The sequence below is a fragment of the Pogoniulus pusillus genome, chromosome 15 (genome assembly GCF_015220805.1).
Source record: "Pogoniulus pusillus isolate bPogPus1 chromosome 15, bPogPus1.pri, whole genome shotgun sequence".
NCBI lineage: Eukaryota > Metazoa > Chordata > Aves > Piciformes > Lybiidae > Pogoniulus > Pogoniulus pusillus.
The window spans coordinates 24,496,383-24,630,400 of NC_087278.1; the positions used below are offsets into that span (position 1 = coordinate 24,496,383).

Here is a 134,018-nt window from a genome sequence, read left to right on the forward strand (position 1 = left end):
TCTGAATCTCCCCACCTCCAGCTTTGCTCCATTCCCCCTAGTCCTATCACCCCCTGAGAGCCTAAAAAGTCCCTCCCCAGCTTTTTTGTAGGCCTCTTTCAGATACTGGAAAGCCACAGGAAGGTGACCTTGGAGCCTCCTCTTCTCCAGATGTTGTAAGAACAAGAAAGTCAGGAAGTCTTCTCCGTCTTCTCCCCATGCACTTAACAAGGTAGACACAAGAAAAGTTAAAGCCTCCTCAAAATTCAGGCTCTCAATGGATGTTGCCTTTTCTAAACAAAGAAGCTAAACAGTCTCAGTAAACAGAGGTAACTTCTGCATCAAACAGAAGTTCTGCTACAATGACAGTTGTTATTAGCATCTAAAACAAAGACAGCCTGGACACACTTCCAGGACAAAGATGATTAAAGGAGTGGAGCAGTAGTATACCCTGTGAAATGGTGAAGATCAGTCCAAAATCACTTAAAATGTCTTTTCTTATGAGGGGTAAATAAACTATCACAGTATCACCAAGGTTGGAAGAGACCTCACAGATCATCAAGTCCAACCCTTTACCACAGAGCTCAAGGCCAGACCATGGCACCAAGTGCCACGTCCAGTCCTGCCTTGAACAGCTCCAGGGACGGCGACTCCACCACCTCCCCGGGCAGCCCATTCCAGTGTCCAATGACTCTCTCAGTGAAGAACTTTCTCCTCACCTCCAGCCTAAATCTCCCCTGGCTCAGCCTGAGGCTGTGTCCTCTTGTTCTGGTGCTGGCCACCTGAGAGAAGAGAGCAACCTCCTCCTGGCCACAACCACTCCTCAGGTGGGTTATTTTGAGGTCTTGTCATTTATTACTTGTGAGGTTCAGTACAGACACAGAACAAAGGCACAGAGCCTGGCCAGAAAGAGTTTGCAATGAAAGGACTGAGGCAAACATTTTATTACTATTATAGTTAATTAATTAAATCATCCAACAGCCTATTCTTGGAAAACATTGTATTGGGATTGGCACAATTTTGCAGTGCTTACACTGATAAGAGATGTTTCCACTTGTCATCCTCTATTCCACAACCAATCCCCAGGCAAGCCAATATAGCATGGAAAATAAAAACACTCCCATCATCAAGAACAGTTTGAAGAGTATGCAGAAGGTAGGAGCCTGTTGTACACTTAGTAAATTTGGCAGATCTTAGAAGATTGGTATATTTTCTTTGAATTATCAGAGTCTGAACTGGCTGTAATGGCTAGGTTGCTCTTGAGAATGTATTCTAAGCACTTTCTTTGCTGCCCTAAAATGTATTACTTCTCACTCTTTTTTTTCCCCTCTAAAGTAAATTTATATCTGAAATTCAGTTTCAAGTAGAAAGTAAAATCATACAGCAGCTTTGCTCCTTTGGGTGGTTAAGTGGTTACAAACAGAGAGAAGACAATCTTATCTTTTGGGATAACACAATCAGGTTCAGGACCCAGAGAAGTTCTTGGAATTCTAATTGCTCAGTCTTCCAGAAACCCTTACTCCACTCTCAACCATACCCTCAACCTACAGAGAGACTTAAAAAAATAAGAGAATCTTGGAAAAGAAAGAAGAAAGAGGATTGGTTCTCTGCTCCCCGTTCTCATTCCACCAATGGGGATGCTTCCCTCTTTTGTCTCTCAGGAGTTTTGCTGATGAAACAACAAACAAAAACCAACAAGGAAGGTCTTCAGTAACTTTCCTTATTAAGCAACTTATCTTTCAGACTGGAAGCCAGAGCCACCGAGTCTTTTCTAGTACCCATCTCCATTTACCAGCAGAAGAGGATTCTTCCCTCTCTGGTAACCAGACATGTGATTTCCCTAGTAACCCATAGAATTTCCCTACGAGCCAATCTTCTATGAACAAGTCTCAGAGCTCCAGCTTGTTGCCCTGTCCATGCAACATGACTATGAGGCTGCTGAAGTAGACAGAGCAATGCACTGAACAGAGAGACGAATAACGCAACAGTCCTGCTCACAGCTCCCCAGGAGCTGATGCCTGCTAGACACTGGCCAGTCATCTTGTACCTTGGGATGCTCAGTCCAGAGCTGTCACGTCTGAGATAGAGTGCTGAGAGCAGCAGGAGGAGACTCTCTTCCCTTAAGAGCTCAGTTTAAGAATTTTGCTGCCATCAACTGCTGAAGAACAAATACCAAGAAAAAAGGAAGGCAGAAGAGTGAATGAGAGCACTCTGGGGGCCCTGAGAAGAGGGTCGTACTTTCAGGGCTCAGGTCTTCCTCTCCCTAGGATCGTGTCTGTCTTCATCCCTTCCCTTGTAGGTTACCATATATGACATTTCTTCTCTGGGTTCATCTGGGATCCACTGAAACAGTGGAAGTGCTTGGCAAAATCCTGGCTATTGCTGACAGGCCCACAGACACGAAGCGGCAGGGGACTGTGCGGTTCTGTGTGCAGGGAAGACTGCAGTTTCTCAGGACCCAGGTGTCCACACATTGCCTGAAAGGAAGGAACACAGAAAAGTCAGTTTGGCTGAAAGTCCTCAGGAGAACAAGACTTAAGGCAAATCAAGCTCTGCAGATGTGACTGAAGCGGTTGGAGTGACAATGGAAGCACACTCGCATGGACGCCAACAATGTCCAGCTCGTTCACACCTCCAGTTTTACTCTGTTCCCTTTCCCAGTTTCCTTATCTGACAGCCCAACTTCTCCTTTTCTGTACCATGTAGCCCAAAAGACAGGGGCTTGAGACCACCCTGGAGTTTACATTCATGCATCTTGGACTTAATCTAAGATAACACAGATGTGGGCTTGGCTGCAGATTCAGCTTCTTAAGCAAAAGCAAAGAGTCCTCGTGGAGGAAGGGGAGCACTGACACAACATCCCATCACTGCTTAGAATCATAGAATCATAGAATTAGTCAGGGTTGGAAGGGACCACAATGATCATCTAGTTCCAAACCTCCTGCCATGGGCAGGGACACCCTATCCTAGATCAGGCTGCCCACAGCCTCCTCCAGCCTGGCCTTAAACACCTCCAGGGATGGGACCTCAAGAGCCTCCCTGAGCAACCCATTCCAGGCTCTCACCACTCTCATGGTGAAGGATACAGAGAGAAGGAGCAGGCTATTGCTAAGGATCAGTCAAAAAGCACTGGAGATGGGGCAAGAATAAGAACTTATTGGGCTATGAGATCATTTGATTTGTTTTCCTCTGGTTGTAATTTTTTTCCCCTTGGTTCTTGCTTCTAAATGACTTCATTAATATATAAAAAATAAGCAGTGGGTAATTGAACTGAGCTGTTTGCAGCAGGTTTCTCTCCTGCCCAGCTGGTAGATCAGCCCATTAGTTCAGTGATGTTCAGAGATGGGGGATGGTTACGTGACTTTACTGGTGTTACACTGGCAATCCAAGTCTTCAGCCTTGCTAGCTGAGTCTTTGTTCATCAACAAATGATGCAATGGCTGCCAAACAGCCCCTGAAATGCAAGTTTTGCCAACAAGACCCAACAATTTGTGATTTCTGAACTGCTTTTCTACACATTGCTCTGACCTGACGTTGGTATGTGCAAAAAAAATTCCCTTTGCATAGTGGTGTGCTAGTTTGAAGCTAGCTAGAATGTTTTGGTGAGAAGAACTAGATTCTAGGCTGTGAAAGGAGAGCAATGGTGATGTCTGCTTCGCTCAGGAGCCTTGCTGAACAAGAAATGGAAACAGTAGATAACACTCTTGCCATTTTGTCTCACTCTGCCTTGGGCTGCTGACTGAGCTGCATCTCCCTAACCTCACCTTCCATTTGGCCTAACCCACTTTGCTTCATAACCTCTTGGCTGAACCTCTATTCTTCTTTAGGACTGGGGTAAGGTTGAGAGGGGCAGGGGGAAGGTGGAAGGGTGGTTGAGAGCCCCTCCTGGGGACTCAGGTTTCTGGGAGGGCTGTTGTGTTTCTGTATTCCCTTTTACCTTGTCTATTTCTGTCTATAACTGTATGTACTGTAAATATCTGCTTGTATCTTGTGCTAGCTGTAAATAAAGAGCTTCATTCATATTCCCAGAGCCGGCTGAGACTAGTCTGGGTGATTTCTAAAGTTGGGGGGAGGGGAAAACACCCAAACCATCACAAGTGGTTACAGTGGATGGTAAGAGTGTGACCTGGGCAGAGAAATCAAAAGATCTATCTCAAGAAGCTCAGTTGCATAGCTTTGCACAAATCCTTAGAGCAAGTTCCTAGAGAAATTGTAAACAATGTGTAGATGTTCTTCTAATTGTCTCCTCCTTGCACTGTCAGCACCTAGAAGGACATGACATCTGGCTCTCCACCGTGACAGGGAGACAGATGCAATTCCAGCCAAACCCCACTTTCCCTGTGTCGGGATTGCTGGTCAAAAAGCACTCAGAATCTAGGAATGAAGCTTGCTTTCTCTGACACAGCTTGTCTGCCACAACTTAACTGTGGTGGATTTCAGAGTCCTGTAAAAGATACAATTGCAGACAGGCCCTAACTTAGCTCTGAGATCAGATCAGGGGCCCTATTTGTGAGGTTTAGCTTTCTAAAGCAGATTCCCCATCTCCTAGAAACATCCATGCCCTGTTCTGTGAAGAGCAATTGAGTACTGAGAAAGACAAACTGTGCAATGTGGGAGGCAATGGAGAGTAAGAGACAAGCCACAAGCTTAGAACTCATTACATGAGCAAAACTGAGGTAGAAAAGCTGGTCATGAGAAAGTCCAATCTTGCTCAAATCCTTCTCTTCTTTGTACTTCTTCATCCAATTCTTATAAGCCTGTGGAGAGAGAGAAAATTATAATAACCCTCCCTTCAGATGAAGGGCCAAACCCCCATTTTCTGTCAACGAAACACATCAATCTAATCTACAGTTAGCTAATTAGCAAGGTTCTATCCCTCTCCTCACCCTGAAGCTTCCTGCTGCTGGCCATGCCCCTAATGACTCTAAGATCGTGGCAGAACAACCACATAACCCTTCTGCATCCCTTGTTGACAGTGCCCATCCTGGTAACAGAAGTGTGGTGACCACAGTATCACAGTATCATCAGGGCTGGAAGAGACCTCACAGACCATCAAGTCCAACCCTTTACCACAGAGCTCAAGGCCAGACCATGGCACCAAGTGCCACGTCCAGTCCTGCCTTGAACAGCTCCAGGGACGGCGACTCCACCACCTCCCCGGGCAGCCCATTCCAGTGCCCAATGACTCTCTCAGGGAAGAACTTTCTCCTCACCTCCAGCCTAAATCTCCCCTGGCACAGCCTGAGGCTGTGTCCTCTCGTTCTGGTGCTGGCCACCTGAGAGAAGAGAGCAACCTCCTCCTGGCCACAACCTCCCCTCAGGTAGTTGCAGACAGCAATAAGGTCTCCCCTGAGCCTCCTCTTCTCCAGGCTAACCAATCCCAGCTCCCTCAGCCTCTCCTCGTAGGGCTGTGCTCAAGGCCTCTCCCCAGCCTCGTTGCCCTTCTCTGGACACGCTCAAGCATCTCAATGTCCCTCCTAAACTGGGGGGCCCAGAACTGAACACAGGACTCAAGGTGAGGTCTAACCAGAATGACCTCCCTGCTCCCTGCTCCTGCTGGCCACACCATTCCTGACGCAGGCCAGGATGCCACTGGCTCTCTTGGCCACCTGGGCACACTGCTGGCTCATGTTCAGGCAGGTATCAATCACCACCCCCAGATCCCTCTCTGTCTGGCTGCTCTCCAGCCACTCCGACCCCAGCCTCTATCTCTGCATGGGGTTGTTGTGGCCAAAGTGCAGCACCCTGCACTAGGAGCTATTGAATGCCATCCCCTTGGACTCTGCCCATCTGTCCAGGCAGTCAAGGTCCCTCTGCAGAGCCCTTCTGCCCTCCAACCCAGCCACATCTGCCCCCAGCTTGGTGTCATCTGCAAACTTGCTGATGACTGACTCCATGCCCTCATCCAGACCACAGTGTGAAAGACTGACTCTCACTGTCAAAGAAATTCACAAGTACTTGGTTACAGATTGGAAGACTTTACCCCCTGAGGTTATTTGTGTGAGAATTACACTCACTAATTACACTGCTGAACTGCATCAGAAAAGGAAAGCTCTCCAGAGTACTGCTGAGAACATCCTTATAACATCATCTGGTGGCTGCACAGAATTCTGGCTCGTGGCTCAGCTCAGTTCCTCAGACAGAAGAGGAGGGTGTAAATAATAACACACTTTGGTGTGCGGAACATAAGCGGCAAAGTAAAGCAAGCCCCATCCCAGAGCTGGTGAAGGGGAGAAGTGGTCTTACATGGAAGCAATGAGATTATGAGCAAAGCTGTGTGAGGAATAGCAGATTCTTTGTCTGGAATAGCAGATAATATGCAGGGTACAGGCTGCTCTGGCACAGGTGTGCAAGAAACCCACAACTGGAGCAGCAGAGCAATCTTGCGGCATGGCAGTTGAGATGTGTGCTGAGACTTGGAGAGCAGAAGAGCAGCAGACTACAATACCTGGTAAGCAATGGTGAGACCTCCAGTGTCAGCTGTGTTCTCCAAGAGTGTCAAAGTACCATTGACCTTGACATCAAAGTTTTCATACTGTTCGACCAAGCAGTCTACTGATCTCTGTAGCACGCTCCTGTTGCATGTAGAACAGCCCCCAGGCAGCACTGTGGGGGGAAAAAAAGATCCTAGAATCTAAAGGTACTTCAGGCATTCATCTCACAGGAACCACAAAATTTTCTTCCTAGGCAGAATGGCCTGGAATGGGTTTTCCTTAACTTCATCTGCCTTCCTGATATACATGTTCTGGGCTCCTCAATTCAAGAGAGATGTTGAGGTTCTGGAACATGTCCAGAGAAGGGCAACAAAGCTGGTGAGGGGCCTGGAGCACAAACCCTATGAGGAGAGGCTGAGGGAGCTGGGCCTGTTTAGCCTGGAGAAGAGGAGGCTCAGGGGTGATCTTATTACTGTCTACAACTACCTGAAGGGACATTGTAGCCAGGTGGGGGGTGGCCTCTTCTCCCAGGCAACCAGCAATAGAACAAGGGGACACAGTCTCAAGTTGTGCCAGGGGAGGTCTAGGCTGGATGTTAGGAGGAAGTTCCTCACAGAGAGAGTGATTGGCATTGGAATGGGCTGCCCAGGGAGGTGGTGGAGGCACTGTCCCTGGAGGTGTTCAAGAAAAGCCTGGCTGAGGCACTTAGTGCCATGGTCTGGTTGATTGGATAGGGCTGGGTGATAGGTTGGAGTGGATGATCTTGGAGGTCTCTTCCAACCTGGCAGATTCTATGATTCTATGTACGTGGATATAGGGACCAGAATTCAAGATCTCCCCTCCCCAAAATACCTGTGAGGGTTTGGAAGCACGAAAGAAAGACACCAGAGCTGGTACCCACCATAATTATAGAATACATGCAGAAGTTCATGTGCCATGAAGACCCCAATGGCTCCAAAGTTCACAGCACTGAAAAATAAACATTAAGGAGTGGTTTTGAAAAGAAGAGGAGGGCAGGTAAACGTCTTTCACAGCCATCAATCACAACTGTGGTCTGCACAGGGGCACTCCACTCTGAGGGCACGGGAACACAGTATGCTGCTGACGTGGTACACTGGAAAAATGCAAATCCAAGTGTAAATTACTGTGGGCTTGTACTGAAGTGTTCACAGCTAATAACCACCAAAATAATGAAGAGTCTGCCCTTACTAACTCTCCTGACATGGGCTGCTGTTGAGAAATGGCTGGATTTAGCCACTGCTGCTTGAATGCTACAAGAGCAGATTGCCTGGAGATGCAATCTTGCCACAACTCTCTAGAGAGAAGTGATAGATAAAACTGGCAAGGCAAAGGAGAATCATGGAGGTTTGGCTGAAGTTACCCCGGCCTAGCATTCCTCTAGAAGCAAGAGGTTGTCCTAGAGACCTCCAGCAGTTCTTTCCAGTCACAGTTTCTCTGATGTAGTTGATGTACATGAATACACTCACGATGCCTTTCCATGTTATGAAATTATGTGCTCAATCTTTCATCACACACTGATTATTGCTGCTGAGGCATGAAATGATGGTAGTAGATCATCATTATATCACTGGGAACTCAGTAGGAGTTGATAAGAATGGAGCATCTAATCTTTTAGAGCTGCTCTTTTGGAAGCTCTGTGGCTAGTAACTTACAATTGTTCACAGGATGTTAGGGGTTGGAAGGGACCCAAGGAGATCATTGAGTCCAACCCTCCTCCCAGAGCAGGACCACACAGTCTAGCACAGATCACAGAGGAACACATCCAGACAGGCCTGGAAAGGCTCCAGGGAAGGAGACTCCACAACCTCTCTGGGGAGCCTGTTCCAGTACTCTGTGACCCTCACAGTAAAGAAGTTCCCCCTTGTGTTGAGGCAGAACCTCTTTTGCTGCAACTTACACCCATTGCTCCTTGTCCTATCCCAGGGAGCAACTGAGCAGAACCTGTCCCCCCCTCAACCAGCCCTCAGATGTTTATAAACAGTTATTAAATCCCCTCTCAGTCTTCCCTTCTGTTGCCCAAGAGAAGCTGTGGGTGCCTCATCACTGGAAGAATTCAAGCTAGATGGGCTTTCAGCAGCCCAGTCTAGGGAAAGATGCCCCTACTCATGGCACAGCAGTCAGAGCAGCTACCTCCCAAGATCCCTTCCAACCCAAAGCCTTCTGTGATTCTATGACACTTGTACCACTTTGCTGACTTCTTACTTTAAAAATTCTCCTCACAGTCATTGGAATTGGCCTTTGTCAGTAAAGTTTAAACTTTGGAGCATCACCTGTGAAAAATGCAATTGTGCCAGTTCACCAAGAGCTGATAAGGTGGGACTTAGCAGTCTGAGCAACTGAGGTGACAGTGAGAAAAACACACCTTACTGACACTGAGCACAAAAGGCATAAGAAGCTGCAAACACTTCTTCAGAGAGGAAGAATAGGATGGCAGCCCATACCACTGGAAAGATTTTCTTTTTCTATTCCAAGTTCACAACTATCTGCCTTGAGAAAAAGCTTCCCCTCACACACACACCCCACACACCCCCCCATACTGTGTCTGTCCAAGAAGCAGTAAGACAGAAGTTAAAGACAGAGCTACTGGGAATAGTAATATTAAATGTAGTGATTCTATAGAAATGTCTGACTGTGAAACACTGGAACCTAAGCCATGGACAGGAGAGAGTGCACGAGCTCAGTAAGTGCTGAGCTGAGATAAAGTGGAAGGTTGGAAGGACCTTAGAGAATGGTTGAACAAATGTAAGGCTGGAGCCTGTGGTTTTCACCCATCTCTGCTGGCTTAGATTGCTTAGACACAATGTAAGTGTTGCTGAGAGAATGTGATGGATGTCTACACTAATTAGTATGTAATTTCTAAAGCAAGAACATGTAACCAATTGCTGAGGGAGCTGGGTTGTTTAGTCTGGAGAAGAGGAGGCTCAGGGCAGACCTCATTGCTGTCTACAACTACATGAAGGGAGGCTGTAGCCAGGTGGGGTTGGGCTCTTCTCCCAGGCAACCAGCAACAGAACAAGGGGACACAGTCTCAAGTTGTGCCAGGGGAGGTTTAGGCTGGATGTTAGGAGGAATTTCTTCACAGAGAGAGTGATTTGCATTGGAATGGGCTGCCCAGGGAGGTGGTGGAGTCACCATCCCTGGAGGTGTTCAAGGAGAGACTGGCTGAGGCACTTAGTGCCATGGTCTGCTTATCACAGTATCATCAGGGTTGGAAGAGGCCTCACAGATCATCAAGTCCAACCCTTTACCACAGAGCTCAAGGCCAGACCATGGCACCAAGTGCCACGTCCAGTCCTGCCTTGAACAGCTCCAGGGACGGCGACTCCACCACCTCCCCGGGCAGCCCATTCCAGTGTCCAATGACTCTCTCAGTGAAGAACTTTCTCCTCACCTCCAGCCTAAATCTCCCCTGGCACAGCCTGAGGCTGTGTCCTCTTGTTCTGGCGCTGGCCACCTGAGAGAAGAGAGCACTGGATAGGGCTGGGTGCTAGGTTGGACTGGCTGATCTTGGAGGTCTCTTCCAACCTGGTTGATTTTATGATTCTATGAATACAGTTTGTAGCCTTCTGATGAAAGGTACAGAAACACATGTTTGGAATGCAATAAATGGACGGATTGGAACTTACATACATTAAGCATTGCCCCAACTCTTATTCTTCTGATGCCTGTGGCATTGAAGCCCATGGCACAGAGCTACTAAATTCCTTCCTGAAAATATAGGACATCCAAGGGTCTACATTCAGATCCAGCTTTTGCAGATGCTCCATACCTGGGAAACTCCATGTGGAAAAAAGGGCTGCGGAACATTCCAGCAGGGAAGACCACCATGTGGTGCCCTATTGAGTAGTAGGAATGCACACTCCAGGGGGACACCTGCCAGCTAGAAGCAGAAAAGAGAAATGAGAGAATGTATTAACTCCTTGCCTCAGACCTTGCTCCTTTCCTCCACTGGGCTTGTACAATGGTCTGCTCAGCACAGCTGTTGAGAACAGCAGCACCAAATGATGAAATTCACATTATCTGGAGTTAAAACTCTTCGAAATGAATATTCAGGTTGGTGGTCAGAGCTGCTCAGCTTTCATACACATCAAGAGATTAACCTTCACAACTCCTCTGTCTATGAGTCAGCATTAGTAACCTCTTGCCAAGGCCTGCACAGAATACTTTTCAAGCAAAGTAAGGTCCCAAGTGTGCCTATCAGTACTGCTTGCCCTTGAACCATCCTGTGCTCTGCCTCTGAGGTGACTCTGCCAGCATTCACATCATCACAGTGCTTTGTTGTTTGCTTTGCTGCTAAGTCCCAGCTATCTTCTTTAACAGAGGCTTCACAGGGTTGTCTGGGACTCCCTCTGCAACGGTGAGGGGTTTTGGTGGCATGAGCTCAGGCTGTGTTCATTTTTGGGACCCATGCAACAAGAAATATTTGAGCTGGTGAAGGGTCTGGAGACATGATAGAGTTAGACAGTGGTTAGATAGTGGTTGGACTCCATGATCTTAAAGGTCTTGAAACGATTGATTCTGTGATGAGCTACCAGATTCAAGGCTTTTATCAGCAAGATGCAGGAATGCAGCCTTGCAGTGAAGAGGAAGAGATCTTGTCTTGCACTAGGAGAAGTGCCTCTGGCAGATCAAGAAAGGCCAGTGTACCTCTCTTGAGGACTGGTGGAAGCACAGCTGGAAGTTCTGTGTCCAGTTCTGCCTCTTGTCCTTGCCTGTCCTCTCTCTTTTCCCCCAGTAAACAATAGATACACACAGCTGGACACAGTGCTGAGCGACCTGCTCTAGCTGATCCTGCTTTGAGCAGGGGGACTGGACTAGGTGATCTCCACAGGTCTCTTCCAACCCCATTTAGTCCATGAACATGCAATTCTGACACTTACTTATCCTGTGACTGATGTTGAAGGAGTTTCACGTAGAAATTTTCCCTCAGTACTTTCAAGGAAGCCACCACATTGAGGAAAAAGGTGTCTTCATTTATCTCCAGCTGGGGGAAGGAAACAGGTGTTCAAGAGAAGCCTGGATGAGGCACTTAGTGCCATGGTCTGGTTGACTGGATAGGGCTGGGTGCTAGGTTGGACTGGATGATCTTGGAGGTCTCTTCCAACCTGCTTGATTCTATGACAGTCACAGGGCATAAGAGAGGAATGTATTGGAGTGTACTAGAAAGAGAAAAGTCTCTCAGGTCAAAAAAAAGTTTCCACAAAAGCCAAACTAATGGAATACTTGTGGGGTTTTCTTTCCCAGTTGTGAAGATCTTCAATTTAAGATGTGACAGGAAAGCTATGCACTGGCCAAACAAAATATAAGCAGGTCACAACCGATCTCTGTAAGCCTCTGTACTGTCAATAAGAGGCAGCACAGGCATCAATATAAAGGCAACAGATAAAGGTTCTCTGGACCCATCCATTCTCAGAAATGAGCAGCAGGAAATAAGCATTGCTCCAGCAGTCAGAGCCTGTTTGAGCAGCAGGCTGCACAGCAGTTAGTCCAGGCAAAGTGTGACAGTGAGGCAGGCGTGTGTGTGTTATCAGCTCACATTCTGATATTCCAGGTCCACTTTGTCAGTCTGGAGTAGGTGAGCTGGAGAGCCAATCTCCACTTGCAGTGTGGAAACCTGGAATAAAAATAAACAAACAGAAAGGTGACAGGTTAAGAGGCTTCACATTCTGGAGGTGCTCTTTAAACTCTGGTTTTGAACAACTCAAATAGGATCTGTAATCAGCCCTTCAAAAGGACAGCTACTTTGTTCCAGCAAGACATCTCTTGCTGCTCTGCCCTCTTAACTCAATGACCCAAAGCCTGGTGTTGTTCTACTCTCTTTATCTTCGTGGTGGTGTTCTCTGGCATTCAGCTTCATCGTTTTTAACCTCTCTAGGTATACCTCAACACAATTCAGGGTATCCATGGACAACCACTGAGACTCCCTCTGTCTACATACCAATGTGTGATCACCTGTGTTAAAGGCACTCATAAATCCACCTACAGTTTCACTGTTTAGAAGAAACCTGTTTAAGATTGTGTGTCTGTTGAAGCAGGCAGGAATACATGAAGGCACAGGCCCCTTTCATTCCTTCTGCAAAAGCTTCAGAGAAAGAAAGGCCTCAGTAACTTCTGCCTTCTGCACACACCAAGACTTTAGCCTCTTGGCGAGTCCCTTCATCCATCCACTCCAGCTGATCCAGTCGGTCACAGAGGGCGTCCTGGATCTCAGAGAACATCTGCTCAGCCTGCAGTGCAGAAAGAAAGGCATGGTCAGAACTGCAGAAAAACATTATTTAGGCTTACCTATCATTTCTCTACAGAATAATTAAGGGGAAAGTTTGTGTGATGCGAGGAGGTTTCAGTTTCTATGATGACTTAGTTCTTTGGCATTCAGGGATTCCTCACAGGCCTCACCATTTTTTCCCCACACACCTTTTCATCTTTCATCTCACCAGAACTGAGAAGGCAACAATTGTTTTTCATCCAATCCCTGGAGGACTATGAATGAATCAAACAATTGCCCCACTTCTTGAGTGAAACGAAAATTCAGTTTCCACAACTATTCCCTGCTGGTATCTTCCTTCCCAAAGTTATGGCACTCTTAAGTCTTTCCTTCCCAAAACCATGTTTGGGTCACTCAGGTTTGTGCTTCACTACAGACAATCTAAATTTTCCCATTCTATTTTCTTGAGGTTATTTACTCTTGCCAATTCATATACTGCAGACTCAGTTAGTGTAGTGCCTACACTGACTTCACAGTGTCACAGTATCACCAATGTTGGAAGAGACCTCACAGATCATCAAGTCCAACCCTTTACCACAGAGCTCAAGGCCAGACCATGGCACCAAGTGCCATGTCCAATCCTGCCTTGAACAGCTCCAGGGATGGCGACTCCACCACCTCCCCGGGCAGCCCATTCCAGTGTCCAATGACTCTCTCAGGGAAGAACTTTCTCCTCACCTCCAGCCTAAATCTCCCCTGGCACAGCCTGAGGCTGTGTCCTCTTGTTCTGGTGCTGGCCACCTGAGAGAAGAGAGCAACCTCCTCCTGGCCACAACCACCCCCCAGGTAGTTGCAGACAGCAATAAGGTCACCCCTGAGCCTCCTCTTCTCCAGGCTAACCAATCCCAGCTCCCTCAGCCTCTCCTCGTAGGGCTGTGCTCAAGGCCTCTCCCCAGCCTCGTCGCCCTTCTCTGGACACGCTCAAGCATCTCAATGTCCCTCCTAAACTGGGGGGCCCAGAACTGAACACAGTACTCAAGGTGTGGTTTAACCAGTGCAGAGTCCAGGGGCAGAATGACCTCCCTGCTCCTGCTGGCCACACCATTCCTGATGCAGGCCAGGATGCCACTGGCTCTCTTGGCCACCTGGGCACACTGCTGGCTCATGTTCAGGTGGGTATCAATCAGCACCCCCAGATCCCTCTCTGTCTGGCTGCTCTCCAGCCACTCTGACCCCAGCCTGTATTGAACAGCCTCCCTCAAAAGAAAAAGGAACTCTGATCATCAAAGGGAAAAAATGCTTTCCACACTGCAGCCAGGTGTTTCTTCTCTTGTGGATCCACTCAGTATGTTTTGGCATTGATTTGTTGCTGCACAGCTGCTCATGTGATGGGTTGATGGCTTTGCAATTGAGATTGTTATTTAGATGTGTGAGGTTGGTGATGAATACTGCTAATGCCAGCTGTCATTTCAGAAAGCACGCTGAGACTGCCTGCATTTGTACACCTGTCACAGCTATTGCTGCTGCACACTTGACTTTGCTAACACAGAATTGCAGAACCACAGTTGAGAGCAAGGCAGCAACTGGTATTTTAGTACTGATTATCTAGCAATTATCAGTGGCACTTGGTGCCATGGTCTAGCCTTGAGCCCTGTGGTAAAGGGTTGGACTTGATGATCTGTGAGGTCTCTTCCAACCTTGGTGATACTGTGAATGACAGCAATGTCTTGCTCTGCCATTGTCCCCCATCAAGGAGACAAAGAATGGAAGTACAGGAATATGTGGAAAGGTGTAAAACCTCCATTTGATTTTCCTGCCCTGGTGCAGTGTTAAGTTGACATGCCAGGAAAAAAAAGAAAGAGATGAAGCTGAGCTATGCTTGGAGTTAAGAGGATGAATACCTACAAGTTTCTTGGTCTGCTGAGGGAAGATTTCTTGCACAATCATCTGCCCTAGAACAGGCTCAAAGAAAGTGCTGGTGTCAGTCAAGCACTTCCTCCAGCGCTCAGCAAGGCTCTGTAGCACAGAGAGAGAAACAGAGAGGTGTATGAGTGAGGACATACAGGCAAGACAGCGAAAGGATACGTGAACACAGTAACACACACACTGCTGCCTGGAAGGGACAGCAGACAGGGGAAGGGGGGTAGCTCTGCTTAAGCTGCCTTAGAAAACTTTAATCAACTCCAATATTGATTGCCTTATGATTTACTCCATTTACTTTCACACAAAATGGATATTCCTATGCTAGCTGAGACAAACACATAGAAGGTGACCATCCTACTGCTCCCTACCCCACAGAATCACTGCATTTCTTAGATTGGAAAAGACCTTCAAGATCACTGAGTCCAATCATTAGTTTCACACTGACAAGTCCTTGACTAAACCAAATCCCTCAGCACAACATCTAATCACTAGGCATCGCTATGGCTGGAGAGAACCACCAGCATCATGCAGTCCAACCTTCATCACTAGACCACATCCACTCTTTTTCTAAACCAGTCCAGGGATGGCGACTCCACCACCTCCCTGGGCAGCCTGTGCCAGTGCCTGACCACCTGCTCAGTAAAGAACTTCCTCCCAAGAGCCAACCTAAACCTCCCCTGACACAACTTGAGGCCATTTCCTCTTGTCCTATCATTAGTAGTTTGGGAGAAGAGACCAGCTCCAGCCTCACTACAACCTCCTTTTTGGTAGTTGTAGAGGGCAATAGGTCCCCTCTCAGCCTCCTCTTCTCCAGACTAAACACCCCCAGCTCCCTCAGCCTCTCCTCATAGGCCACATTTGCCAGACTTCTCCCCAGCCTTGTTGCCCTTCTCTGCACCTGCTCCAGCACCTCAGTGTCCCTCCTATACCGTGGTGACCAAAACTGGACACAGTACTCGAGGTGTGGTCTCATGGGTACTGAGTACTGGGACATGATCAGCTCCCTACTCCTGCTGCTCACACCATTGCTGATACAGGCCAGGATGCTGTTGGCCTTCTTGGCCACCTGGGCACACTGCTGGCTCATGTTCAGTCAGCTGTCCACCAGCAGCCCCAGGTCCCTTTCTGCCAGGCAGCTCTCAAGCCACTCCTCCCCCAGCCTGTAGGGCTGCTGGGGGTTGTTGTGGCCAAAGTGCATGACCCAGCAATTGGCCTTGTTAAATCTCATGCAATTTGCCTCAGCCCATCTCTCCAGCCTGTCCAAATCCCTCTGCAGGGCCTTCCTACCCTCCAGCAGATTGACACTAATGCTTAATTTGGTGCCATCTGCAAACTTGACGAGAGTGCACTCGATCCTCTCCTCCAGGTTATCAATGAAGAGCACAATGCAGCCTGTTTTGCTCTGTAAAGTTTTGCTTGTCATGTCTGCTCCCCACACAGGAAAAACACTACCTAGTGAGAGGAGTTTTCCTCCCCAGATCTAAGAAACTCCCACTTAGACAAGGCATCAAAGGAACATCCAAAAAAACCATGTCCTAGGATGTTCAGCTACTGTGGAGGCTGAAGAAGATGCTTAAAGGCTAACTCACCATTCTAGATCCCATTTTTCCATAAAGAATCTTAGATAGCTCCAGGCGTGCATCTTGGAATCGACTGTCAAGGGCTGGGGAGAGATTCCCAATCAGACAAACAATCATATAAATGTGAAGGACCCTGTGGGAAAATGACATTGGAAAAGACTGGAGATTGAAGCCTGCTCACTGTGAACACAGGGGTGTAGCAAGTGTCAGAAGTACAATTTAGGGCAGAGGAATCCCAGCACCCTGAACAACGACAGCAAAGCCTCCTGGACGAGCTACACCTCGGGCTAGAGAAGCAGGGTGATTTGCCAGGGCTGTCCCAGAACATCAAGGCTCAAGGGGTAACTGCAGACTGGGGCACAGGTTCCTCTGTGGGAAGCAGGTGATAGCATTTTTAGGTCTGGGTAAAACTTCTTATAGAATGATTTGAGTGCTCTGTGGGATTCTGCAAGACTCATTATGGGTGTTTATAAGAAAGATCAGAGACAGGGAAGCAGAAAGGTCATGGTGAATTGGGGGGATGATGCATGGGAAAACAGAGAGGAAGGATGCTAAGAGGGAATGGTTGAACCTAACCTTCAGGCTTGCTAGGACATCAGTCTGATTGAGCCCTGCACATGGTCATAAAAATCTGCCCTATCTCATTAAATGTTCTTCTTAAATTACATTCTGCTCTCTGTGGGGGGGCACAGGATTAGATACTGGAGAGACAAGTCTGAGGCTGAGTGCTGGAATCATAGAATCAACCAGGTTGGAAGAGACCTCCAAGATCATCCACTCCAGCCTAGCACCCAGCCCTATCCAGTCAACCAGACCATGGCACTAAGTGCCTCAACCAGGCTTTTCCTGAACACATCCAGGGACGATGACTCCACCACCTCCCTGGGCAGCCCATTCCAATGCCAATCACTCTCTCTGCCAACAACATCCTCCTAACATCCAGCCTATGCCTCCCTCAGCACAACTTGAGACTGTGTCCCCTTGTTCTGTTGCTGGGTGCCTGGGAGAAGAGACCAACCCCACCTGGCTACAACTCCTCTTCAAGTAGTTGTATACAGCAACAAGGTCACTCCTGAGCCTCCTCTTCTCCAGGCTAAACAACCCCAGCTCCCTCAGCCTCTCCTTTTACAGGGCTGTGTTCCAGGCCCCTCAGCAGCTTCCTTGCCCTTCTCTGGACACATTGCAGTATCTCAACATCTCTCTTGAATTGAGGAGCCCAGAACTGAACACAGTACTCAAGGTACAGCCTGACCAGTGTGGAGGGATTTTGATTCAAGCTATCCACTGGAGTCAGCAGGAATCTGAGAGTTTGTTATTGAAGAAATGAGAAGTTTGAACCAGCTACTGGAGACATCTACTTGCATATGAGTGTTTGCAGCAGGAAGAGATCAGAGTACCCGCAACCAAAGCAGGATTGCAAGACTCAGAGGCTCATGTATACAAGTGCCAGCAAGTGCCACACACCAAGGGATCTGGGGCCAGCTTCTGGGCAGACTGCAAATACAGTGAATATCTATACATATATATTTATGCAGTAGATGGAGAGGAGGGATAGGATCAGGCTGTCTGAGCTCTTCATATTTGCATGAGTGCTATGGGTAGGTGGGTGCCAATAAGCACATTGTATTCCACCTCTGTTGACCTGTGTGACACATAGAGTGATAGCTACAGACCTAGATCTATTCATACCTGTGTACACACATGGTGCCTGTATGTGCAAGCCTCTTGGGAACATTTGCTAAGTCTTAGTACTGGTTAAACACATGGGTATGGAGCCACAGCAACCTCACAGATGTTAAGATTTAGATTCAGCAGACCTCTTTAATTGATAGTATTCCAAGTTAATATTTCTTGAGCCATGAAAAACTACCTGAAGGGAGGTTGTAGCCAGGTGGGGTTGGCCTCTTCTCCCAGGCACCCAGCAATAGAACAAGGGGACACAGTCTCAAATTGTGCCAAGGGAGGCATAGGCTGGATGTTAGGAGGAAGTTCTTGCCAGAGAGATTTGCCATTGGAATGGGCTGCCCAGGGAGGTGGTGGAGTAGCCATCCCTGGAGACATTCAAGAAAAGCCTGGATGAGGCACTTAGTGCCATGGTCTAGTTGACTGGATAGGGCTGGGTGCTAAGTTGGACTGGATGATCTTGGAGGTCTCATCCAACCTGGTTGATTTTATGACTGTATAATCATAGTTAGTGACTCTTACCTTCTCTTGTGCCATTGATAGATGAGCTGTGACATGCCTCTTAAGTAATCCATGTCGTGCACTGCAATTGGCTGAGAAAGGTTGATTGGCACAGGGTGGAAGACAGCCTGGAGACATGACAGCCAGTCAATAGCAGGTGCTTCTTCCTAGAAGCAAAACAAAGCTCACCAGCTGAACTATGAATGCAAAACGACTGATAAGAAATAATAAGGAAACTGAGATAGTCTCACTAGTACTTCAGTTAGTACTGGGCAAAGGAGAGAGAGTTGTGGGCTTATAAAATGCTGTCAGTAGAAGACTGTAAGTTCATAAGGTATTTAAAGGTCAATAGCCTCCCAAGTGCAAGTCATAAAGGAATGACATCTAAACAGAGTGCCTTGTGTGTCTTTTGGTCTGGCTCTTCAGAACATGAATGCTGTGTGTAACTGTGTCACCCAGGTTCTAAGGCATGGGTACCTGTAGTTCCCTAATGGTAGTGTGGAAGAAGAGCATCCCCTTCTGATGTCTTTCCTGCAGTGGAGTGATAGCTCGCTGGAGGTTAGAGATGAAGGACAAGGTAAGGGGAAAGATATCAGGGGGCCCATCCTGTGGCCTTCCAAGTAGGGTTCCCAGTTTGTTCAGGTACGACAGATAGACTCGGAGAACCTGCAACACAGAGCGCAGGAGGAGAAAATGAATCATGCCATCCACTCAGCTCCCCACCCAGACCTGTAGCCTGACTGCTGCAGCCCCATCCCTAAAACTGTCTTCTGCTCTGCAACAACCTCACTGCAGGCTTTCACGTGGAGTACAGGTGGCCAAGTAGATCTTCCCCCCACCCTCACTGAAGAAAACAATTCTCAGGAGGCCCTTTCTGTCTCAGCTAAATAACATGAAACAACAGAATCATTTTAGAGATGTAAACCTGCTGTCTCTAGACAAAGGAGAGAGATGTCATGATGTAATGGGCCAGTATTTTGGATGGAGAGAAAATGCCAGCTTGCTTCTATGCTAATGAAGTATCAAAGGAATGCTCAGCCAGGTAGATAGGCTTTTTTTTATTGTATTCTGAGTTCTGTTCTGGGAAACTGCTCTGGTTTTGATAAAGTTCAGAAAAATGACAGAGCTGCAATGAAACAAACATGGTTGCAGGTCAAAGAGCTTGTTTCCCCACCTTGGGTTAAAACATTGCCAAATGACATTTGAAATATTAAAGACTCCTCCCCCAGTGCAGAGATTTTAAGGTCTGAAGCCTTCATTTGGACCCGAGCAATTCTTTTTGAGCATTCAGCCAAGGTAAAACCTAAAGGGAGGCCCAGGTTCATGGTACTTAGCAAATCCAAAGGAAAGTGATAACATTTTATTTCTACACTAGGAGTTAAAAACTGGGCATCTAAAATGGGTTACATTTTACACTCTGTCTGTCTGGAAAAGCAGAGAGTTTTGTAAAGGATTTCTTCTGGAGACATTTTCAGAGAGCACTAACCGTAACCCATGGAAACAGACCACTGTGAACCAGGAGAGCCCTGCACCAAGGAGCTTTTGTTTTACCTTTCTTCAGCCTCTGATATGTTACCTCAAGATAATTGCTCTCTTTGAGTTTACTCTCATGTGGCATCTCAAAATCAGGATGGTCAATCTGCAAACAGGAGTAAAGGAGAAACACATTGCTGCTTCCAGAAGCACTGGGAATGTGAGGGTGTGCTCAACAGGCTGCCTTACTTCCTATGTCACAGCATTTCAATTGCTTTTCCTTTTGGAAAAGGTTTTCCAAGCAGTTTATTTGGGGGGGTGGGGAGAGGGGGGTGTCTATCATCTGCCACAACAAACTCCTGGCAAAGCTGGCAGCTGGTGGCTTGGACAGATTCACTCTGATATGGGTCAAGAACTGGCTGGAAAGCTGGCCCCAGAGAGTGGTGGTGAATGGTGCCACATCCAGCTGGCAGCTGTCACTAGTGGTGTTCCCCAGGGATCAGTGCTGGGCACAGTCCTGCTCAACGTCTTTAATGATGATCTGTACAAGGAGATTGAGTCCAGCATCAGTAAGTTTGCAGATGACACCAAGCTAGGAGCAGGTGTGGATCTGTTGGAAGGTAGGAGAGCCCTGCAGAGGGACCTGGACAGGCTGGATGGGTGGGCAGAGGCCAACGGGATGAGATTCAAAAAGAACTAGTGCAGGGTTCTGCACTTTGGCCAAAGCAACCCCAAGCAGCACTACAGGCTGGGGACAGAGTGGCTGAGAGCAGCCAGGCAGAAAGGGACCTGGGGGTGCTGGTAGAGAGTAGCTGAAGGTGAGCCAGCAGTGTGCCCAGGTGGCCAAGAGAGCCAATGGCATCCTGGCCTGGATCAGGAACAGTGTGGCCAGTAGGACAAGGGAGGTTATTCTGCCCCTGTGCTCAGCACTGAGCAGGTCAGACCTTGAGTGCTGTGTCCAGTTCTGGGCTCCTCAATTCAAGAGAGATGTTGAGGTGCTGGAAGGTGTCCAGAGAAGGGCAACAAGGCTGGTGAGGGGCCTGGAGCACAGCCCTGTGAGGAGAGGCTGAGGGAGCTGGGAGTGTGCAGCCTGCAGAAGAGAAGGCTCAGGGGTGACCTCATTGCTGTCTACAACTACCTGAAGGGAGGCTGTAGCCAGGTGGGGGTTGGCCTCTTCTCCCAGGCAACCAGCAACAGAACAAGGGGACACAGTCTCAAGTTGTGCTGGGGGAGGTCTAGGCTGGATATTAGGAGGAAGTTGTTGGCAGAGAGAGTGATTGGCATTGGAATGGGCTGCCCAGGGAGGTGGTGGAGTAGCCATCCCTGGATGTGTTCAAGAAAAGACTGGATGAGGCATTTAGTGCCATGGTCTGGTTGATTGGATAGGGCTGGGTGCTAGGTTGGACTGGATGATCTTGGAGGTCTCTTCCAACCTGGTTGATTCTATGATTATGATTCTATATTCTGAATTTCATTTACAAGCTCATGACAAATCCACAGTGACTGATATTCAGATCTAAATCACATCATGACACATTTTGACATGGTGCACACTGGTTTTGGCTGGGACAAGGAGTTGATTTTTTTCATAGTAGCTTGTATGGGGCTGTGCTTTGGACTTGTGATGAGAACGGTGTTGATAATATGGGGATTTTGAAGTTGTTGCTGAGCAGTGCTTGCACAGAATCAAGGCTTTCTCTGTTCCTTTTACTGCCTTACAAGTGAGCAAGCTGAGGGTGGACAAAAGATTTGGAGTGGCCAGCAAACAACAACTGACCAAAGGGATATTCCATATTGTATATCACCACTCTGAGCCAGAAAAGTGAGGGTGAAGAAGGGTGAGTGGGACTGCCCTTGCTTTGGAACTGGCTGGCAGTGGTTGGTGGTGAGCTAAATAAACTTTTTATTCCAAGCCATGAGTTTTCATACTTCTACCCTTCTGCTTTTCTTCCTCATCTCCCAGAGGTCAGAGCAAATGGCTGTTGTGTGGTGCTCAGCTGCCTACCAGGCTTAACCCACAAGAGCACATTGCAAAATTCCACTACATGGATTAGACACTGACTCTGAGTCAGTTATTGCACCAGCTGCACCCCCGAACGCAGCGAGAGCCAGACCCTTCCACAGTGAAGTACAATCTATGCTGTCAGACTGAAGAGAAGAAGGAAGAATGAACTACAGGCTTCCTCTATCTGCTCAACTTCCAGAAATAAGTGGGTTTTTATGCAACAAAATCAGGAAGCTTACTGAAAATTTAGGAAAACATCCTTCAGAGAGGAACACAGATTTAACTTGGGCAAGTCTGGGGCCGCAGAACTGACTCCTTATTCCCAATATTCTCTCTTTAGTTCACTCACCTGAATGATATTGGTCTTGAGGTCAGAAGGAGTGGGTCCCACATGCACTCTAAAGAAAGGAAAGGTGCCGTATCTGGCCATGAGAATTTGCAGAGTTTCATTAAAATCTTTTGCTTCCCCCACATCTGTGATATTCCATCCACCAATCTAGAGAGGGAGAGAGGTAGCATGGAAAACAGGTAAGAAACTACTTGTTTGATGCAGGCTTGCAAAAGCTTTATTTTCATCCTATGAGCTCACTCATTTTGATGTCTGAGAAGTAGCAAAGCAGTGGTGGAAGCTCACAAAGATTTCCACACACACTCTTGGCTTTAAAATGATCTTGCACTGAAGCAAAGCAATAAACTGCAAAATGACAACAAGGAAATGAATTATAATTATCAACCAAACATGGTGTACAGGGAAAAAATAGGAGGCAAGAGAAAAAAAATAGGAGGCAAGAGAAGAGGAGGCTCAGGGGTGACCTCATTGATGTCTACAACTACCTGAAGGGAGGTTGTAGCCGGGTGGGGGTTGGTCTCTTCTGCCAGGCAAGCAGCAACAGAACAAGGGGACACAGTCTCAAGTTGTGCTGGGGGAGGTCTAGGCTGGATGTTAGGAGGAAGTTCTTGCCAGAGAGAGTGATTGGCATTGGAATGGGCTTCTCAGGGAGGTGGTGGAGTCACCATCCTTGGAGGTGTTCAAGCAAAGCCTGGCTGAGGCACTTAGTGCCATGGTCTGGTTGACTGGATAGGGCTGGGTGCTAAGTTGGACTGGATGATCTTGGAGGTCTCTTCCAACCTGGTTGATTCTATGATTCTAAGTATAATTTCACTAAAGTCATCCAGAAAGGCAATCAGACAGACCCCACTTTCCCAACAAGCAATTCACAGATGGGCCTGCAGTCACTCTTCCTTCTGCTAGAGGATGCTGAATCCTCTTGGAGACAGAGCATAAATGGTCTTTGTTAGCAGGAAGATGTACAATCCTCCCTGACACTGAGAGGAAGCTCCCAGGATGGAGATAGAAGCATTTTCCTCTTGGAACAAGCTCCCATGAAACCTGGAGTAATGGATGGACATCAAATCTTAGACAAAAGTGTTCACCTGTTTTGCAAGGTGTTCCCTTCTATGTAAGTCGGATCCTATTGAACTGAGCTTCTGAGATTTAAAGGGAATCCTCTTTAAAGTCTGGGTTTGTTTTACAGACATAAAGTCACATATAAGGTCATGAGGGAAGATGCAGGAACCTGATGCCAGTAAATCAAATCTTGGGACAGCATTTAAAGCTAGAAGATTCATCACACAGAAGTTGTTCATGAGCTCATTTCAGGGACAGATGCTAGCAAAATTCCATCATGCAGGACTATATGACTCTAACTTCAGCCTTTCCTTTTCTCTGCAGGAATTATCTTTTGTAAGGAGGGGAAATGGCACAAATATTTACCTGATTTAGGAGGTCCTTCAATGGTTTACTTCCTTGGGATTCTATCTGTTTGGTATCCATGCAGGAGCGATAGAATTGGATTGCTTTCTCCTTGGCTGAGCCTCTTGCCCTAGGCTGTGGGCTCTCTGAAGAAAAACCCAAAGATTAAAAACTATAGAAGTGATTAAAGAGGCACAGAGGCAGTGTCAGAGCAAGGTTGTGAGTAAATATTACACTGCTCTTTGATTCCCAATTGAGTAAACACATCCACACTTCAAACAGCTACTCAGAGCAAGAGACCCAGTGCCATGACTCCTCCCGAGGCCAGGTGTGTGAGTGAGCATCTCCATTGGAATATCAGCACAGCAGGTAGGTAGTGTGCACCTAAGCTCCAGACCCACATGGAGGCAGGACTTGTGACCAGACTGCACACTCAGGCACAGCAGGAAGGGTCTGCTTTTAGAAGGCAACAGGAAAATGGTTTGGATTGCTGTCAGAATGTTGAAGTATGACTTTCATCACGTGGCAAGGGGAACTAAAACGTTGAACGTGCATCTATTGTAACACAACATGCTCAAGAATAAATCTATACCTGTAACAACAGGAGAATGAAGAGACTGGACTCAGTTCCTGTTAGAAGTAAGTCTACTCTCAGTTATTAGCATTCTCAGCTCTGACTGAGGAAGATGCTGAAGGTAATGCACCACTCACCCTACCTAAAAGCCTTTTCAGGATCAGCTGGTTTTCCTCCAACAGCACATCAAACACATTCAGTGACTCTTCTGTGGTTTGGCTCGAGTCTTTGCCTTCCCACCTGCCACAGGCATATTTGTAGAAATCCTCACAGGGGTCTACAGAGTTATTCCTAGAATTCAGAAGTCTGGCCAACAGTGTAAGACCCAGCTCAGCATCACAGGATCCTGTGCAGGAAGTAAATAGGAGAGAGCTGAGCTGTGAGAGTAACGAGTGAGAGCAACTGCAAACAAAAACCAGTGAGGAGCTGCCTGTGAGAGATGTATCTTGGTACAAACTCCTTTGCTTGCAGAGGGCTGAATTCCTTGTAACTCTTTGCTGTTTGGAACAAAGTGTGCTCTGTCTTTCACCTCCCAGGAGGACTGTCTTTGCACTGCCCAGGAATGCTCTTTCTGTAAAGAACAGGCAATCAGTGCAGAGGTGCTGCCTTCTGTTCATACTATCCAGACAGTCACCAGTTGGATTTTTCTGCCAAACAATAAACAAGAAGCAAGTGATGGTGTCAGCACATGAAGAAAAATGAGGACATGGCACAAAGAAAGTAAGGAGATGAAAATATGGAGGGAGACATTCAAGCATGAGAAACATTTCTCCGCAAGGACATTTGTTAGAACAAGACAAAGACTTCCCAGCACATCCTGTTTGAGCTCAAGCTCCCTCTGTCTAAATTGCTGCCTCTGAATGGATATGTGTTCTCATTTTGGTTCAGTGTCTTGTGTCAGTATCAGATCAATTACACACTGAAACAACCCACTTGTCAACCAAAGTAAAACTTGCCATACTATGACTGCAAGAGCTGACATGGAAGAAGGTAGGCAGAGAGGAAATAAGTAAGATCTAAACCACCAGTTTGCCTGTGGTCTCTGTAGTGAATGGTCTCCAACATCTTATATGGGCTAAGGAGAAATGCTAGGTGAAGAGTACCTAATGTTCATTTGGGGGCAGGGAATGTCTGTGTCCACCAATATCAATGCACCTGCAGTACCAAGCATTCTATATACACAAACATGGAGCATTCTGCAGACAGATCTGCTCAGACTTGAGAGGCATGTGAATATTCCTGCTCTATGCTCATGGTTAGCTTTATTAGCAAGAGACTATGACTGCTCTGGTCATAGAATCAACCAGGTTGGAAGAGACCTCCAAGATCATCCAGTCCAACCTAGCACCCAGCCCTAGCCAGTCAACCAGACCATGGCACTAAGTGCCTCAGCCAGTCTGTTCCTGAACACCTCCAGGGACGATGACTCCACCACCTCCCTGGGCAGCCTACTGCAATGCCAGCCACTCCCTCTGGGAAGAACTTCTTCCTAACATCCAGCCTATACTTCCCCCAGCACAACTTGAGACTGTGTCCCCTTGTTCTGTTGCTGGGTGCCTGGCAGAAGAGACCAATCCCCACCTGGCTACAGCCTCCCTTCAGGTAGTTATAGACAGCAATGAGGTCACCCCTGAGCCTCCTCTTCTCCAGGCTGCACACCCCCAGCTCCCTCAGCCTCTCCTCATAGGGTTTGTGTTCCAGAGTCTGTGGTAGAAAGCTGTGCTTACTCAGTTGGGGATGGAAGGGTGAAGGAGGAGCTCCAAATCTCAGATTTGGCAGTTTCCTGGAGGTGACTACACATGGAGTGTGACACGATGGTGAGTGACAAGAAAATATAACAATACTCTCCCATCAAACTGGGCCTAGACAGGCAGAGAAGTAGGATAGGTGTGGAAATCTCTCTCCACTATGACTCAAGGAAGAGGCAGTACCATGTAAGTTTTTTACACTGGTGTTACAATTCCTTGGGATTCTGAATTCCTGTTCTTAACGTAAATGCTAAGCCAAATACACAATAGAGGCAGATAGGAGAGAAATAGGTCTTACAAATGGGGTGGATGAGGAGCAGGGAAAAGGATATCCCACATTATACCTAGACCACAAGTCATCATGATGTAGGTGATAAGCAGTGTAAAGCCAAGGAGAGCACTGAGGAGTGCACACAGAAGCAGGCTTTTTCCCTGAAGGCATCGTTCTTTCTTTGCACCTGTTCTCAGCTCCTGGTCAAAGGTCTGAAGAGAGAAAAACAGACAAACAGAAAATATGAAGAAAGAAAAAAAAATCATATTAAAGCCAGCACTGGTCATATAATCCACATTTCACCTAATCTGCTTGAAAACAATTCACAGGATTAGTGCCAGAATGCCAACAGTCATCTCAGTCTAGCTGACTCCCAGGAGCTTTCACATCTTTTTCATTTCCCTGTCTTGTCCAGCTGCAGCTGTTGCACAGTGATATGAATTAGGCATCCAAAAGCCAGCTTGCCATCTTGAGGTCTGGCCCTCCTGGTTTATGGAAACACCTTACATACACCTTCTGAAGCTACAAAGCCTTTTTGAGCCATATAGGTAACAACAGGATGTCTGGGACTGGTGGTTCTTTCTTCTGCTACACTCTGGCAACCTGAGAAGTAATTTCTTCTCCTCAAGATGTAACTCCTACATTTTAAGCCATCTAGTCCAGCTCAAGTGGAAGAAAACATTTGCCCTATTATAAAAACTCCAGTAATTTGTACCTCGCAGAGAATATCTTATACATAGACAAGTCTTATCTCACTTAAATACAGTCATGTACATAATCAAACTGTCATTTTAGTCAGTGGAGAAGGGTAGGTACCTTCTGAGCACAGCTTCTACTGGAAGCGGGGCCAGATTTGAGGTCTGGAGCCCCTCTGGTATTGAGGGCAGGCTGAGAGAGTTGGGGCTGTTCAGCTTGAAGAAGACAAGGTTTCAGGGTGACCTTATTGAGGCCAATGAGGAAGATGGGGACAGGCTTTTTAGCAGGACAAGGGCTGGGGTTTGAAATGAAAAGAGGAGAGATTCAGACAAGATACAAGGAAGAAATATTTTATGCTGAGGGTAGCTCAGGTTGCATAGAGAGGTGGTAGATGTCCCATCCCTGGGAACATTCAAGGCCAGGTTGGACGAGGCTCTGAGCAACATGATCCTGTTAAAGATATCCCTGCTCACTGCAGAGGAGTTTGACCTTTCAATGTCCCTTCCAGCTCAAAACATTCAATGATTTTATGATGATTCTGTAACTTGCAGGAAGCAGAATCACTTTGTTGTGGGGAGTTCTGAGACTTGGCAGCCTCAGCCAGAATGCTCAATGTAGAGAGACAAGTGAACAGTTTGAACAAGCCTCTGGAGAAAGATAAAGAGCCTCCACTCCCTGGCAGAGTTTTTCCATCTGGGGGTCCCTTATGAGCAGGTGAGAAGGATTAGTATTTACATACTGAAGGCAATGCAACTGAAGGCAAACGAAGTTTCCAGTGCAGCTTCAGTCCTTCCATGCTCTCCTTAAGAAACTGAAATGGCTTTGCCTTGGCTAAGTAAAATCAAAGGCCTGCAAATTCACTAAAAGCTGACTTCTAATTGCCCTCCAATATCAAATGGATAATTCTGAATTTATGTACCACATGAAGCATCCAATTCAAATGTGAGCTTGACATAGGCTAGCAGAATTTGACAGGTAATGTTAAGACTAAAGGAAGAACTATTTGATGAAACTAAATCAGTCAAAGAATTTGATTCTCCTTCACCATCTTTTTCTTTCCCATAACTTGTCCTGACCTCTGCAGGAAGGCTGAAGTTCCTTTAGTACTGCTGTAGAGGAAGTAGTATGTAATGCTGTATGTAACTACCTGAAGGGAGGCTGTAGCCAGGTGGGGCTTGGTCTCTTCTGCCAGGCACCCAGCAACAGAACAAGGGGACACAGTCTCAAGTTGTGCCATGGGAGGTACAGGTTGGATATTAGGAGGAAGTTCTTCCCTTCCCAGAGAGAGTGATTGGCATTGGAATGGGCTGCCCAAGGAGGTGGTGGAGTCACCATCCCTGGAGGTGTTCAAGCAAAGCCTGGATGAGGCACTTAGTGCCATGGTCTAGTTGACTGGACAGGGATGGGTGATAGGTTGGAGTGGATGATCTTGGAGGTCTCTTCCAACCTGGCTGATTCTGTGATAATCTTTGTGAAAATCAAGTAGATTAAAATAAGGGGATCAAATGCAGGGAGAACTGGAGTTATTTTTTGTAACTATTGACCAGACTCTTTATGGCTATTATTTATTCATGCAGTAGATGACTCATGAATTACTGCCTTTTGCTGCTACCCAAATTGTGTCTTGCACATCAGTAATGTCAGTAACATGTTTTCAGGCTAATACTTCCTAAAAGGAGTGCCTAGGGAGGTGGTGGAGTCACTGTCCCTGGAGGTGGTTAAGCAAAGCCTGGCTGAGGCACTTAGTGCTATGTTCTAGTTGACTGGCTAGGGCTGGGGGATAGGTTGGAGTGAATGATCTTGGAGGTCTCTTCCAACCTGGTTGATTCTATGAAAACCTCAACAGTCTCTTCAATTCATCTTCTGTCAGCAAGCACAGAAACCAGCACATTAAATGCTACTTCCAAAATATCATTTTAGTACCTGCTAACAAGGGGAATCTAAACAAAGCTTGCTGAATTGTGCTTTGGACTATGTGCTAGTTTGAGGCTAGCTAGAATGTTTTGGTGGGAAGAATTAGATTTCAGGCTGTGGAAGGATAACAAAGCTGATGTCTACTTCCCTCACAGGCCTGCTGAGATGCATAAAAACAACAAGCAAAACATAGGATAACACACTCGGCACTTCTGCTGCTGGCAGAGCTGCATCCCTTTCCTAACTGCACCCTCGGTTTCTTTCCTAATCCACTTTGCTTCCTAACCCCCTGGCCGAACCTTGGGACTGGAGTAAGTTTGAGAGGGGTAGGGGGAAAGTGAAGGGGCAGTCGGGAGCCCCTGCTGGGGACTCAGGTTTCTGGGAGGGCTGTTGTGTTTCTGTATTACCTTTTACCTTGTCTATTTCTGTCTATAACTGTATGTACTGTAACTATCTGCTTGTATATTGTGCTAAGCTGTAAATATAAGCTTCATTCAATTTCCAGAGCTGGCTGAGTCTAGGCTGGGTGATTTACAAAGTGGGGCCATGGGGGCAGGGGACACCCAAACCATCACAGACTAGTAGAACTTCAAAGCATAACCACGGCAAATAACTATTGCCTGATCTTTCCCACACAGAAATAAAAGGATGGACATAGAAACCAAAACACTGCTGCAAAGTCTTCAGCCAGAACACTGCAGACAAGGCAAAGTGTTCATCTGCAGTGGAGCCACGGAACACCTCTCGGCATAACTAAACACACACCTCTCATTTCAGTGCTGTTTCTTTACATGGAAAGCTTTGCTGTTGCCCTTGAATCTCTTGTACATTTTAGCTAACAGTTCAGTCCAGTGTGGCTTGTCTGACAATATGCAATTAACACTTTACTAGTTACTTATCACAGTATCATCAGGGTTGGAAGAGACCTCACAGATCATCAAGTCCAACCCTTTACCACAGAGCTCAAGGCCAGACCATGGCACCAAGTGCCACGTCCAGTCCTGCCTTGAACAGCTCCAGGGATGGCGACTCCACCACCTCCCCGGGCAGCCCATTCCAGTGTCCAATGACTCTCTCAGGGAATAACTTTCTCCTCACCTCCAGCCTAAATCTCCCCTGGTGCAGGACTCCAAAGCAGGAAAAGGATACTGTGCTAGGTGGAGAGTAATTAGGCTTACTGTGCCATCCTCACACTCAGCAAACCAGGTCGAGGTCACCCACAACTATTTGTGGTTCAAAGCATTGGCACATTTCTGCACAAGCACTTCCTCAAAATGATTTGTTGGAAATAAGAGAGGTACAACAAAGGAGTCAAATAATTGCATAACAGTTGTTATGACTACTTGTTGGCCAATGCTTCAAACAGATCTGGATACAGCCTCAGAGTGGCCATCAGGATGAATAACAAGCAGGGGCAGGAACCCCTAAATCCTCACACTACATCCCACGTTGTGAACTCTGAGACGTGGGTGAGCCCCTTCTGGATGCAACCTATCAAAAACTCACCTGCCCCAGCTCTCTAGGGCAATGTGCCATGGGGAATGGAAAGGCAGGGTTCAACAAAGGTCCCTTAGCAGGCTGCAAGCCAAGCCCATTTCCTTACCTCGGGAAGAGTCGTCATCTCTGCCACTCAGCAGGCTCTGCTCTTGTGCTCCCCACAGCTGCCACTCTGTTTACTTGTTTACTATCAGTCCTCTGCTCCAAGACACACCACTAAGCTCAGAGACAATCTTCTCTTCCCAGCTTGGCCGACTGCTCTGCAGAGCAGAAAAGAAAGGAAAAGAGGAGAAAAATGCCACGAAGAAAATAGGAAAGAGGGAAATGGATAAGTTTCTGCAACTCTGCACCCACCTTCTCTTTCTGATACCTCTGCTTCCCATAAAACTGTAGTTTTTGTTCCCTCCTGCCTCCCCCTGTGCCTCGTGTGCCTTTCTGTCTCCCAGAGCTGCACTAGAATATTTTTGAACAGAAGTATGTGATTCTTTATCTCCCCCAGCCTCTTCTCAACTCTTTGCTGCTACCTTGCTCTCCAACAGCCTTATTATCCTGCCCACCCAACAAGCCTGTTTGGCTCTGATATTCTCCCTGCGACTGGCCACTTTCAACCTGCTGCTCTGGAGTCCAGAGGCCTCTGCAAGATAGTGCAGCTTATGGATCCCAGAGCTCCTCCTCCTACAAAGAAAGGCCAACATACTGAGTTTCTCTTTGCTTTCTCTCCTCTGTTTCCAAAACCCATTCAAGGAGTGAAGAAACCATTTGTTAGCGATTCTATTTGCAGCTGTTTACTATTTCTCAGGTGATAGTCATCTTCTGTGTCTTCACTTCATTCAGGGATGCATACTGTAAAGATGTGGGAGGGAAGTTTCTCTGCTTTGGGGACTAGGAACCAGGATGACTTCCCTGAGACATTAAAAACTACAGGGTGAACACTGGGAGTCAAGACCCTGAGTGGCAGCTGGGAGCCAAGAGAGATGGAGGGCACCACTTTGGAAAAGCTTCTCTGCTTTGGGGACTAGGAACCAGGATGACTTCCCTGAGACATTAAAAACTACAGGGTGAACACTGGGAGTCAAGACCCTGAGTGGCAGCTGGGAGCCAAGAGAGATGGAAGGCACCACTTTGGAAAAGCCTCTAACATGATAGGAATGAACAGAACACCAGAACAATAATGTTTAGCTCCCCACTTTTCTAGTCTCTCAGGGCAGTATGATGTCTTGGTTCACTACTCTGAAGATGATTAGGTACCTGTTCAAGTGTTCAGAGCTTCCCAAAATGTTGGTCTCTCTCCTAAAGTCTTCACATCTTCATCAATCTGATATTTTTTCCCTTGTTCCTGTAGCACTTGTATAATTTTTTGACAGCTTTGATTATGCCATGGTCACAGACTTCTTGTGTGGCTCAAACCAGTTACTCCCAGTTCTTTCCACCTCTCAGGTTACTGGCAGCTCTATATTTCTGCATTTGGCAAACAGCCCTTAATGCTTTTTAAATGATCCTTGCTGGGCTTTATTTCCTTGCAATAAGTCACTTCCCTTCAGCTTAACAACAGAATCAAATCTGCAAACACTTGTTGCATAAATGATTGAGATTCAACACAGCAGAAGTAACAAGACCCTCTTCTGGTAGTCACAACTCTTGCACCACTGTGATCCATAATATTCACTAGATTTTGCAGTGGAGATATCTTTGTAAACTGACTGGACACATTTGTTCATGGCAAAATACAAAGTATTTACTTGCCTATACTTATATGTCTGAATGTCTTATCGATATGTCTGAGTCCTTCCCTGTTCTCAATTACAGCATCTAACAGCTTCCAGGTTCGAACTGTATTTCAGTTTTCTCCAAAGAACATGACCTAGGCTTTAAAACTTCTCTGGGCAAGCAGACATTTAATAGTGGTTTTTTTAATTAGAAAATGGCTATGGTAATTTTGTACATAATGTACAAATGTATAGAATCATAGAATCATAGAATCAACCAGGTTGGAAGAGACCTCCAAGATCAGCCAGTCCAACCTAGCACCCAGCCCTAGCCAGTCAACCAGACCATGGCACTAAGTGCCTCATCCAGGCTCCTCTTGAACACCTCCAGGGATGGTGACTCCACCACCTCCTTGGGCAGCCCATTCCAATGGGAAATCACTCTCTCTGGGAAGAACTTCTTCCTAACAAGCAAGTAATAAAACCTTGGTTGAAGTATTCAGCTTTAGAATGAAACTTCGGGCGGCTGAAAGAAGCCTTTTGCTCAATGTGCCCATAGGATTTGATTTGAGTTAATATGGTTTCATGAGCCAGCATCTTTTGACCACGTCCTTTACCTCTTCTTGATAAAATGCATGTTTCCCATGTCATTTGATAAAATGTTGCATTGGTACTAGAGGTGGATTGGTTCAGAGTGGACATGAGGAGGATGTTGTTGAGCATGAGAGCGGTGAGAGGCTGGAATGGGTTGCCCAGGGAGGTGGTTGAGGCCCCATCTCTGGAGGTGTTTAAGGCCAGGCTGGATGGGGCTCTGACCAGCCTGATCTAGGGTAGGGTGTCCCTGCCCTTGGCAGGGGGATTTGAACTGGCTGATCCTTGTGGTCCCTTCCAGCCCTGACTGATTCTGTGATACTGCCCACACCATATGGTTTGTCTCACACTGCCGTCTGGGTATGGAGCCGCAGGACAGGGCAGCAGTGTCTGTGTGCATTTCAGCATTGAAGAAGGCAACTGCACGGTGGCAGCTTGCAGTACAAGGTCCTTACTGAATGTACAACCCGCAGGGCTTTGGGAATCTCATTAGCACAACACTTCATTATTCACAAATACAAGATTCTGGAGCTGTATACATGCAGTTGTTTCTTCCCACTAGCACAGAAGTTCGTTTGAAGATGCCTTTATTGACTAAAATGTTTTCCCTGTAAAGTCCAACTACAGAAGCAGGAAGAGTGGTTGTGGAGACGTCAGAAGTAATCATTATCAGCCAATCCCCTTCTTATCTCTAAGGCACAGATGACAGCTCTGCTCTCTTGAGTCCACAAATTAGTGAAAGGATCTCTGGCTTTTTTCTTTGTGACAGACTCCTTTTCTCTTCTCTGCACAGTGCCTGAGCTTTTCCAAACGTGGCACTGGTCAGCACACTGCAAAGAACACAGTGTTGGACAGAAAAAATGTTTAATGGCAATGATCTTTTTGATACCTCTTCCACTGAAATGGATGTGTGGTTCAGTGAAATGGAGAACTAAGTGCACTGATGGGTGTTTGGCAGAGGTTTTTGTGAGTATTTCTTCCTGTGGCTGTTTGAGCTAGATTTCTAGCTCAGACATAAAAACATTCAGAACAGAGAAACTTAGAAGTAGAAGCTCTGAGAGGAGAGGTGAATGTCTTAGGGATAGGCCATAGAATGGCAATAATGGATAAGTTGATATAATTTCATTGGAGCATCAAGAGCTTTAAGTCTGGAAGCAAAGCTTAGACCTTCCCCTTGCTGCTTCTGCTGCTTCAGCTGTGCCCGCTGCCATTTTGGCTGCCAAGTAGATAGGGAATCACAGAATCATAGAATCAACCAGGTTGGAAGAGACCTCCAAGATCATCCAGTCCAACCTAGCACCCAGCCCTATCCAGTCAACCAGACCATGGCACTAAGTGCCTCATCCAGGCTTTTTTTGAACACTTCCAGGGATGGTGACCTGATATTAATAAGAAGTGGGTTTAAAATAAGATAGCAGCTTGGTGCTACTTCTGAAGCCCTACAGATAGAAGAAAGCCTATATATCACAGTATCACAGTATCACCAAGGTTGGAAGAGACCTCACAGATCATCAAGTCCAACCCTTTAGCACAGAGCTCAAGGCCAGACCATGGCACCAAGTGCCACGTCCAGTCCTGCCTTGAACAGCTCCAGGGCCGGCGACTCCACCACCTCCCCGGGCAGCCCATTCCAGTGTCCAATGACTCTCTCAGGGAAGAACTTTCTCCTCACCTCCAGCCTAAATCTCCCCTGGTGCAGCCTGAGGCTGTGTCCTCTTGTTCTGGTGCTGGCCACCTGAGAGAAGAGAGCAACCTCCTCCTGGCCACAACCACCCTTCAGGTAGTTGCAGACAGCAATGAGGTCACCCCTGAGCCTCCTCTTCTCCAGGCTAACCAATCCCAGCTCCCTCAGCCTCTCCTCGTAGGGCTGTGCTCAAGGCCTCTCCCCAGCCTCGTTGCCCTTCTCTGGACATGCTCAAGCATCTCAATGTCCCTCCTAAACTGGGGGGCCCAGAACTGAACACAGTGGATGCAAGGTGTGTGGATCAGGAAAGAGAGCCTTAATGATAGAAAAAGGACTTGTTTCAGCTACTAGAAAGTGGAAGTTTGAGAATAAAGATGGAGAAGATCAGGCAAGAAAGCCAGGAGAAGGGAAGAGAAGTGGAAGAAGTAGTGGTAGAAGGCATTTGTGTTGAAAATACAAAACATCCAGCTTCTTTCCCTGAGTTTCTCTCAGTGTAGTCCCACCCTACATGAATGTCTTGTATTGTTTTCCATGTTCATGTCCCATTTTATCCCTTCACTGGGCAAAATCAGCAAAAATAACTGGGTTTAATTATAAGATCACTTCAGGCCATGGGTCATGGTTTGGTAGTTTGCTGCAGTTGCGGTACTAGTGAGAACTTGACTTTTTCTCTCTGCAGCAGGGTAAAGATTTATGTTTTAAAATATCTTCTGTAGTTTTATATCCTTCACACATTCAGATGTGAATGGTGAAAACATCCCACAACCCTCAAGAGCCATTGTTTTCCATTCAGCAAAGCAAATCCTAGCCTATGAAACTTCTATTTAAGATGGAGGGCAAGAAAGAATAAAAACATCATCCCTGAATAAGCAGCCACAGAAGCTGCTCTTAAGGAGAGATGTTAAAGTAAATGAGACCTCTGAGCCCAGCAAAGTGCCAGAGGGCCTCTGCTAGAGCTGACTGTGCACCAGCTCTGGTCTTGATTCCTCACCTTCTGAAGGGAGGCTGTAGCCAGGTGGGGTTGGTCTCTTCTCCCAGGCAAGCAGCAACAGAACAAGGGGACACAGTCTCAAGTTGTGCTGGGGGAGGTCTAGGCTGGATGTTAGGAGGAAGTTCTTCACAGAGAGAGTGATTGGCATTGGAATGGGCTGCTCAGGGAGGTGGTGGAGGCACCGTCCCTGGAGGTGTTCAAGCAAAGCCTGGATGAGGCACTTAGTGCCATGGTCTGGTTGACTGGATAGGGCTGGGTGCTAGGTTGGACTGGATGATCTTGGAGGTCTCTTCCATCCTGGTTGATTCTATGATTCTATAATTCATTGCCCTTGGACTGTCATAAGTGTCCCTGCCTATGTTGGGGGGTTGGAATTAGATGATCTTTGAGATTTCTTCCAACCTAAACTATTCTATGACAACAAGAAAAACATTTTCCTTTTTTTATTTTAAATACTGGCTATCTACTTGGCCTTTTACAGTGGATTACAGGATGACATTATATAATAATGTGCTCTACAATTTGGTTGGGGTTCTGAAAAATCAGTAGGGTCAAAAAAAAAAAAACCCAATCCAAACCAAAAGCTCATATCCAACACAGCCAGAAAAGTCATACTTCTGTTGGAAAATTTCTGACTGCCACTTCTCCAGAAGCATTTGGGCCCAGATGAGAGTAACTGAATGTCTGAGTAGCTTTTGGAAGTGTTTGAAAGTTAGATTAATCAGCTTTCACCCACGTAAATACCAATCTAGACTACTTCAGTTCAGCTGTTTGTTTAAGCTATTGTCAGTTGGAGATGTAGAGATTAACCCTTCTCAAAGCTCAGTTTCAACTTAACCACAGGATACACCTCATTTTTTTTCAACTCAAAATCCCTCCAGCACAGCCTGAAAGTGGTTTCCTTCCTAACTGTTTGCCTTCCTTCAGACACTCCCATCTGACCATTAAGCTCTGTCTCTCAGCTCCATCTATGTTTTGCCTGAAGATAACGGCAGGTCAAAGGCACATGGCTAGCCCCAAACCAAGCTTTGCAGCAGCCTACATTTACTTTGGACCCCAAGGCATGTTGGTGTCTTTATATTCCTCATCTGTCAGCCCACAGCTTGGATGGCAACACTCTGTGCTGGGTTAGGAACTGGCTGGAGGGCCGGACCCAGAGAGTGGTGGTGAATGGTGCCACATCCAGCTGGCAGCTGTCACTAGTGGTGTCCCTCAGGGATCTGTGCTGGGCCCCATCCTCTTTAACATCTTCATAGATGACCTGGATGAGGGCATGGAGTCAGTCATCAGCAAGTTTGCAGATGACACCAAGCTGGGGGCAGATGTGGCTGGGTTGGAGGGCAGAAGGGCTCTGCAGCGGGACCTTGACTGCCTGGACAGATGGGCAGAGTCCAAGGGGATGGGGTTCAATAGCTCCAAGTGCAGGGTGCTGCACTTTGGCCACAGCAACCCCATGCAGAGATACAGGCTGGGGTCGGAGTGGCTGGAGAGCAGCCAGACAGAGAGGGATCTGGGGGTGCTGATTGATACCCACCTGAACATGAGCCAGCAGTGTGCCCAGGTGGCCAAGAGAGCCAGTGGCATCCTGGCCTGCATCAGGAATGGTGTGGTCAGCAGGAGCAGGCAGGTCATTCTGCCCCTGTACTCTGCACTGATCAGACCACACCTTGAGTCCTGTGTTCAGTTCTGGGCCCCCCAGTTTAGGAGGGACATTGAGATGCTTGAGCGTGTCCAGAGAAGGGCGACGAGGCTGGGGAGAGGCCTTGAGCACAGCCCTACGAGGAGAGGCTGAGGGAGCTGGGATTGGTTAGCCTGGAGAAGAGGAGGCTCAGGGCAGACCTTATTGCTGTCTACAACTACCTGAGGGGTGGTTGTGGCCAGGAGGAGGTTGCTCTCTTCTCTCAGGTGGCCAGCACCAGAACAAGAGGACACAGCCTCAGGCTGCGCCAGGGGAGATTTAGGCTGGAGGTGAGGAGAAAGTTCTTCCCTGAGAGAGTCATTGGACACTGGAATGGGCTGCCCGGGGAGGTGGTGGAGTCGCCGTCCCTGGAGCTGTTCAAGGCAGGACTGGACGTGGCACTTGGTGCCATGGTCTGGCCTTGAGCTCTGTGGTAAAGGGTTGGACTTGATGATCTGTGAGGTCTCTTCCAACCCTGATGATACTGTGAGACTGTGATACTGTGTGATTCTGTGGTCTGCTTTCACAGATCTTTATGGACTGAAGGTCTGAAGACCTGAAGGAAGCTTTTGTACAGCCTTCTGTAAAAAAGGATCCACACTCAGATCCATCCCTTTTAATGGCACTGCAGGACAAACATTTAAGGATGTGGGTTACCTGCAAGCCCATCAGTTTGAAAGCTTATCAGAAGCCCTCAGTGATGGCACTGCCTGGTCAAGCAGAGAGGACAGCAGCTCTTCCTGAGGGAGCAGCAGCTGCACGGGTGGTGGGCAGTAGCTCCTTCACCTGCCCAGCTTTAGCATGTTGCTGAGGCTGGCAGAGAGCATCAGCCCGGGGCAGCAAAAGCAGCTGCAGGAAGATGTCCCTGCTTGTACTGAGTGCCAGACTACAAAGATTTGCTGTGCTCTGACAATTTTCATTGGAAAATTGTGTCCCTGCAGTCAAAAGGGTGGAAAAGAGAGCCCTGCAGGGATGTAGTCCCTGCCATTCAAGGGAAAACACTGTCAGCACATGGTGGAGAGAACGAAAACATTCAAGGCAGAAGCCATTTGCTTCCTAGTTGCACTGCAGACGGTGACCTACTTTACAGTTTTCATGTGCCATAAAGGTACAGATTTAGCATAGAGAGAATAGAACTATGTCCAGAGGAACTGGAGTTAGAGATTACTGCTGCAAACTGCAATAATGGCATAGGAAGTGTCTTGTGGGACACAGGCTGGCTTAGGGATCAAGTCAGGATCTGTGTTCTTGTGATAAAAGCCCATATTGGGTTAATTTACATGACGAAGCAGTGCTGATGTGCATGAAAGGAAACTGAACAACCAGAAATCAGCTCAAAGCACCAAGAAGGCGCTGAAAGGCATCATGTAAAAGCCTTCCAAGAACCCAAAAGATCTGGAGACTGAGCCTTGTGGATCTACAAGCACAGGAAAGAAGCTCAGAAGATGAAGAGTCTCAAGGCTGCCGGAGCCACCAGCACACAATGATACCAGTGGGATGCAGACCTCAGACCACATCCTAGGATGCAGTAACTTCTATGTACAAAGAATTACACACACACCAGCTTAAAAATGGGGCCTGAAGGATCTTTCTGTGCTCAGATGGGAATCACAGAATCATAGAATCAATCAGGTTGGAAGAGGAGTTCCTAGCATGGCAGCCTTTTGTTTCTGGGACAGGCCTCTAAACAGGTAACTATCATTGAGTGGATGAGCTTGAGGCAATGACTGAGCATAGTATGTGAATAGTTAGGTGATAACCAAAACAACAACAGCTTGATTCTATCAATGGCTTACCTAGTAAAACCTAATCTAATCAGTATTGATTGTGATCTTTTTCTCCCATGAGCTGGACATCTCTGAGGAGAAAATTACAACTCCAGCAATGAAAGCAGGTTGTCCTCAGTGCATGTCTGTCTCAGCCCCACACATACCTCCCTTGACCAGAAGATACTGAGGTCTGCAGGGTGGGCAGTGAACAAAACTACATGTTTGTCTTTGCTGATTTCCTACAAGCACATGCAATTCTGCATGATGCTGTGATAGCTCTAGCAGAGACCACAGGCAAGTCTCTGAGCTCCTAAGCAACTCCTGAGTAAATAATGCGCAGCCTCCAGAGAGACCTCTCTGTGCTCTTCCTCCATGCAGCTCTTTCCACAGCAGTGAAACTTTGGATCAGACTGATGTTTTACAGACAGCACAAGGCCAGGCTTAAAGACCATAACAAGCAGACAAAGCCCAGAGACAAGGCAAAGAGGTTGCAGAGCTTGTTGCACTAAGGACCTAACAGCTTTGATGTCACTGAACTTGGGGTTCTGGATAAATGCCAGGCAGATGCCACCAGACAGGAAGAGTTTGTGTGTCAGAAAGAGGACTGGGACTGCATGCTTAGATTGCTGCAAAGAGATGGAACACTGTGACTTGTTCAGGTGGGGAAGAATGAGTCCAGAACCCACAGTCTGATGAACAGCAGCTTCCATGTCCCTAAGGTCACCATTCAGGGAATGAGAAGAGTGGGCTAAACTGCTAGCAATGGTCACACATAACCTGAAACAGAAAGAAGGTCTGTAGAGAAAACAGGAAGGCCTGCAATCCACAGCCTAAGGAAGATGGACTTCTGCCCATAAGGCTCTCAAGTTTTGACCAAACCAAGAAGCCCAGGGTCTGCCTCATAGGCAGAGCTGGTGTAATTTTCCACTCACAGAACTGCCATCAGCAATGAATGCCTCTGCTGACCCTTCACTGAGTACAGTGCCTCCCAAGGAGATGGATGAGCCACAGGGTTAGGGACCTTTTTGTCCTCCGAAGTGCTTCACAGAATGACGAATGCTCTGCACTTTCACATTGCCTTGTCAGGTGAGAACCACCCAGGGCACTGCTTTGCCTGTCCCATCAGTGGTGACCCCAAAACAGCAGCAGACAATGTCAGTGCTGACATCAGAAGCACAACCATCCTTCATATAAGGTCATGGGCACGATTTTCAAATTTTATTGGAGGTTTTGGTTCTTTCAAACTTGAGATTGATCTGTTGATAATGTCTAAAAAGGTAAGCAGCCTTTCTATTGGCTCCTTCATGTAGTTCATGCTAGCATGTGAATCTAGAGATTTCCTCCTTTGTAGTCATTTGTGAGCCTCAGAGAAGCCCATGCAGAGTTTGGTCTGGGCAATGCCTAACAGAGATTAAAGCTTCATCTGTTCGCGATCAGAATGGCAACAAAAGGACACCTTTGGGCTCCACTGCTGTGGCAGCTTCTGCTCTCCGTTCAGGTCTCCCTGGGTAAGTACATACTCTATTTCAGTAAAGGCAGCCAGGGAAAGAATGCATCTTGAGCAGCAAGAGGCTGTGGTTCCATCACCCTGTGAGGCAGAGCGTCGATGCGGTGTTTAATACAATCCCTTTCGGCAAGCAGCGCGGGGCAGAAGGGCTAAGGTCTGCCCAGAGCCTGTCAAAGCAGTGCTTCTTACGCACACTCTTTAACCAGTTCACCTTCACAGTGGGGGTCCATCTGTTCTCCTGGGGGCAGTGTATAAATCCTCATGTGCTCTGCGTACTCCCCGGGGTGATGGTTGCCTTCCCAGGAAAAGGGACCAGGTCTGTCACGCTGCCTGGCCATGGGGCTGAGCTGGGGTTTGCAGGCAGCATGAGCTCATTGGTAACCTCTCCCATTTCACAGAGATGGGCAAAGAGGCTCTCAGCTTTTGAGAATGTTGAACGTCCTTGGGGGCTCCAAGCCAGCATCTTCCTGTTGCTGTCTCCCCTGAATGTGTCCCAAGTCTTGCTCAGGGTTACACATTTCCCCCCCCCCAAGAATACCACCCAGAGATCTGCCCCATGGCTCACTACTTATGAGTGGCAGTGTGTGTGTGGACGAGTATGGGCAAGGGCCTAGGGCAGTGGTCACTTCCACTGGTTTGGAATTTCACCCCTGAACACGTGCAGAATCCTGACAAACCAGTGAAGTATTTGTGGACAGTCTGTTGTCAGCCTGGCAGTTCCCAAGGGACAAATCAGTGGGATGTGCTGGGGCTGTGCCTGCATCTAGCAAGTCCCCCACAGCAAACTGCTGGCTAAGCTGTCAGCCCATGGCTTGGATGGCAACACTCTGTGCTGGGTTAGGAACTGGCTGGAGGGCAGACCCACAGAGTGGTGGTGAATGGTGCCACATCCAGCTGGCAGCTGTCACTAGTGGTGTCCCTCAGGGATCTGTGCTGGGCCCCATCCTCTTTAACATCTTCATAGATGATCTGGATGAGGGCATCGAGTCAGTCATCAGCAAGTTTGCAGATGACACCAAGCTGGGGGCAGATGTGGCTGGGTTGGAGGGCAGAAGGGCTCTGCAGCGGCACCTTGACCACCTGGACAGATGGGCAGAGTCCAAGGGGATGGGGTTCAATAGCTCCAAGTGCAGGGTGCTGCACTTTGGCCACAACAACCCCATGCAGAGATACAGGCTAGGGTTGGAGTGGCTGAGAGCAGCCAGACAGAGAGGGATCTGGGGGTACTGATTGATACCCACCTGAACATGAGCCAGCAGTGTGCCCAGGTGGCCAAGAGAGCCAGTGGCATCCTGGCCTGCATCAGGAATGGTGTGGCCAGCAGGAGCAGGGAGGTCATTCTGCCCCTATACTCTGCACTGGTTAGACCACACCTTGAGTACTGTGTTCAGTTCTGGGCCCCCCAGTTTAGGAGGGACATTGAGATGCTTGAGCGTGTCCAGAGAAGGGCAACGAGGCTGGGGAGAGGCCTTGAGCACAGCCCTACGAGGAGAGGCTGAGGGAGCTGGGATTGGTTAGCCTGGAGAAGAGGAGGCTCAGGGGAGACCTTATTGCTGTCTGCAACTACCTGAGGGGTGGTTGTGGCCAGGAGGAGGTTGCTCTCTTCTCTCAGGTGGCCAGCACCAGAACAAGAGGACACAGCCTCAGGGTGCACCAGGGGAGATTTAGGCTGGAGGTGAGGAGAAAGTTCTTCCCTGAGAGAGTCATTGGACACTGGAATGGGCTGCCCGGGGAGGTGGTGGAGTCGCCGTCCCTGGAGCTGTTCAAGGCAGGACTGGACGTGGCACTTGGTGCCATGGTCTGGCCTTGAGCTCTGTGGTAAAGGGTTGGACTTGATGATCTGTGAGGTCTCTTCCAACCTTGGTGATACTGTGAAATTGGAGGCAACTTGTGTCAGGCATGAAGAAAAAGTTCCCCTTCAAGAAAAATCACAGGATCACAAGATGCTGCATGGCAGCTGGGCAAGTGGACCACCATGGAGAGTGGTGTCCAGTACCTGAAGGAATTAGCTGTGCTGGAGGTGATTTATAGCTATCAGAATGACAAGCAGTCACACACCGTTCCAGAAGAAATTCCCAATGGAAGTTCCTGCAAAGCCCTTCACCATCATACACCTGGCAGTAATAGCCTGGAAAGACAGCCAAGGAAAAGCAGTGGAAAAATTGACTGGCCAGCTCCAGACAAACAAGGGAAGCCTCTTTTCCTCTGCAGAGGGCTGAGTTGTGACTCTGGAGGATCTATCTGAGAGTGTCAGCAGTTGAAAGAGGACATGTCCTACTATCCACCTGTACCATCCTGTATCTCAGCTATTAGGAGCAGATGCCTAAGAGAGAGAATCCTCTGGTTTAACCTTTGTGACTACTGAAAGGATGTGAGGAAATGGGATGGACAACCCACTTCACTCCTAGATGCATGAGTACAAGAGCTGTGAGGGAAAACAACTGCAAAATGGTTTCCTGCTCCAGTTTCCAGTAGAGTAGAAGGGCAGATCTCACTCCTGATCCTCTTGAGGGAAGCTCCAAGTCGCTTTCACAAGAAGTGAGTGATTCTGATCTCCAGGCAGGTGAAAGAAAGGGACAACCTGGTTTACTGGTCTGTGTCAATCTGGTGGCCTGGCACATCTGTCCCACAGGGGTATAAGGCTCTAGCAAACACTGGCACACACAGTATTGCTGTCAAGCTAAAGAGGGCTTGAACTCATCTGTATTTCTGAGGTGGCAGGGGATTCCCAGGAGATAAGTCCTACTGGAATCTGAGGTGAGCCTAACTGGGAACAAGTGGCACAAACATGCCAATGTGACCAGTCCAGAGGCTCCGTGCATCCTTGGCATGGACTACCTCAGAAGAAGATACTTGAAGCACCCAAAAGGGTACCAGTAGGATTTTGGGATAGCTGGTTTGGAGATGGAGGGAAATAAATGGCTGTCAAGCTTGCCTGATTTCTCAGAGAACCCTTCTGTGGTGGGCTTGGTAAGGGCTAAAGACCAGAAGCTGTCGATCACTGCCACAGCAGTGCACTGGCAGCAATATGTCACCAAGCAAGACCCTCTGATTCCCATGCACAAACTGATTTGTCAACTGTAGAAGGGCAACAAAGCTGGTGAAGGGCCTGGAACACAAACCCTATGAGGAGAGGCTGAGGGAGCTGGGGATGTGCAGCCTGGAGAAGAGGAGGCTCAGGGGTGACCTCATTGCTGTCCCCAACTACCTGAAGGGAGGTTGTAGCCAGGTGGGGTTGGTCTCTTCTGCCAGGCAAGCAGCAACAGAACAAGGGGACACAGTCTCAAGTTGTGCTGGGGTAGATATAGGCTGGATGTTAGGAGGAAGTTGTTGCCAGAGAGAGTGATTGGCATTGGAATGGGCTGCCCAGGGAGGTGGTGGAGTCACCATCCCTTGAGGTGTTCAAGCAAAGCCTGGCTGAGGCACTTAGTGCCATGGTCTAGTTGACTGGCTAGGGCTGGGTGCTAGGTTGGACTGGATGATCTTGGAGGTCTCTTCCAACCTGGTTGATTCTATGATTCTATGATCAGCAAAACCTGCTCACCCTTCAACAGCCCCATATGGCCAGTGTGGAAATGGAGACTAACAGTAGACTACCATGGCCTGAAGGAAGTTACACCAGACACGAGTGTCACTGTGCCAGCCATGCTGGGGTTTCAGTATCCCCTGGAGCCAAAGGCAGCCAAGTGGCACACCACAGCTGCTGTCACTAAGGCATTCTGCTCTGCTCCTACAGCACCAGAGTGCAGGCCAGTTTGCTTGAACTTAAAGGAGTGACCAGTACACCTGGAATTGGCTGCCCCAGGAGTATCTAGTCCCCCACCATTTACCATGGACTGATCCATCCCCACACCAGCATTGCCCAGCTGTGGTAGGTTAGAAGAGAAAGCTCACATGTCACTAGGGAAAAAACCCTTACATTTTAGCAATGCAGTTAGCCCAAACTTGTAAATACAGACACAACTCCCTGCAAAAAAAAAAAGAAAGCCCAAACTTTAAGATGGGTTATTTAGAAATTAAGTGAGTAAATCTGATTTAAGAGAAATTAGAAGTACTAACAATCTCATTAGCCATCTGCAACAGGGAGTTGTGATTAGGTGCTGCCCTTTCCATAACGTTGCTCTGTCTCTACACACGAAGGTGCTGATGAAATGAGGCTGTCAAGTGGAACTGGCCCCTGCTCTGGGAGAGTGGAAATAAAACATAACGAGGTGTGGGGAACTGTGTGCGATGGCGACTGGACCAAAGAGGATGCCGAGGTTGTCTGTAAGCAGCTACAGTGTGGCTATGCTGTTCAGGCCCTTAACAGAGCTCCTTTTGGAGAAGGCTCTGGACCAACATGGTTGTACCGAGTTGACTGCCGTGGTGATGAACCAGCTCTCTGGAACTGCACGCACTCAGGGTGGGGTGTTTTCACCTGCCCTCATTACTTTGATACTGGAGTGATCTGCTCAGGTAAGAAGTCACCCAACCTTCTGTAACAGAGAGATCAAGGTTTGTGCTAGCTGAACAAAGCCAGGTACTGCCAGACATAACCCTTCCTGCACAGCCTCTGATCAGCCAAAGCAGGTTGCACCAGCACTAATTCTCCTGCTGACTACGAGTGTATGTCTCCTTCACCTGGGCACAGTGATGGCACAGAATGGAAGCAGAAAGTAAAGTACATTGAACAGAAAATGAAGCGTTGTTTGTTTCTACCACAGCTCCCCCAGGCAACAGGAGAGCAGTATTGTACTTGTCATTGGCCAGGAAAGAGGGGTAAAAAACAGGTGGAGATGGAGAAGCTGTCATGCCATAAAGCTGCTCTTCTCCAGGTCTTTGTTTAAGCTAATATAACATAGTCTGTGATAGCAAACAAATCCAATGACTGACCTTCCTCCAACAGCTTTGTTTTCCCACACACCATTTTCTTTCTCCCCAGTGGCAGATAAAAATTGCCACAATGGCAAAATAGTTAAAGGTGCCAGCAGTCCTCAGGAAAATGAGATGTGTCTTCTCATAGGATCATAAGATGTTAGGGGTTGGAAGGCACCCAAAGAGATCATCGAGTCCAACCCCCCTGCCAGAGCAGGACAATGCTATCTAACACAGATCACAGAGGAGCACATCCAGACAGGCCTTGAAAGTCTCTAGAGAAGGAGGCTCCACAACCTCCCTGGGCAGCCTGTGCCAGTGCTCTGTGACATTCACAGTAAAGAAGTTCCCCCTTGTGTTGAGGCAGAGCCTCTTTTGCTGCAACTTACACCCATTGCTCCTTGTCCTATCCCAGGGAGCAGTGAGCAGAGCCTGTTCCCCTGCTCCTGGCCAGCCCTCAGATACTTATAAACATTTATCAAATCCCCTCTAAATCTTCTCCTCTCCAGACTAAACAGCCCCAGGTCCCTCAGCCTCTCCTCATCAGCCATGCCCTCCAGTCCTCTAATCATCCTCCTAGCCCTCCGCTGGACCCTCTCCAGCAGATCCTTGTCCCTCTTAAACTGGGGAGCCCAAAACTGAACACAGTATTTAAGATGAGGTCTCAGCAGGGCAGAGTAGAGGGGGAGGAGAACCTCCCTTGATCTGCTGGACACACTCCTCCTAACACACCCCAGGATCCCATTGGCCTTCTTGGCCACAAGGGCACATTGCTGTGCCATGGGGAACTTGTTAGCCACCAGGACCCCCAGGTCCCTCTCCACAGGACTGCTCTCTAGCAGATCACCTCCCAACCTGTGCTGGTGCAGTTTGTTGTTCCTCCCCAGATGCAGGACTCTGCACTTGTCCCATGGGGTTATTAAATGAGGTCAGTCCAACCAACCATTGCTGCTAGATTTCTTGTTGTTTCCCCCCCAGGCTTCTCTGGGCTGCAGCTGACTGGAGGGGACACTGTCTGCTCGGGACAGCTGAAAGTAAAGCAAGAAGAAACCTGGGCTGCAGTCTGCTTTTCACACATCAATTTCCAAACTGCCTCTGTTGTATGTAATGAGTTAGAGTGTGGCCAGCCAGTGGATATCATGAGAGGAGCTCACTTTGGAGACAGACACGAACTGACCTGGCAGGAAGAGTTTCACTGTGTAGGGAATGAAACCAACCTTGCACACTGTCCCAGGATGCTGCACCGCAGTAAGACATGCTCCCATGACGCCACCATTGTGTGTTCAGGTGAGACTTGGGACCGAGAGATGCAATTTACATGTCTCCTATATATCTTCCTCCTGTTAAGCCACAGTCCAGAGCCTCTGCATATTCATGTGGACCTCAGTGTTCTTGAGTGCATCCCCAATCACACCCTGAGTCATCCAGAGAAGGCCAGGACGCTACAGACAGCAGCCCCACGATCCTTTGGTCACTCTAGTGAGTCTGCATTTAACTGTTCTAACCACTCCCCTTCTGTGGCAGGGATGCTCATCTCCAAAGGACTGTAATTCTTTAATGCTAATAGACGTGTTACAGGTACTCAGTAGTACTGAGAACTCTTCCATGCCTTTCTCATACACATAAAAGGAGAGATAGCCAGAGCAGACGAGCAGGAGCATGGAGAATGTGCTTTGAGTGCTGCCAGTGTGTGTGTCGACTCCTGGCACTTCAGCTAGTTACAAAACTGGGAGGGCTGCCATGCTTCCAAAAGGACAAAGAAGGAAGAGGTTACAAGAAAGGGGCCTACAAAAAAGCTGGGGAGGGACTTTTGAGGCTCTCAGGGAGTGACAGGACTAGGGGGAATGGAGCAAAGCTGGAGTGGATTCAAACTGGATGTGAGGAGGAAGTTGTTGTGCATGAGAGTGGTGAGAGGCTGGAATGGGTTGCCCAGGGAGGTGGTTGAGGCCCCATGGCTGGAGGTGTTTAAGGCCAGGCTGGATGGGGCTGTGTGCAGCCTGATCTAGGGTAGGGTGTCCCTGGCCATGGCAGGGGGTTGGAACTGTCTGCTCCTTGTGGTCCCTTCCAACCCTGACTGATTCTGTGATTCTAAGCATAGTGTTTTTTTCTAAAAAGGAAGACTTGCCAGTAACATTAACTAAGAGATCACAGAATCACAGATGGGAGGGGTTGGAAAGGGCCTCTTGGAGATCACCAACTCCAGCCCCCGCCCTGCTAAAGTAGGTTCACCTAGAGCAGGCCTCACAGGACCACAGCCAGGTGGGTTAGGAAAGTGTTCAAAGAAGGAAACTCTACAACCTCTCTGGGCAGCCTGTTCCACTGCTTCATCACCTTCAAAGTAAAGAAGATTTTTCTCATCTTGAAGTCAAACTTCCTGTGTTCTATTTTATGTTCATTGCCCCTTGTCCCATCACTGAGCACCACTGAAAAGCAGCTGGCCCCATTCTCTTGACACTTGCCCTGTGTAGATTGATATGCTTTGACCAGATCCCATCACTGAGCACCACTGAAAAGCAGCTGGCCCCATTCTCTTGACACTTGCCCTGTGTAGATTGATATGCTTTGACCAGATCCCATCACTGAGCACCACTGAAAAGCAGCTGGCCCCATTCTCTTGACACTTGCCCCATGTAGATTGATATGCTTTGACCAGATCCCCTCTCAGGATGCTCTTCTCTAGGTCTCTCAGCCTTTCCTTCTCAGAGAGGTTTTCCAGTCCCCTCATCATCTTTGCAGCCTCCACCAGACACTCTGCAGTGGTTCACTGTCTCTCTTGAACTGGAATGCCCAGAACTGGACACAAAACTCCAGGTGGGGCCTCACTAAGACACAATAAAGGAGGAAAACAACCTCCCCCAACCTGCTGGGTACCCTCTTCTTCATGCACCCCAGGATACTACTGGCCTTTGTGGCCACAAGAGTACACTGCTGGCTTATGGGTAACACTAGAGTCTTGGGTGGTGTGGGCTCTAAATGCAGTTAACTCATTGCCACCCACCATAACATGATGATTAGACCCAGCAAAGACAACTTTCCCCACTGAGGGCACAATTCAAAAGGCATAAAACAAACATGGACCAGAGCTGCTGACAGCATCCTGCCACAAAATATGGCTGCAAAGGACTGGACTTCATGTCCAGCTCCCATTCAAAGGGCTGAGGTCTGTTCCAAGACTGCCTTAAACATTGTACATCCCCTGTACTCAGCACTGGTCAGGGCACACCTTGAGTACTGTGTCCAGTTCTGGGCTCCTCAACTCAAGAGAGATATTGAGGTGCTGGAACCTGTCCAGAGAAGGACAACGAAGCTGGTGAGGGGCCTGGAGCACAGCCCTGTGAGGAGAGGCTGAGGGAGCTGGGGGTGTGCAGCCTGGAGGAGAGGAGGCTCAGGGGTGACCTCATTGCTGTCTACAACTACCCGAAGGGAGGCTGTAGCCAGGTGGGGTTGGTCTCTTCTGCCAGGCAACCAGCAGCAGAAGAAGGGGACACAGTCTCAAGCTGTGCCAGGGGAGGTCTAGGCTGGATGTTGGGAGGAAGTTCTTCCAAGAGTGATTGGCACTGGAAAGGGCTGCCCAGGGAGGTGGTGGAGTTGCTGTCCCTGGAGGTGTTCAAGGAAAGCCTGGATGGGGCACATGGTCTAGTTGCCATGGCCTAGTTGAATGGATAGGGCTGATAGGTTGGACTGGATGATCTTGGAGGTCTCTTGCAACCTGGATGATTCTGTGATTGTCCCACGGGCTATGGTGATCTGGAGTGCTGGCTGGAGAGCTGTGGAAGCCAGCTGGCACAGTTTAGATGCCAGTAGCTGAGAGGTCCTGGTTTCTGCCTCCATTTTGCAAGATTCATGGCTCAGAGTGGAAATCATAGAATCATAGAATCAACCAGGTTAGAAGAGACCTCCAGGATCATCCAGTCCAACCTAGCACCCAGCCCTATCCAATCAACCAGACCATGGCACTGAGTGCCTCATCCAGGCTGACCAGGGGGAGTACAAAGCAAGAACCAAGCAAAGGTAAGAAGTAGCAGTGTGAGAAGGTAAGAGGACTGGCAGCAGAACACCAGAGTCTTACCAATGCTGCACTTAAATCCCTGTGAATATGCTGACTGCATGGCCTGCTGGTGCTGAGGAGCGGGAGTTTGGAGTCTCCTGCTGTGGCATGGATTAAAGCTGGGAATTGCACACTGCAGTACTGTGGGAAGAGAAGAGAGCAGAGCAGAGGAGGAGAGTCTGAACTCATAGAATTAAGAGTTATGTAGTGCAAGCTGCAATATGCACCATAAATACTTGTTCCTTCAGAGCTGGATTACGAGCACCTAGACATAACATGCTCCCCAGTAACCTGAGATAGTTCCTTGCAGCTAGATCTGTCTTACAATTTTCAGTGCATAAGCACACACCAAAAAAGCATCTGCTAAGCACCTTTGCTCTTCCCACAGGTTATGGTGGGTACAGGCTGGCAAACGGCAGTACTTCATGTTCAGGCAGAGTGGAGCTTCTTCATGGAGGCACGTGGGGAGGCCTCTGTGACTACCTGTGGGATTTACCAACTGCCAATGCCCTCTGCCAGCAGCTGGACTGTGGGCTTGCCCTACTGATACCAAGTGGACAGTCCTCTGGGGAAGAAAATGGGTCTGTCTGGAATGGGACATCCAGCTGCAAGAACAGCTCATGCCTGAGAGACCATCCTGTGAGGCTGCTGGGTCACCATGAGTGCCCTCCTGGAAAAGATGCTCGTGTGGTATGCTCAGGTGAGCAACAGAAAGGTCTGAGAGCACTGAAAAACTCATTTGAGGAAAAATAGGGGCCCAAAACCCAGAGGATGTCTGTGGAGCCAAGCTTTGCCTTATGTCTGCAGCTACAGGCACTTCCAGGGGTTGAGGCTTCAAGTCACCTCTAGCACAAAGCTCCTCTCTGGGACTGCTCCTAGTGTCAGGCAAAAGCAAGAATAGGGCTGCTCCACAAGGCAGGATGAGCTAGGGCCAGAGGGTGAGGACAACTCAGGCACTGTCCTTACCTGCCACAACCCAAAGCATCCGTATAGAGGTCCTTAACAAGGTCAGTCCCAGACAAGGCACAGTAGTGGCTCACATGTAGGGTCCAACTGGAGAGAACAGTCAGAATCATAGAATCAAGCAGGTTGGAAGAGACCTCCAAGATCATCCAGTCCAACCTGTCCCCCAGCCCTAGAGACAGTTATGCTGGTCACAGAGTTGAGGCGAGGACTACTAGTCCAGGCTTCAGTGAAGCCTTGTAGCAGTAGCCTGAGTGTGGACAACAGAAGTGCCTAGGTGAGGCTGGTCAGAAAATTAAGTCCTGTTGATTATTCCAGAGCCCTGAAACCTAGTGCACCGAGTTACAAACTGCAAAGGGACCAGATCCTGATTTCACAGGATCACACAGGATCACAGAATGGGAGCAATGGCAAGGGACCTCTGAAGATCACTGAGTCCAATCCGCGTGATAGAGCAGGATCACTTAGAGTAAACCACACAGGCACATGTCCAGGCAAGATTTGAACACCTCCAGAGATGGAGACTCTATTCATTTCTCTCAGTAAAATAAGGTGGGTGAAACATAGAATCATAGAATTATAGAATCAAGCAGGTTGGAAGAGACCTCCAAGATCATCCAGTCCAACCTAGCACCCAGCCCTAGCCAGTCAACCAGACCATGGCACTAAGTGCCTCATCCAGGCTTTTCTTGAAGACCCCCAGGGACAGTGCCTCCACCACCTCCCTGGGCAGCCCATTCCAATGCCAATCACTCTCTCTGTGAAGAACTTCTTCCTAATATCCAGCCTATACCTACCCTGGCACAACATGATGATGAGTGCAGAAGCTCCAGCAGCCCAGTGGAGTAATTTGTACTACTGAATGCTTCCCAGTCACTCTCAGATGATGCCCATGAGTAGTTATGAGCACAGCACCTCGGTCCTTTCTCTCACACTCAGGGTGCTCAGGAGGCAGGCTGGTGAATGGCACCACATGCTCCGGCAGAGTGGAGATTCGCCACGGGAACATGTGGGGAGGACTCTGCCGCTCCCGCTGGACCCTGCAAGCTGCCAGCGTCCTCTGCCACCAGCTGCACTGCGGCCACGCCAAGTCCATACAGACAGGAGAGCATTTTGGGGACGGGGATGGGCCCATGTGGAGAGATGCTTTTCACTGTGAAGGGACAGAGTCCTGCCTGTGGGACTGCGCCCAAGTGACTTTGGGCAATCCGACCTGCTCGGCCAAAGAAGCAGCCACTGTCATTTGCTCAGGTAAGTCAGGAGTGGCCTTTCACGGGTAGTGCAACTTCAGAGCAGAGCAGCCTTGGCTATCTCTCTGCCAAGCAAGTCTGGTAGGCCAGCCTGTCTTCAATACCCTATTCTTTCCCTACCCCTCCAACCTTGGTTTGAGCACAGAAACTTCATGTAGTAGAAGGATTTGCATCGTTTAGATGTGCCTGACTCCTCAGGGGAGCTGGGGAAGCCTTTCTTGATTCTCACTGCAGACACTTGTGTTCAGGGAAGCAAACAAAGCCTTAACAGAGGCTGTCCTCTTAACCACTGGTTATCTTCACCCATATAGAAATTTCTCTTCCACCTCTCTCTTGCATGTTATTTCTACTGCAGTAAGAGCAATAGATGTTATTCACTACATTTTTCTGCTCTCTTGAGCCCAGGTCCCTCAGAGTCACTCCAGTTGTCCGGTGGTGAGAGCCGCTGTGATGGGCGAGTTGAGATCTCCCTCCATGGCATGTGGAGCAGAGTCCTGGATGATGACTGGGACATTCAGGATGCTCACGTTGCATGTCGGCAGCTCCAGTGTGGAACTGCTGAAAAAGCCTATTACCTCCCAAGGTCTGAGCGAGGCATGGGTCTGGTTGGCTTGAGAAGAGTCCAGTGTGCCGGGAATGAGACTCAGCTGCTGCACTGTGAGACCTCTCCTTCTCACACAGTGCCAGCAGGGGTTGCTGAGGACGTTGGTGTGGTTTGCTCTGGTGAGTTACGGCATGAAAGGCACAGAATGCTTCCAGTGGTTGCCTCTGGATCACCTTACAGTGTTGTGCTAGTTTGAGCCTAGCTGGGATACTTTGGTGAGAAGAATTAGGTTACAGGCTGTGAAAAGGAAACAATGGTGATGACTACTGCACTCATAGGCTTGCTGAGATGGATAAGAACAAGAACGTAAATGTAGATAACAGAGTCTCTCTCTGTCTTTGGGGCTGCATGAACTTCTCCTTCTAACCTAACTTGCTGCCTGACTAATCCATCTGCTTCCTAACCCCCCTGGCCAGCCCTCCAAACTCATCTTCACCACATGGCAAAGTCTGGGGCAAGGCAGAGGAGTGGGAGGAAGGTGGAAGGGTGGTTGAGAGCCACTCCTGGGGAGTCTGGTTTCTGAGAGGGCTGTTGTGTTTCTGTATTGCTTTTTAAACTTGTACATATATACATATAGCTACATATATTGTAAATACCTGCTTGTATCTTGTGCTAAGCTGTAAGGACAGAGCTTCATTCAGTTTCCAGCAGCTGAGTCTAGCCTGGGTGATTTTACTTAAGTAAAAAGGGCGAGGAACACCCAAACCACCACAGCTGTGTTCTCAGCAGATGTGAAATAGGCAAGGATCTGAGACTCTGCTGGCCCTCTGCATGTATACTTTAAGGGACAAATGATAGTTAAGGAAGAAATGGAATACCCATAATGCTCCCACCTGAACCTCTTACAAAATTTATCTTGCAGAATACAATTTCAAAATAACCAGAATTTATTAGTCACAAGAACACTAATTTGGCCATGACCAACACACATTCTGACTGCCCCTGAGAATCAAACTGGGGTTATTTCCATATATTTATAGATAACTGCAGCCTTCCTAAAGTAAATCTACTGTTTCCACTCTTATTTTGTAATCTGTCTGCACTAGGAACTGTGCCTATCACTAACTAAATGAGTTTAGACAGAAAGCAGCTGCTCCAGCTTCCTAAGACAAGGTGATCTCTGTAGACACTGAGCATGACTGGACACCACTTCATGTTGGCAACACCTCACAGGAATTAGTTAAAAATCTTACTTGATAGAGGAGCTTTATGAGTTTTTAGCACCACAGGAGTTCTGCCCAAAAAAACATAACTGGACTACAATAAGAATCATGGAGTCAGAACCATAGAATCACAGAATCAGTCAGGGTTGGAAGGGACCACAAGGAGCAGCCAGTTCCAACCCCCCTGCCATGCCCAGGGACACCCTACCCTAGAGCAGGCTGCCCACAGCCTCATCCAGCCTGGCCTTGAACACCTCCAGCCATGGGGCCTCAACCACCTCCCTGGGCAACCCATTCCAGCCTCTCACCACTCTCGTGATGAACAATTTCCTCCTCACCTCCACTCTGAACCTCTTCACCTCCAGCTTCCCTCCATTCCCCCTAGTCCTGTCACTCCCTGACAGCCTAAAAAGTCCCTCCCCAGCATTTTTGTAGGCCACTTTCAGATACTGGAAGGCTACAAGAAGGTCACCTGGGAGCCTCCTCTTCTCCAGACTGCACAGCTCCAACTCTTTCAGTCTGTCCTTATAGCAGAGCTGCTGCAGCTCTCTGAGCATCCTCGTGGCCCTTCTCTGGACATGCTCCAGCATCTCTACATCCCTCTTGTAATAGGGGCTCCAGAGCTGGATGCAGTACTCCAGGCAGGGTCTCACCAGAGCAGAGTAGAGGGGGAGAATCACCTCCCTCGACCTGAACACGAGGCCTTCAAAGTGTTTGAAGCATATTGCCAGGCTGCCATCTGTGCATCACCTTTCTCCTGCACGTTGACAGCTGGGTTTTGTTCCTGCAGGGAGCAGGCAGGTCAGGCTGGTGAATGGAACGAAGCGCTGCGCCGGGCGGGTAGAACTCTACCACCATGGCATCTGGGGCACCATCTGTGATGATAACTGGGATCTGTCAGATGCTAACGTGGTTTGCAGGCAGCTGGGATGTGGACATGCCATCGAGGCGTTTGCCTCCGCTCACTATGGTGAAGGCTCTGGACAGATCTGGCTGGACGATGTGAACTGCACTGGGGCTGAAGCTGATCTTTGGGCATGTCCCTCTAGGGCATGGGGCCAGCACAACTGCCAACACAAAGAGGATGCTGGAGTTCTGTGCTCAGGTATGTTTGGAAAGCACCTTTATGAGCCTGTGAGTTGAAAGCAGAGAATAACAGAGACTTGCTTGGACAGCCTCTTGCTGTCCTGACTACATGCATAAGTGGTCAGCACATCCCCTTGGTCCTATCAAGATGCAAAAGGTCTACAGAACTGGGAGGAGTGGGTTACACCCCAACAGGCTGTCCTGCCACTGAGTGAGATCTAGACAGGCTGGAGAGTTGGGCAGAGATAAACCTTATGAAGTTCAACAGGATAAACATAGAGTCCTGCACCTAGGGAGGGAAAAGTCCCTGCAACAGGACAGGTTAGATGTTGACCTACTGGAAAGCACCTCTGTGGGGAAGGACATGGAAGGACTGGTGGCCAAGTTCACCATGAGCCAGCAATATGCCCTCATGGTCAAGAAGGCCAATTGTATTCTGAGGTGCATTAAGAGCACCGTGGCCGCTCAGACAGCAGATGCAGGTAGCACCCTAGAAGGAATAAACTAACCTATCTGTTGGCACTATGGAATGCTGATCAGGCAGGACTCAGACAATGTAAGTCATTACAAAACTACAGCCTTTGAGGAATGAGGAGAGTGGGTTCATCATCAGGCAGCAGGAAAAGCAGAGCTGGGTAATGATCTGATTAAGCTCACACAGCCCAAAAGAAAAAACCTGAGCTCATCTGGGTGACAAAGTACCAGTGAGACCTGAGAACACCTGCACTGGGAAGTTTGCAACAGCTGAAATCCCTAAGAAAGTGATATCTGTTGTTTACTTACTGGCTGGTCTTTGGAAGAAGAGCAATGAAATGTGTGCTTGTACAAAAAGTAGATAGAAGAGATCTCCTAAACCACATCCTTGCTCATGTGTTTTGCAGGGACAAGGCCTGAATCTTGTTGAGATTGGTGTGATGTTAACTCCTACCCTGTGGCTCCTCGACTGAGAGACAGTGTTCCATTACTTGTCTGTTGCTCATTGCAATGCCTGTCAGCTAGGACTGAGGGCATTTTGTGGCTGTGATGTGGCAGAGTTTATAATGGACCTGTGCTCAAACACTTCTTAAAGAGGTGTTTTACAGAAATAGGGGTGAAATCTGGCAGCTACAACTGGTAGTGTTTCAGTTAGCAGCAGCTCCAGGGGTGCCCTGTACTCATGCAGAGGAGCCACTCCAGCTGGCTCTGAAACGACTGAAAATAGGTCATTGCACACCAGAATTCACCAAAGCAGACAGCCACATGGCACCCACACTTTAACATACCAAAGAACCATGCCTGCAGTTGCAGGGAGTGGCCACCACTGCTCTTTGCTGACATAGGTGCTGGTGCCTGCTGGCTGACCAGAGAGGATCACTGGATGTCTTTTGCTTTGAAGTGTTTGCCATTTTGAGAGTGCTTTCCTCTGACACTTCCATTCCAAGCCATGAACAGCTTGTTAGCAGGTTCTGGATTCCACTCAGCACAGCCAAGTTCCTGGCAGGATCAGGGTCCTTTAATTCCACTGTCTTTACTTCCAGAGTCTCTGGCTCTGAGGCTGGTGAATGGCAGCGACTGTGCTGGGCGCCTAGAGGTGTTCTACAACGGGACGTGGGGCAGTGTCTGCTCCAACCGCATGTCCCAGCTGGCCGCAGGGACTGCCTGCAAGCACCTGGGCTGCGGCGACAGCGGTGAGACCGCCAGCGACTTCAGATACGGCAGAGGCTCTGGGCCCACGTGGCTGGACCACATTGAGTGCACCAAGGAGCACAGCTCTCTCTGGCAGTGCCAGTCAGACCCCTGGAACCCTCACTCATGCGACAACCGAGCAGAGGAGACCCACATTTCGTGCCACGGTAATTAGAAATCACAGCTGCAGAGAGTGGTAAGGGTTGGGACGGACCTCTGGAGATCATCCAGCCCAACCCTCCCACTAGAGCACGATCACCTAGAGCAGATCACTGCAGGACTGCCCATACATGTCTACAACTACCTGAAGGGACATTGTAGCCAGGTGGGGGTTGGCCTCTTCTCCTAGGCAACCAGCAATAGAACACGGGGACACAGTCTCAAGTTGTGCCAGGGAAAGTCTAGGCTGGATGTTAGGAGGAAGCTGTTGGCAGAGAGAGTGATTGGCATTGGAATGGGCTGCCCAGGGAGGTGGTGGAGTCACTGTCCCTGGAGGTGTTCAAGCAAAGTCTGGCTGAGGCACTTAGTGCCATGGTCTGGTTGACTGGATAGGGCTGGGTGCTAGGTTGGACTGGATGATCTTGGAGGTCTCTTCCAACCTGGTTGATTCTATGATTCTATACATAGATATAAACCCATGCATGCACATACAGATACAGTAGCCATTATCTCATAGAACGTTTGCTGCTTGTTATCTCCTGTCTTCAGTTTCACACAAATGTCCCATTTTCCTTTGCCCACATCCCTGATGTAAATGCTTGCACTACAGTGACACGAGTGTCACTGAGCGCAGCTACCCAAGTGGAAATCCCCAGGCAGTCCCTGATGGGATGGTGCCATTGAGCATTTTCAAAGCAAAACTCTGATACACAGCCAGTCTGTGAGATGTGAGCTAGGGTCAGGCTTCCCAGGAAGCCCAGAAGGCACACATATGAACACATGCATGGACACACACCGAAGTCTGTGTACACCTACACACAAGCACGAACACAGCCACAGACAAGGGCTCTAAATGTCAATTTCTAAACCCTGTTCTTATGACACTATGTCATACCTGTGGAATTCCATTGTAATACATCTGAGTTCTTGGTGGCATTCAGATCTCCTGAAAGGGACTGCAGCTGCCTCACACAAGAACAAAGCAAGCACAGCCACCAGGAGGATTATTTCATTCACAGCAACAGGCAAGCAATGATCCACCAAGTACCATATAGGCCATACATATATTATGGGAAGAAACTGACTTGATGACTGATTTTCAAGCCTGTTATAACCCTGGGCTTTCTTCAGCAAACAATCACATTATTTACCCCAGTATTTAAATTCTACAGGAAGAAAAGAAGGCATGTCTCCAGCCACGTTTGCTGAGTGTCCAAACTCTTCAAGCTGTTCAGGTACCTCTAGCTCTTGATTTCTGCTCACTGGTCTCTACAGACCTTCCTGCTGCTTCAGCAGTACAGAAGGCTTCTGTGTTTTGCAGACAGGGAGAAATTACGAGTCACAGGAGGAGAGGATGGATGTTCAGGCAGAGTGGAGATTTGGCACCAAGGCTCCTGGGGAACAGTCTGTGATGATTCCTGGGATATGGCAGACGCTAATGTTGTGTGCAAACAGCTGGGCTGTGGATCTGCTGTGTCTGCTCTGAGCGAAGCTGCCTTTGGGGAAGGGACTGGTCCCATCTGGTTGGAGAAGGTGCACTGTAAAGGTACAGAGCTGTCTCTCTGGGACTGCTCTGCCCAGCCCGTGTTCAGCAAAAACTGTGATCACAAGGAAGATGCTGCTGTGAACTGCTCTGGTTAGTGACTGGTCTTTTGGTTCAGCACAGAGGACTGGGAAGGATGTGAATAATTCTGACTTGCAGAAACCTCACAAATGCTGTGAAGATGTTCTCCCTATTTTTCACATTTGCCTCTTCCTTAATCCTGACTCACCTTCCTTTTGCAGGCATGGAAGAAAAAACAGCATCACCCACTAGAGCAGGTAAAACATTTCTTCTTCCTCCTTCCTTTCTCTCATCCAACGAGGATGTAATGGGTTTAAATCAGCAGCATATTCCAGCTCATCAGAAAGTGCCTCCTACAGCCTTTTGTAAAAGGAGAGTCGAGTGGCACTGTCCCCAGCTGCTTCCTTCACAGTATCACAGTATCAACAAGGTTGGAAGAGACCTCACAGATCATCAAGTCCAACCCTTTACCACAGAGCTCAAGGCCAGACCATGGCACCAAGTGCCACGTCCAATCCTGCCTTGAACAGCCCCAGGGACGGCGACTCCACCACCTCCCCGGGCAGCCCATTCCAGTGCCCAATGACTCTCTCAGGGAAGAACTTTCTCCTCACCTCCAGCCTAAATTTCCCCTGGCACAGCCTGAGGCTGTGTCCTCTTGTTCTGGTGCTGGCCACCTGAGAGAAGAGAGCAACCTCCTCCTGGCCACAACCACCCCTCAGGTAGTTGTAGACAGCAATAAGGTCACTCCTGAGCCTCCTCTTCTCCAGGCTAACCAATCCCAGCTCCCTCAGCCTCTCCTCGTAGGGCTGTGCTCAAGGCCTCTCCCCAGCCTCGTCGCCCTTCTCTGGACACGCTCCAGCATCTCAACACACTCAAGCATCTCTCCTTCTAGCTGCTTGAGCAGGACCCACAACCAGGCAGCAGGTGGCCTGCCTCACTCTGCTAGCATGGGCACAGCAAGAGGCTCCAGAGGCCCCTGGGGTCACCCAGCTCTCTCTCTCTACCTGTTGCTTCTTCATTTCCATTCAGATCGTCCCCACCACCCTGCAGCAGACAGCACAAGAATTTCAACACCAGTCATCATCTGCATTATCCTGGGGGGCCTTCTCTGCCTGGTCCTCGCCATTCTTGCCGGACAGATCCAAAGAGCCAGGGCGCAGCAGAGAGGTGGGTCCCTGGGGACTGCTATGAAATGGCTCTTGGACATGGCTGGCAACTATTCAGTTGGCTGGGCAGGCTGGGGGTGTGGGTAGCTGAGTGGATGGCTTCGGCTGCCACACTCCTACTGTCTGACAGCAAAAGAGACCAGCAGTGCTAATCCTCAGTCAGCATCTCCCACTGACTTTCTGGGTACCAAGTAGCCCCCCCCCCCCCCCCCCCCCCAGTCACTTCTCCTTCCCGTGACCCCAACCTGAGTATGAGTAAACACTGTGCGAGTGACCACTCCTTTTCACTTCCAGGCTCCAGACTATCCTATGATCCCTTCTCTGAGGCTGTCTATGAAGAGATTGACTACAACCTGAGGAGGGAAAAGCAGGGTACGCCTGACCTCTCACCTCTGTGTGGCATCCTCTTGTCAAGGGCAAATTCCTTCCAGTAGCCCAGATCTTGATCTGATGCTTTTCAGATCCCAAACCTAATAGAAAACTAAGTTTGGTGAGAGGAGTCCACTGGATGGACTCTGTCAGTTCCTCCCCTGGGGACAACTGACTTTGTGCTGCCCTCACTGCAGCCGTACAGCATAGAACAGTACAGGTCAAACAAACAAACAAACCACAAACACAAGACACTTGCTGCAATTATTTAAAGCAGAAACAAATGAAGAAATCATTTTTATCTTCCTCCCAACAGTTAGGTATCCCTGGAGGCTTCCTCCTGTTGATTGCTGTGCTAGTCTGAAGCTAGCTAGAATGTTTAGGTGAGAAGAACTAGATCACAGGCTGTGAAAGGGAAACAATGGTGATGTCTACTTCACTCAAAGGCTTGCTGAGATGTATAAGAACAAGAGTAAAAACATAGATAAGGCGTTTGGGCACTGCCAGGGCTTTGAGCTGCATTTCTCTCTAACCTCACGTTCCATCTCTCTGATTAATCCACTTGCTTCCTAACCCCCCCCTGGCTGAACCTCCATTCTTCCTTGGGGCACAAGGCAACGTCTGGGGTAAGGTTGAGAGGTGGGAGAAGGTGGAAGGGCAGTTGGGAGCCCCTGCTGGGGACTCAGGTTTCCGGGAGGGCTGTTGTGTTTCTGTATTACCTTTAACCTTGTATATAACTGTATATGCTGTAAAAATCTGCTGGCATATTTTGCTAGGCTGCAAATAATAAGCTTCATTCAATTTCCAGAGTCAGCTGAGCCTAGTCTGGGTGATTTCCAAAGTGTGTGGGGGGAGTAGGTAACATCCAAACCACCACAATTGCTTTTCTCATTTCATGGTTTGCTCCCCTCCCATGAGCCACAGAAAGTGTTATGGGGCCCCTGAAGGATTTTTGGCTATTCCACTGTAATCCCTTTACCACACAGGAGTAGAATAGATTGTCCAAGAGTCTGTTGGAGTTGGAAGGTTTTATTGTAGCCTTCTGATTTTCTCCTGATGCATTCTTAGCAGCTAAAGAGAGGTTAATCTGACATTGCACTCCTTCTCCTCTGCCTAGATTCTTATTCAGAGTACTCAAACACAAAGGTACAGTTTTATAATGGGGACAGTGATGAAGAAAATGGCCCTGGAGCAACTCAAGGTAATGGAAAATGGGGGTTCTAAAAAGAAAGAGACCCCCCAATTAGGGGGTTTCACTTCCAAACATCATGGGTAATTAAAAGTTTTTCCTGGATGCACTTCACATCTACCAGCTATGTTTTGATGTGGAACAAAGGTTCCTGTTTAACTCTGAATGGTGGAAGAGTGTCACACAATCTCATACACAAGTGCAAGTCTTCTAGACAAGCAGCTGAAGAGAAACGTTTGCTGGTAGTACTGCACTTCTCCCAGGATTCAGTCACACAAATCCAACAATCTGACAACTCCTTTCATAAACTGCACCTGTAACAGCATGCCAAGTTGTTACTTCAGTCCTGAGATAAACGGGGAGGAAAATAAACGTGCTCCAAAAACAGAACAGTAAGGGTGGATTAGGGAATGCTAATCTGGGTGATGTGAAGTAAATGGACCTTGCTGGGTGTGGGGGTTTTATTTGCAGGTGCTGAGGGACAGCAAGTGCTTAGAGAAGGCCTGCATCTTCCTGGAGCTGACCCAAAAACTCAGCCATTGTCTGGTTCCCAAGAGGCACAAACAACTTTGGACCTCAGCTGTCCATATCCCAGGCTCTCTGCTGTGATACATCTCTAGCTGTATTTTCTATTTGTGTCTCTTACATATAGGGTTAGCAGTGGATAATCTTGAAGGAAGGGACCCATCCAGAAGCATCATTGTTGTCTGAAATACCTCAGAGCAGAGTCCTCAGGAGGATTCTTGGTGTATTATTGTTCATTATTATCACAATAATGACAGAGCCACTGGCCTTAGCAGCAGCTGAATCATCAGCTACTCCTTTCTCTAGTGAAAGATGTTTCCCTGTTGCAGTTAACATCTGTATCATTCCAGAGGTCTCTCCACCACCTAGAAATGCCCTGGAAGATGGTTATGATGATGTGACAGAAGCTCCTGAACTTAATGATGCTTCCCTTTCTGGGCAGAAAGAACATAAAATCGTTGGGATTCCTGAAGAAGGCAACCAAAACAAGGATTCACAGAGAGGTGAGACCAGAAGAGCAGTGCTGTTCATTTCCACAACCTTTTAGAGAAGCAAAAAGGAAAATCAGAATTACCTGGTGTCATTTATTTTTGATAAATCTATCTGATGTCTACCTGCTGGTTTTCTTCTGTCTCCCTACACATACTTTCCTCCTTTATTCTGGGAGGAACAAGGACAGATCTACTAAATTTGCAATAAGATGGAGTTGGATTATTGTATAGATTTTGCTTTATTATAAGTGTTTAAATTAGATCAGTAATCTATGCTCTGAGAAGAACAAGTTTGATTTTGGACGTGTGTGCCTGTAGCAGGAGGAAGGACAGTGTGATGGTTTGGGTGTTACCCACCCCCACACACACTGTGGAAATCACCCAGACTAGGCTCAGCCAGCTCTGGAAATTGAATGAAGCTTATATTTACAGCTTAGCACAATATACAAGCAGATATTTACAGTACATACAGTTATAGACAGAAATAGACAAGGTAAAAGGGAATACAGAAACACAACAGCCCTCCCAGAAACCTGAGCCCCCCAGCAGGGGCTCCCAACTGCCCCTTCACCTTCCCTCTACCCCTCTCAATCTTACCCCAGTCCCAAGGAAGAATGGAGGTTTGGCCAGAGGGGGTTAGGAAGCAAAGTGGATTAGTCAAAGAAATGGAGGGTGAGGTCAGAGAGAGACGCCACTCGGAGCTCGCCAGCAGAAGAAGTAGAAGCGAGTGCCTTATCTATGTTTTGATTCTTATACATCTCAGCAAGCCTATGAGCGAGGCAGACATCAGCCTTGTTTTCCTGCCACAGCCTGGAATCTAGTCCTTCTCACCAAAACATTCTAGCTAGGCTCAAACTAGCACAGACAGGACAATTCTGTGGGAGAAAACTGCCAGTCCACACTGCCAGCTGCACTCCGTGTAAAGGTCTTGCACACAGGAGGAGCATTTAACTCAGTGTTTTCCCTTCATGTTCTCAGACTGGAGTCTCAATGTGTCAGGAAACAGGACCTCTGAGGCTGACAGACATTCATCACCTCCTCTTGAAGACACAGGCTATGATGACATTGAAGAGTCAGGACAGCAACGAACCGCTGAGCTCTGCTGACCACTTCTGGAAACGCACTTCTCGTTCTGATGTGCTAACAGGGTACCGGCAGCACCAGAACAGCTTGCACCCAGCCTTAGTTTTGGGTGCTTTGCAGAGAAGCTAGCACATACTTAGCAGACAAACAAGCATGGCTGTTAAGAAAACCATTCTAACATCCCCTACAATTTCCTGCTTGGACACACTTTGCTTTTTATCTCTAAATATTCCCATTGATAGATCTCGATAGGTTGAACCAATGGGCTTAGGGCACTCGTAAGAGGTTTAATATGGCCAAGTGTGGGCCCTGCATTTTGCTCACAACAACCCCATGCAATGCCAGAGGCTTGGGGACAAGTGGCTGGAAAACAGCCTGGCAGAAAAGGACCTGGGAGCACTGGCTGACAGCAGCTGAAGATGAGCCAGCAGTGTGCCAGGTTCTGTGTCAGAAATGGTGTGGCCAGCAGGAGCAAGGAAGGGATCATTCCCCTCTACTCTGCACTGGTGAGACCACACCTCAAGTGCTGTGTCCAGTTATGGACAATGTCATTTCAGAAAGCCATGTGCAAGAGCACATTTCCATTCAGAGGGGAGACACATGATCAATCAACATAGTTTCATAGATGAACAACATTAAAGACAAAAAAGGTCTACCATAATGAGCATCTATTTTTCTAGCACATAGAAGTCTGCAAACAACCATAGTTCTACGCTGGAATCGTAATTCCTGCATTGTCTGATGTTAAAGACACTTGTGTTCTAACTTCTGCAGGGGAATAGGCCTGCTTTCAGAGCTTGGAGTGCTTCGAGTGCTTGTAGACCTATAAAACCCAGCAGGAGATGCCTACCCAAGAGCAGAATTATTTGGCTCAGCATATTCAATACTGTTCACTGATACGAGGGAAGAAATCAAGGTCAAAGAGCTGCACCTGAAGATGTGCCTCAGCTGCTGCAGAGTGAATACTCGGTGGTGGCAGGAGGTTGAAAGGAAGCACATTGCACTTCCAGATCAGGCAGCAGGAGGGATGAAATTAACTTCTTTAAGGACGTATCTCGGTGGTTTCTGAACAAGGAGTCACCTAGGAAAGAGATGATGGAACTAGTGTGTGCTGTGAGTTTTTGGGAGAACAGACCTGGTGCCGTTGCTCATGTGCACAGAGCCATGCTTAAAGCAATCAAATGAGCTGATGGAGTGCAGCAAAGAGAAGGGAGGCAACATGCTTCAGGGGGATACTGGAATATACCTGACAAGACTTTTTAGCTATCATGAAAAGTAAAAGAAGACTTAGAGATGTCAGCAAGGACAATATATAAGGGGAAAAAAAACCAACCAACCAAAAGTGAATAGTGTTTCTTTGCTTTAGATTGTAAACTAAGACAATGCCTTAAAATCACGTTTCATACCTGGATATGTTTCCAGCGAGTAAGAACTTTGTTACCCAAAGTGATTAAGCGTTCAGGGGTTTTAACAAATAAATAAATAGGCTGGGTTTTGTTGTGTTTGTTTGGTGTAAGTTTACATATGCTCCACGGGCTCTGGCAGGGCAGCTGTGCTCCCGGGACAACATGCTGCACTGTTCCGCCGAGGCAGCTCCCGGGGCCCTCCTCGGAAGCCTCCTCTGCCCCGGCCTCGCCTTAGAGAAGGCGGAGGGCTCCCTCCGCTCCCCGGTAAACTCCGCTGCCAGCCTCCACCCCGCCTCTTTCGGCTCAGCCAGCGACAGCAAAGGACACCTCCCAGCTGGTAGCGAGCCCCAAGCAGCCGGGGCAGGGAGCGGCGCAGGGACGGAGCGAGGAGAGGGAAGCTGGCCGAGGCCACGCCCCCGCCGCGTCGCGCCCCCGTCACGCCCCCGCCACGCCCCCGCCACGCCCCCGCCACGCCTCGCCTGCCCTCGGGGCGGAGCTGCGGCGGTGGCGAGCGGCGAGAGTGCGGGGCCAGGATGGGGCGGCAGGTGGTGGAGCTCTTTTACGATGTAGTGTCCCCTTACTCCTGGCTGGGATTTGAGGTGAGGTCTCAGAGCGGCAGGAAGGAGGTTCGCGGACGCGCCGCAGTTCTGCCGCGACGTGGCCTCTGCGGCGGCCTGCGCCTGCCCCGGCCTGGCCCTGGCGCTGCCTCCGCCGCTGCCTACCCTTCAGGAAGCGGCTGAAGGGCAACGAATCCGCGCTGCCTTCCCGGCCTGCTTCTCTGCCCCTCCTGCTTAGGTCTGGGGTTTATCGCACTTGGTCATTTGTATTCCACGTGGGTTGAGAACTTGCGACGCTGCAAGCCCCTAAGGAGAGCTGTCGCTGCTAGTCGGCAGCTTGGCCTGTGCGTGTTTGGGAGTTAACTGCTGAGCGTTTTGCTTTAGAAGTAGTTTGGATAGTTTTAACAAGTGCAGGTATCCGCTTGTGCATTTGGTCTTTCCCTTGTTTACCCCTGCCTAGACTTGTACAATCAAGAAAGAATGCAGGCTGCTCAGTTTTTCCCAGATCAGAGCTCTCTGGTAGCATCCAGAAGAGACTTTCAAGGACTATCACGAATACAACAGAAAAGGACTTACCTGCAGTGCCTGCGTGATGCCTTAGCTGCGCCCAGCTGTAGTGGATCCCTCCTCTGCCTGTTAATGCATCACCACTGCTTTATATGTTGCAGGTGCTCTGCCGGTACCAGCACGTCTGGAACATTGACCTGCACTTTCGCCCAGCTTTCCTTGCTGGTGTAATGCAAGCAACTGGTAGGCAACATAGAGTTATGTAATGAAGTGACTTCTTCACTAGTAGGACACTAGTGGGCAAGCTCATAGGGCAGAGCCCACAAAGCCAGCTTTAAGTAACATAAGCTCCGTGATCATGGAGCTCAGCAGTGATTGAGAAATGAGACACAAGGAATTTAGTCCTCTTGCAACTACACAGCCACCGTTTGTGGCACGTAGAATCTATGCCAAAGTTTGTCAATTCTAAAGCAGGATAACAATAATTTGATGTGTAATGATTTCCAGAAGTTACTTGTTGAATTCAAATCAGAATTGAGTTGTGGAGCACTTGTAATATGCATGAAGGATCCAAGTATGACATAAAATGATACTTGTGGCCTTACTAGAACAAAACTTACATATAATGACATTAGCAAGGCTCTACTTTTGTCTATGCTTTGGTAATGTAGCTTAAAAAGTCATTCTAGCTTAAAAGTTTAGCCTAAAAGTCATCTGTCTGAATCAATATAAATCCCTGCTAGGGTATCTCTACCTTGGTTTAAAACTGCTTCTGCTGACCTTTGCACCTGTGTGCAAACCCAAAATCAGTCATGTCCACAGGCTCACAGGTTGCACTGGGTTGACAGGGACTCTCAAAGGTCACCTTAGTGGTATCTTTGGAAAAGCTGTATGTGTTTCAGTGAGTCAGTATGCAATCACACTTTTCTGTAGGCATGTGTACACATGAGGTTTCATTTCTTCAGTGGTTTTGTTTAGGGGTATTAACAGCACAGTTCAAAATCTCAACAAGACTTCCTCCTGAAAGGTAACAAGCCCCCAGGAATGTTGCCAAAGCGTGCAGAATACATGATGAAGGATATCAAAAGGATGGCAAAGTACTACCAAGTGCCTCTACGGACATCAAAAGATGACATGCAACGTATCATTAGTATAAGTAAGTAAGAGGCTTACAGGTGGCAGCTTTCTACTTCAGCACTTCTGGTTCAGGTTCTCCTTAACAGTAAGATGAAGGTAATTCTCCACTCACAGCCTCTTCTCTTACCTGTGAGCAATATTGAGTCTGTGCCTTTTTAACCATTAAACGAATTTCTGCAGAAAGATGGTTGTGAATGATACTAGCATGGAATTCAGAATCATAGAATCACTCAGGTTGGAAAAGATCCTCCCACTGGTGATGGAATACAGCTTTAGATGCTGTTTGGCATGCTTCAGTCAGCCCCAGAAATCCTGTCTAGTCAGAGCTGAAGCAGTACAGAAGAAGAATTCTCTTCTGCTATATATGAGAGATTCTGCATCTCCAGGGCACACTGTGTAAGGGTAAACCAGATTTTTTAGCCCTCCTTTTAGGGAGGGGGCAAGGAAGCAAAAGAGAGTGGAAGGCTGGGGAGCCAGAGAAACAAAAGCAGGGTGCCTGCCCTGACCCCATGCCTTGTTTCAGCGTTTCTCTGTCTCTCTCTCCTGATCACAGGCAGTCTCGGGGCCATGCGATTTATCACAGCCGCGGGCATGACACAGCCACAATACTTGGAGCCACTCTCTAGGGAGTTCTGGATAAGCTTTTGGTCACAGGTCAGTATTTCATAAAGCAAACTCCCTGATCTTTTCTCTGTCACCCTTCTTGTCCCACTTTGTTCAGCTGTGGAATTGGAGCAAGAGAAAGGCAGTGTCTTCAAATGAGAAGTCACAGCAGGAAGCTTCAGGTAACAGCAGTTCAGGAGCCTTGCTAAGAAAAGCCTAGCTTATAGTCACCTTAGCCTGCTGCCTTTTAGGTCTCTGTGGTGCATCCCAGGGGCTGGGGGCATCAGGAGCTCATAACAGCACCTTCTGTACATTCCTAGATTAGATGACTTAACATTTCTGAGGAAATTTCTCTAGCAACTGGCATTGTTTTTATCTCTATTTTCCTAACACTCTGAAGTGTAGAGCTGAGCTTTGGTTCTTAAGTGCTGAATTGCTTACTCTATTCTTTTACCAGCATGAAGATATCAGTAAGACAGAGAAGATACTTGCTGTAAGTATCTCTTTGTGGTGTGGTGTTTGTGTTTCTGTTCGTTTCTTATTGATGGCTTGAATCAGCAATAGGTATGAAGACAGCTCAGTCACATCAGCACTTGGTGTTTTGAAAACTTTTAGCTAGACACTCAGAACCTGAACATCAGTTTTTTGTTGGTTCACCCAGGGTGGGTAATGAATTACCTGTCAATGCTGTTTAATCCACAGTAGTTTAAATAGTAACTTTGACTCCAGAATGCACTGAGAACCTGCTGCTTTATGACATTTTGCTATTTCCCCAGAGTCTAGTTCTTGCACTTCAGCTTCCTCTTAGTGCCCCTTTTCTTAACCAGAATTTCAGCAGAGGTTTGTGGTTTGCCTTTTTGGGAGGCAAGATCTGAAGCATATAATAAAAGGGTGGGGGAAAGTATAGGCTGGATGTTAGGAGGAAGTTCTTCACAGAGAGAGTGATTGGCATTGGAATGGGCTGCCCAGGGAGGTGGTGGAGGCACCGTCCCTGGAGGTGTTCAAGAAAAGCCTGGATAAGGCACTTAGTGCCATGGTCTGGTTGACTGGCTAGGGCTGGGTGCTAGGTTGGACTGGATGATCTTGGAGGTCTCTGTCTAATTTAGTCACTAGTGGCCTGTGAGCATCACACCACATTCAGCAGGGCAGAGGTTGGTACATCCTTGTTTGCTTAGGTCCATCTTCAGGGGTGGACCCAATCTTGAAGGTCTTTCCAACCCAAACAATTCTCTGATTCGCCCCTGCAGCCAGCACTGAACTTTCCTCTCTTTGAGAAGTACACAATCCAAAGGTGGATGTGGGGGACCAAGACTTTCATCTGAGTCATTACATGGGAATTTGTTTTGCACATCTGTTAGAAAAAATTGGATGTTGTTTACTTGATACAACTCCTTAATGTTTCTTGCACTTCTTTGTTCCAGTCAGCAGCACCTTTACACAGATTGCTAGTCTTTGAATGCTGCACCACTCCACTCATACATGTGCAGAGCAGATGGTGCAGATACTGCACTTGGTACACTGTACCAAGTGTACACAGTGTTTGTTCTACTCCAGTGCCACACTTGGCCTCCTGTTCAAGAAGAGTCAGCAGGAGCTTCCAGTCGTCTTGATGTGAACGTAAGAGAATGTGCAAGACAATGAGATTCAGACAAAAAAGGCCTTGAGCAGTGCACATGTAGGACTGCTGCTCTGTATGCAGTACTCTAAGCACTGCTTTACTTTATATTCTGAAAAGGAGAGGCTGCTCAGGTAGATGGAAGCTAATAGCTTCTGTGAAATCCTTCATGAACACAGCACACTGCTGGCTCATACCCAGCCAGCTGTCAGCCAGCACCCCCAGGTCTTTCTCTGCTGGGTAGCTTTCCAGCCACGTTTCCCTAGGCCTGGAGTATTTATGGGGTTGCTCTGACCCAAGTGCAGGACCCTGCTCTTGGTTCTGGCCCATCAATCCAGCTTGGCTGGGTCCTTCTGTCAGGATTTCTTACCCTCAAGCAGATCACAGAATCATGGAATTAACCAGGTTAGAAAAGAGCTCTAGGATCATGGAGTCCACCTATCTCCTAACCCTTCTAATCAACTAAACCATGGCACTAAGTGCCTCATCCAACCTCCTTTTAAACACCTCCAGGGACAGTGACTCCACCACCTCCCCAGGCAGCCCATTCCAATGCCAGTCAGTCTCTCTCTGAAGAACTTCATCCTAACGTCCAGCCTAAACCTGCCCTGGCACAGTTTGAGGCTGTGTCTTCTTGGTCTGTCACTGCATGCCTGGGAGAGGAGGCCAACCCCTGCCTGACTACAGCCTCCTTTCAGGCAGTTGTAGAGAGCAATAATGTCACCCCTGAGCCTCCTCTTCTCCAGGCTGAACCACCCCAGCTGCTCCCTGTAGGGCTTGTGCTCCAGCCTCCTCACCAGCCTTGTTGCCCTACCAGCCTAGTGTCATCTGCAGGCTTCCTGAGGGTGCCTTCAAGTCAGTGAAGCAGAGGTTAAATTTAATCAGGTCACAGTTGGAGTGTGTATACAATTTACATCATTCTACCATCTTTGTACAGGTTGCCAAGCAGGCTGGGCTGTCATCAGAGCTTGCCCAGAAGCTACTTGAAATGACTTCAACCCCTGCAGTGAAGAACCAACTGAAAGAGACAACAGAGGAAGCAATAAAATACGGGGTGAGATGCTTCCAGTGCTATCTGGCATCACATCCGTGCATTGCTCCCATGTTAAGAACACAGGGAAGCAAGGAATAATGAAGATGATTAGACAGCACTGTGCAGACCTTGTCTCTTGGGTGGTCATTGCTTTTTGAACATGTGGAAGCTAACTCACCCCTTGTTAGTTTATCCCTTTGCCAACTGGGAAACAAAGGCTGACCCGTGCAGCTGGTTCCAGCCAGACAGCAAGGATGGGGAGCTAAGTGATGCCACTTACCACTACTTGACATGAAACTGAGGTCTAATCAGGTTGGGTTCTTTTTGCCCCTTCAAAAGGGGCACACAAGCTCTGGGGAGTCTTCTACTTTCTGATGGCTCCATTAAGCTCCTGTTTGAGAACGAAAGTGAAAAGAAGGGGAGGAAAGAAGGCAAAGTTACTACTCTTTAGTGGTCATTTGCACAAATTTCTCTCTTAACACTCTTCATTCCATCTCCATGGTGTCAACAGGCATTTGGGATGCCTGCTATTGTGGTACGTGTTAACGGAGAACCTCAGCTCTTCTTTGGCTCTGACCGTGTAGAACTGCTGGGCAGCATCATAGGTGAGTGGACCTAAACCCAGCACTTGGTGTTTCACACTACCACTCTTCTAATGAAATATGTAACACAGCCAAATAAAACACTGCCCAGCTCTTCTAAATATTAGTGTGGGATGGAACCAGAATGACCACAGATGTAGCCACTTCCCAGACAAGAAGTCACTTTGGTTCTCCCTCCTCTCTTGGTGTTTGAGGACGTTCTGCTCCACCTGCCATTCTCAAGTTCCTGCTGAAACTCTTCAGTTTCCAAAGTGCAGCAGGCCAATCATGTCTGTGTATTTCATTGTAACTTCTCTGCTGGTTTGTCTTGCAGGTGAAAAATGGCTGGGACCAGTTCCATCAGTTCCAAGTCCCAGGATGTGAAAAGTCCTGGGGAAACACCTAAGAATGAAGTACAGGTACATGGCCAATCTGCACTGATGATCTGCATATAGCCAATGTGATGGGCAGATGTCTCTCTTCTCCTTACACAGCTGATGTTACAGCTCAGTCCCATCTCCTGTTTGGAAGTTCAGTGGGTGCCTGTATTCCCAGTCTGCTCTTCTTTCACCAGATCAGTGATTAATCATTACATACTTAATGTCTTGCAGATTAAATACTCTTCTTTCCCAATTTGTTCTTTTTTCTCTTACCCTAAAGGCATGAGGATTAAATTGTTACAGGACTGTAATACCTGGATTTCTATCTTCCTGCTTGTCCCCTAGAAACACAGACACATACAGCCTGAGCTGCTGGCTGCTTTCTAAGTCCAAGGTATTACACAGACACTGGAAGCACAGGACAAGACGTTCACACTTTTTACTCTGCAACAAGGCGACTGGAAGGGACATGAGAGAGAGGAGTGGAAAACGGAGGGAAAATTCAAGGCCAAAGAAAAAAATCTAAGGAACCAGCCAAAAATCCCAGAACCTGCCCCTCCTGACCATTGTTTTATACACTTTGTTCTGCAGTGACTGATATTGGAGCCCACCACACACATGTTCTTGGACATCAACCCCAGACCTTGCAGGGTTTTTAATAAATGCCAGGTTTATGGTAACACCTTTGCAAGACAGCAGGGAATGCTCTTAACTTCAGTTAGGGACTGAACCACTCTGCTTTGCTTCCTCAAGGGTAGCCTGGCTGCTGTATAACCAGAGGTGATTGAGGCATGGCTCTAAGGGACTTCCTGTAACATAGGCTGCAGGGGGAAAGATAAGCAAACAAAAATCAAGACCTTTGCTATTGACATAGTTTGAACCTGGCCCTGGGTTGGCTGAATTGGAATACTGAACCTTGATGACCACACACTGCTGCCACAGAGGTTTTCCCCTTTGCTCTCAGTCTGAATGGCAAATTTGAGGATTTCCAAGAATGTGTACATGGGTCAGAAAGTTCTAGAATCATTCTGCTTAAGATTCAGGTTTACATCCAAAAAGTCTTAGGTTTCTTCATTTAACAAAAAATTAATTCAGCCTGGTTTTACCCAGCACATTAAATGTGGCTGAATCCTCAGGGAAGCTCAGTGCAGCTTAGCTGCCAGTTGCCCACCTCCTCATATATACCTTGTACATATTTATTGCCTTTCATACTTTTGTATTGAGACTACTTTTGTAAATATGATTTCATTTCACTTCCAGAATTCTGAGTTGTGTGGTAAATTTACTCCAGAGGGTTAATTTCCAACTCACTCAGTGGTAAATCCAACCCACAAAACCTGTGCTAACACCGTTGGGGTGAAAGTGGTGTGCTTTATCACAGTATCACAGTATCATCAGGGTTGGAAGAGACCTCACAGATCATCAAGTCCAACCCTTTAGCACAGAGCTCAAGGCCAGACCATGGCACCAAGTGCCACGTCCAATCCTGCCTTGAACAGCCCCAGGGACGGCGACTCCACCACCTCCCCGGGCAGCCCATTCCAGTGTCCAATGACTCTCTCAGGGAAGAACTTTCTCCTCACCTCCAGCCTAAATCTCCCCTGGCACAGCCTGAGGCTGTGTCCTCTTGTTCTGGTGCTGGCCACCTGAGAGAAGAGAGCAACCTCCTCCTGGCCACAACCACCCCTCAGGTAGTTGTAGACAGCAATAAGGTCTCCCCTGAGCCTCCTCTTCTCCAGGCTAACCAATCCCAGCTCCCTCAGCCTCTCCTCATAGGGCTGTGCTCAAGGCCTCTCCCCAGCCTCGTCGCCCTTCTCTGGACACGCTCAAGCATCTCAATGTCCCTCCTAAACTGGGGGGCCCAGAACTGAACATAGTACTCAAGGTGAGGTCTAACCAGTGCAGAGTACAGGGGCAGAATGACCTTCCTGCTCCTGCTGGCCACACCATTCCTGATGCAGGCCAGGATGCCACTGGCTCTCTTGGCCACCTGGGCACACTGCTGGCTCATGTTCAGGTGGGTATCAATCAGCACCCGCAGATCCCTCTCTCTCTGGCTGCTCTCCAGCCACTCCGACCCCAGCCTGTATCTCTGCATGGGGTTGCTGTGGCCAAAGTGCAGCACCCTGCACTTGGAGCTATTGAACCCCATCCCCTTGGACTCTGCCCATCTGTCCAGGTGGTCAAGGTCCCGCTGCAGAGCCCTTCTGCCCTCCAACTCAGTCACATGGCAGAATTCTGTGTCTCTGATTCCTTGCCCCAGACAGGGCCCAAAATGTGTGACTGCACCTTGGGTTGGTCCCTAATACTGAAACCACAACTCTAGTGTCACGGAAGGTGGTTTGGGAGGTGATGGGGAAAATACGCCATGGCTCACTCGTGGATTTCAAGTGATTTAGTGCTCAAACACGGAGATCCCCTCCCGAGCTAAATTCCCCAAGGGAATTCTTTTGATCTGAGGTTGTAGAATAACATTTCAGAAAATAGCAAATAAAGGAGGGTCTGTGAGTTTCTTAGAGATCTTTTGAGTCTTTAAAGTTACTCAGTCTTTAGGTGAGGAGCTCTTTCTTTGCTTTACTCACTGTTCAGTGGTTCAGATCAGCAGGGTTCGAGGTTTGGGCGGTGTCCCTTTGTTCGTCAGGATCGGGCCCAAGCGGGTTTCAGGCCTCTGTGGGGCCCTCGTCGGGCAGGGCCGATCAGGAGCGAGAGGTCACCGGGCAGGAGCGAGGCAGGCAGGCAGGCAGGCAGGCAGGAGCAGGTACCAGCAGCTCCCGATCCATGCCGGCACACCATTCATAATGCTCAAAGAGGTGTAACCCTCCAGCCCAGGCTATTCTACGTTACTCTTACAGACTGGCACAAAGTTATAACCAATCCATACAGTTGGAGAATCTTTACCAAAATAACTTCCAAGACCACCCCAAGCTCGGCCCACACCAGGTGTGGAGCGGGCATGAGAACTGCCGTTCCCCCTAGCCCAAACAGTGGCCACTGTTTACCTTTTATCTCGACCAGGGAGAGACTTTCTCATGCCACTGAAGGATTGGTTTGGTTTTGCGATGCTCCTGGCATTAATGTGAGAGACTACAACCTCCACAACAGGGAGGCCTGCTAAGGGCCTGCTAAGGGCTTCTGCTACCCAGGAGATGCCTACCCAAGAGCAGAATTTGGCTCAGCATATTCAATACTGTTCACTGATACCAGGGAAGAAATCAAGGTCAAAGAGCTGCACCTGAAGATGTGCCTCAGCTGCTGCAGAGTGAATACTCGGTGGTGGCAGGAGGTTGAAAGGAAGCACATTGCACTTCCAGATCAGGCAGCAGGAGGGATGAAATTAACTTCTTTAAGGACGTATCTCGGTGGTTTCTGAACAAGGAGTCACCTAGGAAAGAGATGATGGAACTAGTGTGTGCTGTGTGTTTTTGGGAGAACAGACCTGGTGCCGTTGCTCATGTGCACAGAGCCATGCTTAAAGCAATCAAATGAGCTTATGGAGTGCAGCAAAGAGAAGGGAGGCAACATGCTTCAGGGGGATACTGGAATATACCTGACAAGACTTTTTAGCTATCATGAAAAGGAGACTTAGAGATGATTTCACTGATGTCAGCAAGGACAATATATAAGGGAGGAAAAAAACAAGCAACCAAAAGTGAATAGTGTTTCTTTGCTTTAGATTGTAAACTAAGACAATGCCTAAAAATCACGTTTCATACCTGGATATATTTCCAGCGAGTAAGAACTTTGTTACCCAAAGTGATTAAGCGTTCAGGGTTTTTAACAAATAAATAAATAGGCTGGGTTTTGTTGTGTTTGTTTGGTGCAAGTTTACATATGCTCCACGGGCTCTGGCAGGGCAGCTGTGCTCCCGGCACAACATGCTGCACTGTTCCGTCGAGGCAGCTCCCGGGGCCCTCCTCGGAAGCCTCCTCTGCCCCGGCCTCGCCTTAGAGAAGGCGGAGGGCTCCCTCCGCTCCCCGGTAAACTCCACCGCCAGCCTCCACCCCGCCTCTTTCGGCTCAGCCAGCGACAGCAAAGGACACCTCCCAGCTGGTAGCGAGCCCCAATCAGCCGGGGCGGGGAGCGGCGCAGGGACGGAGCGAGGAGAGGGAAGCTGGCCGAGGCCACGCCCCCGCCACGCCTCCGCCACGCCTCCGACGCGTCACTCCCCCGCCACGCCCCCGCCACGCCCCCGCCACGCCCCTCGCCCCCGCCACGCCTCGCCTGCCCTCGGGGCGGAGCTGCGGCGGTGGCGAGCGACGAGAGTGCGGGGCCAGGATGGGGCGGCAGGTGGTGGAGCTCTTTTACGATGTAGTGTCCCCTTACTGCTGGCTGGGATTTGAGGTGAGGTCTCAGAGCGGCAGGAAGGAGGTTCGCGGACGCGCCGCAGTTCTGCCGCGATGTGGCCTCTGCGGCGGCCTGCGCCTGCCCCGGCCTGGCCCTGGCGCTGACTCCGCCGCTGCCTACCCTTCAGGAAGCGGCTGAAGGGCAACGCATCGGCGCTGCCTTCCCGGCCTGCTTCTCTGCCCCTCCTGCTTAGGTCTGGGGTTTATCGCACTTGGTCATTTGTATTCCACGTGGGTTGAGAACTTGCGACGCTGCAAGCCCCTAAGGAGAGCTGTCGCTGCTAGTCGGCAGCTTGGCCTGTGCGTGTTGGGAGTTAACTGCTGAGCGTTTTGCTTTAGAAGTAGTTTGGATAGTTTTAACAAGTGCAGGTATCCACTTGTGCATTTGATCTTCCCCTTGTTTACCCCTGCCTAGACTTGTACAATCAAGAAAGAATGCAGGCTGCTCAGTTTTTCCCAGATCAGAGCTCTCTGGTAGCATCCAGAAGAGACTTTCAAGGACTATCACGAATACAACAGAAAAGGACTTACCTGCAGTGCCTGCGTGATGCCTTAGCTGCGCCCAGCTGTAGTGGATCCCTCCTCTGGCTGTTAATGCATCACCGCTGCTTTATACGTTGCAGGTGCTCTGCCGGTACAGGCACGTCTGGAACATTGACCTGCACTTTCGCCCGGTTTTCCTTGCTGGTCTATTCCGAGACATTGGTAGGCAACATAGAGTTCTGTAATGAAGTGCCTTCTTCACTAGTAGGACACTAGTGGGCAAGCTCATAGGGCAGAGCCCACAAAGCCAGCTTTAAGTAACATAAGCTCCGTGATCATGGAGCTCAGCAGTGATTGAGAAATGAGACACAAGGAATTTAGTCCTCTTGCAACTACACAGCCACCGTTTGTGGCACGTAGAATCTATGCCAAAGTTTGTCAGTTCTAAAGCAGGATAACAATAATTTGATGTGTAATGATTTCCAGAAGTTACTTGTTGAATTCAAATCAGAATTGAGTTGTGGAGCACTTGTAATATGCATGAAGGATCCAAGTATGACATAAAATGGTACTTGTTGCCTTACTAGAACAAAACTTACATATAATGACATTAGCAAGGCTCTACTTTTGTCTATGCTTTGGTAATGTAGCTTAAAAAGTCATTTTAGCTTAAAAGTTTAGCCTAAAAGTCATCTGTCTGAATCAATATAAATCCCTGCTAGGGTATCTCTACCTTGGTTTAAAACTGCTTCTGCTGACCTTTGCACCCAAATCAGTCATGTCCACAGGCTCACAGGTTGCACTGGGTTGACAGGGACCCTCAAAGGTCATCTTAGAGGTATCTTTGGAAAAGCTGTATGTGTTTCAGTGAGTCAGTATGCAATCACACTTTTCTGTAGGCATGTGTACACATGAGGTTTCATTTTTTCAGTGGTTTTGTTCAAGGGTATTACAGCACAGTTCAAAATCTCAACAAAACTTTCTCCTGAAAGGTACCAAGCCCCCAGCATTGTTGCCAAAGCGTGGAGAATACATGACAAAGGATATCAAAAGGATGGCAAAGTACTACCAAGTGCCTCTACGGACATCAGAAGATGCCTTCCAACGTATCATTCGTCTGAGTAAGTAAGAGGCTTACAGGTGGCAGCTTTCTACTTCAGCACTTCTGGTTCAGGTTCTCCTTAACAGTAAGATGAAGGTAATTCTCCACTCACAGCCTCTTCTCTTACCTGTGAGCAATATTGAGTCTGTGCCTTTTTAACCATTAAACGAATTTCTGCAGAAAGATGGTTGTGAATGATACTAGCATGGAATTCAGAATCATAGAATCACTCAGGTTGGAAAAGATCCTCCCACTGGTGATGGAATACAGCTTTAGATGCTGTTTGGCATGCTTCAGTCAGCCCCAGAAATCCTGTCTAGTCAGAGCTGAAGCAGTACAGAAGAAGAATTCTCTTCTGCTATATATGAGAGATTCTGCATCTCCAGGGCACACTGTGTAAGGGTAAACCAGATTTTTTAGCCCTCCTTTTAGGGAGGGGGCAAGGAAGCAAAAGAGAGTGGAAGGCTGGGGAGCCAGAGAAACAAAAGCAGGGTGCCTGCCCTGACCCCATGCCTTGTTTCAGCGTTTCTCTGTCTCTCTCTCCTGATCACAGGCAGTCTCGGGGCCATGCGATTTATCACAGCCGCGGGCATGACACAGCCACAATACTTGGAGCCACTCTCTAGGGAGTTCTGGATAAGCTTTTGGTCACAGGTCAGTATTTCATAAAGCAAACTCCCTGATCTTTTCTCTGTCACCCTTCTTGTCCCACTTTGTTCAGCTGTGGAATTGGAGCAAGAGAAAGGCAGTGTCTTCAAATGAGAAGTCACAGCAGGAAGCTTCAGGTAACAGCAGTTCAGGAGCCTTGCTAAGAAAAGCCTAGCTTATAGTCACCTTAGCCTGCTGCCTTTTAGGTCTCTGTGGTGCATCCCAGGGGCTGGGGGCATCAGGAGCTCATAACAGCACCTTCTGTACATTCCTAGATTAGATGACTTAACATTTCTGAGGAAATTTCTCTAGCAACTGGCATTGTTTTTATCTCTATTTTCCTAACACTCTGAAGTGTAGAGCTGAGCTTTGGTTCTTAAGTGCTGAATTGCTTACTCTATTCTTTTACCAGTATGAAGACATCAGTGAGACAGAGAAGATACTTGCTGTAAGTATCTCTTTGTGGTGTGGTGTTTGTGTTTCTGTTAGTTTCTTATTGATGGCTTGAATCAGCAATAGGTATGAAGACAGCTCAGTCACTTGGTGTTTTGAAAACTTTTAGCTAGACACTCAGAACCTGAACATCAGTTTTTTGTTGGTTCACCCAGGGTGGGTAATGAATTACCTGTCAATGCTGTTTTATCCACAGTAGTTTAAATAGTAACTTTGACTCCAGAATGCACTGAGAACCTGCTGCTTTATGACATTTTGCTATTTCCCCAGAGTCTAGTTCTTGCACTTCAGCTTCATCTTAGTGCCCCTTTTCTTAACCAGAATTTTAGCAGAGGTTTGTGGTTTGCCTTTTTGGGAGGCAAGATCTGAAGGATATAATAAAAGGGTGGGGGAAAGTATAGGCTGGATGTTAGGAGGAAGTTCTTCACAGAGAGAGTGATTGGCATTGGAATGGGCTGCCCAGGGAGGTGGTGGAGGCACCGTCCCTGGAGGTGTTCAAGAAAAGCCTGGATAAGGCACTTAGTGCCATGGTCTGGTTGACTGGCTAGGGCTGGGTGCTAGGTTGGACTGGATGATCTTGGAGGTCTCTGTCTAATTTAGTCACTAGTGGCCTGTGAGCATCACACCACATTCAGCAGGGCAGAGGTTGGTACATCCTTGTTTGCTTAGGTCCATCTTCAGGGGTGGACCCAATCTTGAAGGTCTTTCCAACCCAAACAATTCTCTGATTCGCCCCTGCAGCCAGTACTGAACTTTCCTCTCTTTGGGAAGTACACAATCCAAAGGTGGATGTGGGGGACCAAGACTTTCATCTGAGTCTTTACATGGGAATTTGTTTTGCACATCTGTTAGAAAAAATTGGATGTTTACTTGATACAACTCCTTAATGTTTCTTGCACTTCTTTGTTCCAGTCAGCAGCACCTTTACACACATTGCTAGTCTCTGAATGCTGCACCACTCCACTCATACATGTGCAGAGCAGATGGTGCAGATACTGCACTTGGTACACTGTACCAAGTGTACACAGTGTTTGTTCTACTCCAGTGCCACACTTGGCCTCCTGTTCAAGAAGAGTCAGCAGGAGCTTCCAGTCGTCTTGATGTGAACGTAAGAGAATGTGCAAGACAATGAGATTCAGACAAAAAAGGCCTTGAGCAGTGCACATGTAGGACTGCTGCTCTGTATGCAGTACTCTAAGCACTGCTTTACTTTATATTCTGAAAAGGAAAGGCTGCTCAGGTAGATGGAAGCTAATAGCTTCTGTGAAATCCTTCATGAACACAGCACACTGCTGGCTCATACCCAGCCAGCTATCAGCCAGCACCCCCAGGTCTTTCTCTGCTGGGTAGCTTTCCAGCCACGTTTCCCTAGGCCTGGAGTATTTATGGGGTTGCTCTGACCCAAGTGCAGGACCCTGCTCTTGGCCTTGGCCCATCAATCCAGCTTGGCTGGGTCCTTCTGTCAGGATTTCTTACCCTCAAGCAGATCACAGAATCATGGAATTAACCATGTTGAAAAGACCTCTGGGATCATGGAGTCCACCTATCTCCTAACCCTTCTAATCAACTAAACCATGGCACTAAGTGCCTCATCCAACCTCCTTTTAAACACCTCCAGGGACAGTGACTCCACCACCTCCCCAGGCAGCCCATTCCAATGCCAGTCAGTCTCTCTCTGAAGAACTTCATCCTAACGTCCAGCCTAAACCTGCCCTGGCACAGTTTGAGGCTGTGTCTTCTTGGTCTGTCACTGCATGCCTGGGAGAGGAGGCCAACCCCTGCCTGACTACAGCCTCCTTTCAGGCAGTTGTAGAGAGCAATAATGTCACCCCTGAGCCTCCTCTTCTCCAGGCTGAACCACCCCAGCTGCTCCCTGTAGGGCTTGTGCTCCAGCCTCCTCACCAGCCTTGTTGCCCTACCAGCCTAGTGTCATCTGCAGGCTTCCTGAGGGTGCCTTCAAGTCAGTGAAGCAGAGGTTAAATTTAATCAGGTCACAGTAGGAGTGTGTATACAATTTACATCATTCTACCATCTTTGTACAGGTTGCCAAGCAGGCTGGGCTGTCATCAGAGCTTGCCCAGAAGCTACTTGAAATGACTTCAACCCCTGCAGTGAAGAACCAACTGAAAGAGACAACAGATGAAGCAATAAAATACGGGGTGAGATGCTTCCAGTGCTATCTGGCATCACATCCGTGCATTGCTCCCATGTTAAGAACACAGGGAAGCAAGGAATAATGAAGATGATTAGACAGCACTGTGCAGACCATGTCTCTTGGGTGGTCATTGCTTTTTGAACATGTGGAAGCTAACTCACCCCTTGTTAGTTTATCCCTTTGCCAACTGGGAAACAAAGGCTGACCCGTGCAGCTGGTTCCAGCCAGACAGCAAGGATGGGGAGCTAAGTGATGCCACTTACCACTACTTGACATGAAACTGAGGTCTAATCAGGTTGGGTTCTTTTTGCCCCTTCAAAAGGGGCACACAAGCTCTGGGGAGTCTTCTACTTTCTGGTGGCTCCATTAAGCTCCTGTTTAGGAACGAAAGTGAAAAGAAGGGGAGGAAAGAAGTCAAAGTTACTACTCTTTAGTGGTCGTTTGCACAAATTTCTCTCTTAACACTCTTCATTCCATCTCCATGGTGTCAACAGGCATTTGGGATGCCTGCTTTTGTGGTACGTGTCAACGGAGAACCTCAGCTCTTCTTTGGCTCTGACCGTATAGAACTGCTGGGCAGCATCATAGGTGAGTGGACCTAAACCCAGCACTTGGTGTTTCACACTACCACTCTTCTAATGAAATATGTAACACAGCCAAATAAAACACTGCCCAGCTCTTCTAAATATTAGTGTGGGATGGAACCAGAATGACCACAGATGTAGCCACTTCCCAGACAAGAAGTCACTTTGGTTCTCCCTCCTCTCTTGGTGTTTGAGGGCGTTCTGCTCCACCTGCCATTCTCAAGTTCCTGCTGAAACTCTTCAGTTTCCAAAGTGCAGCAGGCCAATCATGTCTGTGTATTTCATTGTAACTTCTCTGCTGGTTTGTCTTGCAGGTGAAAAATGGCTGGGACCAGTTCCATCAGTTCCAAGTCCCAGGATGTGAAAAGTCCTGGGGAAACACCTAAGAATGAAGTACAGGTACATGGCCAGTCTGCACTGATGATCTGCATATAGCCAATGTGATGGGCAGATGTCTCTCTTTTCCTTACACAGCTAATGTTACAGCTCAGTGCCATCTCCTGTGGGTGCCTGTATTCCCAGTCTGGTGAGGTCTTTACCAATACAGATGTGCTGCTCTTCTTTCACCAGATCAGTGATTAACCATGACATATTTAATGTCTTGCAGATAAATACTCTTCTTTCCCAATTTGTTCTTTTTTCTCTTGCCCTAAAGGCATGAGGATTAAATTGTTACAGGACTGTAATGCCTGGATTTCTATCTTCCTGCTAGTCCCCTAGAAACACAGACACATACAGCCTGAGCTGCTGGCTGCTTTCTAAGTCCAAGGTATTACACAGACACTGGAAGCACAGGACAAGACGTTCACACTTTTTACTCTGCAACAAGGCGACTGGAAGGGACATGAGAGAGAGGAGTGGAAAACGCAGGGAAAATTCAAGGCCAAAGAAAAAAATCTAAGGAACCAGCCAAAAATCCCAGAACCTGCCCCTCCTGGCCATTGTTTTATACACTTTGTTCTGCAGTGACTGATATTGGAGCCCACCACACACATGTTCTTGGACATCAACCCCAGACCTTGCAGGGTTTTTAATAAATGCCAGGTTTATGGTAACACCTTTGCAAGACAGCAGGGAATGCTCTTAACTTCAGTTAGGGACTGAACCACTCTGCTTTGCTTCCTCAAGGGTAGCCTGGCTGCTGTATAACCAGAGGTGATTGAGGCATGGCTCTAAGGGACTTCCTGTAACATAGGCTGCAGGGGGAAAGATAAGCAAGCAAAAATCAAGACCTTTGCTATTGACATAGTTTGAACCTGGCCCTGGGTTGGCTGAATTGGAATACTGAACCTTGATGACCACACACTGCTGCCACAGAGGTTTTCCCCTTTGCTCTCAGTCTGAATGGCAAATTTGAGGATTCCAAGAATGTGTATATGGGTCAGAAAGTTTTAGAATCGTTCTGTTAAGATTCAGGTTTACATCCAAAAAGTCTTAGGTTTCTTCATTTAACAAAAAATTAATTCAGCCTGGTTTTACCCAGCACATTAAATGTGGCTGAATCCTCAGGGAAGCTCAGTGCAGCTTAGCTGCCAGTTACCCACCTCCTCAGCACACTGCTTTCTCCAGGAAGCTGTTTGTGTGACACAAGTGTGAGCACAGCACTCAGAAAAGCAGCCACTGAGGCACATGGTCCTACAGAAAGGCAGCCTGCTGGAACTCCTGCACTGTGCCTAGCACTGTTTACTCACACCTCCACTCATTCCTCACTGCTTCTCTCCCCTTTGCTCTTGGCCACATCTACCTGTGCTTCTCAGAACTACAGCATACAAGAGTTTGCCAAATAAATGTGGCTCGTTGTCTCCTCTAGATGTGGAAGTTCTTCTGTTTTTCTTTCTTAGTTACCTGAGTGTGCAGTCACTGTCATTCAGCCACACTGAAATGCTGAAGTCTGTTTTGGAGGGCTTTCCAGAGAGCACATCAGCTCCTAGAGAAGGCAGAGATGTGTTTTAAGAACGCACCTGGTAAAGTCACAGAGGGTAGCCTCTGTCAGAGGCCATACACCCATCCAGTCATTCTGTTCCTCAGGTGTTGCATTTTCCCTCAAATCACTTCCACAACACTGAACAGAGAACATGAGAATGGCTGCCCTGCACAGCACCCTGAAGTCTGACTCCTGAGCATGCTGTGAAACACAAGAATTCAACATCACCATGCTCATTGCCACACACAGAGTTGCACTCTGTGATGCAGCTTTATTATCCAGAAGTCAGTCAGGAGAAACTAATCACCCACAGGTAGTTTTTGCACCTAGGAAGTACAGTTGCACTGGCTTGCACTCCTACATTTCTAGTTGCAACTTCATGTAGCAGAAACAACTCTTAGTCACACTCTGAGTAAGTGCATGAAAGGCCAAGGCTAACTGATTTTTTTAGGTCACAGACTTACAGTGTCTTAATGCAGAGTGAGTCAAAGACCTGCATTTAAGCACTGTTTGCTTCCAGACTTTCACCGAAATCTTCCTTTTGGAGGTCAGATTTTAGGAGCCTAAATGTAATATGCTGAGTTGTTAAACTGAGTGTAAAGGAAAGGCACTGCCCAGCCTAGGCCACCCATTCCCACAGCCGCTCTCAGCCTACCCATTTTTGTTCTTGTGTGAAATGCAAGGGGACTACACAAGAACATTTTCCATGTCATAGAGCTTATGAGCTCCTACTGCTGTTCCTGGGAGGAGCCAGGAAAGCACAGACATCAATCACTGTTACAGAATGGTTAACTAAGGAAGTTGAAGGAAACTAGAGGGAGGTAGAAACAAATGACTGAGATCTGCGTTGTTGGAGTGGTGCAGTGTCAAACTATTTAGGATTAAGTGCCAAACTTCTGTACAGACATGGCAGAGCTCCCCTTCTGCTTCCAGACAGCAGCAGACCTATGTCTGGATGCCCACCCTGGTGATACTGCACTGGCTCCTTTAGGTTCACCCCACTAGAATTTTAGCTCCCACAGGGTCATTACCAAGTGAACATGCAAAGCAAGCTGCACTCTCTCAAATGTCACAGACACTGAGGTAGCCTGGTGCATCTCATCCATCAAGAAAGATCCTTAAGGCCAGCTCCTCCTATCTCATAAGTTTGGGCCTTCTCTGATTGCAGTCTTTAGAATACAGAGCAAGCCATGAGCACAGTGGAAGGTAAACTGAGCATATAAGCCAAATGCTTCTGCCTGCACAAGAGAGCAGCCAGCGAGAGAGAGAGATTGAAAACACACAGAAACCCAAAACACTTCAACAGGCAGAAAAGATAAGACACCTTTACCATACTAAATATATTTATTCCTTCAGAAACACTGCAAAATGTGCCCAGTCTTGATCTACAAGCAGTAATGAAACCTGAAGTCCCAGGCATATTACATGCCAGCATGCAACAGGGAGAACAGTAAAGAATGAGCCAATACAGGCCAAAGATAATTCCTCAGGAGTCTAGGAAATAGATTTTGGAGAAAATTAAGGCCAACATGCTTCTCCCCTGGCACAGCAAATAATAAACTAATGTAAGTAAGCTGTGACATAGATTGCTGCAAAGTATCTCAGCAAGTTTCTCTGTCCTCACTCTCTGCACTGTGCTTCCTGACCTGTGTCATCCAAAGGTCTTAGAGAAAGAGGTGGAGATGTGTTCTTCTGCTCCTGCCTTCTGCAGGACAAGCTGCTCTCTTCTTGTCCAGGTGAAGGGAGGAGAAGAGAAAGGGAGGTAGAGGCTGGTTCAGTGGCTGCCAGTTGGGCAACAGGAAGGGCATAGAGCCAAAATATTCCAATAGGAGCTATCTGTCCATTATCCTTTCCAAGGGTCCCTGTTCCAGGAACTGACAATGGAGCATTACTTGGTGCCACTTGGTCTTACAACAGTCCTTGAGGTCCTCTGAGTCAGTCCATGCTCCTCTTTGCCAGGACTCTCATTTCGCCCCATAAGTCTTGTCAGTATCTTCAGTGAGGTAACCAATGACTAAGCAGCATCTGCTCCACTCCTGATCAGCTTCCTGTCCCCACTCAGATGTGTCTGAGGAGGGAAAACACACACACAAAACAGCCATGTACTCTTCCTAGGGTTTGAATATACACAGCACAGTGGTTTTTCAATACAATCCAGAAAGTCATCTGGCTCTGATCCTAAAGAGTGGGCTGGGCCCACTCCTTTGAGTCTGTCCCTTGGGAAGAAGGATTATTTGGAAGGCGACTGCCCACGTCCCAGAAAACTAAGGACAATTGTCCCTGCGTGTGGAAGAGAAGGTAGTCAGTGCAAGTAAACAATGTGGCTTCATGGACTGAAGGCTGATGTGGAAATCAGCAGGTGAGGACAGCCAGTGCTGGCTCATCTCCACCATAACAAATGACCAGATCACCATTGTTTGTGTCTTCCCTTTGCATTTATTTCCAGGTTGGTTTTAGCAGAGCACGAGTTTGATCATCCAAATCTGGAATCTGAACTGATCATTTCAGACCAGCAGCAACAAGCTGGACATTTTGGTGATCAATTTCCTGTGACACTACTTCCTGAAGAGAACAAAGAGGGGGTTGGTGATCTACTGTTGTGATATCAGCTGCATAAATCACTCTAGCACCAGCTGGAACTCTTTTTGCACTAGAAATCACACATGCAGAATCACACAGAATCAACCAGGCTGGAAGAGACCTCCAAGGTCATCCAGTCCAACTTCTCACCCAGCCCTGTCCAATCAACTAGACCACTAAGTGCCTCATCCAGTCTTTTTTTGAACCCCTCCAGGTGCCTGTTTCATCATCCTGACTTGTGGGTCTACAATGAAAGAACATTAAAAAGACTTCTATTAGACTCCTGGCCTATTCCTGCAGCACTCTTGTTACAGTTTTAAGGCTATACCTGATTTTTAAGGAAATACAAGTTTAAAGGATAAACAGTTTTAGAGATTGGACATTAAATAATGCCAGATAAGTTTATCTCCTTCCCTTGGACTGCTGAATATCTTCTGTTTTGCAGCACAAGCTTGTTTTCACTCTCTCTGGCAGCCTCCTGCTTGCTTCTGGCTGTTGTTCAACTGTAAATATATGCAAATATACCTTGTACATGTTTATTGCCTTTCATACTTTTGTATTGAGACTACTTTTGTAAATATGATTTCATTTCACTTCCAGAATTCTGAGTTGTGTGGTAAATTTACTCCAGAGGGTTAATTTCCAATTCACTGAGTGGTAAATCCAACCCACAAAACCTGTGCTAACACTGTTGGGGTGAAAGTGGTGTGCTTTGCATGGCAGAATGCTGTGTCTCTGATTCCTTGACCCAGACAGGGCCCAAAATGTGTGACTGCACCTTGGGTTGGTCCCTAATACTGAAACCACAACTCCAGCCAATGCAAAACTCCATGCTGTATTCCATCTCTAAACAAACTGCTTAGGAACAGGCTAAACCATTGCCAATGTGATCATACAAATGTGTCTGAGTGCATGACCGGGGAAAGATAGACAGAGAGCACCCTGGGACCAGAAGCAGACAGGCTGCCACACCACACAGGTCATGCCTCATGTGCATAAGCAATATTCATGCAAGTATTTTTAGTGCAATCCCATGCTGTTTGTGCTCTCTGAATTCAGGTAACACCAATGTGAAGCAGACATTGCAGCTGGCTCACCTCCTCAGCTGGAGAACAGAGAATGAGGGTTGGGAAGTGGGGGAAAACCACAACTGAATGTAGACATCAGGAGCAGATGTCAAGCAACCTTCATCATTTTTATCCAGGACACCTCCACATTCAACAGCAGGGTCTAACCAACACTGGCCAAGCTAGGAGAGGTTTCCTTACTAGGCAAAGTTCTTGCTGACTATGCAAGGTTACTTCAGCCATCTCACAGACCATGTGCCCCTCACACATGCCTAGCTGGGATCTGCTAGTTCACTAACAAGGTCCCAGGCAGGATGAGCAAGGGGAGGTGGGATGATACAGGAATGCTGGAAGAGGGCAGTTGCTGACCAGTTGGCAGTTCCATGTCCTGCATTCTCTTTTGGCCTTGGTTGCCAGAGCTAGCATCTTAAATGGTCCACATTTCCAGCTGTGCTGCCATCCTCCTCCCTACCAACATGGGCTGCCCAGGGAGGTGGTGGAGCTGCTGGCCCTGGAGATGTTCAAGAAAAGCCTGGATGAGGCACTTAGTGCCATTGTCTAGTTGATTGGATAGGGCTGGGTGCTAGGTTGGAGTGGATGATATTGGAGGTCTCTTCCAAGCCAGTTGATTCTATGATTCTATGATGTATACACAACAGACAAGTGATAGTCAGAAAGAGGTCCTTGCCAGAACTCTTCCCCTTGGTTATGACAAGTTATGGGCAGTCCTGAAGCATACAATTAGGCAGCTGAGCTACTGCAGATAGTCACAGCTTATAGTTCATAAGGAGCACTGAGTCTGGTTGGAAAGAAGGCCTCTCCTTGTCAGACTTGGACCTGCAGTGACTAAGCCATAGAGGCCTGAATTTTCTTTTCTTGAGCAAGGGGCATGCCCTGCTCCACAGCACTCAGTGCCCTTTTGGCCACAGGTCTCATCCAAGTTCTCATGAATAAAGCCAAACACAAAACAAAGCCAACAAAACAAACACCAAACAAATAGGGATGGCAGGCTGTTCCTGAAAGTCAGCTGCTGCCTGGCAGCGAGAGGCTCCTCTGGAGCCTTGGAAATCTGAGTGTGTGGCTTCCCTGAAGTAAGCTAGCCAGGATCCTATCCCAGCATACCACAGCTCAGCAAGAGCAAAGCTGCACTACCAGGAAAATGCATTTCTTCAATCTTTGCTCACCAGAAACTAGGGAACTCTTTTGCAGCCCACTGGGGGAAGTGTTTGGCAGGAGAGCACTGGGTGTGGTATGGCATACTTGAGCAATGAGGTGCAACAATTCAGGGACTGAAGGCAGGCTAAGCTCACCCTTGTTGGGAGCAGCAGGATGCATCCTGCTTAAAAAGGGTAAGAACTTGAGTATAACCCAACAAACCCTTGTCCAAGCTTCTCCATAAAGCTCTGAGATCATGCCAGAGCAAGCTCTAGAGGAAGCATACACACCAGTAAGCATGGATAATGGGACTGTTAAGGCTTTGTGTGTCCTGATGGATACAAGCTAGCATTAGAGATATGGCCAAAATTACCTTTCAGTCCTCCAGTCTTTCTTCACTGGCTGTTTAAGAAAGTGAGTTGATAACATGCTCTGAATTACTGTGCCACAGTCACACATCTATCATTTAAGATGATGCAATGTCTCATGTGGACAACCTCAGTAAAGCCTCCAAAAGAGCAAGACATGGACCACACTTCCAAGCAGTCATTAGTTTCCACTCACTTGTTCTTCCTGCTGGGGAACTCTGGGGAGCTGGGACTCGATGATCCATCAGACTTCAGGTCAGATAAAGTTCCTGGAGTGTCCAGCACCTTCTGTATCCTCTCTGAAGTGTTTCTGCTCAGACAAAAGAGAAACCAGATGGATTGCAAGGCCAGAATTAATCTCTATCTATACTAAGCATCACAGAATGTATCTGGTTGCAAGAAGCCTCCAAGATCATCCACTTCAACCTTTGACCCAGCACTGAAGGTTTAACACTAAACCTTGTCCTTAAGTGGCAGGTCCACATGGCACTCAAACACCCCCAGGCATGGTGACTCCACCACTGTCCTGGGCAAACCATTCCAATGCTGGAGGACCCTTTCAGTGAAGAAATATTTCCTGAACCTGCCCTGGTGCAGCTTGAAATCATTTCTTCTGGTCCTGTCACTTGTCATCAACAAGAGGCTGGGTTTTTCCTCTATGCAACCTCCCTTCAGGCAGTTGTAAAGAGCAATGAGGTCTCCCATCAGCCTCCTCTTCTCCAGACTGAACAGCCCCAGTGCTCAGCCTCTCCTCACAGGCCATGTGTTCATGGCCCTTTGCCAGCCTCAGTGCTCTTCTCTGGACATGCTCCAGCCCTTCAATATCCTTCCTGTAGTGAGTGGCCCAGAACTGAACACACTCGAGGTGTGGCCTCACCAGTGCTGAGCACAGAGGATAGTGCTGAGGAACACTTCCTTACAAGCCACAATCCAAAGCTGAGTCTCCCCTGTACACACGACAGGGAAAAGTCACACGTGACATGTTGAGCTCACTGCTGCCAGGAGAACCTGTTCCAGCCTCCACCCCGATGAGCACACTTTCCATCAGTCTTTGTGCCCACCAGCCTTCTCTGTGAACCAGTTCATGGTAGAACCTGGCAGACAACCAATCCAATGAAAGCAAGTTGATAGTTTTCCCAGAAAACAAGCTGAATCAGTCCCATAAATGCTCCACTAAGCAGCTGAGCTGTCAGAAGACATGGGACAGGATTGGGTAGTTGACAGAGACACTAGGAAAGTATAGTGTCTGCAGTAAACTGTTAGAACAGATCAGGTGCTAGTGAAGCCACAACTTCAAGAATCACCCAAAAGGTCTGTCTCAAAATACAAGGTCAGACCCACTGCTCCTCATAACTGAGGGCACAAACAAGCAAAAGGGGAGCTAAACAAATGTGACAGCTTCCTAATTTCCTCCTGACAAAGAGCAGGAAAAAAAATCCCAGACAAACCATGTGAAAAAGTGCCCCAACCAAACCATGTTTTACCTTGTAGAAAACTCAGGGATCTTTTAAGGGCATAGTGAAGGATGTTGTGCCCCGATTGAGGGGCACAGGCTGCAGAAGGTCCAAAGCTATTTAAAGCAGTGAGTAACTACTGTGTTGGCTTAGACCATCACAGGGAAGATGTCTCTAAAGATTGGTTCTTTCCTCAAAGGAAGTTCTGTACTAGTTCAGTAACATTAGGTCATAGGCATCTCACTGTGTTCTTCTCCACACCTCCTCCCTTCCTCCTCAAATGTTGATTCACTTTCAAATAGCCTTTCCTTTTATTTTCTCTTGCCTTTTGTCCATGTCTCCATTAGTTAATAATCAGGCTTTTCTTCCCATTCCAACCATTCCCATTCCAGGTCTCATTCCTGCCAGCAACCTTCTCTCATCTTCCCATGGCTCATACCTCTTTTCCTCCTGTATGTTTTCAATGCCAATGGCACTGCTCCGTCGCCCGTGGAAGTGGCTGGCTCGAGATCGTGATGGGCTCCTACCAGGCAAGGCAAAAGACTAGAAAAAAGGAAAGAATGACAGAAAGAGGGAAAAGAACAAGGTGGGAAAAAATGGAGAACTGGAAGCATGGAAGGAGGAGTTTGTGACGTGGATCCAGATCTTCTCTATTCCTCAGTACAGCAGCATGGCCCAGCTCTAGCAGTGCAAGGAGCACTTTCTGTCAGTGAGAAAGAGAATGCCTTGCAAAGGAGAGAGACAGAGACAGAAACCAAGGCAGAACAAGATATATCATAGCTGACATACAGCCAAAGAGGCTCAGGAAAGGAGGTATCTTCACATGAGGGGCAAAGGAGAGGCAGAATCAGAAAGGCAGAGTAAAATCAAAGTCCAAGGAGGGAAGGAGGCAGCAAATCCATGTCATTATCACCCTGTGACTTTGCTGTGCTGACACAAAGAATGCCCACAGCTGAGCAAACTGCCATTAAGAAACTTCCACACTGAAAGGTACCTTCCTAATTTGCTCAGATAGTTTTTTTTTACGCACTTCAACCAAGGTAACAGAAGCATGGATCCTCTTCTGGCCACATGAATGCTTCCACTGATCACATATTTACTATCGTTATCAAATAAGAGAGGCTTTGGGAGTGAGCAGAAATAGTCACCCTTTTTCTCACCCCAAACTTCATTAATTCTGTTATTTGTTCCCAAAAATGCAAGTTCTGTGTACCTTGAATAAACATCAGGCACCTGTTTATATTACAGAAAATAGTCTGACTGGTGAAGCTGAAGAAATTAAGAGGTCTGCTGTCATTGTGTTTTCAGCTCCTGCCACAGGACAGCAGAGCACCACTCTGGCCAAACACAGTGCATGCATTTCTGAAGATAGGACAGAATCTAACCCAGGACAGCAGAGACAGATGTCTGCTGGGCAGTCACGTTTGGCTTCCTTCTCCCAGTCTGCACCAATCTCAGCTCTATTTTACAGATGTACTGGGGCCAGAGACAGGCAAAGACAAAGCAAGACTACAACAGGCACTGTCACAGCTTGTGAAATAGGATGATGCAACAAAAAGACTGACAGAAGGACAAGAGGATTAACCACCAGGGAAAGAGTAGTAAAGGCTATGAGCGGGTCACAAAGGGCTGCCAGGTTTCCTCCAGCCCACCCCAGTGCCTTACCGCAGCAACGGCCTTAGGGCCCTCGGCGATGCTCTGGCTGAGGGCCAGGCCAGCTGGAGCTGGGCGGCTGGGCAGCGTGGCTGGCTGCTGCTTCCTCAGGGATATCCCCACGGCATCCAGGCTCTGGCTGCGGCCTCTGATCACTCGCTGAACAGGGGGAGGCAGGGAAACAGACAAACACAGACACACCTGTAGACATGCACATGGCAGGGGGGTATGGAAAGCACCACTGAGCAGGTGGAGAACTGTGACAGACCAAGACCAGATCCACAGAAATCCTAACTCCTAGAAGGCAGCACCTTGGACATTACCCATCTTTGGACCTAGAAAACTCATGGAGCTCACTGCCAAAGAAGAACTCAAGTGTATTCTCTACTTTCACCTCCCTTGTCCTGTTCCCTGGCAGTAACCCAGCATACTGAGTATGACAACATCAGCTGGAGCAGTCTTACCCAGTACAGGCTACAAAACACAAAAACCAAATTCCTGTTCAGAGCTGTAAGGTTCAGTCTTCCATGAACCTGAGTGCTGGTTCCAAAGAGAAAGGAGCCATACCAAAATCTGCAGCATGTGAAAAAGCCATTTTCTGAGTTCACTTAGTGTTATCCAAAGGTCATCTGGGTATAAGACATGAAAACCACAGCATCTGCTACAAGTCAGGAAAGGACATTTTGGGATAATCAGTGTAAGACATGGATGGGGATGAAATTCCTGGTTAGCAGCAAAACAGAGTAGGCTTGATTGTACATAAAAGTACACATCCCCAAAGCATCCCAGCTCTGACCAAAGCTATTCATAGAGCTACCAAATCTAGATGTGAACAGATTAACTTCACAGTCCTGAACAGCTCCAGCCAGTCCACTATACAAAGCAGGTGGAGGTCATCCAAGAAACGCCATTTACAATACAACTCTGTCTGAACAGGTAATTTACACAAAGAAAAAGTGGTGAGGCACACCCCACACAAGTGGGAAAGGTGAAGTAGAGAGGAGAGCAATGTAAGATTCTCTCCATAGCATCAGCCTAGAACTCAGTTTGTTTATTTGCCAAAAAACTTGGCTACCTCATGTCATCCAGATCACTTTTAAAGTAAGTTCAGTCACCTGATCCAGATTTATTAAAACCAAAAAGGTGTCATTTACACTGAACAAAGGTAAATTAACTCTGGCTTTTCCAAGTGAAGTAAAGCATCACAGGTCTTCGAGACAGTGCACTCAGAGGTGTGCCAGAAACTCTTGCAGTGAGTCTTACAACTCTTAAGTTATAATGAAAATGAATTAGAAGAGATCTGCTGTAGGAGCTGAAAGCTGCTTGCTACAAGCTATTACAATTCTTCCTACAAACACTCACCCCTTTTTCTGCAAACTATGGAGAGAAACTCCACCTGACACTAGCCTGAAGCATAAAGAGTTTGGTTTCACAGAGACGGTATGGAATTTCACCCTGGGTCAGGCTGTAGCTGTGTAAGAAAAAGGAAGAATGTTCTGTGAGAGATATGGCAAAACACAGGTGAAGATGCTCTAAAGAAAGGCTGCTGGATGGAGAGACTTGGTTTCTGTCTGACTCTAAGCACAGCTGATCAGCAAGGCAAATATTCCTTGGAGGGCCACAGAATAAGCTTGAGAAAAGTGTGGGTAGGAGGTCAATCAATCCACTCCTGCTTACCTTGAAATTCTCAAGGAATCCCCCACTGCCATTCTCTATCTTGTCATCCTCTGCGGTGGGTAACCCCATCATCCTGCGGCTGCGAAGCTGCAGCTCCTCAAAAAGGCTCTCCAGGAGGGCACTTCGGGTTCTTTCCTGCACCAAGATTGGGAAGATAAACACAGCTGTTACTGGGAGTGGAAGGACAGGTGGTGTCCCTCAGGGATCTGTGCTGGGCCCCATCCTCTTTAACATCTTCATAGATGACCTGGATGAGGGCATGGAGTCAGTCATCAGCAAGATTGCAGATGACACCAAGCTGGGGGCAGATGTGACTGGGTTGGAGGGCAGAAGGGCTCTGCAGCAGGACCTTGACCGCCTGGACAGATGGGCAGAGTCCAAGGGGATGGCATTCAATAGCTCCAAGTGCAGGGTGCTGCACTTTGGCCACAACAACCCCATGGAGAGATACAGGCTAGGGTCGGAGTGGCTGGAGAGCAGCCAGACAGAGAGGGATCTGGGGGTGCTGATTGATACCCACCTGAACATGAGCCAGCAGTGTGCCCAGGTGGCCAAGAGAGCCAGTGGCATCCTGGCCTGCATCAGGAATGGTGTGGTCAGCAGGAGCAGGGAGGTCATTCTGCCCCTGTACTCTGCACTGGTTGGACCACACCTTGAGTGCTGTGTTCAGTTCTGGGCCCCCCAGTTTAAAAGGGACATTGAGATGCTTGAGCGTGTCCAGAGAAGGGCAACGAGGCTGGGGAGAGGCCTTGAGCACAGCCCTACGAGGAGAGGCTGAGGGAGCTGGGATTGGTTAGCCTGGAGAAGAGGAGGCTCAGGGGAGACCTTATTGCTGTCTACAACTACCTGAGGGGTGGTTGTGGCCAGGAGGAGGTTGCTCTCTTCTCTCAGGTGGCCAGCACCAGAACAAGAGGACACAGCCTCAGGCTGTGCCAGGGGAGATTTAGGCTGGAGGTGAGGAGAAAGTTCTTCACTGAGAGAGTCATTGGACACTGGAATGGGCTGCCCGGGGAGGTGGTGGAGTCGCCATCCCTGGAGCTGTTCAAGGCAGGACTGGACGTGGCACTTGGTGCCATGGTCTGGCCTTGAGCTCTGTGGTAAAGGGTTGGACTTGATGATCTGTGAGGTCTCTTCCAACCCTGATGATACTGTGAGACTGTGAGACTGTGATACTGTGATACTGTGACATCCTCCACCCACCCTGCTTTGGTAATATTCCACACCCTCCTTAAAAAACTAACAAACCAAAAATCAAACAAGCCAAAACCAAAAAACATTCCAGAGTGGTTTTAGGCGCAGAGTTCTGGAACACTTCACAGCCCTGTTAAACTCTTTCTAAAGCAAATCATAAACACTTCATTACTGTTTTTACAGGTGATGAAACAGAGGCTAGAACAGAATTTTGGTACCCTGAACTGAAAACAGCAGCGATTCAAAGACTGCATCGTGATGGAAGGGACCCTCAAAGGTCATCTGGTCTAACCCCCATGCACTCAGCAGGGACACCTCCAACTAGATCAGGCTGCCTAGGGCCACATCCAGTCTGATCTTCAGTGTCACCAGGCATAGGGCCTCAACCACATCCCTGGGCAGCCTGTTCCAGTTTTTTACCACCCTCACAGTAGAGAGCTTCTTCCTGATGTCCAACCTAAATCTCCCTTGCTCCACTTTCAAACCACTGCCCCTCATCCTATCACCACAGGTCCTTCTAAAGTCCCTCCCCAGCTTTCTTGTATGCCCCCCTGCAGATACTGAAATGCAGCTCTAAGGTCTCCTTAGAACCTTCTCTTCTCCAGGCTGAACAGCTCCAACTCTTTCAGCCTGTCTTCATACAGGAAGTTCTCCAGATCATCTTGGTGACCTCCTCTGGACCCACTTCAGCAGGTCCAAAAGACTAAGTTTTAGCTAATACAGAATTTCTCCAGCAAAGCCTATGCACCACATCCCCACTCTTACTCAAGGATTAGATCTTTACCTCAGAATGCACCTGCTCATGTTTTCTCACACCTGCTGTGAAATACAAAGGAAGCATCTCACAGATGAGGATTTTGTCTTTCTTTTATAAGCAATGCAAATGAGAAGCAGAAGAAAGTCAAAGATGGCACAGGAGTTTTTTTCACCTGCAATAACAGATGTTTACAGTTCTAACTGGAAGTAACCAGGCAAGAGACTCACCTCTAATTTAGCAAACTTCTCAGCTCGATAGCAGCTGTACTCAGCATTGATGAGCTTGACCAGGAGGAATTCACGGAACTCTGCACTCTGCAAGGCAAGGTGAAGGCTACACTGGAGAAGAAACCTCTGCCTTACTGCTTTTTAGACTTCCAGAGTCACCCAGGCAGACTGACAATACTGACTCAGCACACGAGGGTGAACATGATATCCCCCTGCCAACTAAAACTGGACCAGAGAAACAAACCTTTCTAAATATGGCTGGATTTGGCAACGGGGGTCCAAAGAAGGGGACATCATCCCGGGCTGTGACTGAAACCTGTAGGAGGGAAAGAAAACAGGGTGGGGGGAAAAGTAAAACAGAAGTATCATAACCTAAGTGAGGTTATCAAAATCTTTGCCCTATTATGGTATATCTGATCACTCCTGAACCATAACAGGGTAAGTCCTGTTTTTATTGTCTTTATTGAAGATCTGGATGAGGGGGATTAAGTCCAGCATCAGTAAGTTTGCAGATGACACCAAGCTAGGAGCAGGTGTTGATCTGTTGGAAGGTAGGAGAGCCCTGCAGAGGGACCTTGACAGGCTGGATGGGTGGGAAGAGGCCAACGGGATGAGTTGTAACAAGGCCAAGTGCAGGGTTCTGCACTTTAGCCACAACAACCACAAGCAGCACTACAGGCTGGGGACAGAGTGGCTGAGAGCAGCCAGGAGGAAAGGGACCTGGGGGTACTGGTAGATAGTAGCTGAACATAAGCCAGCAGTGTGCCCAGGTGGCTAAGAGAGCCAATGGCATCCTGGCCTGCATCAGGAACAGTGTGGCCAGCAGGACAAGGGAGGTTATTCTGCCCCTGTACTCAGCACTGGTCAGGCCACACCTTGAGTGCTGTGTCCAGTTCTGGGCTCCTCAATTCAAGAGAGATGTTGAGGTACTGGAACCTGTCCAGAGAAGGGCAACAAAGCTGGTGAGGGGCCTGGAACACAAACCCTATAAGGAGAGGCTGAGGGAGTTGGGGGTGTTTAGTCGGGAGAAGAGGAGGCTCAGGGGGGACCTCGTTGCTGTCTAAAACTACCTGAAGGGAGACTGTAGCCAGGTGGGGTTGGTCTCTTCTCCCAGGCAACCAGCAACAGAACAAGGGGACACAGCCTCAAGTTGTGCCAGGAAGGTCTAGGCTGGATGTTAGGAGGAAGTTGTTGCCAGAGAGAGTGATTGGCATTGGAATGGGCTGCCCAGGGAGGTGGTGGAGTTGCCATCCCTGGAGGTGTTCAAGAAAAGCCTGGCTGAGGCACTTAGTGCCATGGTCTGGTTGACTGGATAGGGCTGGGTGCTAGGTTAGACTGGATGATCTTGGAGGTCTCTTCCAACCTGGTTGATTCTATGATTCTATGCTAACCAAAAGACATCAATATGCTGTCCTGTGCAGCTGCTTCTGAACTCAGTAAATGGATGTGCTGATTGATCTCCCCAAAATTTGGTCAGACAGATGTGTGCAAACAAAAAAAACAGCTGAACAAAAAATTAGCTTAAACCAAAAATCAGCTCAACAAAAGTAGCTTAAAACAAAAAACAGCTGAACAAAAACAGCTTAAAACAAAAATCAGCTCAATAAAAATAGCTTAAAACAAAAAACAGCTGAACAAAAATAGCTGAAGGAAAAAAAAAACAAACCACAACTGAAACTGCATTAAAAAAATTTTAAAGAAATAAATCAGTATTCCTTGTACCAATCAATGTTTTAGAACAAGAAACATGTTCAGCCTGCATCTTTTTATCTTAACTAGATGAACCGTTGCCAATCTGGTTGTCCTGACAGCCAGTCCTCCCTGGTGGAACTCTGAGGGGAGTGTCTCTATACCAGCAGCTCTCCCAGTGCCAGTATGGCACTTTCCCACTAAGAGATAAAGAAATGCAGGAGGTTTGTTTCTAGGTTTTTTTAACAGGCTCCCCCTGATGTAGAAATGCCAAGAAAGCAACTGTAGTGCACTGCAGTTCTGATCTGCTGACCCTTGGCTCTTCACAGCTCTTACCCCTAATTCTGTGTAGCTATTTTACCATCACTAAAGAATATCTCAGAGTCAATTTTTTGGTCATGTCTCAGATGGAGCAATGTCATTATTTGCCAGTTCATACAACAGAGAACAATGTCATGACAACTTAACAGCAACTACCTCAAAGCAACACTACAGTGTGTCCCTGTCAATCAGTGAGAGGCATGAAATTACTAAGAGGAAAAGGGGAAGGGGCCCTCTATTTAATTCAGGTTTCTCACATTGCAGGTCAGCTCCTCTAGTTACAAGGCCTCTTTCTCTCTCCCAGTAGGTATCAAACAGTTACAAATCCTACTTTGCATTTTTAATTCTGATTGCAAAAATTGATTCAAAGAAATCAATGCCATTAATCATCCAATTTAACCACCAGGCACAAAAGCTTGAGCAAATGGAACAACAGAAAGAAAAAGAACTTCCCAAACTGCAATTTCTTAGGTACATGAAGTCACCCAAGGCACAGTGACTTAGAATCCCTTTGGAAAAGCTCTCACTGGGACTAATTCTTTTTCATGAAATGACACAAGCAATCTTATTACTGTGACAAGAACAATGGTACTGCAGACAGGGCAAGATTAAAACAGTAGTAAGAAGTGACAAGACAAATGGCAGACTTCCTCAGCTTCTTCTCTTGCTACAAAAACCCAGTGAACTTCTGCATCCTACCAGAGAGAGTGCAAGAGAACTGGAACTCCAGCCCCTCATCAACATGAGGCCATAGAATCACAGAATCAACCAGGTTAGAAGAGACCTCCAAGACCATCCAGTCCAACCTAGCACCCAGCCCTATCCAGTCCACCAGACCATGGCACTAAGTGCCTCAGCCAGGCTTTTCGTGAACACATCCAGGGATGGTGCCTCCACCAACCCCCCTGGGCAGCCCTTTCCAATGCCAATCACTCTCTCTGGCAACAACTTCCTCCTAACATCCAGCCTAGACTTCCCCCAGCACAACTTAGGATTGTGTCCCCTTGTTCTGTTGCTGGTTGTCCAGGAGAAGAGACCAACCCCCACCTGGCTACAGCCTCCCTTCAGGTAGTTGTAGACAGCAATGAGGTCCCCATCTTGTCAGATGGCTGCTCAGAGCACACAACTGAAGGTGGTTGCTCCACCCCCAACACTCTCTTTGGTAGGATGCTAGCTGCAGAACCTGTCCTAATTTTCATATTCTTGGCATTCTTGTAGACCTCCCAAGGCACAAGGGCTCATCACTGCCAAATGAGACATCCATCCACAGTCACTCATAAAGAGCTGTATCCAAAGGCTGCAGATGGGGAATTTGTGTTCTAGCAAGGCCTCTTTCAACTGCAGTGCCTCAAAGGCAGCTCTCTCGACAGATGGGCATTACTTCTGTGATTCCCAAAAGCCAATAGAGCTGCTTTGGAGAGGAACTACTCATGAGGATGTCTAGAGACAGGACAAGGTTTATGGTTTGAAGCTGAGAAGGACTAGGGTTAGAGTGGATCTTACGAAGAAGTTCTTCAATAGGGTGGTGGGACTCTGGAATAGGCTGTCCAGGCAGGTTGTGGATACCTCCTCCCTGGGGGTGTTCAAGGCCAGGTCAGATGAGGCTTTAAGCAGCTGAGTCTAGCTGACAGGGACCCCTGCCTATAGTAAGGATGCTGGAGAAGGTGATCTCTGAGGTCACTTCCAACCTGAGCCATTCTGTGATTCTATGATTCCAGAGGTTAGGCCAAGAAGCTGTATCTGATCTGCAGTCTCAGGAAGTGCAAGCTCTCAGCACTGAGCTGTTCAGTACAAGCAATGCAGACATGGCTGTCAGCCAGGTGAAGGAGTTTTACCTGACTCATGTCTTGCTTGTATGACATGCCCTAAATGGGATCAGTTGTACCTCATGCCTTTTGATGCAAACAAAAATGTTCTATCCAAATTCATCCTGCTTGAATTCCCAAGCTTTAGGCTTCAGAAAGTTAAGTTAGGATGATAACTGGCTGAACCTGCACCTCTCCCAGAGGCCTTAAGAACGAATTTCCACTTCAAGGATGAAGATCAGTGGGGATCAGTGCAGAAAAATCTACTGGCTCTGTTTACCTTGTAAAGAGTGTCCCCAGTGGCACTACGAGTGAGCTGAACTACCACATAGGCGTGCAGGAAGTTAGAGGCAATCATGTCAGGGACAAAAGGTGTGCTTTCATCTTGGAAGATGATGGCCACAATGTCATTGCCAATGTGACGCTTACGCTGAAGCTGGAGAGAAGGGGGAAAGAAGGAAAAAAGTGAGAGGGCAGCAAAACCAACCAACCAAACAAGCAAGCAGAACTGTACTATGGGGCTTCAAATGCCAGCCTGCCTATCACCTCCAACCCATCTGCTGAACCAAAACTCTCAGCACTACTTTGAGCATTACTCCAGCCACAATTCCCAACATTATGCAGACAGGCATTTTTCCCCCTCTCTGCAGTCCCTCCTCACATATCCCTCCTCTCTTAGCCACACTCTTGCATTCCTCAGTACTCCTTAGAATACCTGCTGGGAATCTCCCTCTGTGAAGGGCAGCTTTGTAGACACATGAAACATTATCTCCTTGCCCTGGAAATTTGTATAGACTGACTCAGTGCCCGTTTGACCTCTGGTAACATCCAAGCCTCCCCGGAATCTGAGTAAATCCATACCATGCATAGGTCAGGCAGGACAGAGGTGAGAAAGTGGAGAGAAGAAAGACAAGGTCAGTTAACAGTAGTTTGACATATCAATAGCATCAAAGAAATCAGTGACAGCGAGGCACCAAATCTTCCCAAAGCAGATGCACTAACTGAAGCTGCACAAAGTTTCTGCTGCTGAACACAGTTGCTTGCTAACATCTATGAAGCTAAACCAGGGCCCCTCAAAGGAACTACTTCCTTTCTGATTTTTCTGAGAATCCATCATTTAGAGCTACAGAAAATAAAGGCTGCTCCACAGAGAGAGAGACTAAAACAACACTGACCCCTGACACTGAAAAACAACTTGCATCTGCACAAAGAAAATCATTCCTGATGCTGTGGGTCAGAATGAGATACCAGGAGACCAGAAAATCCCTCTGTCAGCTCCAAGATGGCTGACAGAACCATTCTGGGCTTCTCCACCTGCACTGGGACTCAGTGCCCACAGCGCTTTCCCAGAAGCAAGGCCCTAACAGAGTAGCAGCCTCTGAATACACAGGGTGCTGGGTACACACCCACGGAAATCCTGCAGCAGAACCTTGTCACCAAGGAAATCCAGGAACTCCAGGAACCCCAGACTCTCTTCTGTGTTACTGAAGACTTCTTCTTCTGTTGTCTTCAAAAGGAAAGGAGAAGTCACAAGAAGCACAAGCAGGGCAAAGAACAGGCAGCAATTCCTTCCTACGCAAAGTTCAACCAGCTCTGAGGCCCTGCACACACAGATCGGCCACCACGAGGCAAGCATCTGTCCTTTCCCTGTATAGCACCTATTTTTGACAGGGTAGTGCAGATCCTGCATCACATTTAAGCTAAGAGAAGTGACTCAAGAACTGTGGGATCTGAGGGATTTACCTGTCCAGGTTTCTGGTAAATGACCCCAAATTTGAAGTTATTGCTTATGACATGCTCATCAAATGCAACGATCAGCTGTGAAGCCTAGAGTAATCAAAACACAAACTGTCAGCTGGCAGTTGTTAGCCAGACCTGGATGGAAAAGGGACAGACAGACTCATCAGAACCTTGTACCTTGGGGTAGAGGACAGGAAAGAAGCGTTCCACATTCACATCCTCACACAGAAGCTGTTGAGTGAGAGAGGCAAACAAAGTTGAGATTATCATGTGCCTCAGCTTGCTGCAGGCATGAAAGCACAGGCACTCTATAATTACCTGACAGGAGTCCCATCAAGCAAAAACTCTGAGGTGAAATGAGAAGAGAAAGAAGAGAAACTAAATGGAAGCATAAAAAGGGAGCAGTAGAAAAGGGGAAAATGGGAGGACAGAGGTGAAAACAACTCGAAGAAGGAGGGGTTAAGAACAAAGAGGCAAGCGCAAGTCTCACCTTTGCCATCTGGACAGCATTGGGAAACTCATTCAAACAGGAAATGGGGATCAGGTCATGTTTGGTGCCAGTCCGAGTCCTGAGACAAAACAAAAATGCATTAGAGCAAAGGCTGAAGGGAGACTCAAGAATCAAACTATGTCAGTTGAAAGGCAGAAACACTGTCACTTTAAAGAAAAGTGGCCATTTCCTCGTGTTGTCCACACACCAGTGCTGGGTTAACAGTTGGCTTGATGAGTTTGAAGATCTTTTCCAACCTAAACAATTCCATGGCTCTATGACTGTTAGAAAGTCTTACATACAGCCTAGGAAGTCAGATCCATACAAAGTATAGGAGGTAGAAACTGGTGAAGGATTGCTCCAGAAGGCAGATGGAATAAAGCTTCCTCTCCTCTACATACGTTTATTAAAGGTAGAAGAAACATTGGACTGCCAGAGCCCCCTTCAAGCCATTATAAACAAGCTATTGAGAGAAAGGTGATGCAAATAACATGAGAACTCAGTAGAAGAATGACTTCTCTTCTGTCCTTCTTTCATGTAAGGTTTCTGGGCTCAGATAAGCACTCCCTGGCAGAGCTCCGAAACAGAATCCTCTAGATTAGTGCTCCACCTGGCACTCTGAAATGCTCTCTGCATTCAATGAGGAAATCCATCAGTGACTTTCCTGTAGCTGACCCCCATGTGACCAGCATTTCCCTTCAGTCCTTGTCAGCAGCAACTGTACATCAGCTGGTTCCAGTAGCATATTGCCTGCTGAAGTGCATCCAGTCAACTGTGTTACAAGACTTCTCTGCAGTGTGTCTCTCACCTATGCAAGGTTCATCTCTGCTCTTCCTCTAGTTCGTTCAGCAGCTCTCTGGGTAATGGCTTGTTGTGGAACTCTTAAGGGTTATGGCACTCCGTAGGCTGTCCTGGGAAGCTAAGGAATGTTCTAGCTCACCTTCAACAGAGCCTTAGTCTCAAGTACAAAGTCCAACTACAGACCTGAGTTAGGCTCCTCTATCAAGGAAACCATATTCCCCTAAGGAGCACTCCCATGCCTCATAATATTAATATTTTACACGTTTGAACAGACCTCCAAGATCATCCAGCCCAACCTAGCACCCAGCCCTGTCCAATCAACTAGACCATGGCACCTCACCCAGTATTTTTTTGAACACCTCCAGGGACAGCGAATGTGTCCCCTTGTTCTGTTGCTGGTTGCTTGCGAGAAGAGACCAACCCCACCTGGCTACAGCCTCCCTTCAGGTAGCTGCAGACAGCAATGAGGGCACCCCTGAGCCTCCTCTTCTGCAGGCTGCACACCCCCAGCTCCCTCAGCCTCTCCTCACAGGGCTGTGCTCCAGGCCTCTCACCTGCTTCATTGCCCTTCTCTGGACACATTCCATTATCTCAACATCTCTTTTGAATTGAGGAGCCCAGAACTGGACACAGCACTCAAGGTGTGGCCTGACCAGTGCTGAGTACAGGGGAAGAAAAACCTCCCTTGTCCTGCTGGCCACACTGTTCCTGATGCAGCCCAGGATGCCATTGGCTCTCTTGCCCACCTGGGCACACTGCTGCCTCATCTTCAGCTACTATCTACCAGTACCCCCAGGTCTCTTTCTTCCTGGCTGCTCTCCAGACACTCTGTCCCCAGCCTGCAGTGCTGCCTTGGGTTGTTGTGGCCAAAGTGTAGAACCCTGCACTTGTCCTTGTTAAATCTCATCCCACTGGCCTCTGCCCACCCAGCCAGCCTGTCAAGGTACCTAAATGAACACAAAATCTTTCTCGAGGGAAGAGCAGATGCTCTTCCCAGAGGTACTATAACAAGGCACCTCTAAGCACATCAGCTTCCTGAAGGAACCTCCTGAGAGAAACTTGGAGGGGAAGGCAAGAAAAGACCTCAAACATTTCTTTGCAGTCCTTTCCAGGAGAAGCATAGAAGATGCACACCCACAACAATGCAGAGGAAGCCCAAGATAAGAGGCAGCACAGCCCCAGACACTCAACAACAGGCAGCATTACCTCAGCAGAAGTCGCAGATTCTCCTGTTTCTCGATCTGCTCATACTTCACAGACAGCACCAGGCAGCCCAGGGACACGTCACTAGAGTAGAAGTTTTGGTGCTCCTGAAAAAAGGAAGCTAAGATGCATAATTCCCAGAACTGTGTCATGGTTATCTTCTCAACAGAGAGAGAAAAAACACCATTCCCCTGCAATAATGAATGGGCTGGGCTGTTTTATCACCAGAAGAGCAGTCGCTCCACATCAAAGGCAAAGTCAACTGCAAACAGGGTGCATGAAGTCAGTAACCAGGATTGCAGGACTTCACAGAATCATTGGATCATAGGGGATGGAAGGGATCTCTGAAGATCATCTAGCTCAACCCTCTGCTAGAGTAGGATCACTTAGAATAGCAAGTCACACAGGAACACATCTGGGTGGGTTTGAAATGCCTCCAGAACTGGAGACTCCACAGCCTTTCTGGGCAGCCTGGTCTAGTGCTCTGCCCAGAGGGAGGGAGCATCAAAGGAAGCACTGTGTCAATGCATCCTTGTGCTTGACACTAAAGTCATTGTCCAGCTAAACAGACAGAACTCACACAGTTCAGAATGTGTTACATGAAAGGAATGCTCCAGACACAATAAACTAGCAATAATGAATCTTCTGTTAATGCACAGGTGATGATGGTGCACATATCACAAGGGAACAGGGCCAGCTTAACATGTTATAGCATACTGCGTAGTATGACCCTTCTTTACATTAGTTCCCAGAACCATGAGGAACTGGAGTGAATAGGTAGCTACCTCTAAGTCTATCAGAAAAGGTCTGAGATCCATTTCAGCCTTCAAATCAGGCTTTGAAGGTCACCCTTACCTTGCCCAGGAAATGTTTGCGGTACAGCTTGGCTGTGGGGTCACTTTCCAGTTTCACTTTACCACTCCATGGAAAAGGTACATCAGACAGAGCTGGACTCAAGCTGGAGAGGTTGTGGCTGGTCCCTTCAATCCAGTAGCCCCCAAACTGGGGTAAGATAATGAGGGGATATGGCCACCCTTTCTGTAATACCTATTCAGAAGGACAAAGAACACAAAAGCTGAAAGGCCAACAAATTCCCAGGGAAAACAGAGAGCAGTGCTGACTCACCTCATGGATGCTGGGGTAAGGAATATATTCCTCTTCTGTCTGAAACCAGAAGAGACCATTAGCAAAAATGGTAACATATTTTAAAGTGTTATGCTCTCATGATGGTGCAAGCTGTGCCCTGGGCTTCCACTCTGCCCTAGTCCACCTTTAGAGTTTTACTCTATGATTCGTGATTAGATACAATTTCCCAGGCCTCAGCACTACAGTATAAAACTTTGAGGTGTGGTAGAGAACTGAGCCACGCTGAGGAATGCCTGCAAGAACAGGAGCAGTATCAGAGCCTGAGAATGAAGGAATGGATCACAAGAGCCAAGAACTTAAGTGAAAGCAACATTTTCTTGTCTGATCTTGAGGGAAAAGCAGCTTTCTAGCAGCATCTGTTTGAGTACTCAGACTACTGAAATGAACGTAATGTGGCCTCAGAAATATTACAGCTCCTACACTGAATACCATTTAAGACATAGTGGAGATCAAGACTGTTAATAATGATAAACGTTTCTTGGAACCACTGAAACTTGAAACAAGGAAGAATTGATTCTATTTCAGCTGCACAGTTTCACCCTCTTGTGCACCAACTGGTTTTGTTGTTGCTGGTCTGCCCCCTGTCAGTTCCAAGATGAGCACTGCAAGTCTGGTCAGTAGTTATGTGATATTCCAGCAACTTAGGAGAAAACAATGACTTGACTGGCCTGACCTTGAGAGGAGCTGGAAGGGAACATCTTTGCTCATCCAGACGACTCCCCTGGAAACAAAGGCACAGACAGTGAATCCTGTGGTCTACCTTGTCTCTTTCACTTACCCTCTGTTTCTTTTTCAGTATCCCAAATAAATATATTCTCTACATACATAACTTTCTGGTTTATGCAAGTTTTGAAGATGACAAAAAAGCAGGAGGAATAAAGCTAGAACTTGGCCTGTCCCTTACTTTGGTATTAAAACTGGAAAGCTCCTTCCTACCTAACACTTTTTAAAGGGCACAAAGCTGACAAAAATAAAATCTCTCAAACTGATTCTCTAAAAAATTAACTCTTATCCCAACTCCTATTTCTTATCCCAAGCGAAAAGTAAAGAACTAAAGACATAACAAAAGAACAGTAATTCAGACACTTAATTTCTCTTCTGCTCTTCCAGGTTTGAGCTAGAACAGAACTTTTTCAGTGATCTGACTTCCCAAGTGAGTCTCTGCTCAGTGCTGGCACTTTCTGCAGTTAACAGCGTGCCTGCGCAGACATGGGTTGCTTCTGGCTATAATTACTCAGATATTTAGAGTCACTGCCAAGGCTTGAGGTGCAGAAAGGCTTTGTCTATACTTGCCTCTGAAGACTGAGGTCACTGCTATATCTTTGTGTTACTTTGGGGGTGCAGAAAGTAAAAGACTACACATGCAGGGAGGAGCAGACAGGACAGGTGACCCTAAACTGTCCAGCAAGGGGTTCCATCCCATGGATGTCATTATTCTGTATAAAGCTGAGAGATCACGAGGGTAAAGCATCTTCTTCATTGTCCTGCATCCAAGGGCTCTGTCCATGTTGCCTTCAGTCTGGATTTGTGTATTCCTGAGTCCAGATTTGGAATTCAGCTCCTGAATTCGGTTCCCATCTGCCAGTGAGTCTAGCCTGGGACTTCCCCAGTGCACATCATCCACGATGACAGTGACATAACTGTCATCAGGGATTTGAGTTCAGTCTTGGTCTTGTATATATTTGCATACATTTCATTTTATTGTTATTATTTTCATTCTTTTAGATTTCTTTACCAATCCATAAGTCTCTCACCATACTTCCTTTTTCTTCCCCATTGGAAAGGGAAAAGGGTTAATAGGGAGCATAATTTTCCTTTGTGTTTTCAACAGTGGAGCCTGTACAAAGACTAGCTTGGAACACAGGAAACAACAAAAGATGTGTTTCAATTGCAAATCAGTACACAAATAACAATTACCAGAAGATAGGGGGGTGAAATTAGCATGAAGCAGAGGCTAACAGGTGAATTTTACATCCTGCAGAGGCAGTAGCAATTATTCTGTATTTGGAGAAGACATAAAGCTGAGGAACTGGAGTCCATGAAATATAAAGTACCAATGGATGTTTTGCTGATGTGATCTGGAGTTGATGGCTGAGGGAGCTGGGGTTGTTTAGCCTGGAGAAGAAGAGGCTCAGGGGGGACTTCACTGCTGTCTACAACTACCTGAAGGGACATTGTAGCCAGGTGGGGTTGGTCTCTTCTCCCAGGCAACCAGCAACAGAGCAAGGGGACACAGTTTCAAGTTGTGCCAGGGGAAGTATAGGCTGGATGTTAGGAGGAAGTTGTTGTCAGAGTGATTGGCATTGGAAAGGGCTGCCCTGGGAGGTGGTGGAGTCACTGTCCCTGGAGATGTTCAAGAAAAGCCTGGATGAGGCACTTAGTGCCATGGTCTAGTTGACTGAATAGGGCTGGGTGACAGTTTGGAGTGGATGATCTTGGAGGTCTCCTCCAACCTGGTTGATTCTACGATTCTATGATGTCAACCTCACATGCTGGGGCTCCTGAAAAAGGCTACATTCTCAAACGGGGATCTCAGGAACACTTCTCCAGGGCAGGAAGGTTCTGTGCTCTACCAAACCAGGATTAGGACAGGAGGGACATCTAGGTACAAAGTAGACTCAGCCTCCTGGGATAAATTATGGAAAAGTACCAGGCCAAACCTGCCATGTACATGGAAATGAAGGCTGGGAAACAGTCATTTTGTAAGGCTTCTCTCCCCTTCTTTGGCATTTCTGGCAGATCTGATAACTGCAAAAGTTTCCAGTTTCAAAGTAGGTCCTGCTGGGAGATGAGTACCTCAGAGAAGCCTGGAGGCAAATTTCCTGGACTGCTGTAAAAAGAGGATGCCGTTTGGGGGTGCACTGCTGAGGGACATGGTTTAGCACCAACCTTGGCAGAGTTATTTAATGATGATCTTAAATGTCTTATCCAACCCAAACAACTCTATGACTATACACATTCATATACAGAATTTGACCTGTCCTTCCCCAGGTTCTCATTTCTAGCCTGTGCAATAACACTTAAACCTCTTAAGTCTATACTCATCATCTTCTTGCTGCCTTCCACCTCCTTACCTTTATAGTCCTACCAAAGTTTTATATTTTCTTCACACTCGTAATTTAATTGCCCAAACTCCACAAAAGAAGTTAATTGTTTGTTCTAAATTTAATCCTTGTAGATAATAAGAGGCAGAAGTCCTCTGCTGTGTTACATGTTATGGCAGGTCCATGTTAATCACAGCATCACTCAGAAAACATTGGTAGTCTGTAAGGACACTCTGAGAACACATGAAAAAAGTAGGTCTAAAGATTTTGTGGTTAGATATAACACATATAACATGTTCATATATTACTGTTGCTTCATTTGGTAGGGCAGGGCTGTGGTGGAGTTGGGTTTTTTTTTCCACTTTTACTCTAATTTTATAATGTAATATATGCAACTAAATGCATGGATTGCTCTAAGAGAATTATGACAGAGCCCTATCTCCTGCCATTTACAGATGGGACTACACTAGTCATTTGACATGTTTGACATTGCTAAATGCAGTTACCTCAACATCCCATTCATCATCTGTCATTAGCAGCTGCTACCCAACAGAAAGTTTCTTGAAGCTAGCAGAGTTACCTTAATGTACCTTTGCATTTCTCTCAGAATCACACTCCTGCAAAGGACAGAACTCTAATTGCTTGTGTCTATTCTTCCCACCATGCTGGTTGGAGAAATGAACACAGGAAAACACTTTGGGAACTCCCTTTAAGAGTAGGGACAGAAGCTTGGGCCCAGAAAAGTAAAATATTCTGCAAATCCAAATTAAAAGGTTTTGGGAGCAAAGTGACATGACAAATATCAGCCAAGCACTTGTTTGGCTGTGAAAAATCCAGAGATTCCAAAGTCTGACAGAATAACTTCTCCTTACCTGCATTTTTTCAATCATCTCAAACAAGTCCACAGTCTGCAAAAAGAGAAAGACAACAGGGAAAAGAATTGACCATTTGCAGAAGCTATTGTAATCTCTTGTGCTCACTCAGGATCTTGAAGGAGACAACAGCTCCTTCCATGTTTTGGCAAAGGAACTACTTGCTTGCTGAAGTCAGAATGGAGTCATTCTTCCTTAGCTAAACATAGACAACACAATTGGCCAAATTTCTCCAGCTTGTGTTGCAAAAGCTTGACCTGGAACCTAATAGGCCAGGTGTCAGGAATATCTCTCTTTCAATGGGTCAGAGAAATGAGTTGATAAAGTCCTAAGAAATAATGCCATGAAATCTCACAGAAGTGGGCAATTACAGCTATGTTATCATGCACACGAGTTTGCTTTCAGCCACTTCTGCCCAGTGCAGGACATCCCAAACCTGAACCAGAGAAACGTGGGCTGTCTTTACCTTGTTGGGAACAGCAGGAGTGAGAGCACATGGAAAGCCTTGGGTGAGAGAGTCTACAACATCACTGAAGTGGTGCACTCCCTCCTCCAACCTCCTGCAAGAGACAGATGAGGAAAAAGAAAACCCAAAACCTTCTAACTCTGTGAGAATCGCAGATGCCAGTGCTTTGCTGCAGTGCCTCCTCTGCCTTCTGCTCTTCCTCTCTCCACAGCATTGCCATTCCCTCTGAGATTCCCTGAGCTGCCTTATCTTACTTTTTGCCACCTGCAAGCATCCTGGACGTAACAGCCAGTATCTTCTGCCTCTGTTCACTTGCACTAATTTCCTCACAACTGTTGTGTAAGTGCTCACTGCTCTATTTCAGGAAGTCCCTCCCCCACTACAGATCTGCAGCAGCATAAAGACAGGTGTCTCAGAAAGATCTGTGAAACTGAACTGAATTAAAAGAGCTGGAAGGTCTGAAACATCATTGAAATCAGCACTTAAAGTAGCCCTTCAGTTGCCACAGCCTGGGTGTTAGCCCCCCAAGACATGAACATAACAGAGATGGTTCTAGAACAGAACCAGCACAGCCTGCAGGACAGATGCAGGCTGTATTAGTACTGCTGGTAAAGCCAGCATGCACATTTGATGAGCTTCTGTCTGCACATCTCCTGAATACATCCTCATGTTGGTCCTTGTTGCAGCAGCAGTGCATAAAAAAAAGTGCTGCTGCTGTTTGTGTCTCAGTGAAGCCAAAAACTACCACAAACAATACAGTGGAATTTAAAACATATTGCATTACCCACTGCACTTTAGACAGTCTCACTGCCAGCTGAAGCTCCCCTGTTACTAAGACCTGCAGACTCTTACTGTGAAACCAGTGGCTTTGGTCGCTGTCATATGGATGAGCAACATGAAGCCACTCTATTTCTGTGCCCACAAATCCTCTGACAATTCTTGGAATGGTTTAGGTTGGAAAAGATCTTAGAGATCATCTAGTTCCAAACCCCTGTCATGGGCAGGGACATCTCTTACTCAGGCAGGCTCCTCAAGGCCCTAGCTAACTTGGCTTTGAACACTTCCAGAACTGGAGCATCCACAACTTCTCACAATCTGTTTTAGTAGCCCAAGGCATAATGAAACTTGCATATAAGCTGATTTGCACAAACACAATGCATCCATCCTACAATTCACATCAGGTCTTTAATCTAGAGATGAAAGCCATAACGTATATGGAAGAGAAGAAACAGGAATTAGTTCTGACAGCCTCAAGTAACTATCAGAATAGTTAGATGTAAATGAGTTTGAAATTATTATTATTATAGTAACAAGTTCTTTGTATATAATTTTTATTTAGAATAGAATAGAATCAACCAGGTTGGAAGAGACCTCCAAGATCATCCAGTCCAACCTAGCACCTAGCCTTAGCCAATCAACTAGACCATGGCACCAAGTGTCCCATCCAGGCTCTTCTTGAACATCTCCAGGGACAGTGACTCCATCACCTCCCTGGGCAGCCCTTTCCAATGCTAATCACTCTCTCTGTGAAGAACTTCCTCCTAACATCCAGCCTATGCCTCCCCTGCCACAACTTGAGACTGTGTCCCCTTGTTCTGTTGCTGGTTGCTTGCGAGAAGAGACCAACCCCCACCTGGATACAGCCTCCCTTCAGGTAGTTGTAGACAGCAATGAGGTCACCCCTGAGCCTCCTCTTCTCCAGGCTAAACACCCCCAGCTCCCTCAGCCTCTCCTCATAAGGCTGTGTTCCATACCTCTCACCAGCTTCACTGTCCTTCTCTGGACATGTTCCAGTATCTCAACATCTCTTATTTGATGTATGTTAAAGGCTAACAAAATTTATATCCAGGGCAGTAAATGAAAGATTTGCCTTGTTTCTTTCAGAAACCCAAAGTTTCTGTCCTGTAAACCTTGAAAAAGTAAGAATTTGTTTTGGTTTCAGAAAGCAGCCATCCTGAGAGGTGTTAACAGTACAGCTTTTGTGAAATAGGATGTCCTGGAGCCTTGCTGCATTCTGTTTTCTTTGGCCTGACACTGGTTTGAGTCATTCAGAAAATAAAATACACACTTGCCTCATGGAAATGTGGCAGCTCCTACACGAGGTTGGTGTGGCCAGTCCTATCCCTGCTCCCTCAGCATAAATTCATCTCTACATTTTGGACTGCTTGAAGCACTTTATGCTGCAACTGCTCCCTGCCATTGAATGCCAGTACAGCTCTTCTGTCAAAATTACTTCCATAGGTGCCAAACTCATCAGTATTATCACACACTTAGAGGTGTTCTCAGTTCTGTAATTACCCCACATTAGGAATGTGGGACTTCCAGGAGCATTCCCTAGGTTTTCTGCTATCTGTTACAAAATACCACAAAAATGTGAGGCCATTGTAAGCACTCCTTGAAAGTCCATTTTTGAATTCTAAACTGCTGGAATGAAAGCACTGAGCTTTATTTATAGAAAGAGAACAAAGTTCTTTTCAAACTGGAACTTCAAATGCTTTGACCACAGAAAAGCAGAGCATTAGCCTCCTGAAAAAGAAAAGCAATTCTGTAGCCTGAAGGGGAATATGTGTGAACAAATGTATACTTGCTGAAGCTTTATTTTTAGGAAGTGGCAACAAAGGGAAGCAGAGGGCCTGGAAAATGCTGAAAACTAAACTAGAATTCTACTAGTGATAGCACCCTGTGCATTAACTTCAAGCAGGTAGCCAAACTAAAGGCACCACTGATCTACTGGCAAAAGCTCTACCCTTCTGAAATGGAACAACACACACCTTTGGAGACCTCCTAGCCACACACACACAACCCTGCTCACACTCAGCAGCATGCTCTGCTATTTCAATCCTGGGATCTCTCTATACAGCTCTCTAAACATCATTTCCACCTGCCACACCTGAGCCAGTTCAATAACCAGGTTAATGCAAGTACTTGTTATGAGAGAAACACAAATTGGCCTGGAGAGATTGCACGTATCCTTTCACCCATCTCTCCTAAGTATTCCATAGGTAACAGGGTCCCAAATAATGTGGCAACTGTTTTTATTTTCCCTAAGTATTCCATAGGTAAAAGCATCCCAAATAATCTGGCAACTGTTTTTTTTCCCTAAGTATTCCATAGGTAAAAGCATCCCAAATAATCTGGCAACTGTTTTTTTCCCCTAAGTATTCCATAGGTAAAAGTGTCCCAAATAATCTGGCAACTGTTTTTATTTTCCCTAAGTATTCCATAGGTAAAAGCATCCCAAATAATCTGGCAACTGTTTTTTTTTCCCCCTAAGTCTTCCACAGGTAAAAGTGTCCCAAATAATCTGGCAACTGTTTTTTTTCCCCCTAAGTATTCCATAGGTAAAAGTGTCCCAAATAATCTGGCAACTGTTTCTTTTCCCTAAGTATTCCATAGGTAAAAGCATCCCAAATAATCTGGCAACTGTTTTTATTTTCCCTAAGTATTCCATAGGTAAAAGTGTCCCAAATAATCTGGCAACTGTTTCTTTTCCCTAAGTATTCCATAGGTAAAAGCATCCCAAATAATCTGGCAACTGTTTTTATTTTCCCTAAGTATTACATAGGTAAAAGTGTCCTAAATAATCTGGCAACTGTTTTTTTTCCCCTAAGTATTCCATAGGTAAAAGCATCCCAAATAATCTGGCAACTGTTTTTTTTCCTAAGTATTCCATAGGTAAAAGTGTCCCAAATAATCTGGCAACTGTTTTTTTTCCCCTAAGTATTCCATAGGTAACAGGGTCCCAAATAATGTGGCAACTGTTTTTTTTCCCTAAGTATTCCATAGGTAAAAGTGTCCCAAATAATCTGGCAACTGTTTTTTTTCCCCTAAGTATTCCATAGGTAAAAGTGTCCCAAACAATCTGGCAACTGTTTTTTTCCTCAAAGTTCACAGGGAAACAGATGTATTGCTCAGGGTAAAGAGTCTTTGCTTTCCAGTGGGAGAAATTAATACAGGAGAGTTTGCAGCTCGTTGTGGAATGGCAGCCAGTGTAATAAATGGTGTCCCAACTCGATGAGCGATGCTTGAAACAAGACACTGCTAAGTTACACTCCTCCCCAGGAGAAACAGACAATCCAGAGGAACCGAAGGTAGTTTCAAACTGAAACATGCCTGAAATGCTCATCATAAAAATTCTGGACAAGTGCTCCCCAGGAGCAACTGCTTCTGATCCTTCACTCCCTTGTTTCTTCTACCTTACAGAAACATGTTTTCTCCAGCAAATGTCATTTTCACATGTTGAGTGAAGACACCTGCAAACACGGCATGGATAGCCTTAGTCTGCTGTGGCTTTTAGTTATGCACACATAGAATCATAGAATCAACCAGGTTGGAAGAGACCTCCAAGATCATCGAGTCCAACCTAGCACCCAGCCCTATCCAGTCAACCAGACCATGGCACTAAGTGCCTCATCCAGGCTTTGCTTGAACACCTCCAGGGACGGTGCCTCCACCACCACCCTGGGCAGCCCATTCCAATGCCAATCACTCCCTCTGGGAAGAACTTCTTCCTAATATCCAGCCTATACCTACCCTGGCACAACTTGAGACTGTGTCCCCTTGTTCTATTGCTGGTTGCCTGGGAGAAGAGGCCACCCCCACCAGGCTACAATGTCCCTTCAGGTAGTTGTAGACAGTAATAAGATCACCCCTGAGCCTCCTCTTCTCCAGCCTAAACAGGCCCAGCTCCCTCAGCCTCTTCTCATAGGATTTGTGCTCCAGGCCCCTCACCAGCTTTGTTGCCCTTCTCTGGACACATTCCAGCACCTCAACATCTCTCTTGAATTGAGGAGCCCAGAACTGGACACAGCACTCAAGCTGTGGCCTGACCAGTGCTGAGCACAGGGGCAGAATAACCTCCCTTGTCCTGCTGGCCACACTGTTCCTGATCCAGGCCAGGATGCCATTGGCTCTCTTGGCCACCTGGGCACACTGCTGCCTCATCTTCAGCTACTATCTACCAGTACCCCCAGGTCCCTTTCCTCCTGGCTGCTCTCCAGCTAAAGTCCGAAAGGAGGATTTACCAAGAGAGAAGTAGGAAAAGGAAGCAACTCCTACAGATAAGATGCTCCCAGACGCTCACAGAGTTTTCTACTCACAGACTGTGACTTCCCGTTGGGAACCTCATTTCCAGCCGTGCTCCTCTTTCTGGTTGTTGGGGAGCTCCTGCCTGCCATTTCTCCGCCATGTGCACAATCCCTGCTCAGGTCTCTTCTTGCAGCGACATAAAAAGGAGGCTGCAGACCGAAAAGGCCCGGACAACCCAGCTAACTCTCAGTCCTCACCACGTCCTACCCTGCAGGAAAGGAGAAAGGAGAGCTCCCGGGAGCGATGAATCCGCGCTCTGAGCTCCCGGGCAGCGCCGACTGCAGAGCTCATTGGCTCCCAGGAGGAGCGGCAGCCGAGCCCCAGCCGCGCCCTCTCCTCCCCTCAGCCAGAGGCGCGCCCCGGCCGCGCTCGCCCGCCCGCTCCCGAGCGGAGCCAGGCCCAGGCAGGGAGGGAGGAAAGCGGCCAGCGAGGCAGGCATCGCGGCCAGCTCTGCAGCCAGCTCCGAACTTGCCAGCCTGGGGCACCAGCATCGCCTTCCCCCTCCTCAGTTCCCCACTCTTTCAGACAACCCACGATGGCTCTTTCTCCCGTTCCCACAATGCGGCCGCCGCCGCCGGCTGCAGGGCCCGTTTCAGCAGCCGCTGCCTTGCCCCGTCCCCGGGTTGCCGGGGGAGAGGCAGGGCGGGGGGCGCCCCAGGCGGGCTGAGGCCTGCCGGTGCAAGTGCCGGTACCTGTACGTACCCTCCGCTGGCTCCGGCAGGGCAGCCCTGCTGCCGGGAGAACATGCTGCACTGCTCCGCCGAGTCAGCTCCCGGGATCCCTGCTCAGCAGCCTCCTCTCCCCGTGCCTCGCCATAGAGCAGAACACAGCCTCCCTCCCGGGCCCCCGCAAAGCCTCGGCTCCCGCCCCCACCCCTCCTCTTCCTGCTAATCCAGCGACAGCAAAGGGCACCTCACAGCTGGGAGCGGACCCCAGCCACGCCGCTGCGGGCCGCGGCGCAGGCAGAGGCAGAGAAGGGATGGAGGAAGATGTGACAACGGGGACGGATGACTTCTGCTCCTCCTCCGCGGTGGAAGATCAGTTCCCCCTCGATCCCCCTTTCCGGGGAAGCCATGGATGGTGCACAGCCCGCAGGGACGCTTTGCTGGGACAGCGGGGCCGGGCGCTGGGCTGTCAGTGATGGCAAGGCAAGGACAGCAGAACGGTCTCTTACTCGGTTCTGCTGTGGTGCAAAATCTCTCCCCGAGCTCTCAACACCCAGTGGGAAAAGCGAACATCAAGGCAATCCTCCACGAGTTCGCATTTCCTCCAAGGGAAGACCACGAAGATGGCAAAACCGCTAGGCTTGGGTCCTTGAGGCTGATGTAGACCAAGCACTACAGAGAACGGGCTCGACATCCTTCTTACCAAACGAGCTAACCTGTGAGCTGTTCTCGAGGGGAACTGAAATTTTGAGGAGTTACCCTTTAGCCACAAGTATTTTCATTCACTCATCAACAGAGCAGCATCTCTGATCCCAGCTGAAAGTGAGAACACAATCTTGGTTGCAGTGGCATACATACACTTGTGTCTAAATAAGAGCACAGAACTTTTCTGGACGTTATTTTTTTGTCCTTGTGATTCCCAGTATCATTCTACAGGATGATGTAATGTTTCCTCACTCCATCAAGACCTATAAAAGCAGCAGCTACATCTTCTGCCAAGTGTCAGTCTCATGCAGGGTTTGCTCAAATTCATAAAGAGAACAGGAGGAAAGACAAAGTGAGGCACTGAATTTGCCAGAGGAGCCAGTAAATGATGCAAAGAAAGAGTGAAAACAGAATGCAGAGAGACAAAACAGAATAATTATGTAGATGGGGGGAAAGCAGACAAAGAAAACAGCTATATGGATGTTTCAGGAATGAGTGCAGCAATTTAATCCCAGTGTTACCTATAAATTTTACTCATCAAAGAGCTGCATATAAACTATTATAGAAACTATCTGGGAAGCGATGCAAGCAGTATGGGATCAATCAAGGTAGGCAACAACACTGAATGGACAGAGAAAGGACCTACTTGCTGTTTTCAGGAACTTGCATGGAGGCCAGGTGTTTCCATTTCTGCTTGTTTACCTCCTTTTTTCCCCAGCAGATCTAATGCTGGACTATAGCCTAACTCAGAGCATCTCCTCACCCAAGCAAAAATGCCCTCCCAGACAAGGCCAGGCCATTGAATACAGCAGTTCTTACTCATTCACCTGAATCTCTGAGCAGAGATGTGACTAGGGAAGGCAAAGAGCCAAGCCTGCCACTTATGCTGCATCCAGGAGGGAGGAAGAGACATTATTTTCTGCTGCTAGAGAATGCTGTTTAATATTTGTATCAATTATGTAAACAGTGGGATCAAGGGCACCATCAGCAGGTTTGCAGGTGACACCAAGCTGAGTGGTGCTGTTGATATGCCAGAGAGACCTGGACAAGCTTGAGAAGTGGGCCCAGGTGAACAAATCCAAGTACAGGGTCCTGCACTTGGGCAAGAGCAATCCTCATTATCAATACAGGCTGGGGGATGAGGTGGTAGAAAACAGCCCTGCAGAAAAGGACTTGGGAGTTCTGGTGGATGAGAAGCAGGACATGAGCCAGCAATGGGCAGCTGGAAGGCCAAGAAAAAAAGAGTCTTAGAAGGAGGAAGGGCCTCAAAAGTGAAGATGCCAGCTGGAGTAAAGCTTCCTAGCAGTGGGAGAGGATCCAAGTGATCAGAAACCGGCATGGAAACAAATGCCAGGGGATGCCTGAAGGCCTTGACACACAGTGCCCAAGACTGGGAGCAGCTCTACAGCACACAACCAGCACAACCTTTTTCTCCACCTTCAAAGAACAGCAGCAAGGGAAGCTGAGCATCAGGTATGCTAGAAGGTCTGATAAGGCACATGGAGTATAGGAGATGATTTGAGACAGCCAACAGGGCAAGTGACAGGACTAGAGGAAATGGCCTCAAGCTGTGCCAGGGGAGGTTCAGGCTGGATGCTAGGAGATGCTTCCTCAGAGAGGGTTATCAGACATGGAAGTGGTCTGCCTATGGCAGTGGTGGAATCACTGTCCCTGAAAATGTTTAAGCAGCCTGTGGACCTGGCACTTAAGGACATGGTTTAGTGCTGAGTCTTCAGTGCTGGGTCAAAGGTTGGGCTGGATGAGCTTTGAGGTCTCTTCCAAGCAGATGTCTTCTCTGTGTGTAGGCAGCCCTGCAGAAAAGGACTTGGGAGTGCTGGTGGATGAGAAGCTGGACATGAGCCAGCAATGGGCACTTGCAGCCCAGAAGGCCAATGGCAGCCTGGGCTGCATCAAAAGCAGCAAGGCCAGAGATGGGGAGAGGTGATTCTGCCTCTCTGCTCTGGGGAGACCTCACCTGCAGTGCTGTGTCCAGCTCTGGAGCCCTCAGCACAGGAAGGACATGGACCTGATGGAGCAGGTCCAGAGAAGGTCACCAAGATGATCAGGGGTTAGAGCACCTCTGCTATGGGGACAGGCTGAGGGAGCTGGGGTTGTTCAGCCTGGAGAAGAGAAGGCTCCAGACAGACCTTCGAGCAGCCTGCCAGGGCCTGAAGTGGCCTACAAGAAGGCTGCAGAGGGACTATTTGCAAAGGCTTGCAGGGATAGTATGAGGGACAATGGTTTGAAATGAGAGAAGAACAGATTTAGACTGGATGTTAGGAACAAGTTTTGCACCATGAGTGTGATGGAAGTCTGCAACACGTTGCCCAGGGAGGTAGTCAAGTCAGGTTTGAAAGGGCTCTGAGAAAGCTGATCTAGTGGGGGATGTCCAGGCTGAATGCAAGGAGCTTTAGGGATCCCTTCCAACCCAAACCATTCTATGATCCTGTGACTGCCAGCAGTAACTACTGCCCTCCCCCATTCCAGGGTCCTTATCAACAGTAATAACAAGCTAGCTGTGGTGAAAGCAAACTCTGTGTGGGGGCTCCAGGTCTTTCTGCCATTCTTCAGCAGCTTGCTGCCACTTACAGGAGCCAACTTTGTTCACACACAAAACCATGCTCTACTGAGCTTTCAACTCACAGCTTTTTCTTACCTCCTGTGCAACTTCAGCTTCATACAAAGCACTCTAGTCCCACCAGCAACTAATTAGTCTCATTTAGAAATGTTCATATGAAGAAGCCACTTCCATATGTAAAAAAAATCACAGGCTCCCTTTCCCCTTACTGTCTCTCAGCTTCTAATCGAGCTAACAATTACTGTTTACACACCTGATGTAACACTATCACCTAATATAAGCCCTTAGTTCTACTAAGTATCCTATTGATACTTGCATTCTTCATTGATCTAGCTGTGTATCCTTGTAATCTCACCCTGTAATCCATAGATTTGTCTGTATTTGCATCGATCACTGTGCATTTGCAGTTTCTGCATGGTTTGGTGACTGGCACACAAGTTTCTGCTCTCCCAGGTACCCTTGTAGGCTGCTGCTATCTGTATTACAGTCATTGATAGCCGTCCCTTTTGCTGTGTGATTTCCCAGTTTTCATTAGCAATCTTCCCATTCCTGTAACTGCATTAGCATTTGATCTTGCTCACACAGAAGTCTGTGTTAGCTGTAACACCAAAACTGATCTCTGCAGTTTTATTAACTGTCTGAGTCATTGCAAGAACATCAGGAGCTCCACAGAAGCTGCACAATGCCTCACAAACACAGGGACATATCCTTCAATGGTAAACTCTTCAGGGTACAAACTGTGTTTTAACCTGTTTGGCTACAGTGCTACACTCGATCATCACAAAGTCATAGGTGCACCCACAGCCAGAAACATGCATGCCTGCACACGAGCTGTTTCCACAGATCTATGCACACAGCTTCTAAATACGGTGCCAAGTATGCAGAGACAGCACCTCCCACTGCCCACCCAGACTCATCATTTTATGTCAGAGGATGACAGACCCAGAGTGGGGTTCCTTTGGGTCTGGCCAGACCCCCTTTCATGCCCCTCCATTTCCCCATGTCATTTTGTTTCCTACACAGATATCGCTCTCCCCACCTCCACTCTCCCTCTCTCTCCCGTGTTTCTCCACACAATGCAGCATAGCACAACGTCTTTTAAAAAGCATACAGCTACTTTCCCTGCTGAGGCTGAAACTGCCCCAAGGTCCAGCCATTGCATGACGCCACAGAAGCGGCAAAGATCTGGATCAACTCTCCTCCACTTAGCTTTGCTCCCATTCCTTCTAGAGGCAAAACAGATTTAATTGGCATTGCAGGCATGAGAATAAAAGCAGCTATGCTGTTCAGCCCCTACCTGAGCAAGGCTCTCTCATCCCCAGCTGGTGAGCGGATGGAGCCTGGCACCCAGCTGCTCTCCCTTCCTTGCACTATCAATTATTCACGGAGATTGCGGTGTCCTCCCTCTCCCTCCTTCCCGCTCCCTTCCGCTGCCCCCCAGCTGCAGATGAATGGATAGCTGGCAGGTCAGTGCTGTCACACTGGAAACTGGAGATCATTGTCGATTCCACAGCTAGCCCGGCAAGCAGCAGTGCTCTTAAGCAATCCAAACTGGTCCTAGGGGAAGAGGGAGACCCTTCAGGTAGAGCACAGGCAGCTTTGTATAGACATGCCTGCACTTTTCATCCCAGACCTGCAGAGATGACCTTTAAAACTGAGGTTTGTTGCTTGGTTTTGTTTGGGTTCTGTTTTTTTCCACAGCAAAGGAGATTGTTTTGGTCCTTTCAATTCTAATGACAGTTATCTAGTGCCAGTGAACTGGGTCATGTGGATTCATGTGTGTAGATGGAAACAGGAAGGGAAAGTAGCAGACTGGGAAAACCAGGGAAATGCTTATTTCAAAGCTTAGTCCCACAGCAAAAGGACAGGTATTCAAGGACAGGCTCATCAAGGTTCTTGTAAAAAGTCCCTTCCTGGCTTTCTTGTAGGTCTCCTTCAGGTACTGGAAGGCTGCTCTAAGGTCTCGCCAGAGCCTTCCCTTCTCCAGGCTAAACAGTCCCAACTCTCTCAGTCTCTCCCCATAGGGGAAGTTCTCCAGCCCTCTGATCATCTTCACAGCCTCCTCTGGACCTACTCCGGCAGCTCCATGTCCCTCTTGTGCTGGGGGCACCAGAATTAGATGCAGTGCTCCAGGTGGGATCTCAGCAGAGCAGAGCAGAGCAGAGCAAAGGAGGAGAATCACAATATAGTACTGGGTTCAGTTTTGAGGCCCTCACTAGAAGAAAGGCATTGAGATGCTTGAGCAGGTCCAGAGAAGCTGGTGAAAAGTCTAGCATACAAGTCTTCTGAGGAGTGGCTGAGGGAGCTGGAGCTCAGCCTGGAGAAAAGGAGGTTCTCTGCAACTATCTGAGAGGAGGTTGGCACAAGGTAGGATTGGTCTCTCTTGTAACAAGTGACAGCATGAGAAGAAGTGGCCTGAAGTTGCACCAGGGGAGGTTTAGGTTGGCTACTGAAAGAAACTTCTTGACTGAAAGGGTTCTGAAACACTGGAACAGGTTCCTCAGGCAGGTGCTTTAATTCTCATCCCTGGAGGTGTTTAAAAGAGGCAGAGATGTGGTGCTAAGGGATATGGTTTAGCACCTGGGCTTTAGAATTATACATCCAGGGCTAAGGGAAATGAGGCAGATCCTGGAGTCCATCAAGTAGAGTTGCATAAGCAGCTTGAGAAGCCTGCATACCACCTCGACACCAGGACAGTCCCTTCTGGATCAGCCAGCTGATCCAGGCAACATCCTGAATGTTAGTGCTGGTGCAATGAAAGGAAGTGGGATATGGCAGGACTCCTTTTATATACTAGCATCAGTATCTTAAACTGGCCATGAAATTGCATCATCAGTCTCCTGACAAAGGCCCTAGAGAAATCAGTTTGTTTTCTAGCTCTGAATAAAGTTGTCTGCTGGTAGAACTCAGTTATTTGTGAAGAAATTATTCATTTATCTGAATACCAGTACTGTACAAATTAGAGATCCTGGCAGAATAACCCTGGGTATTTGTCAACAGAGAAGATCCATATGGATGGAAATTATGGAATTATTTGAGAATTTAAAGATGACTGGAGTGGCCATGATTCAGAAAAGATGAAGCAGCACCTCCACAAAGTGACTCCTATGTTCTCACACAGCACAGCAGAAGGACAAGAGGTAACATCCAAGTTGCACCAATGAAAATTTCTGCTATATGTATGGAAAAACTAAATCCTCCCTCATGAAAGAAATCAGATTCTCCCCGTTTCTTGGCATGTGTGATAGTACTTTGAGAATCAGAGAGTTTGTAGAATCATAGAATCAACCAGGTTGGAAGAGACCTCCAAGATCATCCAGTCCAACCTAGCACCCAGCCCTATCCAGTCAACTAGACCATGGCACTAAGTGCCTCATCCAGGCTTTGCTTCAACACCTCCAGGGATGGTGACTCCACCACCTCCCTGGGCAGCCCTTTCCAATGCCAATCACTCTCTCTGTGAAGAACTCCCTCCTAACATCCAGACTATACTTCCCCTGGCACAACTTGAGACTGTGTCCCCTTGTTCTGTTGCTGGATGCCTGGGAGAAGAGACCAACCCCACCTGGCTACAATGTCCCTTCAGGTAGTTGTAGACAGCAATGAGGTCACCCCTGAGCCTCCTCTTCTCCAGGCTAAACACCCCCAGTTCCGTCAGCCTCTCCTTATAGGGTTTGTGTTCCAGGCCCCTCACCAGCTTTGTTGCCCTTCTCTGGACAGGTTCCAGTATCTCAACTTCTCTCTTGAATTGAGGGGCCCAGAACTGGACACAGTACTCAAGGTGTGGCCTGACCAGTGTTGAATGCAGGGGCAGAATAACCTCCCTTGTCCTGCTGGCCACACTGTTCCTGATCCAGGCCAGGATGCCATTGGCTCTCTTGGCCACCTGGGCACACTGCTGCCTCACCTTCAGCTACTATCTACCAGTACCCCCAGGCCCCTTTCTTCCTGGCTGCTCTCCAGACACTCAGTCCCCAGCCTGCAGTGCTGCCTTGGGTTGTTTTGGCTAAAGTGCAGAACCCTGCACTTGGCCTTGTTAAATCTCATCCCGTTGGCCTCTTCCCACCCATCCAGCCTGTCTAGGTCCCTCTGCAGGGCTCTCCTACCTTCCAACAGATCCACACCTGCCTCTAGCCTGGTGTCATCTGCAAACTTACTGGTGCTGGACTCAATCTTCTCGTCCAGATCATCAATAAAGATGTTGAACAGGACTGTAGTGTCCAGCCTTGAAAACATATTGCAGGTGCTCAACAAGAGCAGATGGGGAACATGAGATGTGAAGCCAGCTCCAGCAGAGGAGGGCACTCCAGTATGCCCACATTTTGCAAACCACGGTGCACTATCAATACAGTATTCATGCCTAGGAGCAAGGATGTAGTTCCTGGGCTTTACTGCATGATTAACTTCATCATTGGTTTGCACAATTTTAACAAAGAAAAACTTTCTTTCTGCTCTCTGTCAGCCTAGGCCCACAAGAGCAGGAATAATAGATGGATATGTGAAGCCAGTTCAAGTCCAGGGATTACTGTGAAATCAAGGCAGGGATGTGGAAGGATTGCCAGGGTCATGTTAAAATTGATGGACAGGCAGTTTTTTGACAGCAGTCAAGCAAGTCATCAGAGTGAGGAAAGGCTGAAGAGCACACAGGTGAAGATAACAGTTTGCAGCAATGAGAACAAGACAGATGAGAGGATTAACAGAGATTCAGACAAAGGGAATAACAAGTCTAACCTGGACAGAAGGACAGGGTGCACATGTAAAGTTTTTTAGCTGTACACAGAAGATTCCAAATTCACTGAGACCACTGCAAAGATACAGGGCATGGGGAGGGGAGCTTGGGCCTAGAGGGATGTGGTGCAGGTGAGGACAACAGAGGAATGCCTGGATGGAAACGCAGTACATTTCATTGGCAGTTACAAAGTTGCTCTCGATTTCTCTCTGCGCAGAGATAACCGGCTGGGATTATCACAGTATCACAGTATCATCAGGGTTGGAAGAGACCTCACAGATCATCAAGTCCAACCCTTTACCACAGAGCTCAAGGCCAGACCATGGCACCAAGTGCCACGTCCAACCTTGCCTTGAACAGCTCCAGGGACGGCGACTCCATCACCTCCCCGGGCAGCCCATTCCAGTGTCCAATGACTCTCTCAGGGAAGAACTTTCTCCTCACCTCCAGCCTAAATTTCCCCTGGCACACATATCTGCTGAAGGGAGCAGGAGGGGTTCTATCATCCTGCAGCACAAGAAGGTGGCAGAGAGCGGGCCCTGCTATCCGGGCAACCTCGAGCAATAGGACACCATCGACCCAGCCTCCTCTTTCTCTAGCAGCAGTCCCCTCCTCTTGGAGGCATCCCGCGAAACGCCGAGCTGGCCGCGGCCCCTTTAAGAGCGAGGCCGAAGAGCGCGCACCGCCCGAGCGCTGCGGAGCAGGCAGCGCCGCGCACCGCCCGGAGCCGCCGCGGAGCAGGCAGCGCCGCGCACCGCCCGGAGCCGCCGCGGAGCAGGCAGCGCCGCGCACCGCCCGGAGCCGCCGCGGAGCAGGCAGCGCCGCACACCGCTCTGCCCCAGCAGCCTCAGAGGAACACCAGCGACCAAAGGCACCCAAGTTCACTCCTAAACACATTGGCCGGGGCAGAGGAGTTTGTGCCGATAGTTTCTTACACCTGACCACCACCGGTGTGACGTTATGCGCTTGTGGGAAACATCTTTACTACTCCTTTTTGTCGTTGGAGGAGGCTGTGTGGTAGCTCAGTACGAGCCTAGTGTCGAGGCACACGGTGAAAGTCACCCTCCTCTAAGAAACTGTCCTCCAGGAGACCCGCAGTGAACCGTGAGATTTGCTGGAAGTCACAGCTGAAAGGTTTGGAGCAAGTGGAAATTAACTGACATTAGGTGACTCGGAGCCTGTCCTCAGTGCCAAGGGCAGGTTCTTTGCTTCCCCTTGGTATTCTCTCTCACTCGAATTAAGAGCACACAGTACAGTACCTGTGCATACAGGAAGGGCAGGACGTTGTCACTTACTGGAGTTAGGACAGTAAACAATACGCAGAGCATTCACAATTAATTATTCCAGATATTTCCATCTAAAAGCACCTACCAATTATTCCAAATTAGGCCACCTGGAAAGTACCAAAGGTGGCTTATGCAGAGCATTAAGACAAGAAATAATGGGTCGTTTATTTGTTAACCAATAAGGATCCATAACAAAGAGGGGCTGGTAATAAAAGTGGTGCACAACAGCAGAGAACAGCCACGACTTGCTTGTGCCAAAGACTTGGCATAGATAACATCTTAGAATCACATAGAATAGAATAGAATCAACCAGGTTGGAAGAGACCTCCAAGATCATCCAGTCCAACCTAGCACCCAGCCCTATCCAGTCAACCAGACCATGGCACTAAGTGCCTCATGCAGGCTTTTTCTTGAACACCTCCAGGGACGGCAACTCCACCACCTCCCTGGGCAGCCCATTCCAATGCCAATCACTCTCTCCGGGAAGGGAAGAACTCCCTCCTAACATCCAGCCTACACCTCCCTCAGCACAACTTGAGACTGTGTCCTCTTGTTCTGTTGCTGGGTGCCTGGGAGAAGAGACCAACCCCAACCTGGCTACAGCCTCCCTTCAGGTGGTTGTAGACAGCAATGAGGTCACCCCTGAGCCTACTCTTCTCCAGGCTAAACAACCCCAGCTCCCTCAGCCTCTCCTCATAGGGTTTGTGTTCCAGGCCCCTCACCTGCTTCACTGCCCTTCTCTGGACATGTTCCAGTATCTCAACTTCTCTCTTGAACTGAGGAGCCCAGAACTGGACACAGCACTCAAGGTGTGGCCTGACCAGTGCTGAGTACAGGGGCAGAATAACCTCCCTTGTCCTGCTGGCCACACTGTTCCTGATCCAGGCCAGGATGCCATTGGCTCTCTTGGCCACCTGGGCACACTGCTGCCTCATCTTCAGCTACTATCTACCAGTACCCCCAGGCCCCTTTCTTCCTGGCTGCTCTCCAGACACTCAGTCCCCAGCCTGCAGTGCTGCTTGGGGTTGCTGTGGCCAAAGTGTAGAACCCTGCACTTGGCCTTGTTAAATCTCATCCCACTGGCCTCTGCCCACCCATCCAGCCTGTCCAGGTCCCTCTGCAGGGCTCTCCTACCTTCCAGCAGACCCACACCTGCTCCTAGCTTGGTGTCATCTGCAAACTTACTGATGCTGGACTCAGTGCTCTCATCCAGATCATCAATAAAGATATTGAACTGGACTTCATGATATTCAGTAAGAAAATGTCCATCACTTAGGAGCCATGCAACTAACTCCAAGTACCCAGGAAATCTCTTAATGAAGAATTGGGTGGGGATATTTTGTCTGTGTGAACTGCTAAATATATGAATACAGTATTACCAAGAAAGCAAAAGAGCCAACTCTCATCATGAGAGGTTTTTATATTACCTTCATATGGCCAAATGCACATCTCAGAGCAGGAACTGAAGTAGAAATTTAGGAAGTTTTGATGGTGGTCATTGTTGAGTAACTTGATGAGCAGGAGTATCAGGTTAGAAGCAGCTCCACTATATATTGGAAGCTTCATCAATATCAGTGGAGACTTTGACGCTTTGTCATTCTCCCAGGCAACCAGCAATAGAACAAGGGGACACAGTCTCAAGTTGTGCTGAGGGAGGTATAGGCTGGATGTTAGGAGGAAGTTCTTCACAGAGAGAGTGATTGGCATTGGAATGGGCTGCCCAGGATGGTGGTGGAGTTGCTGTCCCTGGAAGTATCACAGTATCACCAAGGTTGGAAGAGACCTCACAGATCATCAAGTCCAACCCTTTACCACAGAGCTCAAGGCTAGACCATGGCACCAAGTGCCACGTCCAATCCTGCCTTGAACAGCTCCAGGGACGGTGACTCCACCACCTCCCCGGGCAGCCCATTCCAGTGTCCAATGACTCTCTCAGGGAAGAACTTTCTCCTCGCCTCCAGCCTAAATTTCCCCTGGCACAGCCTGAGGCTGTGTCCTCTTGTTCTGGTGCTGGCCACCTGAGAGAAGAGAGCAACCTCCTCCTGGCCACAACCACCCCTCAGGTAGTTGTAGACAGCAATAAGGTCTCCCCTGAGCCTCCTCTTCTCCAGGCTAACCAATCCCAGCTCCCTCAGCCTCTCCTCGTAGGGCTGTGCTCAAGGCCTCTCCCCAGCCTCGTCACCCTTCTCTGGACAGGTGTTCAAGCAAAGCCTGGATGAGGCACTTAGTGCCATGGTCTGGTTGACTGGCTAGGGCTGGGTGCTAGGTTGGACTGGATGATCTTGGAGGTCTCTTCCAACCTGGTTGATTCTGTGATTCTATGAATGGATTAAGTGCACACTGGAAACTTGTGAGTGGTCTGGGTGTCACACACTGCCATGCTTTATGAGAAGTAAAGGGTTAGAGAACAGTGACTGTGACAAAGGCTATTGTCCCCTTTTTTAATAAACAGGCAAAATGTAGAGGACGCAGAGACGAGCAAAGGAGGCAGCAGACAAGAATGCATACTTCATCAGTGAGTAATCCATACCTCATCAGTCAACAATTCATGCCAGAACTAGGTAAAACCTGTATGGGACAGCTCATGGCTGTGGAATGATGCCAAGTAAGAGCTGTGCTATTATCAGCTCATGTGTCTCAGTGCTTTCATAAAGCATCAAAGGAAAGGCTCTTTCACTGCCCTCTGTAAACACCTGTTTACACAACTGCAACCAAAGTGTTGCTCCCTCTTTTCCTGACACAGATCCCTCTAGGGTGTGCTGCCTTTATGGCATATGGCTGGAGCAAAGTGCAGTGCAAACCAGTGCTACAGGTAGCACTGCAACCAAATGTTGCCTTTGAACAGAGAATTTAGAGGTCCCTTCCAACCCTGACCATTCTATGACTATCCAATGAAGCACAAAAAGGATCATTGATACAGATCTGGTTTTTGAGCAAAACCTGCCTGTATTAAAAATAGGGTTTTTTTTCTTAATTCTTTTCTTACCAAATTTTCTACCCCTGGCCCTCCACATTTGAACTGTTGTTCTGTGGCTTTGTCACACTTTAGACTGTAAGCTCCTTAGGCTGGGAACAGGCATCAAGGAGCATGTGGGATTGTGTGCTGCAGTTGCTCCAAAGCACAGTGCTCTGAGTGAGCAGCAGCACTAGCTCTGGTATACTCCTCCAAAGCACAGCTCCTCAATAAAACGGTGAAGTGAGCTCTGCCTGGCAGTGCCTCCCCACCTTGCACCTCACTATTTATTGAAAGAGTTGGAAGAAAGTGGAACTTTATAGGATAGGAGCAAAAAAGCACCTTAAGGAGCGGTACTATGGGGGTCAGCAAACAATGCCAAATTCCTTCTCAGCCAGCTCTGTTCCATGACATTCATTTCAATCTCCTCCTCCTCCTCCTCCTCCCATGCCTACTACTTCTCAGTCCAGTTATTTAATATTACATTCTGTTACAGAGTCACTGAATTCCAACCCAAAAAGTCTGTGTTTCAGTGTTGGGTGGTAATACTCAAAACATTTCAAGTGTGGTTCCCTAGAACCATCACTGAAAGGAAAAGGGCATTTCCTATTCAACACAGAAAGCCGTGAGGTCCTTTCTCCTCTCTCATAGCCGTGCTGGCCCTTCCTGACATGCTCCATGACCCAACAGAAAATAGCACTTTTTTCCCTCTGACATGGCTGGGTTTGTGCCTTGTTAGCAAATCAGAACATGTCAAGGAGGGCTCCAGTGCGTAGCAGGTTTGGCAACATAAGCAGCAAGAATGTGTGTTACTAGGACCAGGGAGGAAGATAATGAACATGATGTGGGAATTACATGTTAACTTTTCTCACTGCATCTCATGTGCCTTGGCCAAAAGCTTCCCCTTTTGGAATGGTGAGGTTATGCCTAGAGAAAAGGAATGCAAGCACTATTCTATAGCAAACAGTTCAGCATACACAGGTCTTATTTTCTCTTATTTCCAGAGACCCCTGTGGTACAGTCTGGAAGGACAGCAGATTATATCCCTGTGTTCTCTAACTATTCTTAGCTGATTCCTTAATTAAACTTGAAACTATACTTACCCTTTACATAGTAAGTATTCCACTTGATTCTTTCATCATATTATTCTAGGAAGTAGGATCTTAACTGCCCTCCTTCTCCTTCACCTTTAGTTACAGCCAAGTTCTCTTCCTCTCTGTCTGATCCCCTCGAGGCACTCTCAATTAGCATACAAGGAAAAGTCACTGCAGTGTTCTATTTAGTAGCATTACAGACACCAGGGTGGAAGCCTTTGAGAGTGCAGCCTGCTGATCCACATCTACATGCAGCAGCAGCTGATTTTCATCCATGGGAGTACAGCAATGTGTAGAGATTCTACACAAGCATGTAGAAAGTCCTCCAACAAAGAGTAAATAATACAGACCAGATTAGACTTTGTCATTAAACTAAAGCACCTGCAGAGAGTTTTACCAATGCTGATGAAATCTCATGGTTTTAAAGCCCCTGCTATAAGAACTCTGAATAAAGAGACAGGGAAGTTTCTAGCCTGCACTTTTTTTTCTTCTTTTATTTTTTTTTTCCAGAGAAAAAGCAAAACCCATGCCATAAGTGAATTTAAAAGGCTGTCAGAGGAGATAAACCACTTCATATAGGATAGCCTTGGTGAATGCTTTCCTGTCCTGGCAGAAGAGTAGGTACTGCTTGGTTAAATACTTCATAACATCAGCTATGCAGGCAGCCCCGGCAGCACTTCTCACCCTAAATGTGACTCCTCACGTTCACAAAAGAGAAATCCATTAGTTCTGCACACCATAACAAGTGTCTCATGCTCCAGATTTGTAGATTTATGCTTTTCAGGTATTCCTGAGACAGCTGAGGAACTGATAGCAGCAGTAGAAGCTCTCCTTGCAATATCAGTCCTTCTGTAATCAGATCTCAATCATGATCGATTCAGCAAAGCCACTGCAGGAAGAAGACATCCACGACAAAAAAAACCTCCACACACAATAACTTCCAGCCACTGTTCTGTCAGAACTGGGATCAGCTGGGAGACAAAAGAGCCAGCTCCCGAGGAATGTGTGAGCACTCTGCTATGGCAGGTCAGGACCTCTGCATTTCTCAGTTACACGCATTTGTTTGAACATCTGAGCACAGGCACAACTTCCTCGGGGTTTTCCTTTCTCTTCCTCAAGACATCAATTCACAGCTGCCCCGTGTCCTCTGCAGATACAACTTAGTCATGCTTCTGAACAGACAAATCAAAGCTAGACTCCAGAAACAGGACTTAAGTAGAACTTGGGAGATAAAAGGGACGGTAGATAAGACAGGTTGAGGTGGTTCAGTAGTACTTTGTCCCCAGTATTTTCTCAAGCTTTCATAAAGTGCTTCAGGATAAGGTTGTAAGGAAGAGCAGACTTGGTGATTAGAGAGAGAATAATCCTGCCATGGTATGTCACCAGCCCTCAAGAGCAAAGCAGGCTTCTCGACATACCGAGCTGATAAGTGAGCTTACTGTAAGTACTGAGTTAATTAGTAGCAGCCTGGGCAGGAGGTAGATAGTGAGATGAAAGAGGGGAAAGGTAAAATTCTTCTTACAGACTAAATGAAGACAAAACATTAACAATGAGGTACTGGAAGAAAGAAGTTTTGAAATAATTAAATAAATAACTAGATCTGTGTTCTTAACCAAAGAAATCTGCTTTTAAAGCAAGTCTGATCTCCACAACATGACTGAAAATAGACAACAGAAAGCTTTCCATAAAAAAACCCCATCTCTATTGCACTTGAAAGGGAGACAGTTTAGGAAGGCAGGATAACTGTCTGTGATGGTTTGGGTGTTCCCTGCCCCCTCACACTTTCAGAAATCACCCAGACTAGACTCAGCCAGCTCTGGAAATATGAATGAAGCTATTTATTTACAGCTGGCACAATATACAAGCAGATATTTACAGTATATACAGTTATAGACAGAAATAGACAAGGGAAAAGGGAATACAGAAACACCCCCCAGAAACCTGAGTCCCCAGGAGGGGCTCTCAACCACCCCTTCACCTTCCCCCTGCCCCTCTCAACATTACCCCAGTCCCAAGGAAGAATGGAGGTTCAGCCAAGAGGTTAAGAAGCAAAGTGGGTTTAGCCAAAAATGAAGGGTGTGTTAGAGAGATGCAGCTCAGTCAGCAGCCCAAGCGAGAGTGAGAGAAAATGGCAAGAGTGTTATCTAATCTTTTTACTTCTTGTTCCCATACATCTCAGCGAGACTGTGAGCGAAGCAGACATCACCACTGTTTTCCTTTCACAGCCTGTAATCTAGTTCTTCTCACCAAAACATTCTAGCTAGCTTCAAACTAGCACATTGTCCTTGTTTGCTTCACAGACACTGCTTAGTTGATACTTCTCTGGTCTTTCCCAAGCCTTTCTGCTTTTCTGAATCTCATCATCACCCAAGAGCTTTTTGATACAGCTACAAGATCCATTTTTTCTTACCTTCACACACTGTAGCCAATGACAGTCTGAATCACAATATAGAGAGAATCAAAAGAGCAGGCAGATAAAAATCTCAGAAGTCCTTCAGAAGTTTCAAAAGGCTTTATGCAGAAGCACTCTGTTGCTAGGAATTATGTACGAGGGTTACTTCACAGAAGTTCACCCTCTTTGTCTCTTTAGATGCCTAAAGCAGTCAGCATCAGATTTGTAAACGGCCAGCTAATGCCTTCACAGCTGCACAGCAAACTCACTCCTGTAAATGGATAGAAATCTGAACTCTGACCTTCAGCTTGAATAAACTCAAGTAGCACAAGCAACAAGCAGCAGAGGCAAAGTGGCAGAGACACTGACCATTTTTAGCCTTTTTGGTCCTGACTTCCTAACTGTGTCTGCCAATAGTTTTTAAACTATGTGCCCCAATCAAAACTGCAATACAGATTTTCAACAAAACACATCTCCTATCCATATGCGACTCAGATGCAGCCCTTCCAATCAAAGAGGTATCCGTTTCCACCAGATAATGAAGATTTGGTTTTCACCTTTTTGACTTTCTTCTACTGCAGCAAAAGGTCTAGTCCCAAAGCAGTTGTTACATGCTTACTCTCCACAGCAGAAGATGCAGACAAGAGGAGTGCCTCAGCTCCCTCCACACAGCTTCCAGGATAAGCACCTTCTGTAGGTACTTACGACAAGGGGCATTCAACGATGGTCAGACTGCTGGGAGAGTTGACAACAGTCAGTGTATGTGCCAGAGTTGGGACTTGCCTGAAGGCATCGTGCTGAGCTGGAAACCCCTGTTACAAGTAACAGGGACAAGGTAGGCATTGGATTCTAGAGCTTTTTGTGAGGATTATTCAGTCAAAGAAGGAAGAACATCCTTCTGCTCCAATGTTTTGGGCTGAGCTGTTCAAACTGAGCCCACTGCAGTCCTAGAAGTTATTTCTGCTCTCCATTCCTTCCCCTCCACCACTCTAGCTATGGATTCATATTGCTTCCCTTGAATGGGGAATCTAGTGATTAGACAGCACTTTGGTGACTGGGTTCCCTCTGAAAGATGCCAGTACTTTCCCACTAGCTGAGAGAACTGAGCTGGCTCAGCAAGAGACTAGCTGAGCACTAGAACCACTGCAAGGACAAGACTAGGTGGAGAAGATGCAGGAGGAAGAAAGAGATACTGTATTTTCCAGCACTTACCCATCAGTTTGTTTCAGCTGCCTGGCCAAACCACACTTTTACTCACTACTTCAAAAAGGAGACGATCAGTTCTACTCAGTCCAGCAACTGTATGGCAGCCACAATAAACAGGAAAACAGTCCTTGGGAGCAGAGCAAGCTCCTCCAGGGATGGAGAGAATCAGGAAAAGGAAGGAGAGAAGCAAGAGGAATATCTATCCTTAGCAAAGCTCCCCCTTTATAAACAGTGTGAAGGTTATGAGACCCACACACCTATAAATCACCTTGCATCAGCTGTCCTGACTGAATTCAAGCTGCTAATGGCCTGCAACCCATGGCTGGCCCAAAATTCTGCCCCAGCAGACAGGAGCTTAAGAGGAAAAGAGATTGCATGAGCTCTAGAAGCAAGGTCAGGCTTCCCAGGAGGATTACAGACCTGTATTTTGTATGAAGGGAGGAGACACAAAAGGACAGATCTCAAGAGTTGTAGTGTTGCTCGAGACAACAAGAAAGACTTTTGAAGTTACATTCATAGCAAGAGGAGGTCTAAAGAAACCATTGGACTGACACTTGTTGAAGATGGCCAACTGACTAATAGGCATGAAGAGAGAGTGCAGGCACTGAATGCTTTTTTTGCCTCAGTCTCCAGTGATACCAATAGACCTTGGGCTGCCTCTGGTCACCTAAGTCAGAGGATCATGAATGCAGGAACAGTGACTTTCCATTTGCAGACACTGAAATTGTAAGGGACCAGCTGTATTGGCTGAATGTTCACAAGGCCATGAGGCATGACGGGATTCATCTCTGATGGGATTCATCCCAGTGTACTGAAGGAGCTAGGAGATCATCTACCAAAGGTAATGGAAGACTGGGAAGGGCCTTGCTGACTGCAAACTGGTGTTATTCCAGGCTATGAAATGTGTGAAAGAGATAACACAGGTAGCTACAGACCTGCTAGGCTAACCTCAGTACCTGGAAAAATGATGGAGAAGCTCATACTGGATACTCTTGAAAGGCATTTAAAGAACAATGCAGTCATCAGGCACAGACACCATGTTACCAACAGGAAAGTCCTGTCTAGTTGTGTCTCCTTTTATGACAAGCTTGGACTATGGATGAAGGGAAGGCAGTGGATGTAGATTTTCTGGATTTTAGTAATGCTTTTGATACTGTCCATCAAAGCATTCTTCTGGCCAAGCTGCAGGATGAGTGGGGTTATGATGCACTGGGTTAAGAACTGAAAGGCAGAGCTTAAGGGGCTGTATGTGGCTGGTGACCAGTCACCAGCAGTGTCCCTCAGGGCTCAGTGCCAGGGCCCATTCTGTTCAGTGTATTTATCAGTGAGCTGAATGCAGGAGTTGAAGCCAGCAAGTTTGCGGATGATACCAAACTGGGAAATGGTGTTGACTTTCTTGAGGGACAAAAGGCCTTGCAGAAGAATCTACACTGGTTGGAGCATCTGGCTGTGACCACGAAATGTAACAAGCTGCATTGCCAGATTCTGCACCTAGGACTGAGTAACATCAGGAGTGGCTGGAGTGCAGCCCTGCAGGCAGGGATCTGGGGATGATGGTTGACAGCAGGGTCAGTAGGAGTCAGCAGTGTGTCCTGGCACCGCAAACCACAGCCTGGGGTGCATCAAACAATATAATCAGCTGGTTAAAAGAGGTGACTGTTCTGCTGTATACAGTGAACCTCACCTCACTGCATGCAGCTCTAGGCCCCATGATTTAAGAAGGCTGTGAAAGTCCTTGAATGTATCCAGAGGAGGGCAAAAAAACCTGATGAAGGGTCTAGAAGGAATGTCTTGCAAGGAGCAAATGAGGATTTTGAGCTTGTCTGGTTTGGAGAAAAAGAGGCTGAGGGGCACCTCACTGGTCTCTGTAGCTTCTTGAGGAGGGCAAGTGGAGAAGTGCTGATCTCACTTCCATTCAGTGACATGATGTATGGGAATGGTTGAAAGCTGTGCAAGGGGAGGCTTAGACTGGACATTAGGCAAATAAATTCTTTACCACGAGGGAGATCAAACACTGGAACAGGCTTCCTAGAGAGGTGGTCAATACCCCATGTCTCTGAGTGTTCTCCAGTTGAAACATTCTGTTCTGCTCTGCTCCATTCTATTCTATTCTAATTTTCAGACACATAGCAAAGATACAGATGATGACAGACCTCTGTAGCAATTCAGTACTTGTTCTGATGCTTATTATTACTCCTCTTTCCCAGATCCACCAGGGAGCTAAAAGATTTTAGCTCAGCCCTCAGTAAAATTACAACCCATTGTCTCCTTTTTCCTCGTTTGAAAAATCAAAGAGGGCATAAACCAACATCTGATAAGCAGCACCCAATCAGGACAGACACACATGCAGATTTACATTTTACAGAAGTCATAAAGAGGGTTCTGTGTGCCATGTGATGCAGGCTGAGCCAGCAGCCCTTCCTGCTCGCTCAGGCAGAGATCAGGACTCCTCTGCTTTGCAGGCAGGACATAAATTTCAGGGCAGTTCCTCTTGTTCAAGCGAAGCAGACCAAACAGACCCGACACAGGTAAGCACTCCCCCACTGCTTACTCCGCCCTCCGTCCTCACGAGTTTCCTGCTTTTGTGGGACAGCCCCAGAAGAGCTGCCAAAAGGTAGAAGGTGTGTGATCATCTAGAAACTGCTTTGGATTCACAGCCCGGAGAAATGAGGCTCTGGTTTCCCACGCAGAACTCATACGATGAGATCTTCCCATCACTTGCTACCTTCCTGTGCTCGCTGATTTCCGTCTTTTAGTTTCCGAAGAAATCTCTGTCGCCTTTCAAAAGGAAGAGGGGAGAGTTTTTTTCCCTCGAAAGGAAGAGGGGAGAGTTTTTACTGGTGTCCCATTTTCAGGTGAGAAGGGAAAGGAGCAGCAACAGAAGAGCTCACACATTCTTCCTCGTGATGAAGATAGAAGTTAAACCATGACTGCTTCTGCCTCCCAAGAGCTCTCTCTGGTAAGTGGATGCTGCAGAAGAACTTGTGTATCTGTATTTGGCTGGGTTTGCTGTAACAAGTGTGCACACTGGGCGCAGGTGTATTTGCTTGGAGATGCTTAGACATAAAAAAGACGCCCTCCCTGCGAGGCATTTTTCCTTCAGAGGGGTCTTAACCAAAGCAGTGAGATATATGTAGGTCAGTACAACACATGCATGATGAGTCCTTAACTGTGGTGCTCTGGAATAGCACAGATCCCTCATATTCCTTCAGTATTGCCTGCACACGGTGGCAACTGCTGTCTCTTTCACAGAGATGGGATCTGGAATGGGGAACTCTCGTAGTTGAGAATGATGCAAAGCAGCACATCAGCAGAAAAAGAACTGAGGATATGAGCAAATAGTCAAACATAGCCTGGCTGTACCTGGAACCTGAAGTAACATTGCTGCTATAATGCTATGATGAAGTGAGGTGATGAATTTGCTGGGATAGACAGCCCCATTAATAAAGCTACTCTTCTGAGATATGAGCTAGAGTCTGAATATTCACTATGCACAAATCTCCTGGAATTAACCTTTAAGGTTATTCCACATTTTTCTTCCATAATAACCTGATATCTGCATCCTGGAGTGCTCTAAGTTCTATTGAGAAGCTAGACCTTTTTAGGTAAGCCTGGCAATAAGTGTTGATGCTCTATTTATGCATTTGATGTCTTGGACCGTTGTGTCCAAGCACTCCCACTATTCAGTAGGCATTCCCACAGGAAGCTTTAGTACATTTACGTGCATTCAGGCACAGATT

At 47.7% G+C, this 134,018-nt stretch overlaps 5 protein-coding genes across 17 annotated transcripts; 3 read left to right on the forward strand and 2 right to left on the reverse strand.

The window, feature by feature from the left end:
- Positions 1–892: 892 nt before the first annotated feature.
- KEL (Kell metallo-endopeptidase (Kell blood group)) lies at positions 893–31,226 on the reverse strand. 4 transcript variants are annotated; one of them, XM_064155808.1, is made up of 19 exons: positions 30,955–31,226; positions 30,364–30,517; positions 26,224–26,362; positions 24,274–24,477; positions 23,579–23,703; positions 22,154–22,300; positions 19,903–19,965; positions 18,804–18,992; positions 18,348–18,493; positions 16,152–16,275; positions 14,545–14,655; positions 12,563–12,661; positions 11,971–12,048; positions 11,315–11,418; positions 10,204–10,314; positions 7,315–7,382; positions 6,428–6,585; positions 4,641–4,736; positions 893–2,456 (listed from the first exon to the last, which is right to left on the reverse strand). In XM_064155808.1, the coding sequence occupies exons 2-19, from the start codon at positions 30,379–30,381 to the stop codon at positions 2,280–2,282; spliced, it is 2,157 nt and encodes a 718-aa protein (XP_064011878.1). In that variant the 5' UTR covers positions 30,382–30,517; positions 30,955–31,226; the 3' UTR covers positions 893–2,279. The 4 variants fall into 4 exon arrangements, with proteins under 4 accessions (XP_064011878.1, XP_064011880.1, XP_064011879.1 ...); XM_064155810.1 differs by lacking the exon at positions 30,955–31,226 and adding an exon at positions 30,867–30,932; XM_064155809.1 differs by lacking the exon at positions 30,955–31,226 and adding an exon at positions 30,612–30,860.
- An 8,888-nt stretch (positions 31,227–40,114) lies between these two features.
- On the forward strand, positions 40,115–61,338 carry LOC135182066 (antigen WC1.1-like). The gene is given in 15 exon segments (XM_064155812.1): positions 40,115–40,184; positions 44,324–44,638; positions 46,016–46,324; positions 49,474–49,785; positions 50,988–51,299; positions 51,704–52,021; positions 53,856–54,170; positions 55,669–55,983; positions 57,148–57,210; positions 57,297–57,611; positions 57,761–57,796; positions 58,572–58,713; positions 59,010–59,104; positions 60,207–60,278; positions 61,142–61,338. Coding segments are annotated over 15 exon segments (3,186 nt in total).
- Positions 61,339–64,252: 2,914 nt separating this feature from the next.
- Positions 64,253–71,446, forward strand: GSTK1 (glutathione S-transferase kappa 1). The gene is made up of 9 exons (XM_064155821.1): positions 64,253–64,370; positions 64,997–65,078; positions 65,863–65,991; positions 66,526–66,626; positions 67,033–67,068; positions 69,128–69,244; positions 69,735–69,828; positions 70,139–70,223; positions 70,530–71,446. The coding sequence occupies exons 1-8, from the start codon at positions 64,305–64,307 to the stop codon at positions 70,186–70,188; spliced, it is 675 nt and encodes a 224-aa protein (XP_064011891.1). The 5' UTR covers positions 64,253–64,304; the 3' UTR covers positions 70,189–70,223; positions 70,530–71,446.
- A 2,960-nt stretch (positions 71,447–74,406) lies between these two features.
- LOC135182069 (glutathione S-transferase kappa 1-like) lies at positions 74,407–85,058 on the forward strand. Of its 3 annotated transcripts, none has more exons than XM_064155824.1 (9): positions 74,407–74,525; positions 75,151–75,232; positions 76,003–76,131; positions 76,666–76,766; positions 77,173–77,208; positions 79,256–79,372; positions 79,863–79,956; positions 80,267–80,351; positions 84,671–85,058. In XM_064155824.1, the coding sequence occupies exons 1-8, from the start codon at positions 74,460–74,462 to the stop codon at positions 80,314–80,316; spliced, it is 675 nt and encodes a 224-aa protein (XP_064011894.1). In that variant the 5' UTR covers positions 74,407–74,459; the 3' UTR covers positions 80,317–80,351; positions 84,671–85,058. The 3 variants fall into 3 exon arrangements, with proteins under 3 accessions (XP_064011894.1, XP_064011893.1, XP_064011892.1); XM_064155823.1 differs by lacking the exon at positions 84,671–85,058 and adding an exon at positions 80,673–81,761 and having other exon boundaries at positions 74,408–74,525; XM_064155822.1 differs by lacking the exon at positions 84,671–85,058 and having other exon boundaries at positions 74,408–74,525; positions 80,267–80,638.
- Positions 83,202–117,991, reverse strand: LOC135182067 (rap1 GTPase-activating protein 1-like). 8 transcript variants are annotated; one of them, XM_064155813.1, is made up of 21 exons: positions 113,373–113,456; positions 112,682–112,878; positions 107,583–107,676; positions 107,117–107,152; positions 103,874–103,921; positions 103,180–103,218; positions 102,910–103,101; positions 102,058–102,161; positions 100,051–100,129; positions 99,738–99,791; positions 99,564–99,647; positions 99,227–99,327; positions 98,536–98,665; positions 98,101–98,256; positions 94,250–94,321; positions 94,006–94,092; positions 91,831–91,965; positions 90,166–90,312; positions 88,940–89,043; positions 87,243–87,356; positions 83,202–83,944 (listed from the first exon to the last, which is right to left on the reverse strand). In XM_064155813.1, the coding sequence occupies exons 2-21, from the start codon at positions 112,768–112,770 to the stop codon at positions 83,935–83,937; spliced, it is 1,875 nt and encodes a 624-aa protein (XP_064011883.1). In that variant the 5' UTR covers positions 112,771–112,878; positions 113,373–113,456; the 3' UTR covers positions 83,202–83,934. The 8 variants fall into 8 exon arrangements, 7 of the variants coding, with proteins under 7 accessions (XP_064011883.1, XP_064011884.1, XP_064011890.1 ...); XM_064155814.1 differs by having other exon boundaries at positions 112,682–112,819; positions 113,373–113,452; XR_010305048.1 differs by lacking the exon at positions 88,940–89,043.
- Between the last annotated feature and the right edge of the window lie 16,027 nt (positions 117,992–134,018).

Coding starts and splice junctions, on each gene's coding strand:
- KEL (XM_064155808.1), bottom strand. Junction 19,966..22,153: donor TCAAGACCAATATCATTCAG/GTGAGTGAACTA, acceptor TCCTGTTTGCAG/ATTGACCATCCTGATTTTGA. Junction 12,049..12,562: donor GCCAAGAGGCTAAAGTCTTG/GTGTGTGCAGAA, acceptor TTTTTATTCCAG/GTTTCCACACTGCAAGTGGA.
- GSTK1 (XM_064155821.1), top strand. CDS start 64,305: ATGGGGCGGCAGGTGGTGGAGCTCTTTTACGATGTAGTGTCCCCTTAC. Junction 64,371..64,996: donor ACTCCTGGCTGGGATTTGAG/GTGAGGTCTCAG, acceptor TATATGTTGCAG/GTGCTCTGCCGGTACCAGCA. Junction 65,079..65,862: donor TGGTGTAATGCAAGCAACTG/GTAGGCAACATA, acceptor TCCTCCTGAAAG/GTAACAAGCCCCCAGGAATG.
- LOC135182069 (XM_064155824.1), top strand. CDS start 74,460: ATGGGGCGGCAGGTGGTGGAGCTCTTTTACGATGTAGTGTCCCCTTAC. Junction 76,132..76,665: donor CCAACGTATCATTCGTCTGA/GTAAGTAAGAGG, acceptor TCCTGATCACAG/GCAGTCTCGGGGCCATGCGA. Junction 76,767..77,172: donor GGATAAGCTTTTGGTCACAG/GTCAGTATTTCA, acceptor TTCTTTTACCAG/TATGAAGACATCAGTGAGAC.
- LOC135182067 (XM_064155813.1), bottom strand. CDS start 112,770: ATGGCGGAGAAATGGCAGGCAGGAGCTCCCCAACAACCAGAAAGAGGA. Junction 103,102..103,179: donor CTTACCCCAGCATCCATGAG/GTGAGTCAGCAC, acceptor CCTTCTGAATAG/GTATTACAGAAAGGGTGGCC. Junction 99,792..100,050: donor ATGCTGTCCAGATGGCAAAG/GTGAGACTTGCG, acceptor CTCACTCAACAG/CTTCTGTGTGAGGATGTGAA.